This window comes from Choloepus didactylus, chromosome 2, assembly GCF_015220235.1.
Source record: "Choloepus didactylus isolate mChoDid1 chromosome 2, mChoDid1.pri, whole genome shotgun sequence".
Lineage (NCBI taxonomy): Eukaryota > Metazoa > Chordata > Mammalia > Pilosa > Megalonychidae > Choloepus > Choloepus didactylus.
Genome location: NC_051308.1, coordinates 146439890 through 146584068, shown reverse-complemented (window position 1 = coordinate 146584068; position 144179 = coordinate 146439890).

Sequence of the window (144179 nt, the reverse complement as noted above, 5' to 3'; positions counted from 1 at the left end):
TAATTGCCAGTGATGTGGTTGAAACCTAAAAACATAATTAACACTAAGGCCTGCTCTTATGAGGGGACAGCATGTATGGTATTATAAACTTAACACCCAATGCAACTCAGGAAAAGCTTGAGCATTCATTAGCATTCAGTGCTACACGTATATATCAAATAAATATAACAATGTCTCTTCAATATTAAATCATATGCAAAATAATAATAATGTTAAAATTACAGTAAACTAAACGCATTTTCTAAGTGGTTAATGAATTTACCATAAAATAGAAAATGGCCCTTACTACCATAGTTTGTGTACTGCTTGTCACTTGTTTGTCTTAATTGTTGCCTGTATTGTATCTTTAAGTTTGTCCAGAGAATCTTCCAAATTAATATAAAAACTTATTAACCCTTGCTCAGCAAAATGCAGTTACAAGAAAAACCTCCACCCACATCCCCCTTTATAGAAGATGCTCACAAGATACTGTTTCTTAAAAATAAGAAAATGTCTCATAAAAAGGAGAAATTTAATTTAAGTCTAAGTAAGTAAGAAATAGTCGATAAAACTTTCTCTCAAATTTTCATTCTTTTCTATGCAATATTCAATAAAGCTTTCTCTCAATTTTTCTGTCATTCTTCTCCATGCCTCTACAAGCTATTCTACTCCTCCTTATGGGGCTAGTAATTATCCTTATATTAATTTTCCTTTTTGCTCCTTGTCTCTTACAATGTCTAATTAAATTTATTAGTAGGTCAATAGCAGCCGTAACCCATGAACAAAATTCCGAAAGCATACTTCTACTGCAGCAAAAATTTGAAAACCTGCTCCTGCCACAACAGAAGCCTCACTACGAACCAGTTCCATCAGAAGATATTTCAGCATCAATTTAATAATGCTAAAGCTTAGTTCGAGGCAACTATCCCCAACTATGCCCCCAGGCAGCTGGAAGTAGCCAAAGAAAGAACGACGCCCCAGTCCCCTGCAAAGGTTGCCTCAAGCTAAGTTAGAACCTTAACCCTAATACATCCCAAAACCCCTGCCAATTTTATTAAAAGCAAAAAGCAGGAATGTTAGATCCCAGAAAGAAAGGAACTAACATGTAGAAGGAATTTCTAACCCAGAGGCCCCGCAGATTATCTCACAGAAAACAGGTGCCCCATAAACTAAAGAATGAAGGCTGTTTAAGGCTGTCCCTGCCACCGTGGTGCTCCAACCCCAAAAGGCAGGTAAAAGCAAGATCAGGTATTTCTGTAGGACAAACAACTGAAAAGGCCGGCTCTCCCTAGACAGATAATGTAGCTGCTTTTCTGAGAAGAATAATGGGCTAGAATCCTAACAACCTACCAGCCTAGAAGTTGACAGACATTCACCCAATCGAGGCACAGGATGCACTCAGCAGGCACCCTTCTCCCCCAACACCCTTCCCTCCCCACGTGGGTTTTTCCTTTAAAAAAATGCTGCTCGAAGAAAGAGGGCAGGAGCCATTTTTCCTTTCTTTCTTTTCTGATGGCTCCCACCTGCTTTCTTCTGCTTTCTTCCTCTAATAAACCTTAAATTCTCTGCTTAAACCATGACTTGCTGCATTTGTGTGGATTCTTGAACGGCTCTGAACCTAACAGTAATGGTGCCCAGTTGTCTGGGCACTGGCCTAACTGCTAGTGTGAGGACATTTTGTGGACTTGCATCATCAATAAGTTGATTGCATCTATGACTGATCACATCTACAATCAACTAAGGGGAGTCTCTTCTGCAACGAGAGATGTTTCATCCAATCAGGTAAAGGCTTTAGAAGGAAAAATGATGACTTCAGCAGTCAAGAATTTTCATCTCTGCTTTAGTCAGCCAGCTTCTCCTGGGAATTCATCAAAAACCTCCATCAGAGTTGTGAGCTTGCAGCCTGCCCTATGGAATTTGGACTCGTGCATCCCCACGGTTGCATGAGACACTTTCATAAATCTCATATTTACAGATATCTCCTGTTGTTCTGTTTCCCCAGAGAACCCTGACTAATACGCATAGCCACATGACTAGTATGTGAGGAAGCTGGGATTTGAACTCAGATATCAGACACTAGGCTGTACTCTGGACTCCTCCCCAAATGACGCATGAGCTGAGGGGATTTGGGAAGGCATTCTACGCAGAGACAGCAGCTGTACATAAGCAGGAAAATAAGATGCAGTCTGGCAAGTTTGAGGAACCTCCAGCAAGAGGCCTGAGGGAACATGGTAATCAGAGCGAGAAGAGATTGGAGATGAAATGTGACAAGGGCCAAACCTGGGGCAAAGTGGAGTTAGAATTCCTATGATGGCTTTTTCAGTGGAGGTCGCCTCTCCCCCTGCCCCATCACCAAACACCAAACAATATTTAAAATGTTTCATCATATTGTTGAATGAGCCATTTGGGCACACTTGTCAGATAACTGAGCATTCAAATTTCCTCGAACGGAGAGGCAAGAATTACTTGAAAGTATGCGAGCAAACCCTGCTTTCAGATCTGACGGCTCCCTGCAGTGCCTGCTTGCCCGGCGCGTTCTGTTTAATAGGTCCATCTGCTGGTGCGTCGCTGGCTTTCAGACGAGCTGAGGACAGTGTTCCCCAGCCCTCTGAAAGGGTCCAGTCATAAATGGATAAACCCATGCAACGTTCCAATGTGTAGTGCAATAGGTGATGCCAGTTTTTACTAAAATAGGATTAAGTTAAAAACACACACACTGTGAAGCATTTGTCTGGTTAAATAATTTAACAGGTCTTGCATTCCTGCTTCAGTCAGTTTCAACAGAAATGCTTCTCCGGGGGGTTCCTCCTTGTGAACATCATCAGACTAATCATGTGGAAGCCCGCCTGGTGCCAGTTGGAATGGGAGAGAACGGGTGGGTGTTTGGTGGTCCTGGTGATGATGTGAAAGGAGGCAATGCAAAGTATACCTTTGGGGAAAATGCAAACTTTTCTTGCCTGTGGAGTGTGTGTGTTAGTATTCAGAGACTGTTGGCCCATTGTTTGCGACTACAGCTTTCTCAGCAGAATGCGTGGCAGATGGCTTACATTTGCATTAGCCTTCTGGAGAAGGAATTCGCTACCAACAACATAAGCTGCAGCTTTTCTTTTCAGAATTTAAAACAAATTGGCCAGAATGGCAATTAAAAAAAACCAAAAAACAAAAAACATTAGCATCACTATTTCCACATCCCCATTCTGAATAGGGTAAATGATTCCCTCTCCAACTGTGTCATTTGCACTTTTTTCCCCCCAAATGTTTATTAAAATGATTTAGGTATTTCATTATGCAAAATGACTTTTATAAAAAGACCTTTCTTTTTGCCCCACAGTCACACATAATTTCTTTTGTCACTTGTTATAGAGTAGCGTTATGTGAAGCTAGGACATATTATTTGTTCTCGTCTGTATTGGATAATTTATTACATTAAGGAACCGATAATTTTCAAATATAATCAGATTTAAGTTTTTAATAAGATTCATCTTCCCATTCACACTTGCTTAATTTAAGGATATTAAATCTGCTCAGGAACAAGCTGCCTCTCAAAGCCTTGTGTGCCCATTAAAGGGTTTTATTCCTGATGTGTTAATAGGATTTAATTACATTACCGTCTTCATGCAGAGTCACAGTGCAATAGTTAACTGTGATAAGCCAAGCAAACAGCAGCCTAAAAAGGAAGTGGTGTATAGTAGTTGGTTTATTGGCTTAGAAAATCAAGATGATTATTATTTTAAAATTAATGGTTGCATGCATTTGCATCATATTTAGTTCAAATGCTGAAGAGAACAAACTTTCTCTTTTCCTTTAAAAAGAAAATCACTTAAAAGGCCACCCACATAAAAGGTGAACAATAAACACTTAACAGAAACTGCTTAATTGCCATTTATCTTTTGAATTGCAATGAGATTGTTACTATCGACTACAAAGAGGTTTGTTTCAACAATTTACCCTGCTATTCTTTTGTCTTTTTGACGATTGCATCCATGATTTTGGGTTCAGAATAATAGCTGTGTTCATTGTTTAAAAAGTAATGATTTAAAAATTGCTCTTTTATCCTGTCTTAAACTTTTTTTTTAAACTTTTCTTCTGCTCCTGCTCATGCCCCCTCCCCCTCTCTCCAAATCTCCCAATTAGTTTAATGATAGACAGCAGAGCTTGGGCCTCTGGTGGCCTGGACAATAGAGAAGGCAGGATAATGCTCTCAGTAAATCTTGTCAATTTCTCCATCAGGATCATTTGCATCGATTGGAAGTGTTGACTTCTGTACATTTCTGTTTCATGTGAACTTGACAGAAATCAGTACTTTTGCTCCACCACAGATGCCTGTGAAATAGAAGAATGATTTTTAGAGCATTCCAATGAATTAAAAGAAAGAAAGAAAAATAACCCAGCAATACGCTAGCTAGTTGAACTTTTCACTTCCAAAGTGATTGACAACTTCTGACACATTTTCATGAGAGATCACAGACCTGGCAAACAAAATTTGAGATGATATACAGTCTTGCTTTACTTTGTTAAAAGACATTATGGAGGTAGAGAAAAAGAGAGGATGAAAAGGCACTCAAGCTTTTTTTTTTTTTTTTTTTTTTTTTTTAACGGTCACTTTCTCCCTTGGTCTGTAAAGATGTTTTTGATGCCAGTTTATTTTCAAGCCAGGTTGGAGGAAGATGGAGAAGAATGGGAAGAGGTTTATGTCCACCCCATTGTTCTGTTTCCTTCAGAGACACTCTAGTTTAATCTTTTAAAGAGGTTTCACTGTTTTTATTAAAAGGTTTGAAAATTGAAGAACCGTTTATTGTCCATCTCTCAGCCTGCTCTGTATGGTTACCACCAAGATTCTAGTGTGGATTCTTCCAGAAATGGCTCTGAACAGAGTGGGTAGCAGATCGGCAAGGCAGCAGCAGGGGCCCCTTCTCTGGGTAGGCCCTGGGCACTTCTCCACTAAGATCCTTATTCTTTAGCTTGTATAACTAGATTATCACCTAGTGGGGGTCAGAAAACTGTAATATTCCTGACTGAACAAAGTATAGCTTCTGCCACTTTAGCAGATCTTAATCGCCCTTAATAAAATATTAATGCATTTTATTTATTTATATAGTTAATTGTAAAAACAGTTAATGTTCTTTCCTCAGAGCCCATACTTAGAAAATTCAATTTAAATGATCTGTAAGGGGGCAATGAATAGTTGTCCACAACTCATGGTTTTCAGGAGTTATAGGCAAAGACTACCTGTGTGCTTCGGTGATCACTGCAAATGCAACCAGATAGACTACCATCTCTTAATTATGAATGTCAGACATGGATCCCATAGAACAAAAGGTATGAGAGATTGCCAAAAGATAGAAACACAACCCAAGTATCCATCAACCGATGAATGGATAAACAAAATGTGTTATATACATATGAAGGAAAATTACTCAGTTATAAGAAGGAATGAAGTCCTGATGCATGTGAAAACATGGATGAACCTTGAGGATATTATGTTGAGTGAAATAAGCCAGACACAAAAGGACAAATATTGTATGGCTTCACTAATATGAACTAATCATAGTGAACAAATGTATGGAGTTAAAGTCTGGAGTATAGGTTACCAGGAGATAGGATGAGGATAGAGAATTGGGAGCTGATGCATAATTTGTGCAGAATCTTTAATAAGGTTGATTGTAAATGTTTGGAAAAGGATAGAGGTGATGGTAGCACATTATTGTAAGTGTAATTAACAGTGCCGATTATCGGCATGATGGTGGTTAAAAGGGGAAGTTTAGGGTGGTGTATGTCACTAGAAGGAAAGCTAGAGGATAAAACATGGGATTGTATAGCATAGTGAACCTTGTTGTGGATGATGGATGATGACTGCAATTAATTGTACAAATATAAGAATGTTCTCCCGTTAATTAGAATAAATGTTCATCACAATTACAAGGTGTTAATAATAGGGTGGTATATGGGAAATAGCACAGCTAATGCAAACTGTGGGATATAGTTAACAGTAATACTGAAATACTCTTTCATTGATTATAACAAAGGGGCCAGACCAATGCTGTGTCAATTAAAGGGTGGTATAAGGGATATGGGATTTTTCTTTTTGGAGAATGAAAATGTTCTCAAATTGATTGTGGTGATGAATCTACAACTCTATGATTATACCAAGAGGCATTGATTGTACACTTGGGATGGATTGTATGGTGTGTGAATAAAACTTTTTTTAAAGGTATGTGATGTATGAAGCCAAGATACAAATTCACTGCTAAGCAACAACTCTTTTTCTTACCCTAAATCCTCTATGTTGATCATAGCCTATCAGTTATGATTATTCACATACTATAATCTACTTGAGTTGTCCTTTAGTATTTTGCTTTTTTGTTTTTCTCTCTTTTCATTCTTCTGTTTCTTCTGTCTGTCTCCAACTCTATGGAGCTTCATTTTAGTGTTTTAGTCTACTAGATTATTCCACTAAGTTTAGAAGAGCATTTCTTCTAGAGTTTCCGGTTGCCAGAGCACACACTCAAAAGTAGCTTGCATGCAGGTTTAGAGGTGTGAAAGACCATGGCATGTGTAGGCAGTTGATTGGTTGAAGTACAGAATGCATCCAGGACAGTGTAGGAGAAAGGGTGGGAAGTAGGCAGATGTCTTAATTTGCCTGCACTGCTATGACAAATACCACACAATGGGTTGACTTAAACAAGTATTCATTGGGTGACAGTTACAGAGGCCAGAAGTTCAACATTAAGATACAAGAAAGGTTTGTTTTCTCCCCAAAGACTAGAGTGTTGTGGTGCTGATACTGGTGCTCCTTGGGGTTCTTTTGCTTTCCCATCACATGGTGATGTCTTCTTCTTTCTTCTGCTCTCCCAGTTTTTCCACTGACTTCTGGCTTCTGGCTCTTGATAAACCCTCCAGTAATCTGGATTAAAACCCACCCTCATTCACTTGGGCCACACCTTAACTAAAAATAACTTCTTCAAGAGGTCCTATTTATAATGGGCTCTCACCTATGGGAATGCAGATTAAGATTAAGGACATGTCTAATTGGGATACATGATTGAATCTACCACAGCTGGGTCTAGTATTAGCAACTGAGGCTCAAGGGAGCTGGACTGAAGGCAGAGGAGAGTTCTAGATTCACATGGGAACAGGAACAACAGCCACACCCTAATTTTCAGAATAGGCATAGTTATGGAAAGGTTAAGTGAATTTCTAAATCAAATTTCATGAATTCTCATTTCATAAAAAAATATTACAGTCATTTCTTTGGAGAAATCTTTGGTCTTGATGTATTAGAAAATAATATGCAAAGCCTACTAATGTCTGTTTGTCATTTTCTTCTTTCAAGATCCTCTTTGATGTGAATATCTGAATTTCCCCAGGGGTTTCTATTTCCACTGAAATTTTGTACTACCAGTTAGATCCGTCTTTGTTCATTTTTATATTGTTAAGAAAAAATATCCAAAGTCTGTTTATTAGATCAAGAGGATAATTGCATGGCCACTCAAGGGTTATTTACTTTTCTAGGAGAATATACCATTCATTCACTTGGTTATTTACTACTAATTAAGAGTTGGGCCATGTAAAGTTATACATTAAAATGTAGGTTTGTTTCCAGTTGAGATGCAAATTATTTTTGCTCATCAGGCATGGTTACCCTAAAGGTTATAATTTAGTGCCTTGTAAGACACTAACCAGTTTTGTATCTAATTTAACAATCTTATTTTAACATTCCTTTATTAAATTTCCTATAAATACCCAGCTCCTCTTTAAATCAGTTTTACTATCTTACTGTTTTCTTCATTGATTTATGAGCTCAATATGTTCTTTCACACATGTTCATTCTATTTTGTATGACAGTCATGTTTTTGACTTTTTTGAACAGAACACTCTGATAATATAATTGTAAATTCTTTCTAGGCTTTAGAAAACTAAAATACCAAAACTTGTACAGCTAGAGTGTACAAGAGCCATCTACATTTAATCATTCTGATTCATTTTGATTTAAAATAATACTTCATAGCTTATCATCTTCCTTGTTTAGTAGGTATCTCTGAATAGTATTTTTCTTCACCAAATATAAACCTTTCAAAAGGACAGGAATTTATTGCCACTAAAGATATGTAAGAAAACAACAGTGATATAGGATCTGAGGGATATTATAAAATAAGTCTTTCTTAAGTGCTTTGTTTAAAGGCAACATTTTTGGAATACATCTATAGCTTTCTGGGCAACTACTCTGGGTTCAGTTCAATTCAACTAACTTTTATTGAGCACTTACCCTGGGCCTGGCACTGTTATCAAGCCTGGGGATATAAAGATGACTGGGCTATGGCTGCTGGATTCAGGTATCCATAGCAGAATTTGATGAGAACAACACTATACATTTTTGGTTGTTGTTACATTACAGAGGAGAGAATGAGTAACTCCATCTCTAGGTATTAAGGTGCGGGGGAAGAGAATATCCAAGTGCAGTTAAAGAGCTTGACCTGTTTGGGGAATAGGATGTGGTTCAGCATCATGGGGCATAAAGTTCGAGGTGGAGGGATGAGAGGGATGAGAATGTGCTCTAAGGAGAAGTTAACTCTGGGTGTCCTATTATGGATTTTGAATGGTGTATTAGCTTCCTATTGCTGCTGTAACAGATAACCACAACTTAGTGATACAACACAAATATATTAGAATTCTGGAGGTCAAAAGTCTAAAATGCATTGGCAGGGCCACATTTCTTTCTGGAGGCTGCATGTTCTTGCCTTTTCTGGCATCTAGAGACTACCTGTATTTCTTGGCTCATGGCTCTGAACCACCTCACCCTCTGCTTCTGTCATCACACTTACTTCTCTGGCTCTGACCTTTCTGCCTCCCTTGTATAAAGACCCTTGTGATTACATTAGGTCTGCCTGGCTAAGTCAGAAAAATCTCCCATCTCAAGATCCTTAGTTTAATCACCTCTGTGAAGTCCCCTTTGCCATGAAAAGTAACATATTCATAGATTTTGGAGATTAGACTGTGGATACCTTAGGGAAGAGGGGCATTATTCAGCCTACCAAGAATAGTCTTGTAGTTATCAGGAAACAATTTGAAGGTTGTGAACAGATAATATACTGATACAGTGGTTCTCAAGTTTTAGTGTACATGAAAACCAACTGGGGTGCTTATTAAAAATGCCGGTGATTCTGATTCAGTATCTCTGGGGTAGGTCTCAAAGATCCATTCTTAACAAATGTCTAGATGACTCTAATGCAGCCAGCTTGGGAATCATTCCTTTGGAGACACTATTTTGATGCCTGGATGGATAATGGGCTACAGAGGGAAGACATTAGAGGTAATGAGACCTCTGGGTAGACTAATGCAGCACGGTAAACCTGGCAGATTATAGAAGGTGAACTATATTTATTGATGATAAATATATAACCTTTCAAAGCCATAAGGAGATAGGACAGTATATTCATTAAGGGCATACATGATGGAGTCAGGCAGATCTGGTCTTAATACTACCACTTCTAATCTGTAACCTTGGGTGTGTTACTTCATTTCTTAAAGTATCAGTTTCCTTATTTGAAAATGGGGATAATGATATTCATCTTATATGCTTGTAGTAAGGATTAAATGAGATATGTAAGAAAAGCACTCAGCACAGTGCCTGGAAAATAGTAGCTATTATTTTTAGAATCATTGTGTCTAAAGGACAAATGCTATTTTCAAACAATAGGCTCAATTTTATTTTAAAATGAATGCAGAACATCTGTCAGTTATTCGTCTGTGCGATGGTTAGGTTCATGTGTCAACTTGGCCAGGTGATGGTGCCTAGGTGTTTGGTCAAGCAAGCACTGACCTAACTGTTGCTGTGAGGAAGTTTGTGGCTGGTTAATAAACCAGAAGGCTGGTTTATGAAATCATCAGTCAGTTGGCTGCAGCTGTGACTGATTACATCAACGAAGGGCATGTCTTCCACAATGAGAGAATTCAGCCAGCTGGATTTAATCCAATCAGTTGAAGACTTTAAAGCAAGACAGATAGAGGACCTTCACTTCTACTTTGGCTAGCCAGTGAAGCATTTCCTGAGGAGTTCATCAGAGTTGCCAGTTTGCTGTCTGCCCTATGGAGTTTGGACTCACGGTTGAGTGAGACACTTTTATAAAATCTTTATTTAGATATGTCTTGTTGATTCTGTTTCCCTAGAGAACCCTAACTAATAAAGTCTGTTTGTCACCCACTTACCTCAAGTACTACAGAAAACAAACAAACAACAACAACAACAAAAACTCACGAAGGTCTCCTTTGAACACAGAGTCAGCCTGTCTTCTTTCTTAAATTTATAAGGTATTCCTTAGGAACATTTCCTATTTGTTGTTCAGACTCTGTTTCTGAGCATTTTGTGGGCCTGAAGATGATAATCTTGGCTAAAGGCAGAGATGTAGAAACAGTAGAGGCAAGGCATTAAAATGCAAAGAAAAATAGGATTATCCTGAGGAAAGACTAATTGTTAGAACACAAATGAAGAAAAAATGAGAAATCTGGAGCTTGAGTTCAGAAACTTGTCAACTTGTAAACTTTCAGAGAATTTCAGGAACTTTCAGAGAAATGGAAACAAAGTTTGTCTCAGAAGAAAGAGATTCCAGCTCTGCCTGCTAAGTAACATTAGTGGTCGCATGTTGGCATTACAAAAATGGTAAGTAGGGGGGGTGTTTATGTTCATGAACAAATGGATTTAGCAATGCCCCTTTAGCACTAACCATTGATCAGGGAGAGGAGCTTCTCTATTGCGATTCAAATGGATTCTGTTTTATTAATTAGGTACTGGAAAATTCTTGTTAGGGGAATTCCTGAATAATGAGGTAAACATTTGCCCATGGAAGAAGAGAGCTTGAGGTTCAATTTGTGCAGGGGATGGGAGGTGACAGAGAAGCAAGGTGGAGTCACTGTTGGCAGGGGTACCAGTCCCATCCCTTTATTCCAGCAGATCATAAATATTGGGTATCAGAGGGGTAGAACACATCAGGATGGGAAAGTATGTGCTAAAGCCCTATAATGTACACTCTTAGATTGGGTTAATATTGGTAAACCAATAGGTAGAACATTATTTGTTAGAAAAGCAGTTGGTGATCCATACAAAATTCCAAGGGGAATGTTTAACCTAATAAGAAATTGCCTTCAGGAATGAAATATCTATTTACATTCAAAGAATTGCTGTATCCTGCTTATTAACAACCATGCTTCACTCTTCATTAAAGGTAGACCTAAAAAGCCTGTATCTGCCAACTTTTTGTAAATTAAACTCAAGAGACTGCATTTTGTACCACACCAAAACTGTATTTGGGGCTAAGTATTTCACAGTTCAATTTGACATAATGTGGTTGTACTGCATTATCCCATTTTTCAGATGAAGAAACTGAGGAATGGACAAATTAACTAGCTCAAGATCATATCCTAAGTTTGGGACTATTAGCACCCTGCTAGACATGGAAACAGAATCAAATCAAGGAATATGGTTCTTGGTATGTCAGAGTTTTAGCAGTGAGCATCTATCAGTTAACATCATGAAACTCCAGAGAAAAAATGGCTATATATGTCTTTAATTAACTAATGAATACTCTTGATGATGGTTTGAAGCTGTATGTATACCAGAAAAACATGTTTTTAAACCTAATCCATTCCAGAGGGTGTGAACCCATTGAAAGTAGAACTTTTTCATGAAGTTACTTCAGTTAAGATGTGGCCCACCTCAACCAGGGTGGGTCTCAATTAGTGGAGTCGTTTATAAGCAGAATGAAATTCAGACAAAGAGAGAGAAAACCACAGGAAGCAAGAAGCTGAACTTGAAGGGAACCGGAAGAGAAGGGAGAGACCAGGGGATGCCACCTTGTCACGTGACAAGCTAAGGACCAAGTTGGCAGCCCCAGAGTGCTATAGTCTTGGGAAAGAAAGCATCACCTTGATGACACCTTGATTTGGACTTTTTCCCAGCCTCAAATCATGAGTGAATAAATTCCCGTTGTTTAACCCAACCCATTTCATGGTATTTGCTTGGACAGCCTAGGAAGCAAAAACTCTTCATGACTTTTAAGGTACATTCATGGCATAGAGCCTAGTCAAAAAAATCAAGAAAGATAACATTCAGCAAAATGTGTCTTCAGTTAGAGGAAGTCACGTCTTAATTTGACAAATTTGACCAACTGGTTCATCAGCATTACATATCTAATGAATGGATTATCTTAGCCTCTAAAAGCCTTCCCCTCTAGACTGCTGGTGTTGTTTTTTGATATTTCTCTGTTCCTTTACACCTCACCACAGGGTGGAGAAGGAAGATAAGGTGAAAATCAGTATTGGTCATGGACTGAACCTATAATTGCAGCTCTGTTAGGGATGATGAGGGGAGGGAGGTTAAAATGAGGTCTGGGTGTTATTCATTATATTTTTCTCTGCTCATGTCCCCAGTGTGATCCATCAAGTGTTCATTTGTTGTCCTTGAGAGGCCACTGAGTGTATCTGGGCTGTTCTGAAATGTAAGTCACACAAAGAAGTCTCTTCTCTGATTAAAACTGTTGCACTGGAGGACTGAATCAACATTGCAAATAGAAAAAAAATAGCGTCTTAAACAGATGTGGTAGTATTGTTTTATCTTGACCAAAGTTTTTGTGTTATGTGTGTGTTGTGGGCATGCTTGTAACATATTCTCTAAATATATTTTTCTAGTGATTTATGGGAACAGGTAGAGAGATGATCCATGCAGTCTTCTGCCTGGATAAATTGATTCTAGGACTTTAATTTTGACCATCACTGCCCAATGCTCCTTTTCTCTTGATTGACATCAATGTGTGGAGTCAAAAATAGGATGAATGAGATTCTTACTAACAGTATTAGGAGTTACCTGCTGATTTTGACCTCAACAAAGTTTTACCTGTTTGTGTCATTACATGTGTACAGGTGGTGCCAAGCAAAGTCAGTTAACAAAGTTGTCAGGCAGCACTGTTTTAAGAGTTTGATGGGGGGAGAAAGATCTTAATTACTGACTGCCTAATATGCCTGAAAAACAGTTAGCTCTTCTCTTTTTTCTTTCCTCTGTTCCTCCACTCCTGTTTCTCTTGGTCCCTCTCTCCCTCCCTTTCTTCCACAGACATTTAATAAGTCCCTACATTATACCAAACGGTGTACCATGTCCTGGTGATGCAGTAATAAATGAGTTAAATATGATTTCTACACACATGGCACCTGCAGAAATTAATTATATTAAATACATAAGTAATAAGTTAAATAAAATTGTGAAATGTGTTATCAAGACAGTTGGGCGTATTGGGGGGAATATAAGGAGGCATAACGGGGTATCCTATCTAGTCTCAGGGAGTCTGGAGACAGTGGCATCTAAGATGAGTCAAGGAAAGAGAAGGAAGCTAGAGAGAGGGTTGGGATGGGGTGGCCAAACAGTGTGTGTGAGGATGTGGAAGAGATGTCCACGGGTAGAGAATGGCATACACAGTCTCTGGGTTAGGAAAAACCTTGGGGTGTACAAGGCATAGAAAGAAAGTCACCATGACTGGAGGGAAGAGAGCAGGGGAAGAGGAGTGATTGATTAGACAGGATGGGCAGAGGCACCACATGATGCGGGCTTTCTCTGTCAGGTCCTGTACATGGTTGTATAGTGTATTAAGAACACTGGGGATTCACAAAGGTTTTACATGGGAAAGTGACAGAATCAGATTGGTAATTTTCAAAGATGGACTGGGCTACAGTGTCAAGAATGAATTAGAAGAAGGCCAAGGGTAAATTTAAGGGGACCAGGTAGAAGTCCCTGTAATTATCTAGGATGAGAAATAACCTAGGCAAGGAAGATTGTAGTGGAAGTGGACAAAAGTGAATGAATATATATATATATATATTTTCCAGCTGGACTTTGTGATTGATTGGATGAATGGGCAAGGCTGAGGGAAGTAACCAGGATAACTCCCTGCCCTTTTCCTTTGTTGTTTTCTGTCTTTGGACCTGACTGATTGTTTTGAAATATGGTTTTAGTCTTGCCTTCTGTGTCCTTGTCTCACATCTTATCCTCTTTGCTCTTTGTGGAGTATAACGAGTAGGAAGCCTTCATGTTCTGGGGACAATTTCCTGTCCTGGCCGCCGTCCTCACTTTGACAATAGGAGACAGATGCTATCTTCTTCATCTGTGGTTTTGAGCCATCACTGGCCAGTTTCCTTGGCACTGGACCAGTGGTCATACCTGAAAGTCACCTTCCTTCCTCTCTACTGGCCTTTCTACCTCCTGATTCCCCTTCTTTAGTCTAGGAGACGTCTGCACATCTTTCTCAGTTCTGTCCATTTAAACTGTGGAACTTCTGGGTCACAGGTGCTCATTTAAATCTTTCCCTTGGGGCAGGTCTTTAGGTTTTCATTCCTTCCTGTGCCAGTTTGAATGTATTATGTCCCCCAGAAAAAACCATATTCTTTGATGCAATCTTGTGGGGCAGACGTATTAGTGGGGATTAAGTTGGAACGTTTGGATTAGGTTGTTTGCATGGAAATGTGCCCCACCCAACTGTGGGTGATAAATCTGATTGGATAATTTCCATGGAGGTGTGGCCCCGCTCATTCAGGGTGGGCCTTGATTAGTTTACTAGAGCACTATACAAGCTCAGACCGAAGGAGCGAGCTTGCTAAAGCCAAGAGGGACACTTTGAAGAATGCACAGGAACTGCAGTTTACAGACACATTTGGAGATGGCCTTTGAAAGCAGACTTTTGCTCCGGAGAAGCTAAGAGAGGACAAATGCCCCAAGAGCAACTAAGAGTGACATTTTTGAGGAACTGCAGCCTAGAGAGGAACATCCTGGGAGAAAGCCATTTTGAAACCAGAACTCCACAGCAGACATCAGCCATGTGCCTTCCCAGCTAACAGAGGTTTTCCGGATGCCACTGGCCATCCTCCAGTGAAGGTTGGATTGTTGATGCATTACCTTGGACACTTTATGGTCTTAAGACTATAACTGTGTAACCAAATAAAACCCCTTTTATAAAAGCCAATCCATTTCTGGTGTTTTGCATTCCAGCAGCATTAGCAAACTAGAACATCTCCTTTCTCTATGCTTTCGCCACAGGGACACAACTTGTGCTCCAAAAAGTGCACACATTTATCTCACATCTCTAGAAAGTTGTGTGGAAGATACTCTTGTCAATCAAATTATTCTAGTAATGCATTTTTGAGAAATCCTTGTAAGGAATCATTTTGTAAAATGAATAAATTTTACCCAGCACGGGAGGTATCCCTGCAGGCACTGGTCCACCACTTTTTGGTGGCATGGTTGCCTGTTTTGGTACTGGCAGGGGAAGGAGACAGCCACAGAATAGAGAAGAGGAAACCAGCAGACCCCAGTCTCTAGGACAATGTGAGAAACATGCAGGGAACTCCCAGAACTATCTGGGAGGAGTTTGAGGGGTAAGGAAGAGCAGGGTGGAGGTGCAGGGCTGAGTCAGAGAGATACAGTTTGATGACTAATATTGCCCTATTTTGCTGCCAGGCTGATGACTCCAGGAAACGTGGTTTGTGGAAGACAAGCTTCCTACTGGAGGAATAGTAAGAGAAGAGACCTAAACCTTAATTGAGGCTAGATCATGCTCTAAGGTCTTGAAATGCCTTAAAGGCAGTGATTCCTCAAACTGCAATATGTACACTCCTGGGGATTCTGCACTGATAAATGTACATTCTGGTTCAGGAGGGCTTGGTGAGGCCTGAGATTCTGCATTGCTAATAAGCACCCAGACCATGCCTGTGCTGCTGATCCTTGGGCCTCACATTGAATTGCAAGGTTTTCTAAATTAAAGAATCTAAATTAAAGAATATAAATGGTATTTAGGGAGACTTGATGGAATTCTTTTGATCAGAAGCCTGAGGTAATACAAAATTTAAGATCAGGAGAGTATTTCTCAATTTTTAGTTCTTAGGCTATCAAAAAGTGTTTAGCTTTGGAGTCAGTCTTCCAGGCTTGAACCTTGGCTCTGTCACTCAGTGTGAACCCCAGTGAGTTATCTAACCTTGTAGGGCCTCAGTTTCCCCATTTGTAAAATGCAAAAATAGTTGTACCTACCTTATAGGGGTTGTTGGTTATCATTTTTCAGTTTGGAGAACCTGGGTTACATAAGGCTTAGCTGATTTCTTTGCTACAGCACTTCTCAGGACCTGTAATAACTCTGATAATGTGATTCTGCAAGAGGGGGTATGGTAAGTGATGTTTCCCAAATTGATTTGACCATTGAACTTCTGTTTCCCTGGAGTGTTTTGTGGGCCTATTTTTCTTTGGCCCTACTGTTTTAGGAGAACTGATCTGGCTGCAGAGGAGATGAGTTGATTTGGGAAGAGACTTTGGGTGGGAGAGTTCCTCTAGGACCTGAGTCTGGAAGGAAGGACTGTGTCAAAATGTCCAGATGTCAAGGCATTGAGGCAATGGTGTGGGAATAGAGAGAAAAAGAGTGGCCATGAGAAACATTATGAGGTAGAATCAGGCTGGTGACTAGATGTGAGGGTTAGAAAGAGGGAGGAGTCATGTAAAGATTCTTTCCCACTCTGACAGAAACAGAAGGCCAGGGGAGAGTGCCATGTGTTTAATTTTCCATTCTGATTTAAATTCTGCTGCTTCTTGCCCACAAACTAACAGCATGCCTCTTAAGTCTCTAGGGCATTTTACAGTAAAGCCACATATTTTCTGAAGTTGGGTCAAGTTTGAGCATATGAAATCCCTCAAGTGTGAAATTCCACTTAACCCCATTAATGCTTATAACCCTGGGTAGGTATTGTTTATAATTCATGTCTAGTTACCAGCGGATATTTGTATTTGCCAAATCTTTTCAGTTCTATCTCAAACTAAGTTTATTTTAGGGAAGAAAATTTGCCGTCCTGTCAAAAAGCTGAGAAGAACCAGCCTCCCCTCCCACTCTTGCAGTTTGCACATTTGGCTGTAGCAGTGTGTGTGTGTGTGTGTGTGTGTGTGTGTGTGTGTGAAATGATGTTCTGAATTTCATAATACTTATGATAATAAAACCATATACTTATAAGGGCCTCTACAGTTTACCAAAGATTTAGACATAGTGATCTCATTTTTCTGGCAAACTGGGAAATGGGTATTCAACGTATCTATGTTTTACCTCTTACATTTGGAGGAGAAAGTGGGCATGGTATATAGTTTTATATGCAGATCTATAGATATTTTTCTTCTCCCAGGAATTTTCTAAAGCTTTTATACAGAACTTCATACCTGGTTGATGTTGAAAATATGAAAGCAATTATTTGAATTACTAAGATAAGCCCACTTATAAGTTAATGCAGCTACTGAACCGTGCTTACAGTGTGAAAAGCATGGATGAGATGCAGTTTGAGCATCCTCAGTCCTGTCCCTGAATTGAATTATATACTAAAGCCTTATTCAAACACACACACACACACACACACACACACACACACACAACACACAACACACATTAATGTTAACACTGAAGTCACATGATTCATTCACGTTATTTAAAATATTTTTTAATGCCTTTGGCTTTCTCTAAAGTGATTACACTACTTAATATCCTAGAATCATTTGATAGAAGGCCAAGATATAAATCTTTTCAAGTGTCAGTTCGAGTATAGTCTTGGCTGAATCCGATTCTGTACAATTTCTGCAGAGAGGAAACAGTTTCGAGCCACTACCTAGCTTTTAATTATTAGCAAAGTCTCTCATTGAACTTTATAATGCTGACTGGTTTAGAAATCAAGCTTTCAGATTATTTTCTCAGAACTAATGTTATCATAAGAGCCACAACATATGGAATATTCTGATGTCCTGATAACTTTACATGCCCTAGTATGTGTAAGCTCCCAACTCTCCTTTGAGTCCAGGATTTTGCCTTATTTTCAAAAGCAGGAAACTGAGGCTCAGAGAGACTAAGCAGCAGAGTAGGAATCCAGATCTGCCGACTCCAGGGCTTGTGTCTCCCACTCACTAAAACACTGCTTGTGGGGCTAATAAACATCAATCGAGATTTTTATCCAGAGAGTTCAGGCTACCTCAAAATTCTGAAATACTATGAAACATCAAATTTAACTCACTTTTTACAATCCCTCTTCTTTTTGTCTTAAAAAGAAGAAATGAAAATATGTAATGAAAAAAAGTGAGGAATTGATGATCATTTAATCTTTTGGTTTTAATGAAGAAATTGACTGTAGCTTTTGAGCTGTAGATATATTGGATGACTACTGAAATATAACAGCCTGGATGCTGAATTGAAGGAAAAGGTGTCAGTCAGGGCATGTCGTGGATGCTGTGGTGTCCTGCCCAGGTCCCTTCACCTGGCCGGTGAACCCGTCCCCAGCTGATGTGACTGTTGGCTTCTACAGCTCACCGATGGCCCTTCTCAGGAGACACACTCTCAGTCTCACCTTGAAGGTCCCCTCACCACCCCAATGACGGAATGTCACATAGGATGACCAAAACATCCAGATTTGCCTGGAGCTGTCCTGGTTTAGTGCTGAAATCCCACATTCCAAGAAACCCCATAGTCTCAGGCAGCTGGGATGGTTGGTAACCCCTTTTCCCCAAGGTGGGCCCATTTTGTGGAACAGTGAGTCATCCAGAGTACCCTATAGGACCAGGATGAAGCTCATTTGCAGGCGTGACATATCCTTGCTTAGCTTTTCTTCCCTGTCCCTCCTGCTCCCCTCACTCCCTTTCTCCTGAGCGCTTTCCCTCAGCACATCACTTTCACAGGAATGCCTGTCTCCATCTCTCCTTGTAGGGATCTAAAACAGGGTTCAACCAGGGAAATGCCAACCATTCTGAGAACTTAAGCCAGTGGAAATTTAGTGCAGGGATCTAGTTACACAAGTGATGGGAGAGGCTGAGAAATCACCTAGGGGACAGCGAGGCAACCCAGAGACTAGTGACAATAGGAAGACTGGAGAGGAAGGAAAGGAGCCCATGGCTGGGGTTGGCCAGAGGAAACTGAAACCACGTGGGCTGCTGGGATGGGACTGAAATGTGGAAAAGACACAACAGAGTCCAGACAGAAAGGAGGAAGAGACACATCCTGGCATCTCCCTGCCTCCCAAACTGTCCCACCCATCTCCTGTGGCCAAACCCAGGCAGAAACCAACTGTCAGAGCTCAGGAAAGCATCCTGCCCATATCAGCTCCTCTGGGGCAAAGCCAAGCAGGAGCAGGGTGAGGAAAGGACCTGAGGGCCACTGTCCAGGAGCAGCACAGTCACTGTGACTATTTGTTTTTAGCAGTGAGCCCTGAATTCTGACTCTGAATCATCCCGCAATTCTTTTATGGGAGTCTGTTAATTATTTTTGGCTTAAGTTATTATCTGTTTATAGATCACTTCTTTCTTATACTGGTGATTTGAGCTGCTTTTTGTAGCCTTGTGTGGTTAATTGTCTTGCATGGTGTATATTTTATCTGCCCAAATAGACTGCAAGCTCCTTAAGACAAGGGTAGTGTTTTTTCTTTGCATCTTCTTCCATGTAGTGTATATAGTAGGTGTTCAGTAATATGTTCTTGATTTTAGAATAATGAACTTAATTTTAGCAGGCAAATAAAACTCTCTTCCACTTAAACAACAACAAACAAATGAAAGGAAAAAAAAAAAAAGAAACCAAAAACACACCTCTCTGCTCTTAAGAAATCATTAAAAATTTTTTAAAGAGTGCCTCATTTTGCACCATTGCATGCTCTCTTCTACAGGGAGTTCCATTTTTTCCTTTACACATGGTTGTGAAATCTGCAATATTTTTCCACTTCCACTTAGGATATCAAACCAGTAGCATCCTTATTGAATTATTCTTTACTGATGCTCAAAGCATGACATGAAAAATGGATGCATGCCTCCATATATTTGCAAACTTGGCTCAGCTTCATAATCAAGTTAATTAAACCTCATTTAGTGTTGAGGAGTATGTTTGATTTACAGAATGTAACCTAAAATGTCAGTGAAGGTGTGTGTGTGCATATGTGTATATGTGTGTGAATGTGTGTGTGTGTTTGTGCTATCAGCAGGAGGCATTTTTTGCACTCTGTACTCTGAAGAAGGACAGAGTAATTCTTAACTCTGGAGAGCAAAGTGGCTGCATCAGTACGGAGCAGAGTGGTACAGGGTTTATTAACACTGGGGGTAGGAATCAGTCATATACTTGGGCTCAAATCCAGAGGCTGGCTCTTTAAAGCTGTGTGACCTTAGGAAAGTTGCTTAACTTCTTGAAACCTGTTGGCTCATCTGTAAAGTGGGATTAACAGTAGTGTTTAAGTTTCTTGCAGTGATTAAATATGATAACACCCAGGGCCTGGCTGGTGGTAAGTACTCTGTAAACATTTACTATTATGATTATTCTTGGGTTATGGCAATTTGGCTGAATTAGTTTAAAGCCCAGTTTTGAAGTGTTTTATGTAGACAGCTTTAGTGAATATAACACCACTTCCCCCACCTTTTACTAGCACAGAGTTTTTTGCTTCTCAGCGCTTCAAATGAGTTATCTCACCTGATATTTACAGCCACCCTGTGAGGTCATCAGGAAGGCATTTTAAATCCCCTTGGTCAAGACTGCAGAGCTGGATTTGAAGTCCACATCTCCTCCCTCAGGGTGTTACTTTCCAATGTAAAATGGACCCACCTAAAAGAAGGGACATTTCTTTTAATCTGAAGACTGAGTACAGCACTTTCTCAGGTGTTCTCTTCAGAACCTTCTGAACCAAAATTAATTCACACTACACTTCTGAAAGGAACAAAGACATGCTCTCTTGTTCATAAGAATTGCCAGTGCTCTTTTTTTTAATTAAATGAGGATGGATACCTTCACCATCCATTTTCTTTTTAATTTCCTATGTTCAATTTGATTAAGATGTGTTTCTTGAAGATATGTGCTATCTGGTTCTTGCTGTATAAAAACTTTAATATCTTTCCCTCTTTTATTGGACTAGTAAGGCATTTGACATTAAAAATAATAGCTTTGCATTTTCCTGTTGCTGTCTGCATTCAGTAGGGGTAATATTAAGAATAGATGAGAAAACTCATTTAGTTCTTCCTCTGAAGAGTCCTTTCAAAGCATTATACTTAACATGATCTGCTCTATAATCCACAGATGCAGAAAATAAATAAAATAGAATGATAACATAAATCCCTTAGTGTCTAATCCAGGAAATGAATGTCTGTTAAAGAAATATGGCTACTAATCTTTAAGAAAGCCACTGAAAATCTATTTCTTCCCTTTGTGTTTAGCTGAAGAAAGAAATTATTTCCAAGTCAGGGCATTGGAAGGAACCTTGAGAAAATAATATGCTGTTTTACTCTTAAAGCCTGCTGAGCTAGTACCACCTTTGAGTTGTGTCATGTGCCCCATCCCAAGTCTTTGGTTTTAGACAAAGACTTGGATTTGGATAAAACTTCTAACATTTGATACTAGAGGAAAAAAGAACAAGCAAACAAGTTGAGAGTCTGACATTAAGAACACCATGTCCTGGTGAAACTTCCAGTTGGGCTGGAGCCAAATGGAGTGGGAACTCTGAGGCCCAATCCTTTATGGGGTGGACTCTCAAACAAGACAGGTAGTCCATTAGGTCTGCATGTTCTACTCTTTTCCCAGTTTCCCCCATATCGGCTCCATAATACCTTAATGGTTCTAAACGTTGAGTGCACCTATTAGAATCACAATCCCAGGGTTTAAATCTTGATTTCTCCCATACTAACTCCACTTGGGCAAGTTAATACCTTTCTGTGCATTGTTTCTGTGGTAGTCGTCTTCCAAGATGGTCCTCAGTGATCGCCTTATATAATCCCCTACCACAGCCAGAATTGTGGTGTTACTGCTGAGATTAGGGTGTAGAAGACAGGCTTGCTCTGTCTTTTGGACCACTTGTTCTGGGGAAGGAGCAGCCCTATGGAGAGATCCATGTCAAGGACTGTGGTCTTTGGCCAAAAGCCACATGGGTGAGCTTAGAAGTGGATCCTTCAGTCCCAGTTAAGCCTTCACCTGACGGCATCCCTGACTGACCTCTTGACTGCAACCTCATGAGATCTGGAGCCAGAACTGCCTACCAAGGCTGCTCCTGGATTCCTGATCTTCAGAAACTGTGTGAGATAAAACATGCTTGTTGTTTTAAGCTGCTAAGTTTTGGGGTTGTTTTTTTAAACAATAACAAATAACTCATGGAGTTTTCTTTGGTAAAATGGGGAAATAATAATAATAATACCTACCTAGAGTGGCTGAGAGGATTAAATGAGATAATACATGTAAATGGCACTGAGTTAAATATTCAGTAAGTAGTGGCTACTATTGCTACACTCTCAGATGGGCCAGTTGATTGTTTTCTCAGATTTAGACAGCACTTGTATAACTTTTGGTGATGTCATTGTGTGGATATGCCTGGTGTCTGTGTCAACATTTGGCAAACACTCTCCTTTTCCCACTTTCTGCTGGTCCTGCCCCACCTCACCACTGCTTCTGGTAGAGCTAAAGGATTCAGCTGATAGATCAAATACTGTTTGTTGATCTCTCGCCTTGACATGTCCTTAACACTGGATGTAATCAAGTCTGGAAAATCATCCCTGAGAACAAGAAGGATACTTTGGAATTGAATTTTTGTAATTAAATTTTACTTTTTGAGAGAAGACAGAGAGTAGATTGGACATTGGAAGGTGTTAAGAGCCTTTGACGGTGTTGAGGGATGGAATCTAATTTGTTTTTTAGTGGAAAAGGATGAAAGCTCTTTATCTGGCTCTTTTCTACTCTATTTTAATTCACTCATGTGTGAGCTATTAGTATATATTTGAAACACAGTGGTTATGAAGGATTGATTTTATTCTCTTGGAGAAGGAAAATAGAGCGACCCTCAAAAATTTGTCAGAGAGGTACTCCTGCTGTTTGGGGAAAGTTTTCTTGGTTATAACTTCTAGTGTCAGGAATTATAGGAGAAGAAAGGGACACCAACCTAGTTGGCCAGAATCGGCCTTGGCAGTCAGTGAGGGAAAGGATATCACAGACAGATTGTCCTCATAGCCTGGCTTCTTTTAGTTTTCACAGCTGTGCATACCGTGGCGCATGTCAGTGTCCTTTGACAAATGTGTTACTTCCTTCCATAGCTAGAGGCTTTAGTCAACAATGGTCTTTGCTGTAAGGTGAATGGAGGATAACCAAAACAACTTCTTTCAGAGTGGGATAAACTGAAGCAATGAACAATTATGAGATTTACCTCACTGGTAGATAAAACTAAAAGTTAAATAGGTTGATACTGCTTCATTGTTATCAGTGCTGTTATTTTACGATCCATGCAGCAAGCATGTAACAAATACCGTAGATTGTGGAGACAGTAGATTTATTATTGTGAAAACAGGGCCATTTTAAATTTATTTACTACAATTAAGTATATCCAGATTAATCACTTAGGTGTCAGTGAAACTTATAGTTCCCTTCAGTCTCCAAATCTTTGGATATCATAAATGCTCTGGAATGTGCTATAGGTTAAAGAAAGCAGATTTATTAAGGTCAGACCTTAATAGGGAGAGATGCAAGATGGTGAAGCAGGAGGCCACGGTGGTACTGTAAACTTTGCTTGGAGCTGTTGATGGAATTAGGATTTGATTGCTTATTCTTGGAATAGTCTCAATTGTGTTTTAGTACAGTTAAGGTTCCTATTTCCTTTTTCTCTCTTGGAGCCACTGCCCAGTTATTAGCAGGGAGATGTTTGCCTTGGAGCCTTGGGCCAAAAGGGCTGAGTAGCATGAACTTTCCACTTGTATTAAATGGAGCAGAGAAAATTTAATCATTCCTAAATCATACCATGTGTGCCAGTTTGGATATATTATGTCCCCTACAAAAAGCCATGTTCTTTAGTGCAATCTTATGGGGGCAGATTTATTAGTCTTTTGATTAGGCTGGAAACTTTTTGTTGAGTGTTTCCATGGAGATGTGACTCACCCAACTGTGGGTGATACTTTTTACTAATTCATTTCCATGGAGGTGCGGCCCCGCCCATTCGGCGTGGGCCTTGATTAGTTTACTGGAGCCCTTTAAAAAGAGCTGACACAGGCCCAGATGCTTGCTGAGGCTTAGAGATGATTAGAGATGCTTGGAGTTGTGGACAGAAGGACGTTTGGAGATGCTAAGCTAAAAGATGAAACCCAGAGTTTGGGAGCAAAGGTCCAGCAGATGCCAGCCACATACCAGCTGATAGAGGTGTTCTGGATGCCATTGGCAGTTCTTCAGTGAAGGCATCCTCTTGTTGATGCCTTAGTTTGGGCACCATTATGGCCTTAGGACTGTAAATTAGTAACCAAATAAACCCCCTGTATAAAAGCCAATCCATTTCTGGTATTTTGCATAACAGAATTGGTATATACGAGATAGGACTCAAGTGGGTCCTGAAGATACAAGTAAGTTACATGAGGAAGTGGCCCAAATGCCCATGGCCCCCACTCCTGCCACATTACCTTCTCTTTCCCAGCCCAGAGCTATGGCCTCTTGGGGGATTCCTTACAATCAGTTGACTGAGGAAGAGAAAACTTGGGCTTGGTTTACAGATGGTTCTGCATGATATGCAGGCACCACCCGAAAGTGAACAGCTGCAGCTTTGCAGCCCCTTTCTGAGATGTCCCTGAAGGACAGTGGTGAGGGGAAGTCCTCCCAGTGGGCAGAACCTGGAGCAGTGTACCTGGTTTTTCACTTTGCTTGGAAGGAGAACTGGCCAGAGGTACATTTGTATACTGATTCATGGGCTGTTGCTAATGGTTTGGCTGGATGGTCAGGGACTTGGAAGGCTATGATTGGAAAACTGATGATAAAGAAGTCTGGGGAAGAGGTGTGTGGATAGACTTTTCTGAGTGGACAAAAACATGAAAATATTTGTGTCTCATGTGAATACTCATCAGACGGTGACTTCAGCAGAGGAAGATTTTTATAACAAGTAGATAATATGACCTGTTCTATGGATACCAGTCAGACTCTTTCCCCAGCCACTCCTGTCAGTAGGGATGGAGATTATGCAAGGGCTCAGCAATATGGACTTCCACTCAGCAAAGGCCTACCTGGCCACAGCCACTGCTGAGTGCCCAATTTACCAGCAGCAGAGACCCACACTCAGTCTCAGATGTGGCACCATTCCCTGAGGTGATCAGCCTGCTACCTGGTGGCAGGTTGATTACATTGGACCACATGTAGACACATGCTTTTGGCATATGGGTTTGCCTTCCCTGCATGCAATGCTTCTGCCAAAACTACCATCCATGGACTTATTGAATGCCTTATCCACTGTCATGGTATTCCACACAGCATTGCTTCTGATCAAGGAACCTGCTTCACAGCAAATGAAGTGAGGGAATGCTCATGGAATTCTCTGGTCTTGCTATGTTCCCCATCATCTAGAGGCAGCTGGGTTGATAGGATGGTAGAATGGCCTGTTGAAGACTCAATTATAGTGCCAGCTATGTGGCAACACCTTGCAGGGCTGGGCCAGTGTCCTCCAGGAGGCTGTGTATGCTCTGAATCAATGTCCAGTCTATGGTGCTGTTTCTCCCATAGCCAGGATTCACGGGTCCAGGAATCAAGGGGTGGAAATTGGAGTGGCACCACTCACTATCGCTCCTAGTGATCCACTAGGAAAATTTTTGCTTCTTGTTCCTGCAACATTAAGCTCTGCTGGTCTACAAGTCTTAGTTCCAAAAGAAGGACTGCTCCCACCAGGAGACAACAATGATTCCACTGAACTGGAAGTTAAGACTGTCACCTGGCCAATTTGGGCTTCTTATGCCCAAAGGCATGAGAATAGGCAAGGAAGGAGATTACTATACTGGCTGGGGTGATTGATCCTGACTATCAAGGGGAAATAGCACTGCAACTACACAACAGAGGTAAAGAAGAGTTTTTCTGGAATACAGGAGATCCCCTAGGACATCTCTTAGTAGTACCATGCCCTGTGATTAAGGTCAATAGAAAACTGCAACAACCCAATCCAGGCAGGACTACCGATGGTCCCAAAACTTCATGAATGAAGGTCTGTATCACCCCACCAGGCAAAGAACATGGCCAGCTGAAGTGCTTGCTGAGGGTAAAGGGAACATGGAATAGGCAGTGGAAGAAAGTAGTGATAAAAATGAACTATGACCATGTTACCAGTTACAGAAACAAGGACTATAATGGCATGAATATTTCCTCCTTGTTTTGTTATGAGTATGTTTGTATTTGTCCATAAAGCAAATATCTTTGTTTTCTTCTCTATCTTATCCCCTTTTCATATGACATAGTTGTAATGTTAATTTCATAATATTTACGTTATAGGATATCAAGTTTAAGAGTGAATGTCCTCTAAGGACCTGCACTCTATTCTGGAGAGATTTAGTGCATTTCTGGTTGTACACAGGACAGCTGAGTCTTATTAGGCAAAACGTGTCTGTTATTGTGTTCTATTTAGCAATTAAGTATGGTTTAAGGTGATGTGTATAGCTGCCAAGTTGACAAGGGGTGGACTGTGATGGTTAGGTTCATGTGTCAACTTGGCCAGGTGATTGTGCCTGAGTATCTGGTCAAGCAAGCACTGGCCTAACCATTACTGAAAGGGCATTTGTGTCTGGTTAATAAACCAGAAGGCTGGTTTATTATATTGTCAGTTACTTGATTGCATCTGTGGCTGATTACATCAATGATGGGTGTGTCTTCCACAATGGGAGAATTCACCCAGTTGGATTTAATTCAATCAGTTGAAGACTTAAGGGAGAAAAGAGAGAACTCTTACTTCAGCCAGCCAGCCTCTCCTGGGGAGTTTATCGAAATCCTTTATTGGAGTTGCCAGCTCGCTGCCTGCCCTACGGAATTTGGACTCATGCATCCCCACAGTTACATGAGACATTTCTATAAAATCTCATATTTACAGACAACTCCCATTGGTTCTGTTTCCCTAGAGAACTCTAACTAATACACTGTGCTATAGTGTATTCATTTGCTAACTAAAAGTTGAATGTTGCTTTAGAAACAGTGTCATTCTCTTGTTCTATTTCTATCAATAAATTTCCACGTTACTTTAATTAACAAATTCTTACATATAATGCAGTGAGCTACACTTTTCAAAGCATAATTGCATATATTGTATCACTGAATCTCGCAAACATCTCTGTACATGTAGCTGTGTAAATACTTTAGGGTATTCCTGAATGGTCCTCCATAATTGTGATGACCCATTTAAATCTCTTATTCAAGGATTTTTGGAACCAAATGATCTGGGAAATGGTATGTACTCCTGAATAAATTACCATGACTACTACTTCAAATGGTTCCTTGTCACACCAAGCTTCAGAACCATTCTGTTATATAAAATAACTAGCAACTTTTAGAAATAGCTGATGGGGGAAGGCACTAAAAATTGAAAAGACATGCTTCTTCTAATAGGGGAAATACTCTTGAAGTTTGAGGAAAGGAGGAATATTAAATTTAAATATAAGTATTTAGTTGTTCTGTTCTTCTCAACCTTCACCTCCCATAATCTCTGGAAGACGTATGAGGTTTTGGAAAGGAAAGGGCTTTGAAACTAGAGAAACCGAAATTTAAATCTTGGTTTGACACTGTGGCAACACAGGTAAGTAAATGGGTGATATTGGCTGAAGGGACAGTGCTGACCAATGAGAGCACACTGTTGTTCTGTGGGAGAGAACCTGGAACCCTCTCAATGTAAAAATTTCAGCTCAATTATGATTAGTTTTTTTTAAAAGCGTGCAAGTCAAATGAAACATGTCTGTGGGCAAGATCCAGTACCTGTGGCTTTAATTTGACATTTCTACTCTTTACTTTTATATGCTATGAAGCAAGCTATTGAATATTTGAGTCTCATTTTTCTGATATTTCCTTCTGGAACCTGTAATAGGTTCGTTTTAGAGGTACAGTCTTCTCAGCCTCCAGAATGGTATTCCTTTTTCCCTGATCTATGGTATATTTCCATTAAGTAAATCAGTCAAGGTGTGTGGACTTTCTTTAGCTCTGATTGCTCCCTGTTTGGGTAATTGTTAAATCCTTTTCAGTGATTTCATCTTCTTTTTAGATTCTGCTATTTGGCTGTCAGTTGTTTCTTTTACGTTAAAAAAGTTAATTGTGAATTATATCACATACAGAAAAGTGCACAAAGCCTAAATATCTGGCTTGATGATTATCACAAAGCAAACATCTGTGATAAACCCAAATTAAGAAATAGAACACTGCCAGAACCATGGCACCACAAATCTGCTTACTTCCAATCACCACTCTGTCCCTCCTCCCCAAAGACAGCAATATGTTATTCTTACTTCTGACACTGTGGGTTTAGGTTTGTCTGTTTTTGAACTAGGTGGAATCATATGTATATGTTCTCTTGTGTCTGAATTTCTTTTGTTTAATACTGTTTGAGAGATTCATCCATGTTCTTTTATGTAGCTATAATTTGTTCATTTAATTACTATAGGGATGAGCTGTCTGATGGAGTCACTAGTCACATGTGGCTCTTGAGTACGTATTTGAGATGTGCTGATGTATAAAGTGCATACTAGATTTAAAAGAATTTAGTACAAAAAGTGTGAAATAGCTAATAATTTTAATACTGTTTCCATGTTGAAATGATAACTTGGATATATTGGATGAAATAAAATACATTATAATTAATTTCCCTTATTTGTTACTTCTTTTTTTTAATTTATTTTTATTATTTTTATTATTTTGAAATAAATTCAAAGTTATATGAACAGTTGCAAAAACAATACTAGCCCCATACACAAAATTCCATCATACCCTGACCCCCCCTCCCCCAGTAGCTCAATCCACCAACTTTAACTTGCTGTCACATTGCTATTTCTTTCCCTCCCTCCCTCCCTCCTTCCCTATCATCCATCATCTATTGCTCTGTCATCTGAACATATGAGAGTTAGCTGCACACATCCTTGAGCATTCACTATAATTCACGTATACACTTCCCATGAACAAGAACATTCTTTCATGCAATCCCATTAAGCGCAGCTAAGAGGTACAATAGATTCAACAATGATACAAAGCTTACATTCTATATTTCCTTTTCCTTATGTCTCAACTGTGTCCCTTTGAGCCACTTGTCCTGTATCCTCCTGTCCCATCCAAGTTCATCCTTAGCATTCAGTTGTCATCTAGTTAGACTGACTTTTTTTTTTTTTCAGTTGTGGAAACATATATACAGCCTAAATCTTCCCATTCCACTCCCTCCCTAGCCTTTCATTAGTGGGATTAATCACCTTTAGAATGTTGTAATGCTCTTTTCCACCATCCATTACTAGAAATTTCCCTTCACCTCAAACAGCAACCCTACATTCATTTCTTAACTCCCCATTGCCCCTTCCCCCATTTCTCTTAACCCAAACTCTACTTTTCATCTCTATGGTTATATCCTCTGATAATTTCTTTGTGTTTACTGTGGGGCTTAAAATTAACCTCTTAAATCCATATCAATCTTGTTTTTCTTTGATACCACCTTCACTTCAATAGGACATATAAACTATGTTCCTATACTCCTTCATTCCCCCACCTTTATATAGTTGTCTAAAATTACATATTTTACCTTGAGTTCAAAACCACTGATTTGTCCTTAGAGTTTGTGTATTTTATGTCATGTAGGAAGTAACTAGTGGAATTACAGTTCAAAAATTATTGACTTCTATTTGTATTCCATTGTGGTTGGAGAATGTGCTTTGAGTATATTCAATGTTTTTTTTTTTTAAATTTCTTGAGGCTTGTTTTATGTCCCAGCTTATGGTCCCTTCTCGAGAAAGATCTGTGATCACTAGAGAAAAGTGAGTGTCCTGGTGATTTGGGATGTAAGGTACTATATATGTCTGTTAAAATTCTCTATATCTCTTTCTCCTTTCCCTGTATCTCCTCCAGCAGGGCTCCCTCAGAATCGGAAGTAGGGCAGGTCTTTTATCAGCAAAGTCCCTCAGCATTTGTTTGTTTGTGAAAAATTTAAGCTCTCCCTCAAATTTGAAGGAGAGTTTTGTTGGACAAAGTATTCTTGGTTGGAAATTTTTCTCTCTCAGAATTTTAAATATGTCATGCCACTGCCTTCTCACCTCCATGGTGGCCACTGAGTAGTCACTACTTAGTCTTATGTTCTTTCCTTTCTATGTGGTAAATTTCTTTTCTCTTGCTGCTTTCAGAACTTGCTCCTTCTCTTCAGTATTTGACAGTCTGATCAGAATATGTCTTGGAGTGGGTTTATTTGGATTTATTCTATTTGGAGCTCGCTGGGCATTTATGCTTTGTGTATTTATATTGTGTAGAAGGTTGGGGAAGTTTTCCCCAGCAATTTCTTTGAATACTCTTTCTAGACCTTTACCCTTCTCTTCCCCTTCTGGGACACCAATGAGTTTTAAGTTTGGATGTTTTATTTTATCTATCATATCCCTGAGATCCATTTTGATTTTTTTAATTTTTTTCTCCATTCTTTCTTTTGTTCTTTCATTTTCTGTTCTGTGGGCTTCTAGGACACTGAGATGTTGTTCGGCTTCCTCTAGTCTTGTATTGTGAATATCCAGAATCTTTTTAATTTGGCCAACAGTTTCTTTTATTTCCATAAGATCTTCTATTTTTTTATTTACTCTTGCTATGTCTTCTTTATGCTCTTCTAGGGTCTTCTTTATGTAGCTTGTATCCTGGGCCATGGTCTTCTTGATGTCCTTTAAATCCTTTGCCATGTTTCCGTTCCTCGATTGTAGATCTTTGATTAACTTTGCAAGGTATACTGTATCTTCCGATATTTTGGTTTGTGTGTTTGGAGTTGGATTCTCCATATCTTCTGGTTTTATCATATGCATTAAGATTTTCTGTTGTTTTTGGCCTCTTGGCATTTGTTTTGCTTGATAGGGCTCTTTCAAGTTGTAAAGAAAAAGGGATATCGACCTAATTTTTCAGGAACACAGTTTGGTGATGTACACTTTCTCTAACTAACCAGCAGATGGCATCTGTGAGTCACCTATATCCCTCGAGTCAGTTCTCAACCTTTTTTCTGCTTTGTGTGGGGAAATGATTCTTGTGGGTTCAGTTGGAGAACTCAGTTTGGGTGTGTTGCTGGAGCTGTCCGCCGTGAATGTGGGGCATGTGTACGGGTAGCCAGGACGGAAGGGCAGTTCTAATGTTCAAATCCCCCAGGATCCCAGAGATTCAAGGCCGCTGCAATTCATTTCAGTTCAGCCCCAGCCTCTCTCTCTCGCTGATCCATAAAGCACCAGACTTAGTGTAGCGTCCCTGGGTTCTCCGAGCGGATCCCCCCACCCAGCCGTGCTCCTCCAGTAGCTCAGCCAAGGGAAGGCTGTGCTATGTCATCAGTGCGCTCCGTCCCACAAGGGAAGCCCCGGGCTGCCGGGCCGTGCGGTGGCACACTCCCAGCCTGAAGCAAAAATGGTCGAGTGGAGTGTCTCAGCCCCCTCCTCCTCACACCGTTCCTCCTTCCCAGCTCCAGGACAACTGGCGGGGATTTGGGCTGTGGGCACAGCCCCAGGCAGGAGTTTATCCAGCCCTCCGGGGGCTAGCTGCTAGCCGCGGGGTTTCTTTCTGCTTCCGGCTCTCCCCTCCATTCCCCCAAACCCAAAGGTATCTGCTGTGGGCTATCTTCCCGGCCAGACAGCAAGAGGCCAGCCCAGCCCCCTCTTGCTGTGTTTTACTGCATGGTTCCCACAATTGCTACTGGAGCGGCTCCTTTTTTTTTTGTTTTTTTTTAAAACAGCCAGCTGGTCTCCATACGCTGAACCCTGGCTTCCCCAGCCCGCCGCATGGCTGCGGGTCTTCCAGACAGCTTACTCACTCGTTTCAGGATGCCGACTCCCGGTTTCACCGAGTATATGGCCCCTCTGGAGCTAGGAGCCCTCATTCAGTTGGTGCATAGCTGTAACCAGTATTCTAGGTCACTTTCTGCTTTTTAGCTAGTGTTTTTCACGGAGGCGTTTTTTTCGCCCCGTCTCAGCTAGCCGCCATCTTTTCTCTCTCCTCTTACTTCTTTTTAATGTGGCTCCTGGAAAATTTAAGGTTACATATGTGATTCACATCATATTTTTGTTGGACAGTGCTGTTATAGACTAGTCTGTTTTTATTTATCTATGTGCTAATGTATATTTGTTTTGCTTTGTGTTGATGCTGCATAAACATTCTTGTACATGGCTCATGAAGCAAATGTGCAAACGTTTCTGTATGGGGTAGAAATTTCTTGGTCTTAGGGTGTGCAATATTTTTCAAATTCCTAGATAATACTGAAATATTTCCAAAATCGTTGTACCAATATGCACACCTACCAAAAGTATATGATCATCCCTATTGTTTAACATCTTTCCCAACACTTGCTATTTTCATTATTTTAAAATCTAACCATTCTTCTGATGTGTGTTGTTTTCTCATTGTGAATTCAATTTTTATTTTCCTGATTACCGGTAAGGTTATGTATCTTTCCATAATTTTACTAGCCATTTGGTTACTTTTTATGAAGTATTTGTTCAGATTTCTTGCCTATTTTTCTATGGGGTTGTCTTTTTTTTAAAAATTGATTTGTTAGGTCTCTAAATTTTGTGGATGGGAGCCTTTTGTTAGTTATATATATTGCAAAATCTCATTTGTGACTTGTCTATTTGCTTTTGTGATGGTGTCTTTTGATAACAGAAGTTCTTATGTTTAATGTAGTCAAATTTATCAAAATTTTCTTTTATGGTTAATACATTTTATATTCTGTTCAGGAATATTTATCTACCTGAATGCCATGGAAATATTCCTTAATATCTCTTTCTAGGAGATTTATTTTATTTTACTTTTTAATTCCATGCTCCATCTAGAATTATTATTTTCTTTTTCTGTGCATGGTATAAGAGAGGGGTTAAAATTTATTATTTTAATATGGATATCCAGTTGACCCAGTGTCATTTATTGAAAAGAATATCTTTACTCCTCTGTACTGTAGTGCCAAACTTTTATTGTAAATTAGGTGACCCTATATGCGTGGTTATGTTTCTGGGCTCTCTATTCTATTCCATTTGTTTTTCAGTCCTTGCACCAATCCACACTATCTTAATTAGTGTAGCTTTATGAACAAGTCTTGGTATCTGGGAGATCAACTACTACTACATTTTTCTTCTTTAGTGCATTTGCTATTCTTAGTTCATTGCATTTCCATATAAAATCTGGATTTCTCTTGTAAATTTTCACAAAATATATTTTTGGGATTTTGATTTGGGTAACAATTAAATCCATATGTTAATTTGAGGAGAATCATTATCTTTTTCTTTACAATGTTGAGTCTCCCATTCCGTAAATATGGTCAGTGGTACTATTTGTTTAGATTTTCTTTGATTTTTCTAGATAATTTTTCATAGTTTTCTGTGTAGAAGACTTGCAGTCAAAAGAATAAATCTTTTTTCAGATTTATTCATATGTCTCATATTTGATGGTATTATAAACGGTATCTTTTTAATATGCCATTTCAAACTATTTGGGGCTAGTATATGTAAGTACAATTGCTTCTAAATATGATCCAGAAACCTTGATAAATTCATTTATCAATTTTAATAATTTACCTATAGATTCTTTTTTTTAACACAATCATATCAGTTGCAAAACAATGAGAATTCTACTCTTTTCCTTCTGCTCCTAATTTCTTTTGCTTCATTTTCTTGCCTTTTACTAGCAAGGACCTCCAATGCAATACTGAATAGAAACAACAGTAGAGGTTTTCATGTCTTGTTCTTAATATCAGAGGATAAGTTTTCAGCATTTAATGTCTAAGTATCACACTTGCTGTATGGTCAGTGTAGAGAGCCTATAACAGATTAAGACAAGATTCCTAGTTTGTGTAAGAACTTTTTTTTTTTTACAAAAAAATCATGAATGATGTTAAATTTTATCAAATATTTTTGTGCATCGATGATTTTTCTTCTTTTTTATTAATTTGATTAATTAAATTGATTGTTTTACATTTTCTTATAAACAGCATATACTTAAAATAAAAAAATCCAGCCTCCAGCCTGACCACCTTTATGTTTTATATGGAATATTTAGTCCTTTTACGTATAGTATAATTTCTGCTATATTGAAATTAAATTGACAATTGGGTTTTTTAAATTCAGCTGCCTGTTTTATATATATATTTTTTTAATCCTTTCTTGCCTTATTTTGGATTATTTTTATTATCCCATTTCCCCCTGTAAGCACTTAGTAATGATATCAATGCACTCTTTTCATATTCTTTTATTGGTTGCTCTAGAGGTTGCAACATGCATCACTGACTCATTAAAATCTACCATTAGGGTACTTTTGCCCTTTTCCCAGAATATGCAAGTAACTCTGAATCCTTGACACTTGGTTTCAGGAGCTGAGACGATTAGAAGTTGGCTTCAGTCCATGAAGAGCCTATTTATATCTGAAACATGTGGTAAAGAGAAGGGAGAGATGAAGTGGTCAACTAATAAGGTTGAGGCACTTAATTTTTTATTATTGTTTATTTTTATTAAAGGGGTTCTTAGTTTTACAAAGTTAATGGTTTTAAGGCACAGATTATATCTTATAGATTTTTGTGTGTGTCCTCATAGTTTTTTCCTCCCTTTGCTTTTTTCTCCCTCAGTCTTTTTCCTAGAAGATCACAGTGTCAAGCATTAGGGGCCTCTTAGAAATAGTTGCTGATATGAAATGTAAAAAAATGCATCCTTGGTTAATGACTTTAGCCTCTATTCCTAGGGTGCTTGAACTCTTCCTGCTACAATTTGAGCCTTAGGTAGCTCCTCTGGAAGGTGAATTCAGAACAAGGATTAACTTCTTTGTCCCAAAGGAGTCAAATGGGCTCTTTAAGACCCTTATGGTTTAATAATCCATGTCTTCTTAATTATGGGTTCAGGGTTCATCAAGATGTGTGGACTAAGGGTACATTGTGAGAATTATTCCTACCATCAGGCATTTTCTATCTCGTACCCCACCTTTATGTTGTATTCTTCTCTTGTGCTTAAAACTCCAAACTTCAGTGAAATAGAAAAGCAGAATGTTGTCATTGTCAGCATAGTAACAACCTAAACTGGGCAGGTAGCTACTGAAATAGTTCTGCCTTCTCTGAGCATGCTGGGGTGTTCTCAGCCCCCCACCTCCTAAATGTTAAGCAGCAGGGGAGATAATATGGAAGCCAGTGTACTCCATAGGGGATTGGTGAACATGAGTAACTGCCCATTGACACCTGCTGGGCTTCCTTCCCAAGAATGAATGCAGCCATTGCAAAGCAGCACATGCACCCCTGCTGGGGCCTTCTGTCTCAATTATGACACCTGGTCTTCTTTGTTTCTGCTGTCCTGTCCCATCCTTCTCTGTTAAGGTAATATTTCCAATAAAGGCATACTGAATTTTTTCTTTAAAACTTCTGACAGAGATTTCACTCCTCTGACATGTTTGCACAATATTCTATTGGTAAGGCTCTGTGTCTTTGCCTTTCACTTTTGAAAATGGTAATTTTGATTATTTTAAATGTTTCCCAAAGGTATAAAATGCCCTTGGGTATTGAACTCTAAGAAGAGGAGTCACGAATGGTCATCAACATATTTTATTTGGCCCACATAGTGTTTTTAAACACTATTAGAATTTTTATGCCTTTAAGTGGACTATACAGTCTCCATAGACCTTTTTTTAATTCATTTTTATTGAGATATATTCACATACCATGCAATCATACAAAGCATACATTCAGTTGTTCACAGTACCATTATATAGTTGTGCATTCATCATCAAAATTAATTTTTGAACATTTTCATTACCACACACACAAAAAAATAAGAATAAAAATTAAAGTGAAAAAGAACAATTAAAATAAAAAAGAACACTGGGTGTTTTTTGTTTTTTCCATAGGCCTTACGACTTCTGTTGTCTTAAGCCAGGGCATCTTCCACAATGTTGTCCCAATCTGACCCCTGGAATTTGGCAAGGAGCCTTACAAGATATTGATTTGATTTTATAATGAGAGATTGGTTTTTTTCAGCAAGATTAGAAGTAACTCAAAACATTCTGAAAGAGAAAATTTGATTCCTTGTGATATTTTCTTTAGAAGAGCTTGGAGGCATATTATTGCACTGTGTTTCTCTCTTTCTTTTTCCCCTTTGGTGATACTTATCTTTGCTCACAGAGACATAAGAATATCCTGGTGTTCTAGTTTGCTAATGCTGCAGAATGTAAAACACCAGAGATGGATAGGCTTTTATAAAATGGGGGTTTATTTCACTACACAGTTACAGTCTTAAGGCCACAAAGCGTCCAAGGTAACACCTCAGCAATCAGGTACCTTCACTGGAGGATGGCCAATGGCGTCCGGAAAACCTCTGTTAGCTGGGAAGGCCGCTGGTGTCTGCTCCAAAGCTCCGGCCTCAAAATGGCTTTCTCCCAGGACATTCCTTTCTAGCAAGCTCGCTCCTCTTCAGAACATCACTCCCAGCTGCATTCAGTTCCATCTCTTTGAGTCAGCACGTTTATATGGCTCCACTGATCAAGGCCCACCCTGAATGGGTGGGGCCACGCCTCCATGGAAATATCCCATCAGTTATCATCTACAGTTGGGTAGGGCACATCTCCATGCAAACAACCTAATTCAAATGTTCCAACTGAATCCCCACTATTCTGTCTGCCCCACAAGATTGCATCAAAGAATATGGCTTTTTCTGGGGGACATAATACATTCAAACCGGCACATTCCACCCCCTGGACCCCAGAAAAACATATTCTTTCCAAATACAAAATACATTCATCCCACAATACCACAGAAACTTAAATCATTTCAGTAACAATAGTTAAGTACAAGATCCAATCAAAATCAAATATAGGCGTGGTCAGTCCTAAGGCATACTTTTCCTTTAGCTTTGGATCTGTGGACTTAGAACAAGTTATATGCTTCCAATATACAAAGGAGGGGCATTCATAGGATAAACATTCCCATTGCCATAAGGAGAAAGAGTAAGGAAAACAGGGTTAACAGGACCAAAACAGTTCCTAAAACCTGCAGGACAAACTCCATTAGATTTCAAAGTCTGAGAGTCATTTACAGAACAATGTTGCATCCTTGGGGCTTGAGAGAGTGGGAGTCTAACCCTTCCTAAGGGCCTTTTCGGCAGCCCTTTCCTCTCCAAACGCTTAGGTGAGTGCTCTAACATATCCACACATTGGGGAGACCACCTTCTCGGCCCCATCCTCCTCAAACATCGGGGCAGCTCCTGGATTCCCTTCCATCTCCGGGGCACACGCTCAACCCCTTCAGAACAGTGTGGTGGCAGCCAGGCTCTCCCCAATTCCCTGGGAATGTGCTCCACCCTCTTTGGGACCTCAGGTGGCAAAACTCTTCCAGAGCATCGAGGTGGAATGCCCACCCTCGACCTCCGGGGCAAACTCACCCCTCCATGCGTGTGGGCTGCTCCACTCTCCCAGCCCAAGGCCTCTTGATTCCAGACCTAAACCTCCATGGCTCTGTCTTTGAAGAAATTTTTCCTTCAGTTTGTTCCTTGTCTGTCTCCTCCAGTCCAGACTGGCAATGGCTCCGTCTATAAAGATCTCGCAAAAATTCTGTTGGCTTTGCATGAAGCACGCAGGGGTCAAAGCCGTTAGACAATAGGACTTTCCACAAATCCTTTCTGGATAATTCCATCTCCAATCTTGGCTTGTACTGAAATGGTGGCTGGGTTCTGTGTTTGGTTACATCCTCATGTTGGGCTATAGCTTCAGGGATTCCACCCCTGGAACCTCATAATTTTCCAAACGATCAGCTTCTGGTCTCTTTGAACCCAAGAGTTCAGTTCTAAGTTTATCTCTTTCTGCTCGCATTTTACTATAAGCTGAAAGGAGAAACCAGGGTACCTCCTCAACATGTAGTCTGGAGATCTCCTCAGCTAAGTATTCCAGGTTGTCACTTCCAAATTCTTCCTTCCATCTGACACCAGGACTCAATTTTGCCAAATTCTGTGCCACTTTAAAACAAGGATCACCTTTCTTCCAGTTTGCAACAACACATTCATCATTTCTGTTCAAGTCCTCATCAGAAGTATCTTTAGACTCCATATTTCCATAAACAGTCTCTTTAAAGCAGTTTAGGCCTTTTCTATCAAGCTGCTCACAATTTTTCCAGAATCTTCCCCTTATCCATTTGAAAAGCCATTCCAACATGTTTGGTATTTGCTAACTCAGCAGCAAAAGCACCCCACTTCTGGTACCAAAATCTGTTCTAGTTTGCTAATGCTGCAGAATGTAAAACACCAGAGATGGATAGGCTTTTATAAAATGGGGGTTTATTTCACTACACAGTTACAGTCTTAAGGCCACAAAGCGTCCAAGGTAACACCTCAGCAATCAGGTACCTTCACCGGAGGATGGCCAATGGCGTCCGGAAAACCTCTGTTAGCTGGGAAGGCCGCTGGTGTCTGCTCCAAAGCTCCGGCCTCAAAACGGCTTTCTCCCAGGACATTCCTTTCTAGCAAGCTCGCTCCTCTTCAAAACATCACTCCCAGCTGCATTCAGTTCCATCTCTTTGAGTCAGCACGTTTATATGGCTCCACTGATCAAGGCCCACCCTGAATGGGTGGGGCCATGCCTCCATGGAAATATCCCATCAGTTATCATCTACAGTTGGGTGGGGCACATCTCCATGCAAACAACCTAATTCAAATGTTCCAACTGAATCCCCACTATTCTGTCTGCCCCACAAGATTGCATCAAAGAATATGGCTTTTTCTGGGGGACATAATACATTCAAACCGGCACACCTGGTAATGAGGACATGGATAGAGCAATTAATGCCGCCTCCTTAAAAGGGCCTTTTGTAATCACCTTCTGTAAAATAATTTTCCTTAGTATTGTTTCTCACTTCCCAGTTTGTTTCCTTCATGCCCCTTATAACAGTTAGTTGTTCTTTAATTATTTGCTTACTTGCATGTCTGATTCTCCTTAAACTGTCATATTCCTAGCATATAGCATAGTGCTTGGCAAGAGTGGATACTCAATTCATTTTGGTTGAATTCATGGATTAAAGAGGAAAGGGGGTGGGTGTGGAAGTTCACACACTATGTACTTTTTTCTTGGTCATGACCATTCTCTTTCCTTTTAGTTGCTTGCAGTTGGTGACAGCTGGGAGTTCACACTCAGTTCCTTGGCTTTCACATCGGCCTTGTGCCCAGGGTTTGTATCCATTTCTACAATAATTTCTCCATAGGAGGTAATGAGAAAAATGAAATCTCTTAAAAAGGAATCTCACTATCTTTACTATAGAAGACATGATAAATGTATTGGATCATACACCTGGAAGTGGAGAGGTAATGGGGTTTTCAGTGTTATGATCAATGATGTTTTATCAATCAATACAATTGACAAAATTGATATTTTATCAATCAGTGATAAAAATCCAGGTTCTTTCGGATCTCTGCTCTGTTGTCCTGTGTTGGCTCCACCCTAGGGCAGGATCTCCTTGTAGTTGCAGCAGATAGTTTTTGGGGCTGCTTGTTTCCTCTTTCACATCAGATATATGTGAAAGACAGACAGAGAAGGAGAAAGAATGAGAGCGATAAAGCACCAATCACTTAACAAAGGGGTCTTCCTTTTCTTCTAGTCTGATTGGGCCAAATTAGGTCTCATGTCCATCTCTGTACTGATAATTCTCTTGGGCCACCACCATTCAAGTGTTTTCTTCTCAGTAAGGCTTTCCTGGATCACTTGGCTTAAAATCACAGCCCTACCTCCACAGCTTTGTTTCTTTCAAATGCACTTACCATTATATAGCTATGCATTTTACTTAGCTTTTCCTTTGTTTGCTTATTGTCTATAATCTCCATGAGGGCAGGCTTGGGTCTCTTTTGTTTCCTGCTGTATCCCCAGGGTCTAGACAGCATTTGACTTAGAAAGTCACTTAGTAAATATTTGTTGATTAAATACATGAATGAACTTTGGCCAGGGCAGACTTCTTGACTTTGTCTTTTTTTTTTTCTTTAACAGTTGTATTGAAATATAATTTGCATTCCATACAAGTCACACATTTTAAGTGTACAATTCATACTTTTAGTATATTCACAGAGTCATACAACCATAACCACAATCAATTTTAGCACATTTTCAGGATCTCCCACAGAAATGCTGAACCTCTTAACCATCAGTTTCCAAAACACCCAGCCCCCTTCACTCTGGGCAACCTCTAATCTAATTTCTGCCTCTAGATTTGCCTGTTCTGGACATTTCATATAAATGGTATCATACAATTGTGGTTTTTACATTTGGGTTCTTCCCATTAGCATGATGAGTTCAAGGTTCATCCATGTTATAGCAGTTATCAGTGCTTATTTTTATTGCTAAATAATATTCCATTTTATGGCTATGCCACATTTTATTTATGTATTTGTCAGAAGATAAGCCGGCCTTGATTTTTAACCAATCACTGCCAAATAGGATGAGTTTGACACTTTCGAATTATAACAGTCCAGGCCCATCTTTATAGCTTCAGTCAGTTCTTCTGAATCCAAAGTACTGCCTTACACAAAGGCAGGGATGTAACAGATGCCAGATGGTCAACCCAACTAAACTCCACAGCAGTGTGTAAACATCTCAGAAAGTTTCTTTTTCCTTCTGTGATGGTTAGGTTCATGTGTCAGCTTGGCCAGGTGATGGTTCCCAGGTGTCTGGTCAAATAAGCACTGGCCTAACCATTACTGCAAGGACATTTGTGGCTGGTTAATAAACCAGAAAACTGGTTTATTAAATCATCAGTCAATTGGCTGCAGCTGTGACTGATTACATCCACAAAGGGTGTGTCTTCCACAGTGAGAGAATGCAATCAGCTGGATTTAATCCCATCAGTTGAAGACTTTTAAGTGAGACAGATAGAGGACCTTCACTTCTTCTTCAGCTAGCCAGCAAAGCATTTCCTGAAGAGATCATCAAAGTTGCCAGTTTGTTCCTGAGGAGTTCACTGATCACATTCATTGAAGTTGCCAGTTCGCTGCCTGCCCTACAGAATATGGACTCATGCATACCCACCGTTACGTGAGATACTTTTATAAAATCTTACATTATCTGGTTGACTCTGTTTCCCTGGAGAACCCTAACTAATACACCTTCCTTCCACCTTTTTATTACCATATTTTCCTTCTTCCCAGTGATTATGTTTTAATATTGGAGGGTCAGTGGTTTGTAGCATGAAAGCCTTCATAAAACAGAAGGTAGGACAGCAACAAAGTGAATAGTATTAGCTCTTTCTTCAGTTTAATTTCTTCATAAAAAGAAGTCTCTTGTTTTTCAATGGACAGTGAGGAGTTACTCTGGAGGACTGAAAAAAAAAATCACCATTCACCTTGGATGTAAAATACTTTCCCAAGGCAGATCTTCTTAATTTCCTGTTTTCTGTCTGTTGGAAGGCTCACTGGTGCAAAGCCAATATGAGCTCTGCTATATTTCAAACAAACGCTTTTTTCGTTCTGAAGGACTGTGTATTCTTTTCTACTTTCCAAGTAATTAAGCCAGTCAGTGAAAAAAAAAATCAAATATCATATGATCCATTTTTATTTCCCCTTTCCTCTCTGATCAATGTTGGAGGATTTTTCTCATCATCAATATTACCAAAGAGAACATTGTGTAGTGAATGAGAACATTGTCCACACTCTTTAATGTGGTGGCAGAGGCTTTAGGAAAGCAGCATGCTACTTGTAGTCCAAGCAAAAATGTGTAAATGGCTGTATTGAAAATCAATATGCTTTTGTGAAGTGCTGCTCATTTCTGAGTTCTTCATGCTTTGTCGTTGTTTTATGCCAATGAGAGTTGCAGGGAGGTTTACAGCTGTGTGTTTCCTGAGTCTGAGGTTTTATTTTTTCCTGTGTTTTCTACCATAAGCATAGAGTTAAAAGATCATTTAGTGTTTTATTTTATTTACTGTTTGGAAGAAACAGGATGTGTCTTTGTTGTTGTTTAAATGAAAGGAGATGAATTGCCTCTGTGGTGTGCAGCTGTCACTCACCAGGCAGCTCTGTAGTGGGCTCAAATCTGGGCAGAGTTTGGAAGGGTGTCTGAGGCATCTTAAAATCTCCCTGAGAATGCTGTAAAAGAAACTCTCCCTTAATCCCAGAGAGTGAAAGGTTTAGGCACTGGACTGTTCAGTTCTATCAGTGTGGGAGGGCAGATGTCTTCATACCGTATTGAGTGCTGGGGATGCCAAAGTTAGGCCTACTTTTGACCACTCTTGTAAGAACCCAAACAGATTTTAATTGGTAACAGCTTCAGTGAAAAATTAGCTGTGGGATTGGATTTATCAAAATTTATGTGCTAGTTATTGCTAATGTGGCAGCATCTTAGGAAGATCAGGGTCATTTGTAATGACTTCATTTGATTTGTACGGCTTTCGATGAATTACAACATTTTTTCCTGTGCTGAGAAACTAGATGTTTCCTCATAAATTCCCATCAACACTTTAAAAAGTTTAACCTTCATTTAAGCCTAGAGACGGCATAAATCCAAACAGTGAGGTATGGATGACGGTAGCTGTGTCACAGCAAGGTCTTAATGAAATAGAGCCTAAGTGGGGACTGGGAGAGGACTGGGTAGTGCAGTCTTGGACAATTTTTAATGAATCAACACCCAAGGATCACTTCCCCCCCACCTCAAGGCCTTGCAAATATATGGTATGCAATGCAGTTAATACATTGAATTGAATTGAATTTACAGAGGGAATGAGATTTGACCCAAAAGCATTTTACTTTTCAGTGTTTTGTGGAAATAGAATAGCAAGGGCAGGCCCAGGGGTAGTTGGATAGCTCCATGTCTTAATTTCCCAGCTTCTCAGACAAATATCACAAAATGAGGTGGTTCAAACAACAGGAATTTATTGGCTCATGGTTTTGAGGCTAGGAGAAGTCCAAAACTGAGGCGTCATCAGTAATGCTTTCTCCCTGAAGACTGTGGCATTCTGGGAGCTGGTTGCTAGTGATCCTTGGATTGTTGGCTCTTCTGTCTCATGGTAATGCACATGGCGGCGTATTTTCCTTTCTTTTCCAGGTTCTGTTGACTTCCTGCTTCTATTTCTCTCTGGTGGCTTTCTCCTTGTGGACTTCTCTTTAAGTCCTCCAGTAATAGAATTAAGAGCCACTCCGATTCAGTTGGACCACATCTTAATTAAAAATAGCATCTTCAAAAGGTCCTGTTTACAATGGGTTCCCACCCACAGTAATGGATTAAGATTAAGAACATAGTTGTTCTGGGACACATAATTCAACCTACCACACTCTACTTCTTAGTTTCATGATTTTTTCCTATAAAGTTCACACCTTAAGGAAATAGTGTCCATCTCTGGTCTCATTTGCCACATCCTTTACCCAAACTTTTTCTTTTCAGTAACTTTTGACCATGTCCTGAGAGTTTAAACAATCTCAACAAAGCACACTGAGTCCCTAGAGAGAGGATATTACTACAAAGCATTACTAATATTCCATACTGTAACTGAAAAATTGCCTGCTGTACAATTTGATTACTAGTTAATTAAGATTCTGTTTAATTTGATCAGAACCTCTGAAATTAAATCATTTTATATTAAAAAAATTAGAAAATTTGATTGTTCAAAGAAAGATTATTAGAGTGCCAATCAGGTGGTTAGAAAAATTTGTCATCAAATAATAAGACTAATCTGATAAATTAATTGGAAAATAGCCAGCAAAATATGTCAGCCTGAGATTGTTCTCAAAGTGTACCACCAGGGAACTGAGAGCTAGTAAAAATCTTCTTTATGGTTGCTTGGACTGACCTCTTGTTGCTCAGATTATTTTTAATAAAACTGTGCCTACATATACATTATTGGCACGGATTGAAAATTTACTTGTGATATTTAGTAAAATAAGTCCTAAGCACAAATCCCATTGGTTGTGCTTCATTCATACATTCATTTGCTTACTTGGGTGTGTGTCTTTATTTTTGGTGGTAAGCAGAATAAGGTGAGATAAACTGGATCATTCTTAAAAGATGTGAAAAAGTTTTCTGGAATATACTGTTATGCAAAATTGATTCTGCTAGTATTTAGGGAACCAGGCTATCCTTTATTTTCTTCTTTTTTTGTGCTACTGTGTGTCAGATGATAGGTTAGAGTTGATGCCATTTATTTAGACTATCTTGAGAGGAAATGGCGTTGGAGGTGTCCTTTAGTGAGCTTTTAAGATTGTTTCCTAGGAAATTTGCCTCACATCTGGCTGATCTGGTCTAGTTTAACCAGGCAAGAAATGGTGACAGGACTCCTATCACTGGCCAGCCAGGGTTGGTTGCCTCAGTCTCTTGTGAGTAGACAACTTCACAGCAAGAAAACATGATTGTGAATATTCTTTCTGTTTTTATAGAATATGACTAATATGGGACAGTAAATACATATTACTTGTTATTAAATAGTGAGGAATGCCATATGGAGCTTTACAAAATAATGAGAAAACCTCTAACTGCTGAATAATCTATTTGTGCACTTGTGCTCATATGCTATGTTCGGTTTTTGTATGGGATTTCAGAGACTTAGCCAAAGTTTTGCTTATTCTCTACTTTAACTGTGTTTTTGCTTGTTTTGTTGGTTTATTAGTTGTTCTCATGAACAGACTTTTTATCTCAGATAAAGGCCTCCATTGATCTAACCAGTTCAGAAAATTATTTTCTATTTCTTGATTCTCTCTTGGTAAAACCTGAAAGGTTTCCCTCTCCTTAAAAACAATTTGCCTTGTTTTATTCCCTTTGCTATTTTTTTTTAAATAAAATCTTACGATTTTACTGAACAAAAGAAATACTGAGTACATTTATTATTGATGTAAAATGAGATCTTGGAAATTATGTAGATTATTATTCTTAAGAAATTAGTATTGCTATTAGAATGTGTCATATTACAGCTTTTGTGGAGGGTGTATCTGTCCTGCTTGTCTGACTTGGGAGATTACAAAAAGAAACACTTACCTGTTGCCTCAATAATGGAAAATTATTGGAAGAATATATCCATAAATTCAGTGTAAGTGAGTTCTCTCCTGTATCAATTTTCATGGACTCTGTGATCTGCAGTAATATTGTTAAATAATAATAAGACAGCATTAACAATGATAATGTCAATAGCTAAATTTACTGAGTACTTACTATGAGCTGTACACATCACAGGAATTATATAATTTAATCTTCAAGGTGATTCTCAAAAATAGGTAGGGCACCTTCATTTTATAGATGAAATGGTGATTTGGAATTGTGAAATGATTTGTCCAAGATCATGCAGTTTTTACGTGGGATTGGAATCCAGGTAGTTTGAATCAAGACTTGGAGCTATTTTATGTGCTGGGTGTTTATAGACTTTCAAATCATTAATAACACATTTCACTGGCTCAAAATTCTAAATCTAGAAGGTTTTTTTCTATCCTCTTCCCTCATTTGCTCCTCCCAACTCCTCCAAACAATTTAAATGCCGCTATTAGTTTCTTTATCTTTTGGAGTTTTTCTTTTAATGAACAAATATGAATGTGTATGTATATACATGCCCCTTCTTTTAAAACACAAGCAGTAGCATTTTATATACACTAGATACACCCCCTTCTGCATCCCCTACAGCCTGATCGAGAACTGCCTCAGTAACTCTACCCTTCAGGACAGACTTTGAACTGAATGGTGTGTTGCTCTCTCTCTGTTTGCCCAAAGAGAAGCTTTGACTGAGCTTTGATTGAGCACATTCAAAAATGGAAAGCCCCCTCAGAGGCAGCTGTTCCTCTTAATGTCCAGTTCAGTGGATATGATTCTCCTACAATGAATAGACTGTTTCCTGCCAATGCGTTAAGACGCAGATTGGCTCCATCTAGCATGGGTGAGGAACAACTGAGATGGAAATACTCTGCTTGGGAATTATCTGTAAATGAAGTAGACATAGGCTTCCTTGATTATTCCATGTGCCCTTTGCCTAAAGTAAGGTTATATTTTCGTGTTTGTTTTTGTAATATCTTGGCTCCAAAACAGGATTTACATATTGTTGATGGTATATTGAGAGCACCTAGTTTTTTCCAGACACGATTTAGCCCAGGTCTTATAGGAAGCAAGGGGAAGAGTGAGTAGATACTAAATAAAAAGAAGGCATGAGGGTGCAGGCTCTCAGAGACCCAACTCCAGTTTGGAGATCAGACCACATGAATCAAATGGCCGAAGAATTCTTTTTCTAGGTAAGAATGTGATAATGAAGAGAAAGTAATATGCAATAAAAGGCACATTTACTATTTCACTAATATAGATTTTGAGATCATGTGAACATGGTTTGGGCTGAAATTTATCTTCTATAACTACTCCAAGTAAAAGGTGGTGTATAACAGAGTAAAAAAGTTTATAGAGGCCATACTTAGTCTATTTAAGGATGTGAATGGTTTTCTAGTACTTCTCAAGCCACTTTACCATCAATAACTGCATCGGCAACAATGTGCTAATAATTGTTACAAACAGTCCTTAACCGTTTATTGAAAGAGGTACAGTGAGATCTTTACTTGCCAATGTTTGACCTTTATTCAGCATTTCTGTGTCCACAGGAGGCAGCATGATGCCATGTAAATAACCTGGGCTTTCACACCAGAGAAACCTGCATTTTCACTCTGCCTCATCCCTGCACTAGCCTGTGACCTTGATTTCATGTCTTCACCTCTAAAAGCCTCATCACTTTGTAATGTTGGTGTAAGGATGAATGAGATGGCTCGTATCAAATGTCTGTGCAGTGCCTGGCACATGGTGGTTTCATAATAAATATATAACCACTTTCTTTAAAAGATTGGAGAACCTAGACACTCCTTACAGGGCAAGACTGCCAAATTTTAACTAATAATGAGAATAACAAAATTAGTTTTTAAATATATGTCTTATAATTGCAGTTGACCTGCTCTCCAGTTATTCTAAGTGATTGAATGTGGTGGTGTGTTCAATGAAGCTGACAGAAGAGGAATTTACCAGTGAGTCTGACACTATGTTTGCAATTTCAGGGTGTCTGGCCACTTAGAAAGACCTTGAGCATTTGGGTAGGAGGGTCTTAAGTACCTGCCAAATTTTGAAGCCTCAGAAGGCACTTCCGGTAAGCAAATCCTCCATTTAAGCATGCTGAGCTATTTGTCAACATCTATGGTACTGTAGTCCTGCCAAGTAGCAGTGTCAGCTGAGATTAAACTTTTGAGTCACCTGGCTCTTGCTAGGGCATGGATGTCTTTCAGCGGACAGGTGTGGGGTTGATTTCTTGATCATTACTTCCAGTGAAGGTTACTGGTCCAGGAAACAGCTGCTAAATTGCCAGCCAGGCTTATCCACACTCTGGAATATTTTATTCACGTGCTGCTTCCAGTGTAGCCCATCTTCTAAGGAGATGTCTGCCATTAGTTTTGGAGACAAGAATTTATTCTACTTGGTCCAACTATTTTTTGACCGGTGGCCTTAAGAGAGTTATTACTTTGTTGGCTAAAGATCACTAAAATTTTATGACATGCCATATGGAACTGAAGAAAGAAGGAGGTGACCTCTTTGCATGGTACCATTAAGACAGAATATCACTTGTCTTCTGCCTTCAGTCGTTTTCCTGACCCCTAGTTTAGGTCTGCACCACTGGTCTGAATTAACATTGCTTTGGCTCCTAAAAGCTGCAGTTTTCCTAAGGTAGCAGTTGTGATAGGGTACTCTTTCCCTATTTCCAATTTCCTAGATACATCCGCACATGGAATTGAAATGGCCTCTCTCTACCTGCTGGGCGCATGGGACCTCTACACCTGTTCGGTCACGAAACCGCAATGAGGCCTCTTCTGTCCTATTCAGGATTTTGACGGAATGTGAAATCTCATTACTGAGAGTCAGTGAATGACATCTGTTCCCCACCCTCCTCCTGAAGCCGTCATTCCAGCCGCTCAGTGCTGTGAAAAAGATGTGCCACTCAGAGAGAGAATCAGAATCCAGAAAAGAGGGCAGCCCTCCCTTGCCCAGCCAGAGGGCTGTCATCAAGCTTTCCAATATTCTGGCCCCATTTAGACCTTTGTCCTAAAAGAATTATAACAAAAGGAAACCTTGTTATTTCAGGCTTTTTGTTTATTCTGATATCCAAAGAGTGGAGTTTTAATGACAAGGAAAATAAGGAATATCTTAACCTGAAAACATCCAGCTACTAAAAACTCCTTTTAAATTGATTTAAAAGGGATATGAATGTAAATATTATTTCTATAGTTTGGCTTATCTCAAGTCATTATTTTGGGAAGTGAAAGTAGAGGGCTATAAATAAGTACAAATGAATATAATACATAAATATGTAACAAATTTTTTGAGGAGGTAAATTCATGCATTGTAATATATATAATACAAAATTGATATACTGTAGAATTACTGTAAACTGTTTCATTGTTTTCAACCATTCATTATTCATTCATTCATGGAGGTGGTCACTAAATAAGCATTTATTGAGCAACTAATATGTGTCAGGTGCAATTATTGCTGCTGTGAATTACAAAGATGAACAAAAGTTCAATATTTAGAAGAGAATATGTACAAGGTCCATAGTTATGGATAAATCCTACAGCAGATGGGCTGGAAGATGAGATCATCCTCTCTGGGAGGGGCCCTGTGAGGGCCTCAGAGGGGAGGAAAGGAGAGCAGGGAATTTAGTGTGACCGGGAAGACACGGGCAGGAAACCATTCAAAGCAGAAGGAGCAGCATTTATGAGGCAGGCAGGCAGGACATGGTATCTCCTGTTTGGAAACTTGTAGGCACTCTGGCTGGAGAAGAGGCTCTGAGAAAAGAGATAATGTTGGGCAGGTCTTCAGAGTCAGATATTGAGAGGGTCTTTTATGCCGACATAAGGAGTTCCTATGTCATCCTCTGTTTTTGCTTATACCCTTGTTTGCCTGGAGTACCTCCTTAAGAAAATTCCTCCAAAAGGTAAACTTTCTTTTCTTTTTCAAACTCCCTTTAATCATTATTCTCTAATCCCATTGTACTCCCCCCACCCACACTCAGGCAACCCTTTCAGTGTGCTTGGTGTGTATCTTTGTGCATGCATATGTTCTTGCAAAATGTGCATTGCTTTTTTGTTTGCATACATTTTTAAATTTAAGCAAATGGCATTGTGTTACTTGCTGTCTTTTGTCTATTTCCTCTCAGATCCATTTTCTTTGTTCTGTTTTTTATCAAACACTTGGGATTTCTCCTGCACAACGTTTTACTGGCTTTCTTGGATTCTGGTTACATATGGCCAATGGGAGGCGCTAGGGAACGATTAGAAGGAAAAATGAAGGGAGAGGTCAGAGTATTTGCCCCCACCCCTGCCTTTGCCTACAGTGGCTATATGTCCACTGTCCTTCCAGCATCAGCTAGGTGGCCCTGGCTCCTGGACCCTTAACCATCTTGTCCTTTTGTTCCTTTAGCACATGCATTTTCATTCAGCGCATGCAACATCACCCCAAGGGGCTGAAAATGGGGGAATCTTACTTTTTAATATACAAAGCACAGATACATATATATCTTAATCTGAAAACATCCAGCTATACACATACATACATATACACACAGTGTATAAGCAGATATATTGTGTTGGGGGGGGTAATTGGGAAAAAATATCTAAAAAGTCTCCTCAGAGGGACAATAATGGAAAAAAAAAAGATTCAGGGAAAACAGCAGTTGCTTATTTCTCATGGTTGTGAAGATGTGACGTCCAAATCAATAGGTTGGCATGGCCATGCTTTCTTCTGGGGTTGGTGGCATGCTGGGGAGGGCAGTCCTCAGTTACATGGTGATCTCACTCTCCTCTCACTTCTCCTGGCTTCTGGTTTCTACTATCTGCATCCTAATTTCCTCTTTTTGTTAGACCTCCAGTCATATGGATTAAGACCCACTCTGGTTCAATTTGACACACATTAGCTAATAATAACATCTTCAAAAGGTCCTGTTTACCCACGGGAATGCAAATTATCATTGAAATCTTTTTCTCTTCTCTATATTCACTCTCTCAATGACTTTATTCAGTCCCATGGCTTTAAATACCGTGTATACTTTGATGACTCTCAAATTTAATCTCCAAGCTGAAATCCAGGCTCCTATATCCAACTGATAACTCGCTATCTCCAATTGAACATTTCAATTCTAACATGTCCAAAATTGAACTCCTGATCTTCCCTCAATCCTGCTTCACCCTAGTCTTACCCCATCTCACATCTTGGCAACTTTGTTCTTCTTAGCATATCCACTTTGGAATCATCCTTTCACACACCTTTGACGTCCAATCCGTCAGCAAATCCTGTTGCCTGTATCTTTAAAACATATCGAGGATATGACCACTTCTTTTTACCTTCACTGCTAGTACAAGCCACAGTTATCATCCACCTGGATTACTGCAATAGCCTTTTGTTTCTTTGTTTCTATCCTTGCTTCCCTTTGGTCTTTTTCTTCTTCTTTTTTTAAATAATTCAATTTCATTGAGATATATCCACACACCACACAGTCATACAAAGCACACAATCAACTGTTCACAACACCACCATACATCTGTGTGCCCACCATCAAAAACAATTCCCGAACACCTTCATTGCCACACACACAAAAGTAACAAGAATAAAAATTAAAGTGAAAAAGAACAATTAAAGTAAAAAGAACACTGGGTGAGTTTTTTTTTTTTTTTTTTTTTTCCCCTGTTTTTCTGCTCATCCATCCATACACTGAACAAAGGGGAGTGTGGTCCATATGGCTATCCCAATCACACTGTCACCCCTCATAAGCCACATTTTCATACAATCATCCTCCGGATTCAAGGGTTCTGGGTTATAGTTTGATAGTTTTTACTGCTAGCTATTCCAATTCATTAGAACCTAAAAGGGTTATCCATATTGTGCATAAGAGTGCCCACCAGAGTGACTTCTCGGCTCCCCTTGGAATCTCTCAGCCACTGAAATTTATTTCATTTCATTTCACATCCTCCTCTTGATCAAGAAGATCCCTCCATCCCACGATGCTGGTCCCAGATTCCTACCCTGGAGCCATACTCCATGATGCGAGGGGTATCTACAGCCCTGGGTGCCAGATCCCACGTAGTGGGGAGGGCAGCGATTCCATCTGCCAAGTTGGCCCAGCTAGAGAGAGAGGGCCACATCTGAGCAACAAAGAGGCACTCAGGAGGAGACACCTAGGCACAGTTATAAGCAGGCCTAGCCTCTCCTTTGCAGTAACAGTCTTCCCAAGGGTAAGTCCCGTGATTGAGGGCTCAGCCCATCAAACTACAAGTCTCCAATGTCTGCGAGTACATCAGCAACCATCAAGGTGGGGAAGCCCAACACCCCCGCATTCTCCCCCAGCAATGTTCACATTAGTGGTAGCATGTAATATATCTTTTTTTGTACCTGGCTTATTTCATTCAGCATTATGTCTTCAAGGATCATCCAAGTCGTCATGTGCTTCACGACATCATTCTTCTAACTGCCACGTAGTATTCCATCGTGTGTATATACCACATTTTATTTATCCGCTCATCTGTTGAAGGACATTTGGGTTGTTTCCATCTTTTGGCAATTGTGAATAATGCTGCTATGAACATTGGTGTGCAGATATCTGTTTGTGTAACTGCTTTTAGATCTTCTGGGTATATACCGAGAAGTGCAATCACTGGATTGAAGGGTAACTCTATATCTAGTTTTCTAAGGAAGTGCCAGACTGACTTCCAGAGTGGCTGAACCATTATACAGTCCCACCAACAATGAATACGAGTTCCAATTTCTCCACATCCTCTCCAGCATTTGTAGTTTCCTGTTTGTTTAATGGCAGCCATTCTAACTGGGGTGAGATGGTATCTCATTGTGGTCTTAATTTGCATCTCTAATAGCTAGTGAAGCTGAACATTTTTTCATGTGTTTCTTGGCCATTTGTATTTCCCCTTCAGAGAGCTGTCTCTTAATATCTTTTGCTTATTTTATAATTGGGCTGTCTGTACTATTGTCATTCAGTTGTAGGATTTCTTTATATATGCGAGATACCAGTCTTTTGTCAGATACATGGTTTCCAAACTTTTTTTCCCATTGTATTGGCTGCCTCTTTACCTTTTTGACAAATTTGAAAAATTTTTGATGACTTTGAGGTACATAAATTTCTAAGCTTGAGGATTTCCCATTTATCCACTTCTTTTCTTTGTTGCTTAATTCTTAATTCTTTGAGTTAATTTTTGTGTAGGGTGTGAGGTAGGGGTCCTCTTTCATTCTTTTGGATATGGATATCCAACTCTCCCAGCCCCATTTGTTGAAAAGACTATTATGTCCTAGTTCAGTGGCTTTGGGGGCCTTATCAAAGATCAGTTGGCTGTAGATCTGGGGGTCTGTCTCCGAATTCTTAATTTGATTCCATTGATCAATATATCTATCCTTGTGCCAGTACCATGCTGTTTTGACTATTGTGGCTTTATAGTAAGCTTCAAAGTCAGGGAGTGTAAGTCTTCCCACTTCATTTTTCTTTTTTAGGGTGTTTTTAGCAATTTGAGGCATCTTCCCTTTCCAAATAAATTTGATAACTAGCTTTTCCAAGTCTGCAAAGTAGGTTGTTGGAATTTTGATTGGGATTGCATTGAACCTGTAGATGAGTTTGGGTAGAATGGACATCTTAATGATGTTTAGCCTTCTTATCCATGAACATGGAATATTTCTCCATCTTTTAAGGTCCCTTTCTAATTCTTTTAGTAGAGTTATGTAGTTTTCTTTGTATAGGTCTTTCACATCTTTGGTTAAGTTTATTCCTAGGTACTGATTTTTTTAGCTGCTATTGAAAATGTTATCTTTTTCTTGACTTCTCTTCACTTCTTTCATTTCTAGTGTATAGAGACATTTCTGACTTATGTGCATTAATCTTGTATCCTGGTACTTTGCTAAATTTATTAGCTCCAGTTTACAGTCAATTTCTCAGGGTTTTCCAAATATAAGATCATATCATCTGCAAATAATGACAGTTTTACTTCTTCTTCCAATTTCGATGTCTTCTCTTTCTTTGTCTTGCCGGATTGCACTGGCTAGCACTTTTAGCACAATGTTGAATAACAGCAGTGACAGTGGGCATCTTTGTCTCATTCCTGATCTTAGAAGGAAGGCTTTCAGTCTCTCACCATTGAGTACTATGCTGGCTGTGGGTTTTTCATATATGCTCTTTATCATATTGAGGAAGTTGCCTTCAATTTCTACCTTTTGAAGTGTTTTTATCAAAAAGGGATGTTGGATTTTGTCGAATGCTTTTTCAGCATCTATTGAGGTGATCATTTTATTTTTATTTTTTGATTTGTTAATTTGTTGTAATATGTTGATTGATTTTCTTATGTTGAACCATCCTTGCATGCCTGGAATGAACCCCACTTGGTCATGGTGTATGATTTTTTTAACATGTCTTTGGATTCAATTTGCAAGTATTTTGTTGAGAATTTTTGCATCTATATTCATTAAGGAGATTGGCCTGTAGTTTTCCATTTTTGTGGAATCTTTGCCTGGTTTTGGTATTAGATTGATGTTAGCTTCATAAAATGTGTTAGGTAGTGTTCCATTTTCTTCAATGTTTTGAAAGAGTTTAAGTAAGACTGGTGTCAGTTCTTTTTGGAAAGTTTGGTAGAATTCCCCTGTGAAGCCACCTGGCCCTGAGCATTTATTTGTGGGAAATTTTTTGACGACTGATTGGATCTCTTTGCTTGGGATTGGTTGGTTGAGGTCTTCTATTTCTTCTCTGGTCAGCCTAGTTTGTTCATATGTTTCCAGGAAAATGTCCATTTCCTCTACATTATCCAGTTTGTTGGAATACAGTTGTTCATAGTATCCTCTTGTAATTTTTTAAATTTCTTTGTGATCTGCAGTAATGTCACCTTTCTCATTCATTATTTTGTTTATTTGCGTCTTCTCTCTTTTTGATTTTGTCAGTCTAGCTAGGGGCTTGTCAATCTTGTTGATCTTCTCAAAGAACCAACTCTTGGTGTTATTTATTCTCTCTACTGTTATTTTTGTTCTCTATGTCATTTATTTCTGCTTTAATCCTTGTTATTTCTTTTCTTCTACTTGGTTTAGGCTTAGTTTTCTGTTTATTTTCTAGTGTCTTCAGTTGCTCCATTAGCTCTTTCTTCCTTTTTGATGTATGCATTTAGTGCTATAAACTTCCCCCTCAGTACCGCTTTTGCTACATCCCTTAGGTTTTGATATGTCGTGTTCTCATTTTCAATCATTTCCTTATATTTAGCAATTGCTCTTGCTATTTCTTCTTTAACACACTAATTGTTTAGGAGCGTGTTGTTTAACCTCCAGGTATTTGTGAATTTTCTAAGTCTCTGATGGTTATTGACTTCTAATTGAATTCCATTCAGAGAATGTGCTTTGAATAATTTCAATTTTATAAAATTTATTGAGGCTTGTTTTATGTCCCAGCATATGGTCTATTCTGAAGAAAGTTTCATGAGCACTAGAGAAGAATGTGCATCCTGGTGATTTGGGATGTAATGCTCTCTTTATGCCTGCTAAATCAAATTCACTTATCAGATTGTTTAGGTTTTCTATTTCCTTATTGGTCTTCTGTCTGGTTGATCTATCTATAGGAGAGAATGATGTGTTGAAGTCTCCCACAATTATTGCGGAAACATCAGTTGCTTCCTTTAGATTTGTCAGTGTTTATCTCATGTATTTTGTGGCACCATGATTGGGTGCATAAACATTTATGATTGCTATTTCTTCTGTTAGCTCTTTATATGACTCCAGTGATTTAATTCAGACCCACCCTGAATGGGTGGGGTAACACCTCCATGGAAATTATACAATTAAAGATCTCACTCACAGTTGATTGAGTCACATCTCCATGGAAACACTGAACCAGTAGGTTCCAACCTAATCAACACTAATACATCTGCCACCACAAGATTGCATTAAGGAACATGGTGTTTTGGAGGAACATAATACATCCAAACCAGCACATTCCAGCCCCTGGACCCTAAAATGACATGGTCTTTCCATATACAAAATACATTCATCCCATCACAATATCCAAATCATTTCAGTAACAATAGTTAAGTACAAGATCCCATCAAAATCAGTTACATGTGTGGTCTTGTCCTAAAGCAAAATTCCCCTTTGGCTGTGGACCTGTGGAACTTAGAACAAGTTATCTGACTCCAATATACAAAGGAGGGACGGTCGTAGGATAAACATCCCCATTGCTACAAGGAGAAACAGTAAGGAAAGCAGGGTACAAAGGACCAAAACAGTTCCTAACACCTGCAGGCCAAACTCCATTAGATTTCAAAGTTTGAGAGTCATTCACAGAATGATGTTTTATCCTTGGGGCTTGAAAGAGCTGGAGTCCAACCCTTTCCAAAGGCTTATGTGGCAGCAATTTTCTCTCCAAATGCTGGGGTGAGTGCTCCAACATATCCACACATAGGGGAGATCACCTTTTTCTCAGTCCCATCCTCCTCAAACATCGTTTCCCTCTCCGAACAGTGGGGTGGTGGCCAAGCACTCCCCAATTTCCAGGGAATGTGGTCCATCTTCTCTGAGGCCTGGGTGGCAGCACTCTTCCTGAGCACTGAGGTGGAAAGCCAGTGCTCTGCCTCTGGTGCAAACTCACCCTTTCCATGTGTGTGGACCACTCTGCTCTCCCAGCCCGAGACCTCTTGACTCCAGACCTCAACCTCCATGGTTCTGTCTTTCAAGAAAATTTTCCTTCAATTTGTTCCTTCTTTATCTCCTCCAGTCCAGATCGGCCATGGCTCTGGCTATATAGTTCTCTCAAAAATCTCATTGGCTTGGCATGAAGCACACAGGGGTCAAAACTGTCAGACAATAGGACTTTTCACAAATCCTTTCCGGATAACTGCATCTCCAATCTTGGCTTATACTGAAGTGGCAATTGGGTTCCATGTCTGGTTAAATCCTCACATGGGGCTGTAGCCTCCGGGGTCTCACATTTAGGAAGCCCAGGATTTTCCAAACTATCAGTTTCTGATTTCTTTGTACCCAAAAGTTCATTTCTCAGTTTATTTCTGTCCTGTCACATTTTACTATAAGCTGCAAGGTGAAGCCAGGCTGCACTTTTTATATTTAATTTTGAAATCTCCTCAGCTAAGTATCCTGACTCTTTGCTTTCAAATGCTGCCTTCCATCCAACACCAGGACTCAATTTTGCCAAATTCTCTGCCACTTTAAAACAAGGTCATCTTTCTTTCAGTTTGTAACAATGCATTCATCATTTCTGCGCAAAGCCTCATCAGAAGTATCTTTGGAGTCCGTATTTCTACCAACAATCTCTTCAAAGCACTCTAGGCCTTTTCTATCAAGCTCCTCACACTTTTTCCAGAGACTTTCCCTTATCCATTCAAAAAGCCATTCCAACATGTTTGGTATTTACCAACTTAGCAGCACCCCACTTCAGTTACCAAAATCTGTTCTGGTTTGCTAATGCTGCTGGAATGCAAAATACCAGAAATGGATTGGCTTTTATAAAGGGGTTACAAAGTTACAGTCTTAAGGCCATAAAGTGTCCAAGGTAAGTCATCAACAATTGGATACCTTCACTGGAAGATGGCCATTGGCATCTGGAAAATCTCTGTTAGCTCGAAAGTTACATGGCTGGTGTCTGCTTGCTCCTAGTCTGCGTTTCAAAATGGCGTTCTCCAAAATGTTGCTCCTGAGGTGTTTTGTCCTCTCTTAGCTGCAGCTCCTCTTCAAAATGTCCCTCTCAGTTGTTCTGAGGTCTCTCTGTTTGTGAGCTCTTTTTATAGGACCCCAGTGAATGAATCAAGACCCACTCTGAATGGGCGGGGCCACATTTCCATGGAAACATTCAATCAAGAAGTCGCACCCTAATTAAAGGTGTCACTCACAGTTGGATTAACAAATGAATTGAATGCCCATATCACATTTTATCCAATGCTGTACTTCTGTCTGTAATTTTCAGATGTTTCATCTTGATTTCCTAGTAACCATCTTTCAGAGATATGATTCTCCCTTCAGTAATTATGATAAGATTCTTTACCTTCTTCTGCCTTTTTTTTTTAATGCATCACATTTAAAAGGAAACTGCTCTTGTTTTTCAGTGAGGAAAGAGATTTATACCCATACCTGATGTTCGCCAGTACATTTGGAATGTCTTTGGCCTAGTTCACCCTCCTGAGTGTTGATGACAACTTCTCAGATCAACAGGTAGTAGGGAATTTCATGAACCATAACTCCTTGACCCTGGAAATAATGTCTTGCTGCAAAGCTGAGGTATGGACTATTTTTGTACCCGCTCTTCCACATTGTCTTATAATCTGAAATGGTGGAGTATGAACAAACAAAAATCTAAAAATGTACTTCTGCCAGGGTTCTTTTGTCTCCCCATTATCTCAAGAGCTTTGCTAAGTAGAATGCAATGAACCACTACCACCTTTTTCTTTCCTTGATACCTTGGACTGTTTACTTAGTTTTCTTAGCATTGTAATCTTCAAATGAATATGGAGATAGAGAGACATTCCTGCCACTCACGAGGCTTCCGCAACACTTGAAAAAAATCCGGTGAAGTCCTCTCTTGTTGATACAGACCCTTCATTTCTGAGCTTGGATGGGAGACAGTAGGAGAAAAATGTAGTACCCTCCTTATTCTTTCAGCCCCTCTGGTTTTCTCTGCTGGTAGGCCTTAGTAATTATTTTTTCCTAGAAATAATCCTTTACATGGAATTGCTAAAAATTGTCTCTTATGATTCTTTAAATTTTTCTTGAATCTGAGTTATTTCCCCCTCATCATTTCTTGTTTTGTATATTTTTGCTTTTCCTATGTTTCTTTGTTTTTCTACTTTTTTGGCATTTTTAAGCAGTCTTTAGTTTTATTTCTTAGCACTATTTTTCCTCTTTTCTAATTCATTATTTTCTCCTGATATCTTTATTAATTCCATCTTTCTGCTTTTGTGAAGTTTTGCATTGTATTTTTTTTAAGTTGGATGCTTAATTTACACATTTTCATGTTTTCTTTTGTAATCAAATACCTACTTAAGGCTATAATTTCTCCTTTATGTCCTGCTTTCCCAATTTTCCATACGATCTCATACATCACATTTTCATTACAGTTATTTTCTAGACATTCTTGAGTTTCTATTTAGATCTCCTCTTGCATCTTCAAGAATATTTTATTAGGAGGTTGGGAAAGGCTGAGTTTGGAAATGTTTTAAAATACAGTATTCTCTCATTTATTTTACTTGTCTTGCCTTTATCACCATCCTCTCTAGAATCAGAAGTCCCTATACTTTGTTTGCAAAATAATCACTCTATTTGACCTCATCCCAGAAAGAGTATCTCAGGGTTTATCATTACATGTGAGAAATGTCTAATAAAGACTACTCAATTGTGATTGTAAAAAAAAAAGAAATACAGTATTCTCCATAACTGTACCTAAGAAAATTAAATTAAGGTCTGATGATAAAGTCAGTAAGAAAATGTGAGAGAATTAAAGTAATTTCTCCAAATCAATATCAAACTGCCTTTATACCTAGACTTAAAACCATCTAAGGCTGGAAGAATTTGTTGAGAAACTAAAAGCGAAACTATAGGGCAAGACTAAGGAAAACTAAAAGGAAAAACATTGTCGATGTGTCAGCACTTGAAGCACAGTGACAAAGAGCACTCTTCCCATCTCCTCAAGTCTTTCTTCATTTCTTAGTGTCTGAACCACACAACGTTGCTCTTAATTACACTTGTGCTGGCTTATAATTCTCATGTATTAAACTGTAAGTTACTTGAGGGCAGAGTTGTACCCATTACAATAACAGTTCCAGGTGTCCATCTCACTTAATTGTACTGTGAATGATCATGGTTGGCGAAGTCAAAGTTTCATGGACACGAAGCAATCACAATGCCGTTAAATGTATTTTTAAAGCAAATAGAAGTTCTAGAAGGCATCTGCTATCAACAGAAATCAGATCAGTTGGCATAAAAATCTGCTCTGGATCCGTCACCATTTTTAACTGATTAGGAGATACTGCTGCAGTGTAATAAGATGCTGAGGCAGATTTTACCTCCAGTTCTGTAGTGTTCAGAAAGTGACTCTTTAGACTGTTTTTGAAGTGCCCTTTACTTTGAAATTATATGTCTTTTGCACTTGCATTCTCCATTGTTTAATTTTCCCATCTCAGCAAAATTGTGTAACTGTCTGACCTTTTCACAAATTATGGCAGTGCTTAAAGGTACATTTTTCTGGGCCTGGTCTTCTCCCTATATATCGCGCTCCATATCACACAAGGCACTGCTCCCCGTACCTTCCCGCTTGGGCTACAGGAGTGGGGACAGTCATTGCTCTGGGTGTTATAGTGAATCAGGTGGGGACCGGATGCACCACACATATATACAAAGATAATTGAGTGAAATTTCATTTTCACAAATACAGACCATGATTTAAATCCAGTTGGCAAAATCACTGAATTTGGCGATTATTGCATTTTCCCTCAATATATCATAATTATTAAAATAAAGATAGCGCCTATTATTTATCAAGTGCTTACTCTGTTGATACACTGTTCTTAGCACTGTCCATGGACAAATTCACTTCATTTTTACCAGCCCTGTGTGAGGTATTAACCATTACTTTCCCCATTCTGCAAATAAGGGAATTAATGCACCGAGAGGTTAAATTTCCCAGTTCACTGACCTACTAAGTGGCAGATCTGGAATTCAAACCCCAAGCAGTCCTGCTTTAGAGCCCTCACATGTTATCATCATACACTGCTGCTTTTAATACACAAGCGTTGGGTAATAGCCTTTAAGTAATTATCTCTTCAGGGGTTTGAAATTACCAGCAATAATAACCACCATTAGAGAAATCAAAGAATTTCAAAGCTGGAAGAAGCCCTAGGGATCATCTATCTAGTCAAAGCTCTTCAGTTTTCAGATCAGAATTTGGAGGCCTGGAGAGATGGAAGAGCAGAGTCATAGAACTAGAAATGAGCAGTGCCAGGAGTTGAATTCAGGTCTTCTGCCTCCCAGGAGAATGTCTTTTTTTCGGGGTGGGGAGGGGAGGGTATTCAATTTTATTGAGATAAATTCACATACCATACAGTCATCCAAAGTGTACAATCAATTGTTTACAGTACCATCATATAGTTGTGCATTCATCACACCAATCTATTTTTTGAACATTTTCCTTGTACCAGAAAAAGTGAAAATAAAAAAATAAAAGTAAAAAAGAACACCCAAATCATCCCCCCCACCCTATTTTTCATTTAGCTTTTTGTCCCCATTTTTCTACGTATCCAACCAAGATAATGTCTTTTTGACTGCATTATCTTTTTTTTCTTCTTGACTTTCATTATGCACTAGCAGGTAAAGAAAGAGGGTATTTTTATTGTTCTGACTTTTAGTCTATAATTGTGCAAAAAAAGGAAGGACATAATATTTTTTAAGCATCTGTTATGTTCTTCCTCTGTAATAATTCCAGGATGCAGACGACTATCCCTTTTCCACAATTGAGGAAATTGAGGCTCAGAGAAGTTGCAAAACTTGCCCCAAGTCCTAGAGCTAGTAAATGTTGGAACTGGGACTTGAATTCTTATTCATCTGGCTTTGAAGTCCACAGTCTTTGGGCTCATTAGGCTGTCCCTGGTCAAGGCCTTCTAAGAGTACAGAAATGTCATCCACCATTTATTTTTAGCTCTAGTAATTTGTTCCTTTTTCTACTGCATAGATCCTTGTGGATTGTGGAGATGTGTTCTCCAATTTTGCAAATACGCCTGCTGTAGCTATCAATGATGCTGTGAAAGAAGAGGTTTTATAGATCTCTCTGCTTTGGGTGAAAATGCTTCCTGGCTGAGTGCCTCCTGAAAAAAAATCTCCACTTCTAAGAGGCCCTTTTGTTTGTAATTACTTCTTAGGTAAGACTATCAGAGATCCATCCCTAGCTGCAGTAGCTGGGTTGTAGATTGTCTGCACTTTGTCTTGCTGAGATTTTGTGATTTAATTCTTCCAGGCCACTTACATGGGGCTGCATCTATGGACACAAAGAGGAGCTGGGCTAATTGTTTAGCTGTCTTGCACTGGCTTGCACCCTGGATTATCTAGTATCCCAGGAAAAGGGTTTGTATCCAAGATAATCCTTCCTCTGGACTTGTTTTCTTTCTGTGTTTCGATTTCCCCAGCAACACAAGAGCCATCTTGCATCTCAGTAAAAGCAGAGAAGGGGAAGATACATGAATTGCTGGGTAGAATAGCATCTCTCTCAGTGTTTATCCTGCCCTCTGCAAGAAAACCTCTTGTGACAATCTTTGTTTGTTGGTAGATCACAGACTTCAAACTCATGGGATCTAATATTTGATGCTCTGAAAAGAAATCCAATGTATTAAATATTTCAATAAAAATGAGGTAGATGGATTGTGAAATGTTTGCGGTAAATATCTGGTAAGAAATCATGCTGTTTGTTACTGTTGTTTCCCTAGTTGCCACCAAAAGTCTTGGTTGGGGCTAATAGAATGGATCTTTTATCTTTTTATGATACTTTCTCTTTGGCCCTTTATGAAATCTATACCAGAAATCTGATGCAAAGAAGCATGAGGATCTTCCTTTTCTCTCCAGTGGTAGCAGTGACAGTGGTAAGTTTGAGAAGGGCAGGGATAATTGGAGAGGCAAAGGAAAAAGCTCACATCTAACCCACGTGTTCACTTGTTTCCTTTGTTTGCCTGTATCCACATCGATCAGGCAACAAGAAGGGACCAGACTTTTTCTTGCCTTTCTCATAAAGTTAGTCATGGGAGTTGGGTGAGTAGCACAGCCCACTATGCTGTCCATGGGTTCCGTGTCATCTAGCTGGCCTCATCACTGCAACTCCATTTTCAACCAAAGGACACAAGCAGTTCTCTACAAGGTACCATTCCAACAGATCTGCTTCCCTACCTGGATGGCAGCCCAAATTAACATCATCATATCCTAATGGGTCATGCCACTTTCAATTTGCCAAACATGTTTAAAGTACATTTTTCTCAATAGCACTGTCATATCTAGTCAATCACATAATCCATTTGCTCGCTTGCTCCTGGCTAAAGGAAAGGTCATATGTCTGTCTTGTAAAATGAAAGAGAATTGTTACAAGGCTGAGGCCGATTATAGCACTTTTCAAACTGCCATTGGCTACTTGAGTGGCCCAAACTTGACTAATCTCATGGTGAGACTTATGGAGCCAATTCTAATGAATAGCAAAGAGACAGAAATAAAAACTTTCCACTCTTTGGTTAAGGGCATTACCTCACCTTTTGTTTGGAAAGAGATGATTGTTATGCATGTTCAGGAAACCCCTGTGAGTTGTTCAAATGTGACATGGAAGTAATCATGAATGCTACATGAAGGAATATTGGAAAAGTAATTAGATTTTCCTCAGTTCATCGTCTAATTAGAGGGCAGGTTAAAGTCCATGGTAATGAAATTAAACCTAACCACTGTTACAGTGGGACGTTATTTGCTGAGCACCCCTGAGCACTTAGTGCTGTAGGAGACACATGAGTTTGCAGAAGCCCTGGAGGGCAAGGAGTGTAAGCCTTAGGTAGAATTGGACTGCCTTTGATTTAAAACAGGGAAACTGAGAATCAGTTGGCAAGGTGTCAGAACACAAGTATGATCGTCTGTAGAAAAAGGAATAATACTAATAAATGGAAGTCTCTATTTGCTCAGCTTCCAGGTTATTCAAATTTTGTTGATAGGGCTTATAAATGGTTACTTTTGCTTTGTCAATATATTTTTGTGGGAGACAGGGCTGTTCATAGGTAATCTGGACTTGTGGCCACAGCAGTGGGTTATTGATTGGCAAATAATGAACTGTGTATGCATTGGAGACAACCATAGGATCAACAAGATAACCCTCAAAAGTACCTGAACTGAGTCATTTACATTCTTAACAGGAGGAAAATAAACAACAAAAGGAACATACACTCAAATGCATACGCATTTCAGCACAAATAGACCACAGAATGGAAAGCAATAAATAATTGGCCTCATTCCTGCTTGGATCCCAGGAAAAGACATTGCCGAAGAGCAAAGCTGTCCCCGCCCACTTCCGCACGTCTCCCCTGGCTGTGTTCTTCCATCTGGCAGTGGCCAGCCGACACTGGAGACCCAAGCAGTGCTTTCTTTCCCTGGGAAGAGGAGAGCTTGACTGTTTGGCTTCTTACCAGAGAAGAACTATGTGCAAAAGAATAGCCACACCTGCCTCAGAGGGTCTATAACAAGTAAAGTTTTATGTTTCAAATATGGGCATGGGGTTGTGCTACTCAAATGTCCGCTTTTCCTTCTCATGCAGGGTTCCCTTCATCTCAAGATTTAGGAAAGAAGAGTTCTCTCAACTCTTCTTCCAATTGTCCAGCCCATTTTCATGTGCTCCTCCCCATCCCTCCCAGGCCCTCAGGCCCCCGCATCCTGCAGCTGCACCTGCTCAACCTCCTCCCCGTGGTCCCCTCAGTACCTCCATAGGATGCAGCTCCCTCCACGCAGTCATCAGAGGACTGGAAACGTGAGTCACCCGCAGCTTCCTTGCTTATCTTTCTCTTGTTGCAACAATGCCTTCTCACAGGATTCAACAAGTAGATTAAAAACTGAAAGGAATTTTAGGGAAGAGAGGGAGATGTTTAAATTGTGCTCTAAATATGAATTTTTCCATATTGCATAGGGAAAAAAATCTGAGCATGGCGGTTCTTTTATGGATATCCTAGTTATGAATTTTGTATCCCTGTTCTAAGTTAGCTCTTTCCTTAAAGTATATCCTTCTAACCTCTGCCATGAGACTGTCTACCCATCTTTTGGAAAATCTCATCTCTCATTTTCTATCCATAGAAATAAATCTTACCGCTCCTCTCCCAATTTTTAAGTGGAAGTTACCCAGTCTAGACTCATAGCCCATGAGACCCCTCCGCCGGCCCCTAGCTCCACATCCACAGGGGACTTGGAATCCGTGTGGACTAATCCAGGGTGTGCCTGAACTCTAAGTCTGTTCACCTGTGAGGTTGACCCACAAGGGTAAGATGTAAACATGCTTCTTTATTTGTCTGAAAATTCAAACTCTTGGATCTCTCTCTCTCACACTCATACACACACGTGTGTACACACACAGACACTTCCAAAGGACGACTATTAATTCTCAGAGACAGTGCAGTTGAAACCCATAACAAGGAACACTGTCCTGACTGCTCCAGTTGTTTGCGTGGTGGTTTCCACAATGGCGCCCTGACTTTTTATGTAGCCTAATAATGGTTCCTTTCACTCATCTCCCTCTGATCCCTTTTCTCCCATCTTAAGTTGTGTTTGTTCAGAGTAAAAAAGGATAGGAAACAGAGCTATACTGAGCTACATGGCTCTTGGTGAACATTCCCCTGGCCTGATGAGGTACAAGGGCCCTGCTGGAGCCTGGAAGTGCCTCATAAAATTCTTAGGCACAGGCAATCCTCCATCCCAGTCTCTGCCTGGGAGGTGGGAGAGGAGTGTATGCACATTGAGGTTCATTCTTCAGTGATCTGAGTAAATGTTGACATCATTTTATAAAGCTTATGACATAACACATATGTGGTGTTTTGGAGCTATGTACCCCAGAAAAACTTGTTCTTAAACTTAATCCATTCCTGTGGGTGTGAACTCTTGGAAATAGGACCTTTTCAAGAGGTTACTTCAGTTAAGGTGTGGCCCAGTTGAATCAGACTGGGTCTTAATCCTACAACTGAGGGCCTTATAGGGAAGGTCATAGAGAGTGAGAAAGCCACAGGGAGCAGCCAGAAGCTGAAAGTCAATAGAACTTGGAAGAGAAAGGAGAAGCCAGGAGAGGCCGCCATGTCTGTTGCCATGTGACAGAAAAGCCAAGGACCAAAGATCGCCAGCAACCAGCCCTAAAACACCACAGTCTTCTAAGAGAAAGCATAACCTTGATGGCACCTTGATTTTTGATTCTCTTAGCCACCAAACTTTGAGCCAATAAATTCCCATTGTTTAAGCTAACTCATTGCATGGTATTTCTTTTGGCAGGTAGGAAACTAAAACGTTATATCACATTTTAACCTATGTTAGCTCTCTTTCCATTTAAAGCATTTCCATTTTATAAGATCAGAGGTATGTCTGATATTTTACTTGCTTTTTAAAATCCCCCTCCTGGTTGGTTTGCCCCTTTTCACCTTTTAGTTCTGTCTGCTTGAATGTCACCTCCTCAGAGTGACTATGCTACAAGTGGTCCTTGCTTGTGCTTTATACCACAGCATCTTGTTGATTTATTTTATTGTTCTTGTATTTTATTTATTTATTTATTTATTTATTTATTTATTATTTTTCCTTCTAGACAATACATTCCTCTAGAACAGGGTGATATCTAGTTTGTTCTTTGTTGAATACCTCACTCTTAGCATAAGGCATGCAGTGGGCAGCCAATAGATGTTAATTTGAAAGGACAGAATAGTATAGAAGCAAAGAGTGTGTCTCCTGAGCCACACTGCCTGGGTATGAATCCTAGTTTTGCTCCTTATTATCTGTGTTCTGTGCCTCAGGAAGCTCAAGTTCTACTAAAACTTGTAATTCTTGGATCCTGTTTCTAATGCAGCTCTCTGTGCCTCAGTTTCCCCATCCATAAAATGTACATAGTAATAGTACCCCCATCATAGGGCTCTTTTAAGGATTAAATGAAATATATGAAATGTGGCACAGACTAAATACTGCTTAAGAGTTAGCTGCCATTTCAAAATGGCTTTATTTACATTGGTCAAAAGCACAGTGAACGCCTATGTGACAGGCCCTGTGTTAGCCCAACTAAATATGCTGATCAAGCGTGACTTATGAGACAAAATTCAGTATGAATTTCTAAATTTCTGCTACTGTCCCTTTACATTTTTTAGATAAGGATGTCATCCTCCTGCCGCAGGATGAAAATGCTGGCAGACTCCTTGACTCTCCTAATCTCAGTAAAATAACTAGAATGTCCAGTCCTATGTAAAACCTACCTCTTTTAACTTGAATTCAAATTAAGGCTTTTCCTTTCCCCCAGCTTTAGATGGGTCATAACCCATCTAGATAAGAGCAATGATTCCTTTTTCTTTCTCTTTTTTCCCTTTCACTCCCAGCATCCTAGTCACAGCTTCTGTCTCTTCACTCTAAGAGCACAAAATGGAAAGTGAGGACTGAAAGCTCTTACTTGACTGGGAGTGTCATAAGATGGCTTTGTATTTTCTTGGCTTCTGTATTGGCTTTCAAGTATTTTTAGCAAACTTATTGCTGGGCCCCTCTGACCATAATCTCTTCAGAAGGACATTTTCTTTTGATGGCCAATATCCCTTTTAGCTCCTACTTTTCCTGGGGTCTCATATGCACAAAACTTTTTCTCTTGGCATCCTTGGTCCTTCCAGGTAATCCTCTTGGGCGTCACTTAAAATGGCTCCAGGCTGTGCCTCCTACATGGTGAGAAACACTCATGAATTCTTGGCCCTATTGTTGGTGAGAATGCAGTTATTTCCCAAACCTAGCTGTCTACCCCAGCATCATCTCAGATTGATAAACACAGCTTCTCATTTTGAGGTTCTTTGGACATGTGTCAGGACCAGTCTCCTATAACCTGTGCCAGAAATGCAGGGAACACATATCAAGGTTTCCATTTTTAATTGTCTCAGTTAAAGCCCCTTTCACTAGGGTTGAGCTGAGGAGTGAGGCAACCCCACTGTTCCCCTGGGAGGCATGAGTTTAACTGTAGGGTACTCCCTCTCCCCCAATATCTTTTCATAAATCCTCTTTTCATCTCCACTTTCACAATGCCTGTATATCCTCCTTGAGAGGTTTGGAATTCTTTAACTGATTTTTGGTGCCCATTATAAAATTTCTGTTTTGGGATCTGGTACCTCATTTTGGAATTTTCATAGAACCTCAATCAGAACTTCCAGTTTAACAATCTGTTACAGTAGGGACTGGGAATACAAAAGCAAGCATTATCCCATGTCCCTGGAAAGCTCAAGGGCTAGTGAAATTTTTAACTCTTGATTCTAATTTCTGCAGTCTTCCTCTCATCAGCCTTCATGGTCTCCTCAGTCTTCTACCTCGCTATTATTTTTAACTCATATTTCTTCATTTTATATTCTTTTGTCTTCTTCTCCATACTCCTCTTCTCTCGCTTTTCCTTTCACCTTTTTCTCTTCAGTTCTTTTCTTCTCCCTGCCTCTTTCTCTTTTATTTCCTTTTCTTCTTTCACACATGCCCTGTTTATGCCATTACCATTTTCAAAAATTCTCTCAATTTCATTATGTTTTTGTCCTTTTTCCTTTTCTTCTCAATTCCTAAACAAACGGGTCACTTTTGCTCCTGTAATAATTTTTATTTTCTATAATAATTAACTCCTGATTATTCCAGACTGATTTTTATCCTCAACATTCTTTGAAATCTGCAGACTTTCAACTCTTTAAAGATTCATAACTGATTATTTGATGCCACAAATATAAAGATCTTACACTCCTTTTCTACTCTAGCTATTCCATAGTTCTTGGTTTTGGAAGATGCTCCCCCTTTAGGCATGGTCAAACTTTCCTACTTTTGCATCCAAACTGAACATTGCAACCAAGCATCTGATAAATGCTTGGAATGATTAAATGAATGAAGGCAAAGCTCACAATTGCTCTATTTGTGTCACTAATTCTCCCATTAATTTTTTGACAATATTTTATTGGGTTCTTTCTATTTTGGATATTGGGGATCCAAAACAGCCATAGCCCTGTTTTCATGGAATGTATATTCTAATGGGGGGCATAAAAAAGACAAATAAACAAACATATACTAATTTCAGATAGTTACAACTGTTATGAAGGAATGAAAGTATGAAGTTGTTAGAGTAACAAGAGGGGATGGGCTGGGTGGGCAATTTTAGGTAAGTGGTCAGAAGAGTTACTCTGAGGCCATAACATTTTTTTATTTGGTTTTATTGAGATATATTCATATACCATACAATCATCATACAATATACTGTACAATCAGTTGTTCACAGTACCATTATATAGTTGTACATTCATCACCAAAATCAATTTTTGTACATTCTCATTACTCCAAAAAAAAAAAAAAAAAAAAGAATAAAATTTAAAGTAAAAAAGAACACCTAAAACATCCCATCTCTCCCCTCCCTCCCTATTTTTCATTTAATTTTCATCCCTATTTTTCTACTCATCTGTCCATACACTGGATAAAGGGAGTGTGGGCCACAAGATTTTCAGAATCACACAGCCACACCATGTAAGCTCCATAGTTATATAATCATCTTCAAGAATCAAGTTTACTGGATTGCAGATCGACAATTTCAGGTACTTCCTTCTAGCTATTCCAATACACTAAAAACTAAAAAGGGATATCTATATGGTACATAAGAATGCCCTCCAGAATTGAGGCCTTAACATTTAACCTGAGACCTCTTATGACCAGAGGAAACCAGCTGTGGGAAGATTAAGTGGAAGAGCCCTTCAGGTGGAACACATAGTGCAAATATTTGGAGTGCAATAAAGCTCAGTGCGCCTGCATTGTAGTGAGCGAGATCAATGAGCTCATACAGGTAAGCAAGGGCCAAATCATACAGGGCTTTGCAGACCAGAAAAAGGAGTTTCAGTATTACTCTAACAGTGATGGAGAACCACAGAAAAGATTGCCTTGGCAGCTAGTGGATAATGGATTTTAGGAAGGCAAGACTAGACACAATAGAGAGAGCAAGTAGAGGAATAAGTTTAGGTGAAAGATGAATGTGTCTTGGGCCCGGGTGGAGGGAGTGGTGATGGAAATAAATGGATGGATTCAAGATAATCTATGGAGTTGATAATTTGATAGAGGGGGTGATGAGAGAAAGTGGTAAATAATTATTTGTAGGTTTCATATGAGAAAGTTGGTACATCATAACGCCATTACTGAAATGGGGAAGACTGGAGGGGGAACAAGACTGGGGGTAAAAAATTGAGAGTTCTATTAAGTTTGAGATCTCTTTTAGGATTTCATGTGGGAATATCAGTAAGGCAGATGGATGACGGCTAGAGCTTGAGGGAGAGATCTGGACTAGAGATGGAAATTTGGGAGTTAGTGTATGGAGGGTATTTAAAGGGAGTGATCAGATCCCAAGGGAGTGAGCAAAAATAGAAAACAGAAGCCTTGGACCCAGCCTTGGGACATTCTAGGGTTTAGAGGGGAAGCAGAGGATGATAATCTGGCAAATGAGATAAAGAAAAAGACACCTGAATTTAATATAAAAACCAGGATACTGTGGAATCATCAATGATGGAAGAAGAGAGTATTTTGATGAAGCAGTGATTGGGAAGTTGAGTTAAAGTTAGATAAATGACCACCAAATTTGGCAACATAGATTCACTGGTGACCTTGTAAAGAGCAGTTTTGGTGCAATGGTGGGAAAAGGAAACTTGTAAGTTTCTGAGAGAGAGGGAGAAATAGTGGTAGGAGAGAAATTCTTGAAATGGCTCCTGATCCATTTATTTGTCTTCTCTTCCAGATAGTTTTGGATAGTAAATAGTCTCCTATGTTACAAAGATAACTATGACACATACCTCTTCTCTTCTTTCTAGAAGTCCTCAAGACTTTTTCTGCCTTTCATCACAGGCTACAAGACTTTTAAATGAAATGTCTTCCTGCAATATTGGATTTTCTCTTCATAGACAGTTCTGGGGCCATGGAGTTTTGGGTTGAGAGGGGCACTCCATGACCTGTGGGGACTGAGCTTAAGTATGAGGCCAGAAAAGGTTTTGGCAATTGAATATTGCTAGAGTTGTCCATAAAATCCTGTTGGGCTATTAGTTACTGTGTCTTGAAACTATGGAACTCAAAGGGGTTATTCTATGATTAAAAAAAAAAAAGTAGGGATGTACAAAGTATGAAATGGGATGGTGCTATTTTCATGGCATCCATGGCTTGATTAATAGAAGTATCTTAAAAGTCTATTTTTAAAAGAGGAATTTAAAAATTCTATTTTAAAGTAGAATTCAGATTGGTGATTTTTTTTTTATATTTAGAATAAGAGAAATGTACTAATGGGCTGGTGAGTAGTGGCATGGTTTATCCTGAGCAAGTCAAGGTGCACAGGGACTAATCTATTCTCTGCAGAGTTGGTTTTTAGTGCAGCAAATTGGAATTACTCAAGTTTCCTCTATATAGTCTGTGCAACTTGAAAAGTCAGTATTGAAAATCCTTATTGACTTGATGATATGGCTGGATGATGGAAGCAGTAATCATGTTTAGACCATCTATGAAACAAAATGCAATCCTCACACTCGGTCACTGCCCGTGATAGGATTATATTCTGATTGACTGAAAATGTGGTCAGCAGGAGGATCATTTGGCAGCAGAAGAGGCCGATTTTTCTGATGATCCAGAAATCAGATTTTGATTCTGATGATTAGATATTTGGCTTACAGTCTTCTCATTCAGAGAGAATGTTGCCAAGGTCAGTCTGTATTATATACTTCTGAGAATGAATGAATAATGGTTTATTAGAGCAACAAATAAGTCCACTAAATCCTCATGACTCACTGCTGTAATCTTTCACCAAGCAAATTCACCCCTCTTATCTGGTTGGTACGGTGAGATTTACGGGTGATATGGAACTGCTATTTAGTTTTATTATTTGAGGAAATAGTGTCGACATTTATTTTAAGGGGAATTTAACTTTGAGAAAGTGACAAATATTGAAATACTCAAGGAAGAGTCTTTTAAAGTCAATTTCTGATATGATTCTTTAAGTGTAAGCTGAATTTTTTATTATAAAGTTAATATATGTTTGAGTTAAAGAAAATCTAATGGCATAAAGTCCCACACAAGCTCCAAGCTCAGCTCACATTCCAGAGATAATCACCGTGAATAGTTTCTTTTGTATTATTCTAGAATATTCCAATGCACATATAAGCAATATACTCATAACTATATACAACTAATAGCTAACAGAGAGTGGTTATTATGTGTCTGGCACTGTGCCAAGTGCTTTACATGACTATTTCATTAAATCCTCACAATAATTCTATAAAGTACATACTTTATCATCCCCATATCACGTTTGCAGAAATTGAGACACAGAGAGATTAAATATTTCATTTAAGACCAGATAGTTCATTAGTAGAAGAGCTGGTTGCAAACTGGGGCAGTGCATTTTCAGATGTCATACTTTTAATCAAGGAATGTTCTATATATACTGCTCTGTTCATTTAATATTTTTAAATCATCTTTCCAAATAAGCATATAAAAATCCATCTGATTCTTTCTCAAGGTTGCATTATAGCCTTGGATGCTGTATAAAGCATTTACCTAATCCTCTTGAAAATTGTCTTCAGTGTTTGCCATTAAAAATAGACTTCTACAGATATCTTTAAACACACACTCAAGTTTTTTGTAAGATAAATTTCTATAGGTGAAAGAAATGCCAATAGCATTTCTAACTTGAGTTAATATTGCCAAATCGGCCCCCCAAAAAGTTTGTATCAATTTGTAATTTTGCTAACAATGCATAACATTCAATATTAACTATTATGAAATTATTAAAGTGATTGCTAATCTGTGAAAAATGGCATCTGATTTTCATTTTATTAATTATGAGTGGTATTAAACATCCTTTCATATATTTACTGGTCATTTGTATTTCTTTTAATATAAACTGCTGGTTTATGTCCTGTCTTCATTTTTCTGTTAGGATGTTCTTTTCGTATCAATATTAGTCTGCTACATGTATGGCAAGTGTTTCTCCATTTAAAAATTTTTATTTTAACTTTTGTCAAAAAGAAATTTTGAGGTTTTGTGTGTTCAAATTTAGCAATCTTTCTTTATGGCTATTGGCCTTTATTTTATGCTTAGAAAGGCCTTACCCGTTCTCAGGTAAAAATAATAATTTAAAAAAACCTATTCACCAATGTATTATTTTAGTGTCTTTGTGCTTTCTTATTTATATTTTTCAAGTTTTGTTTCATCTGCAATTTATTTTTTGCATAAGCAACATTTATTTAGTTTTGCAAGTGATGAGTCAACTGGCTCAATACTATTAAATATTTTTCTCAATATTTATTTATTCAACAAATACATATATTAAATTCATTATTTATTATGTACCTTTATCATAAGCTCAATTTTTCCAACTATTAGGATCTGATTATATTTGTGTCAGTACCAGACATTTAATTACTACAGCTTCGTATTGTGTTTTCACACCTGGTAAAGCTATAATTACCTCAGTTCACTTCTGACTATTCTCATATGTTTATTTTTACAAATGAACTTAGGTATTATTTTGCCAATTTGAAAAAAAGTTCCGGATTAATTTAGGGAAAATTTGAAAAAAAGTTTCCAGATTAATTTAGGGAAAATGGATATCTTTATAATATTGTTTTCCAGTCGAAGAACAATGTATGCTTTTTATTTATTCAAATCTTCTTCTAAGTCTTTCAGGAGAGTTTTAAAGTTCCTTTAAACAGATCTTGCTTATTTCATATTAGTTGAATTATAATTCTGATAGTCATGATATAAACCTTGTTGCAAAGTATCTGCTTTGTTTCAATTCTGTCCCTCAAATTTTCTCCACTTGCTTGCCCGTCCTCTGAACCACTCTCCCACACTCCTGTTATTTGTCTGTCCCTCCTGCCTCCCTGTTATTTGTCTGTCCCTCCTGTCTCCCTGTTATTTGTCCATCCCACCTGCTCCTCTCTGATGCTTGTGCCAGCTCAGAAGGACAGTATGTTCAATGGCAGGGAGACATACTTAGAAGCTGATGGTTTGCTTTTCTTTGATTACCAGCTTCGTATGACAGGATGAACCATCTCTTTCTATGTTTCCTTCTCTTATTGCCTCGAATATGCTAGAAGAGTAATAAATGGATTTAACAAGTATTAATAGAAATTTCAAGTTTGGGGCTAACTGAACCAATGTTTTGCAAAGTATGATCCAGGAACTACCTGAATAAAAGTGACCAGATGTGCTTGGTAAAAGCGTAGATTCCTGGGCCCATCCTTTTACCCACAGAATCAGAATCTTTAGAGGCAATACCTGGGAATCTGAATTTTCCATAAATAGTCCAAGTCAGTGCTTCTCAAACTGTAACATGCACATGAATTACGTGAGGAGTCTTGTTAAAACACAGTTGCTGATCTAGTGGGTCTGGAGTAGAGGTGAGACTCTGTGTTTTTAACCAGCTCCCAGGTGGTGATGGTGCAGTTGATCACCAGACATTCCAGTTCAGTTCCCTGAATGAGAGAACTACTGAACTGAACTGGAATGGGGGCTCTGAGGACAGAAAGGAGCCTTTGCCCTAAAAAGAATCCCTTACAACCAATGTGTGTTTCCCTGCGAGAGGCATCTTACATGTAGAACCTTGACCCCTGACTCTTTTTTCCTCTGCTTCACAAAATTTAATCTGTTCATCACCTCCAAATGACATTTTAGTCCACCCCAATTCTTGTGCATGCTCTGACAGAGCCAAGGGCTGTCATAACAACCTCTTCTAAACCCTTCCTGAGGAAGTCCAGGTATGACTTTCAGCATTAGAGACTTCAACACATCCTTTGGTTGAGATATAATCTGAAGCTTGCAAAACACACAAGACTACTTGTGATGGTGCAAGTTCTGATGCCCAGACTGTGCTGGGTGATTGGAGGGCTCCTGGCATTAGGATAAGACTGGAATATTGAGTATACCATTGCTTAAGAGCAGAATTGTAGAATAAAGACAAAGACTCCCTTCTCATCTCTACTACTGACCATGGGGATCAGAACCTGAATAACCCATCTAAATTCTCACCGCTATAACTTTTTCCAGTCTATAAATGACACAAGACGTTAGCATTGCTTCCATAAAGAAAGCAGATTGAGTTTGAGTAATGCTTTTGGGGAAACTCTCCAATCTTTCCATCTTTGCTGTCTTCTGGTATGGATATATTGCTTGTGACCACTATCATGAGGCTGCTGGGATATTTCTTCTGTTTGGAGAAGTTAAGCTGCACTTAATCCTCCCACAGGCCTTGACGTTTTGCTGCTAACACCCCACATTTGAGATGGCGCACCCATGCTTCAGAGTCAGTGAGTGTATGGTGATGGAACATAGCTCTTCATTCTTACAGGGCACATTGGTTCCTTTGGGGACCACACCCACCATCCTATCATCTATAAGCAGTGTGCTCATATCACTAAGGGAATAAGGCAGGCAAGTCCTCTTTAGCATCAAAAAGTCCTAAATAGTTATAAGCTGGACTGCTGAAAATATGCATTGTACAATTCCAGGGGATGTGTTTCACACATGTAAATGACACTCTGGATGTTCTGCAATGTGGTGGCCCTGATTATAAGGCACTGTCAAAAATCATGGAATTGGAAAGCTAGTATGGGCATTTGGGGAATGTTGGCTGTAGGAATGATAATGGGAAGAGCAGAAACATACTGTGGCTACCCAAGTTTCTGTGCAAAATAGAAACTTTGTCCTCTGTTAAAAATGGCCAAGAAACCAAGACTATATGATAAGATGATATTAGAACCACCAGATGAAATTGACAGAAATACAAATCAAACCTAGCTTAGGTAATAGGGGAATGCATTGGCCCAGGTAATCCAAGAAAGTTTTGAGCAATCAAATGTCAGAAGACCATAGATGCAGCTGAGCCCAGGAAGTACGGTAATCCAGTATCTAAAAGTATCCAGATACTCTTAGAACCCTTCTTTGTCTCTCTGAGTGTTGGCTTCATTTTCTCCCTGTAGGCTGCTTTCCTCCATGTGTTAGAAAACATGGCTGCTGAGATAGCTACTGAGATTTACATCTTAAATCTCCCATTCCTAGGCACGGACTCTCTTTCTTGGTTCTAGTGTGCAAAATCCTGAGGGAAAACTCAGGTTGGCCTGGCTTGAGCTGGTCAACTGTGTCCAGTGAGCAGGATGATGCAGAAAAATGGCAGCTCCTCCACAGGAATCACATGGTTACAGTGGGGTTAGGTATGGAAAAATTCCTGGAATAAGGATAGCCTGATGGGCATACTGAATAGTAGATGTCCACTATGAAGCTCATTTGGCCTTCTACATGTACTGTAATGTTAGGGGGTTTGCTGTTGACTGCATGAAATCCCATCCGCATTCAGCAAGAATGTAGCTCTCTTCCGGCTGGTGGTTCCACTAAAGGCTTTACCCTAATGCGATTACAAGGGGCAGCTGTATCACAGCAATAGTTGCTTATTTATTCACTGTAGTGACAGTTACATTTCATGGAGCAGCTGCTGAAGCCAAAAATGTTCAGCAAGGGCAAAATGTGATAAAAGCTCAATGCAATTTGCTTGCACATTATTAAGTTTTAATTTTTGTTTCAGGAATAAATTTTGTTTTCTGCAGCTATTTTCAACTTGTTTCTACAGTTGAAAAAGAAATGAATTACTCCCGCCCTGCCAATTAAACTGGTTAGAAAACCCTCTTGGATTTAAGACATGAGTTAACTCTGATTTGAAACACAGGCAAAGTAGAATTTATTTTGGGGAGGAGGTAGGGGCTCATTTGTGCTAGGGCATGAATTTACGATGGAGTTTTGAAGACATTTAAATGTCGACTTCTCTGTGTCACCATTTTTTCACCTGGGGACAATAAAATGAGAGCAAAATTAGTGCCTATCTTATCTGATTGTTTTGTATGTAGATTGAATAAATTGATGAATGTGCAGCACTTGGAATATACTCAATATATTAGTTATTGTTATTGTTCTATTACTAATGAAATGCTTTGTGTTATGTGAGTGATGTCTTTCTTGGTCAACAACTTTGATTGTAAGAACCAAGCACCTTCTTTGTTATGAGGCTACGTTAGACAATATCATGGTCAAAGAAGTCCTAAGATAATACAGTTGGGCCTCAAAGGAACAGGAGTCAGTATGGATATGATCTCTTTCCCCAAGGCTCTGTGGCCTCTTACCCTTTGTTATGGTTTCAAGCCGTGTACTCCAGAAAAACATGCCCTTAAGATTAATCCATTCCTATGGGTTCCAACCCATTGTAAGAAGAACCTTTTGATAAAGCTACTTCATTAAGGTGTGGCCCAGCTCAGTCACATGTGTCTTAATCCTATTACTGGAGTTCTTTATAAGCAGAACAAAATTCACTCAGAGAGAAAGCCATAGAGGGAGGAGCCAGAAGCTGAAAGACTTTGGAAGGGAAGGGAGAGGCCAGGAGAAGCTGCCGTGTGCATTACCACATGACACAGGAGCCCGAGACCAAGGAACACCGGTAGCCAGCACCAGAATGCCAGTTTTTAGGAAGATGGCACCTTGATTTGGACTTCTCCCAGCTTTAAAACCTTTAAAACCATCAGCCAATAAATTCCCATTGTTTAAGCCAACCCATTGCATGCTATTTGCTTCAAGAAAACTAAAACATCCCTGATACTTTCTGCTTGTGTTTCATTCTCTTCTTTTTTTTTACTTTGCAATATGTGGATTTTCCCATATACCCTTCTGTTGTCAACTCTCTGTGCTAGTGTCTTACCTTAGAAGTATATCATGCAAGCCCAGATCTATATTTGTGGTGCTGATATGTGGGAAACATGCCTTTAAACAACCCATTTCAAACCTATTCGCCTTAATACGTTCAATACATTCTCTTCTTTGCAGACCAGCTTCTACTCCTGTTTGTGCTTTCTGCTCCCATGGCCCGTACTACAGTGTACTTATGATCTTGGTTTAGCACCACCCCAACTCTAAATCTACATGGTCTTTGTTTCAGACCCCATCACTGACTGTTGCATTCTTTGTGTCATAGTGAGGTTTTTGTTAGAGAATAGCTGGCCAGTCATTGGCCTTGGATCACATGCTCTACCCTGGGAAACTCAGCTCTGATCAGAAGGCAGGGGGGTCATGCATAACCACTTGGTTCTGACCCTTGAGGGGAGGCTTCAGGCAGGCACAGTTGCCAGAGAGAGGATGGTGGCATCTCAGAACACGTCTACTGCAAATGGCTGTAAGTGAAATAATGAAATGCCAAGATCCTTCTGATACTGAATCCTGTGAATGAGATTGTTTGGTGTTCAAGATTACCATAGTGCTAGGGTGCCAACACAGTGCTCTAGAGGTTGGTGCCAAGCCAGCCTCTAGACACAAGCATTCTAGGGTAATTATATCAAAGGGAGAACTTTACCAAGAACAGCTCTTTGACATGTTTGAACTTCAGTTTCGGCAATAAACACTTGACAATGTTTGCCTTCTAGGGCATTAGAGTTAAGTGAGGAAAGGTATCTTATATCTAGTCCAAGGCACTTGGCACATAGTAGATGCTCAAAAAAATTCTATTGCCTTCACTTTTCTTTTTCTCCTGCTTATGCACTGCCTACTATGGAAACACATCCATTTGAAAGAGGCAATTAAAATGACTTTCCTATTTTGTTGTACTTGAAAATAAATTCAATTATTTGTAGGTAATTGATTTAAGTGATGTCTATCCAAATAACTTACTAGAATTTTCCTGTTTCTGATGGTAAAAGGAAAAATCAGAGCCACTTAATACATTTTATTGATTTCTTGAGATAAATGCTGGTGTAACTTTGCAAATCCTATTTGTGTATTGAATTTGTAATAACAGACTATTTCAGGATACTCTCTGAGAATACAGCTCTCTCTCTTGTAAACTGTTGGTGGCTTCTCACAGATGCAGCACACCTGGAAGGGGAAACATTTCCTGAACTGCTTCCTGACCTCATTCAATATTTAGAAATGAGCACCTAGTTATTGTACCTTTCCAGCCCCAAATGACACATGCTCTCTTCTGGATGAAGCAGTCTCACTTCTTTCTTCCCAAGCTCATGGATATATCCTCTCCATTCCTCTTTCCCCTGGGCTTTCTCCTTTGGCTGTGCCCTTGTTCTCCTGAATCTTTAACCTCTGCCTACAATGATTTCTCTCCCTTATTCCACGAAGAAGCTACCCTTTTCCTCATCTTAGACAAAAGCCCTCTCAAACCTCCTTCTTCTTCAAGCTAACCTTCTATTTCTCCCCTTCCTTGGCATTTTCAAAAAGGGTGGTATGAAATGATTTCCATGCTTCTTCAGTCTTACTCACTCTTGAACCAATCTACCACAACTTTTGGCCACAACTCTGCGGATTCTTTTCTCTAAAGTCTGAAGCTAAATCATATGACCTCTTCATGATTGATATTGTTTACCATCTCTTTCTTATTGAGAATTGTGAGTTCCTTGGCTTCTGTGATACAAGACTCAATTGCCTATTTTTCTACTTCTGAGTAGACCTCCCTTCTTCCTCTTCACTTCATATTCTATCTACTGGTTTCTTCTGTAGAACTTAATGATGTGTTTTATTAACTTGCTTATTTATTGAGTGTTTCCTCCACTAGCCTATAAGCTATGGGAAGGCTGGGCTCATGTGTATCTTTTTCACCACTGTAACTTAGTGATGTTACTATTCTGGTCTCTCTCACCACATGCCTGGAGGTGTCTTTGTTTCCTTCCTCCTTTCTTCCTTACCCTCTTCATCTACTCAGGCACAGAGGCCAATTCCACCTCCTGAATAACTCTTGAACCCATCTCAACATTTCCACTTTCACTGCTCAGTTTGAGGCCCTCATCATGGCTCAGCAGCACTAGGGGCAGGGCTACTAATTGATATCCCCACTTCCAGTGTGTCCCTACCCCAGGAGGCCCCATGTATTGCTGCCAAATTGCCTTCCTGAAACACGTGTAGCTCACCTAACATCCTGATTATGGACCTCCAATTTTTGGCAATAGTGGCTGAATTAAGTCCATATTCATTTTCCTTACTATGTGGACTGTAAATGATACTTCCTATCCTCTCTCCTGCCACTTCTCTCATGCTGATGTATGTGCATGCAGGGAGCTGGGGTGTCACCAGGCTGTCAGGGGGGAGGAAGAGCACTACTTTAGACTCCTCTGGAGTGATGTCCACCTCCCTCTAGAGCTCCAGGGAATAGCTATTAAATTGGGAAGCGAGACAAATTTAAAAACACTATCTATGGGACAAACTAAAGGAAAACAATAACCAAGCAAAAGTAGTATTCTGCCCTTTTTATTCAACTTGGAATGAATGTCCTTTGACTCCAGTGGTGGGATTGAAACTAGATGTCTCAAGATAGAAGACACTGAATAGTGGTTGAGCAGATGAGCTTTGATGCCAAAATGCCTGGGGTTGAGAAACATTTCTACCATTTACTAGTTATATGACCCTGAGCAAGTCACTTCATTTCTCGGCCTTGGTTTCCTCATCTGTTAAATGGTGATGATAGAGTTGTTACAGATATTAAATGCATGAATACATTTAAAATATTTAGAAGACTACCTGGTACATAATAAGCACTGTATAACTGTTAACTATTTCTGGTGTTGAGCCAACAAACATTTATAAAATATATCTATATTTCATATAGATATAGATAGATATTATGATATATAATGGTGGGGCATGACATACCCCTTGGATAAAGCATGAGGAAGGAGATGGTTGGTTTGCTGGTCTGAATGTATTATGTCCCCCAAAACACCGTTATCTTTGATGTAATCTTGTGTGGACACACTTATCAGTGTTAATTAGATTGTAATTCTTTGAGTGTTTCCATGGAGATGTGCCCCACCCAACTGTGGGTGATGACTCTGATTGGATAATTTCCATGGAGGTGTTACCCCACCCATTCAGGGGGGTCTAAATTAAATCACTGGAGCCATATAAATGAGCTGACAAACAGAAGGAACTTAGTGCAGCTGAAAGTGACATTTTGAAGAGGAGTTACAGCCAAGAGGGACACTTTGAAGAATGCACAGAAGATGAGAGAGTAGCTGCAGAAGAGAGATCATTTGAAGATGGCCGTTAAAAGCAGACTTTTGCTCTGGACAAGCTAAGAGAGGACAAATGCCTCAAGTGCAACTAAGAGTGACATTTTTGAGGAACTGCAGCCTAGAGAGGAACATCCTGGGAGAAAGCCATTTGAACCAGAACTTGGAGCAGATGCCAGCCACATGCCTTCCCAGCCAACAGAGGTTTTCCGGATGTCATTGGCCATCCTCCAGGGAAGGTACCCAATTGTTGATGCATTACCTTGGACACTTTATGGCCTTAAGACTGTAACTTTGTAACCAAATAAACCCCCTTTTATAAAAGCCAGTCCATTTCTGGTGTTTTGCATTCCAGCAGCATTAGCAAACTAAAACAGTTGGAAAGGGGAAGTCTAGTATAATTCTCAGTTTTCTGACTTGGGGCTCAGTGAAATAGATACTATCCATGAAGGGAATACAGTAAGAGAAAGAGGGAGTAGAACCTTATGCGTTTATTTTTAGATCTTCTCAATCAGCCAGCCCCTCTCAAATATGGAATCCACAAATATTATTCTTAACTAACTTAAAGGGCCAAGAAGGATGGATCTCTAGGTAGATTAGAGAAAGTTTTCAGAAATGGGAAGAAATATAGTTTTATGGGCTCGTATTCCTATTCTTAACAATCTCTCACTGATACCATTGAGGGAATCAGAAAGTATTGCCAGAAGAAGATAGGATAATGGGGCACTCCCTCTACTTTCTGGCAGGAAGGTAAGGTTGTGAGCACCTGCTTTTCCCCATTTCTTCTACCCATGGTCCCAAATGGGCCAAGTTCTCTATCTGAGCTGTGTTACTTTTCTCCCTAAATCAAAACATCTTATGTTCAAAGAAGATCTGATATAACACTGGTGCCAGATATGAGAAGTTTATATTACTGTTAAGAATACTAACCATCATTTATTTGGTACTTACGTGCAAAACACTGTATTAAGTACTTTATTTATATTATTTAATTTGGTAGGTTTCACCTATCTGTGTAATACTAAAGCAAGATGAAACCTCAGGGATAATATGGTCAGATCCTCTCATTTTACAGATGAGCAAATTGGAGTAAAAGACTGGGTAACTTGCCTAAGATCCCACACAGCAAGTTACTGTTAGTAACAAGCTGGCAATGTGACACAGCTGATGAATATCCAACTGGACGCTGTGAAATCGCCTGGGCTACTCAATCTTTTTTTAGTTATTGACTAAAATGTGATTTCTACACCTTATGTCTTTGCCTCATAATTTAACTGTCTATATCTGACAATCTTTTAAAAAATGTAATTTTCATAAACAAAAATATGTGTTCTTCTGTTTCATGAATCCAACTGACTTAGTGCTTTGGAACATGAATTTTACATTGAGCTGAGTTACTCTTTCTCCCCTTCCCCCACTTTTTTTACTCTCATGTATAATATCTTTTTTAATATCCTATGTTTTTGATGTTTTAGTTAAAAAAATTTTGATGGCGTTGTGTGTATGTGTGTGTATGTGAATTGAAGAAATGAAATTACCTGAAATTTCTAGCTTCTGAAATAAGCTAATACATTTACTCTGCTCTGTGAGCCCACATCTTTTATTCCCACTAAGGTTAAAGGAAGAACAGTCTCACAACTTTGGGGGTGACTTTTCTCTGGCTAACAATGGCCTGGTAAATTCCCCAAACAATCTCCCTACTCTATTCTCTTTGCTTCCTCCCGCATGCTCTGCATTCTGCTTCTTGAAACTCCAGATGCTCTGCGCTCCAGCTCGGTCTCTCTGGCTAACATCTGATTTGAAACACTGCACTGAAACCATCTGCTGCATTTGGGGAATAAAGGGTGGGGCGAGTAATGCTTTTTGCAAATGTGACCAAATAGGGCAATCAGGAGAAGGCTAATAAGACGCGGATGCCTGTTTCTTGCCGAGCCCTCCAGTTGGGCTACTCCATAGCTTTTCAGGGTATTTGTGTATCTGCCACACACTGAGCTCACCTCAGCTTGTGCATCTTACCGTTCCTTCCCAGTAAGATATCTCTTATGCACTCTGACGAAACTGAACATTTTTAATGGCGAAGTGAGGATTCTGAAGTTCAAAAACAGACTGCGATGGATTGAAAAGTTACTATTCTTGAAAGATGCACTTGAGTTCCTCGGCATCCTTTGTGGCATGCCTCTGGAACAGCTATGATTCTGTTTCTTTGCCTCACTATGGACCCATTTCCAACTGTGCTGGACGTGTGCCCTTTCCAGCTCTGTGCAGGGATTTTGGTGGGCTGTTTGCAGGTTTTATTGAACATCTGTAAATCCTCAGCTTGGGTGTGCTTCCAGCTACTACTTTAATCTGTTCCTGGGATACAGTGCTCTAGGTTTTTAGCATAGGGGGCTGGGGAGGCATCTGTTCAGTGCTGCAAGTAGAGGATTGACTAGTGAACTTGGTTTCCCATGTGCTGTGGAATATGACAAGGGGCTCCTGTGAGATCCCAGTTACCTTCTTTAGCACAATGAGCTCTTTTTCCAGAGAAGTGAAAACTCTGAGAATCATCTTTTTTCAAGTTATCATAAATTGAGAAAACCAAGCTACTTCAGGCAGGGAAATGTTACCTAATTTTCCCAAATATTTATCTGTTCTGAGAGATGACTAGGTCCTCTCCTCCTGGAATGTCCCAGTTCCCTCTCCCATTGTCCCCAACCCTTCTCACTGCCTTTATCCATCCCACCCATCTTGTAAAGCACTAAGCCCACCCTGAGTCAGCCTGTCCTCACTGGTTCAACACTTCCTCTCTGAACTCTGCTAGCACACTGTGCACCTCACTTATTTCAGCCCAAATTAAATGCAGTCTTGCATTCACACTCACATTTTTCATGTTGATAAGATGTGTCTCTTAAGTTGATTATAAACCCCAAAATGATAGGGAATGGGTCAAAAAGAAAGGAAATCAGCCTTTGTTGGGAATCTGTCAAGTAGGAAAAGCTTTATGTTAAGATTATTCAGTTCTCACAACCCTGTAAGTTAATATACCCATTTTACAGATGAGGAAATTGAAACATTAAGCCTTAGTTTCAAGAAAGTATTTTAAAAATCGCTAACCCCTCTTAGAGGAACTGAAGCATCTTAAGATCCTGTTGGTCATCTAATCCCCTAAAGTTCCACTTATAACTACTGCTCTCCTTCCCTTAATCTTCATTATCATTCATTCTCTCTCTCTCTCTCCATCAAAGTCTCCTCTTTTCTTTCTTCCTCTTCCCTTCTAACCTCTTCTAGATCTTTTTTTTTTTCCCTTCCTAGTGCCTGGAGTAAGCACTGTGCTAGAGCAGTGGTCTGTAAATGATTTTGATTTGCTATTGCTGAGGAAAGTCCACGATTATTGTCCAGGAAAAAGAATACCTGAATTTTTTGCTCTAAACCTCCATGGACACCCAACCTTACTCCCTTTATAGTTTGCCTGGTTAGTTGAGATCCTTTTGACATGCTTAAAGTGGGAGACTCCAATGTGCCTTTCTTGGGAACTGGGGAAACAAAAAGACTCTTGTAGAAATCATAGGTGAAAATAGTGTTTAAAAAAAAAAGGAAAAAGAAATCATGAGTAAATTTTCTTTGGTGTTGGCCTTAGTACTTTCACCCAGAGGTGTGACCTTGACAGTGGCAGTTTCAGGCTAGCTAGGTTATCCCTACTGGGGAGGGGTGCTGCTTTGGCAGGCCTTTTCAGTAGCTGGGATTGTGCACGATGGAACTGAGCATGTTCACACCTTGCTTGCTCTACTGTTCTCTTGGGCTTGGCTCTCCCTTGAGAATAAGGTAGGAGTAGAGACATGGCAAGTAAAACAGATTTCAAAGTCAATTTAAGGAATTTAGTTCAGCAAAGTAAAAATTTAGTAAATATCTGCTATGAGTAGGGAACAGGAACATTTTATCCTGCCATTTTTTAAGCCGTCATTATGGAGCTTTCAAATATTATTTAATTAGGGAAAATTTGTCTCTGGATTCATCATCTCTCCTATCTCCCATTCCCTCAAGACATCTTTCTGTCTTACCAGTTTACCACAGAGATTGTTCTCTCTCTCCAGCCAGGTGGAAGATGTTACTCCATTTGTCTTCTGGCCTCTCTTGGCACGAGCAATTGGCTAGTATCCACTTAGCCAACAGATTAGCAAAAGAAAGCTTCTTTATTTCTTCCCTCCCTCTCTCTCTTCCTACATTCCTTCCTTTCCCACCTCTGATTTTTACTATTGGAGAGGCTGCTATGAGGTTTTTACCATTGGAGATTGTTGAGACCTAAGGTTATCCTTTCATCTTGGGCAGGGAGCCAGTACAGTATTGTGGTTAAGCAAGTGAGTTTTGGAGTTAGAATGACCTGGACTTGAATCCTGTCTCTGCCATTTATTAGCAGCATAGCCCTGGGCCAGTTACTTATCCTTGCCCTGACTTTCCTCACTTATAAAATGGAGGTGGGGCGAGGGAGGTAATAGCACCTTCCTTTCAGGATTGCTATGAAAGTCAAGATATATCAGGGGTGTTGGTTGCTTAGCACTCTGCCTAACGCATAGTAAGCATTCAACAAATATTTATTTGAGGGTCTTGGTAGTAAGTATCTGCTACAGAACCTCTTTTTCATTAGTGACTCATTGTGGTGCAACTACCTTTAGAATTTCAAGTTGAATCGTGCAAACTCCTTCCCACAGCTGCTTTAATATATAAATACTCCTGCAGAGGTTATACATTTAGCAAATCAAGACCATCAACACTTCATTATGAATTAAGTCTGAGGAAAGGAATGGGACACAAGACAGGTGAATTTTGATGAGGGTGGGGAGGCATGGATAAGGGATATATCTTTGGCTGAGGAGGGACATCCTGGGAGAGATCAGCCTGGGTGGGCAATGCCATGAGCAGGGAGCTCTAAGAGCCAGGTTATAGAAGAAGGAGAGTGCTGTAAGCTGTATGAGGATGGGGAGAGTAGAGGCTCTTTGATTGATCCTCTGTGCCCAGCACAGTGGTACATGGACACTTAATGGACACCTGCTGAATACATGAGCAGTACAAGGGCAAGAAGGCAGCTTGTGCCCACCTGGGGCAGAATGGTGCAGAAGGATTGGAGTAGCCAGGTATAGCAGGAAACCACACCTAACCAACATCTGGGCTGTGGTCTCTAGATCAACTCTTGATATTTAACTGTGTACAAGCTGGATCTGTGTGCAGCCAAGACCTGTTGAATTGCTGGCTTGGGCACATTAATTTTCCAAGACTTTGGCTTATGTCGACTTCAGCCTTTCCACAAGCTTGCTGTGGTTACACCCAAGAGAAAAATGACTCAAAACTTTCTCTCCTACAAGCTTATCTGGTGAAGTGTCTTTGTGCCTGGACTGTAGAGTCTTTTGACTTCCACCAGATGTTTCAGCATGTTTCAGTCAGTCTCTCAGGAATTTTTAGTGAGATTTTTACCCACCCCCTCACTCCACAGAAACGTGAAATACTCCCACGATCTTTCACACAATCTGGGAAGTTCAAATATTCTTCTCTAATCTTTGAAGACACTGCTACTCAATTTAAAATTATAAAATGCAGAAATGTCAAGGCAATAGAGAAAGTCTTTCTTCCACTAAAAAAGAAAACAACAAAACCAAAAACCCAAAAACATTAGTTGAATTCTCTGAATGCATTATTTTTTTTCCCCATATTTTTTTTTCCCCCTAAGGACACAGTGAGAAGAAACCAAAGCTACTCTGTGGTGACCCTGGAGTTTTTGTTGTCATCTGAATATTTTAAAAATGTGCCTGTTAATGGTTTAAATTGTGGACCTGCTCCTCTGCTGCAGTGTCCTGAGGAACTGTCCTCTTTCTGTGCAGAGGGAGAAGTAAATTCTAGGAAGTTGTCTCCTTCAAGGAGCTCTGGGTAGACAGTTCACCTACTAAAGAAAAATAATAACAGTAACAAATGTCACTTATTGACTCCCTACTATGCGCCAGGGCCTTTATGAATGTTGACTTCAGTCTCAGTAGGAAATTGAGGCTCAGAGTTCAGTGAGTTGACTAAGTTCACAGCTGTAATAACTGGAATTGGAGTTTGAACCCAACTCAGTCTGACTTCATTAACATCTCTCTTTAGAGTTAATTGTAGTCTCTGAGAGGACTAAGGCTATTGAGAAAATTGTATTTGAGAGATGTTACTAATTAGGATAGTTGAGGTAGCAATCATAGTATTTGCTCAGTGGCTTAGAATATCAAAGAGCCTCGACATGTAGTATCCCACTTGAATCTCGCAACAAGCCTGGCACAAGTCTTCCTTGACCCTGAAGTCACCCGAACAAAGTCAGTGGTAGGTGTAGGCAAGCTCAGGGCACTGCAGAGTCTTCTATGGCAATTGCCCAAGACCCAGGTAGCAGGACACACATCCTTCATTCCTGACTTGCTTCTGCTTGGTTCCAGTCCCCCAACCCCAATTCCAAACAACATTGTCTTATCACTGTTACCTCTGCTTTTGCCTTTTTGGTTTGTTAACTGATGTTGTCTGTCCTGGTTTGACCCATAATACCAAAGGCTTTGGTAGCCATTTGCTATGGTGATATTTGGCTTATCTGATAGGACAGAATACCCAGAACTAAATTAAAATGGAAGACCAGTTCAGTGGGGCAGTTTCCAGGGAGGAGGCCCTACTCAGATTAAATTGGGAGGTCAATTGAGTCGTTTCCTGGAGTGCCATTAATCAGAGCACTAGACTACCCCTGGGGTCTATACTATCCCTGAAATATGAAAAGATGGAGAAACATGAGATCCTAGAACTGCTCTCAGGGGTAATACTGTATATAGTATAAAGCATGTAGTTAAGCTGATTTGGAGGAGAGGATAAGGCACCCAAATTAAATTCTCAAGTAGTAATAGCAGGCCTCTGAAATGCCTTCTGTAGATGGCAGGCCATATTAACTACAGATCTTTGGTTTTGCAGAGTAGGGTAGGCAAGATCTGCACAAGAGCTGAATTACTAAGGAAAAAGAAGGGAGACAGGACTCGGTGGTCTGTGCCTAAGCTTTTCTTTCCCACCTCAACACAGATGTCTCCCCTAGATAATGTTGAACAGATATTTAAGGAGCATTAGCTCTGAGGACTACCAAACTGTTAACCTATGGGGTCACCAATATGTCAGTCTGGCCCTGACCCAAACAGCCCCAGAGCCTAAACTGTAGAACCAAGTATTTTGGCGAGTACCCCCTTTATAAAAACCAATCCGTTTCTGGTGTTTCGCATTCCAGCAGCATTAGCAAACTAGAACAGAAGGTCATTGGAGGCAATGCAAGCTCACTAGCTTGACTTTTTGAACCAGAGAGCAAGCACATTTGGTTCTGGTAGAACTGGATGGGATGGATCCAGGTCTACCTATTTAGAATTAGGATAATTTAAGCTGCTAGTTAGCTCTGGGGAAGAATCTTAAAAATAACAAAAACAATAACAAAAATAAACAAACAAAAACAAAAATGAGGAAGGGGCCAAGAAGGAGAACCCAGGCCTTCTACTTTTGTTTCAACCAGATCTTCTCTATCATTATCTTTTCTTATGTAGTAGAATTCAAATAAGATTTTGTTTGAAAAATAAGGAGTCTGCTACAAAGATAAAAAAATGAAAACCATTTATCTTGTCCAGTTCTTTCATTACACAGATGTGTAAAATGTGCTATAGCAAAGTTATTAGTAGCTAGGGAATATCAGGAAAACCACTGTTGTCTTTTGCCTCTTTTGAATTAGAACAAATACATTGTGGGTTTAATGAAGGCTGGCTACTACTAGATATATTGAGGTCAGATATGGTAGGCATTTGGACTGTCTTTCCAGAAAACATTATTCCCATCCTTTGGCAGAGGTGCTCATAGCATTTGAGATGGATGAGAAAAATTCCTAGAAATACATCTTCTCCTTTAGAAGTGTTTCACGTACTGCAAAGTTGCTGCCATATGGTTCCTATAAAGGTTCTGCCAAAATTCCTGTGGTTCTTACAAGAGCTCTTACCTCTTCCATCCTTTCAATCTCCTGTTGTGGGTGGCAGACATGAGAGAGACAGTCAAACTGCAAAGGAAAGTCGACAAAATAGAATTAAAGCCCTATAACCATCATCTCATCACTGTAGATGGGGTCTCCACCCTGGGTTTGCTCACAGACGTGTGTATGAAGACTTACAGGACTTTCTGAAAGAGATCCCACCAAAGCCGTTTTATTTTACCCAGAAGCTGGAGGAGAGGCAGTAGGCAAGTGTTATGACTCTTGGAAGGACTGGGGCTGGAGCACCATCCGGGAAGAAGCCATTTGTGACTTTCAGTTTATAGAGGAAAGAGAGAATGGTACCTGGAGGCTAGTCTGAATTTGTAAAATGTACAGAAAGACAGAAGAAAGATCAGCCTTCCTGATCATATGTTCTGCCAGGCAGCCGGGAAATTAGCTTGGTTCCACTGGTTTCTTTTCTCCTTCTTTTTTCTCCGAGTGCTTTAGTTTCCTTCTGTTTCTTGGTAAGATGTATGTAGTCTCCTCCCCAACCCCTCAACCTAAATTGTGTTTTATTCAAGTGAATGACAACTTTCTTCTTTAAAACATTGCAAAAGTCTGTTGAAGGTAAATGGCAGCATTACAGGACAGGCTCCTTGCGTCTGCAGTTACGGAACATCTGCTACTGCCTGCTAATTTTTGACTGCACGTTTTGAAATAGAATCCTTGAGATTAATGAACAATTAGCTCTGGAGAGGTGCTTGCTAAGTTAGATGTGGATTCATTTCGTGAAGCCTGTATGTGCTTTTTTTTTTTTTTAATCTTTACTATCAACTTACATGGATCATTCTGTTTCCGTTTTCCTATCACAGTTCAAAGTAGATAAGGTGAAAAGAGAATTTTAGTAACTTCCAAAAGTTACACTAAACAGAAGAAAGTCATTGGTCAAGCCTTGCTGTGCTTGGCAAACCCAATGGGGCTTATATTTCTGACCTAATATCATTTCTTCCCCAGTTGTCTTGTCGTTTGACTCACCAAGAGAAGATGCACTGGATATGTTGGGAAGTGGTGAGGTAAAATAAAGGTCGCCAAGGAATAGCACACATGCTGGTCCCCATTCTGTTTAGAGGTCCGTTTGTGTAAGTTCTCTGAGTGATCTTTCCCCACCCTGGTAAGTGCTTTCCACTGCACTGAGCTGGGGGCAGAGTTGATGTGCCAGGGCTGCAGCTCTGGTCAGGTCTCCTGGACCACCTTGGAGTGTGTCTTTGATGTTACAGGTGAGGCAAGAGGGCTCTGCTTGATTTGCCTAAGATGGTGCATCTCATTGCCCCTGTCTCCCTCTTCCCTAGTTGAACTCTCTCTGCTTGCTTGAAGATGAGGTAATTAAACACATCCTTGAAGGATATGGAAAACAATAAAACCCTCCTCCTTTCCTTATTCTGGGGGAGTGCAATCCCTTAAACTACCAGGTTGTCTTGTCAAATGAGTTATTGTTTTTCAAAATATAGCCTGAACAGGCTCCTTTATAATGAAGGCTTCTGGCTTTCAGTTTAAAGTGATATTTGCCAGTAAAAGCCTGCCAAAAAATAAATAAATAAAAGAAGGCTTACCGTTAAATATTGATTTAAGCTTGGAAACTGGCTCCAAATTTTGTTATACCAGTCTTGATCTCCACGGCCTCTGGGCATCTGTTTCAATCTGGTCAAATTGAAATCGGGAGGGACAGTGCCAGGCCAACAGCAAGGTGATCCAATATAGTAGGATGAGTTGTATTTGATGAAAAAGAGCCAGGCAAAGTCATCTATAGTTTCTGGGGATAGGGAAGCCAGGCGCAGAATAAATAAGAGCTGATGGGCATCTTAACCTATCCCACGGGCTCATCTGAGCTGGGGGTTATTTTTTTGAAATGTAAAAAAATGTTGAGTTGTCTTTTGAGGGCAATATGCTTTGTCTCTTTGCCTTTCTGCTTGTGCAGCTGTATTATAAGCTTTCTTTCCACCTGACCTGGATGGACGCTTTTCCCCATGACCCTTTCATGTCACTAGCTGCAGTATTAATAAGAAGCCCCAACATGAAACTTTTCCTATGAACCAAATTCCTTACCCCTTGCCCCGAGGGGAAAACGACAGGGTGCTCTGAAGAATTCTTTCCTCCTGAATGTATATGCTTGAGAATTGTTATTATCCATCTCTGTCTCTGACAAGAGAAGGCAAACAGGAAGGGGGAGGGTTAAAAGTTCCTGAAAAAAGGGCCCTTGATGAAACTGAACTCGGAGGGTGCGAAGTGCCTGAGATCTATTAGTTTTGACAACCTTAGTTACTCCAGCGCCTCTCGTTGTCTGTAAAGTTAACAAGGGCTGATAAGAGATGATGAGGCAGGGTACTGGGTTGTATTTCCGGACTCATAAATATTTCACAATGCCATTTTCTTACAATCAGATGCATTAGTTTGCCAAGTGTGGAAGCTGCTGAATGTTCACTCAGTGATGGTTTTTAACAAAGGCCCTGCTTTGAAATCGGCAGATGGGAAGTCACAAGGTGTGCCTGGCTCACTACTGTACCTTTGCTCTCAAATGCACGTTCTAATTTGGGTGAAAGACTAGGTATTTGACCTCTAGAAGCTGCTGCTGTCTACCCTGAGAAATATATTGTTTTGCATTCTGGGCAAAAAAAAAAAAAGAAAAAAACCCACATCAATCTTAGCCACACTCTCATATTCGTTATTTTTCTCTCCCCTAGCTCTGCCGATGCCCTTGTGTTTCTTTTTACTTCATACCATGGACAGTTGAATCAGGCACCAAAGGGTGAATTTAATTTGGAACAAATCTCTGTCTTGACAGAACTATCTTTACTCAGGCTCAAAAACAGCATCTTGCAATTTCCTGAGGCTGTGCCTCACCCAATGCTATCACAGGCTCTAAAAATTAAGTCCAGGCTCAGCACCTCTCATAGCTAACTCTGCTAAACAAAACAAAACAAAACAAAAAAAAGAGGAATGGACACACAAGTTAGCCAAGCAGCAACGTTTTTCTCCCTGATGTAATCAAATGGAGTGCAGGGATATCACTTGATTAACAGCTGCAGTATTAATTTCCCTTTTTGGTTGCTTGACTCACAGCAAGAATCGTGTCAAGGCAGCAGAGAAGCAATTAAATTGATTTTAATCTTTGTCAGAGAAGATAACATGCCTCTTTCTCTTCTCATTTAAATAATTAAAGTTTCAGTAGTTATTATTTCTGGCTTTAAAGAAATTGGTATCTTAATGTAATAGAATCCTTGTAATTATGTACTTAATGGTTCTTAATAAGTTAATCATGGTTTTTCATTTAAAATGTATTTTTTACTTATTAAACTTTTATTTGTTATAGTATCTTGGCTTTGAAGAAGGGGGAAAACAAAAAGAATGATAGACATAAAATAGTTCTGTCATTTCTCATTATGAATCGTCTCAACAGCTGTCTCCACCTCCTTTCATGGTGTCAACTTGGACTTAAGTTTGAAGTAATTTTTTTTTGCATTTCAGAGCATTTAAAAGAAGCCACTTCTTTTAATGGCAACTTTGTTAGTTTTAATGACGATGGAGTTTTGTGCTTCTATGAAAATTTGCTTTATAGAACATCCTATATGCTCAAATTGAGTGGAGTGCCTTTGATCTCAAAATTTCATTGAGGTCTTAGAGAAATACTGAAAAAAATATTACTTACAAGAGGCTTCATTGATCTTTGGTATTCAGTCAGATTTATATAGCTATTTTACTCTTCACCCCAATATTGTGAATTGCATTAAGTACGTTTCAAAGAAAAGGAAACAGAGGTAGAAAATGTAGCTCAAGTGGCCTTTCACACTAGATGCTGAATTTTAGTATAATGCTGGAGCCAGTCCCTTTAACCATGGTTGTGGGTGGGGGTGCAATGTTCTGTGGAAGTTAATAAATAAAGGTTGAGTTCTTCAATCAGTACTTTGAGATCCACTGCTGGCTCATATACTGGGAATTCCAAACATTACTGCCTCTGGGTAGATGAATTACAGAGAGGTGCCTCTTCCTCCTGGCATGACTAACACAGAGTGGGCTGCATTTTAGCCCTTACTCTCCCACCCTGTGTTTCTGGGCAGTGCACAACCTGCACAACTGTACATGGTTTGAGAACATGCATAAACAAAGTCCAACAACTTCTGAAGCATCCTCTGAAGCTAGAAGTGAACATATTAACTCAGGTAGCTGCAGAGGTGAGTGGATAAGCAGGCAGACGCTTCCCAGAGGCTCAAAAAAGAAAGCTCTAGATGAACTCATGGTAGTCACTTTTTTCTTGGCCACACTGATTAGGATTTATCACCAGTCCTGTAGGGAGGAGGGCTTGGAAACACACTGCATGTCCTTTTCAGTTTTGTAATAGAGTTTATCTTCAGTCATTCTCTTTTAATCTTTTTGTCTCATCCTTAAAGTCCCTCTTGGGGGCATTTTCGAAAACCTGCAGATGTTGGTTCCTGAATGACTGTTACATTGAGAGATTCTGGAACCCAGAGTATTTAAAACCAGAATTCCTTAGAGAGAAGCTATGTTAATGTAAACATTGAGGCATGGGAGGGATTTAGAAAAAGGAAGGGAAGGACATTCCAGGCAGGCAGGGGGAATAGTTTAGGCAGGGATATTGAGGTACCCAAGAGCAAGGCTTCTTTTAGGAATTGTTTTGGGTGCCAATTATATGTGAGTGTCCCAGAAGATACCAAATTTATTATGGCAGAGTTTATGCCTAGGAGGAGTTGGAAGTATTTTCACATACCCTGTTTGATCCTCATAGAAATTCCATGAGATGGTGGACAAGAGCTTATCAACTGAAGTCACTAGAGGGGAAATTGGAGCCTAAAAATTTGCACCCTAGACTTAAGGTTACTCAACTAACTCTAGGTAAACTGGGATGAGAACTCAGCCTTCTGGGGCCAATCTGGAGCTTTCCAGTAGGGCAGAAAAGGGCAATAGCTTTTCCCTCCCTCCTCAGGCCAAAGTAGCATACTTTTAAGAATATTATTATTATTGTTATTATTATTATTATTATTATCGGAAAAGAAGTAGAGGAAAACAGTACAGTCAGGTTCCTTCACTTCTCGCTACTAATAGTGAAAGTGTGAAAAATTCTTAGAAGGTGAATTAGCAGGAAGGAAACGTACTGGAAGATGTGTATGAGCAGAACAAAGTTAATTAAAGTTGTTCTGCATGTTTACAGAGGAAGTTTGTTTTGGTCTCTCTTAATGGTACCAATAACACTGTTTATGTAAAAATAAACAATTAAAAAATTAACTCATCCTCCCAAATTTATTTTTGCTAACAACCACATACCTCCCCCAAAGAGCACTGAGCACAGGAATGTTTCTAAAGGGAATCCAGCCCTGTTCAGAGGTCTATTTTATTTACTGTTTCATCCCTAGTCCTTAACACAATGTCTGGGATGGAGGATTCATTCTTTCATTCATTCACAGATATTTATTGAGCACCTACTATGTGCCAGGCACTATTCAAGGTACTGAAGATACAGCAGTGAACAAAATAGATAAGGATCCTTCTCTAGTAGGGCTTATACTTGGCTGGAATAATTAAGTGTTCATATAGGTAGATAAACAACTAAGACGTGTTTTATGAAGAAAACTAAACAGGAGATGTGATAATGACCAGGCAGTATGATTTGGCTGGGTGGAAAGGGAGGCTTCCTTGAGGAAGTGACATTTGAGCTGAGATCTGAATGGAAAGATTCAATTGTAGGAAAAAGCTTGACATGTCTGAGAAGTGGCGAGAAGATCAGAGTGGCTGAGGCTGACTAGGTAAGGGTGGCGATGTGGAGGTAAATGGGATTGGTTCACAGGTGGTATGTAGGGACATGGGTGAGGGACTTAGGACATGTCACAGGCTGACCCAGGCTGCTGTAGTGTTGAAATCCACTTTGCACGCTACAAAGGTTCTCCAAACCTAAGGGTACAAGTCACACTCCCTGAGAGCTTCAGTTTCCTCAGATAAAATTTACTATGTCCAGATCAGAAACATCTCTGGGCCCAAGGGAGAATCATCAATGAAGCTCTTCTTAGAACACAAAGATTTTCTTCCTAAAATCCTGGAAAGGAGCAATACCTTGAACACCATAGGAAACCCATAAATATCTAATTTGCACCACTGCATGGTAAAAGCAGCTTGCTTCTTCCACTCATTAGCAACACTCAAAAATACATTCTAGCTGTTTGCCTGCTAATTGGGATATTTACATTTGTTCTTTGCACCAAGTAAGTAAGCTGTTTATCCCCACCGTTTCCCTGCAGTTCTGGTCCACCTGAACCGTTTTTTGGAGTGTTCTGGGACAAACACAGTAGTGCAAGATGTAAGTGTTGTATGAGAATTCATTTAAATTAATGCCTTTTGACTCTGGCTGTCTAAGTGAGTCTAAAATTCAGAATCCATTTCAGTTTCCTGGGTGATAGGAAGTTAGTCATTGCTTTCTACTACCAGTAACAAGCTCTTCATCCTGCTAATGAAATTAGTCATTCTCTTATTTATTATTATTAAGTAAAAAAAAAATCTTATTTATCTTTGTAGTCTATGCTCTTCACAAGTAGTGTTTTTGTGCATAATGTGCTCAATAAATTTTCAGTTGAATTTTAATTAATGGGTTCCCAGAGTTTGAGAACAAAGTCAAAACAATCTTTCAGTGATTGAAACTAATAAATTGAACACATAATGAATTATATTAGCCACCTGTAGGTCTGACCCACACTGGAGCTGGCTTATACATGCGATGCTACTGGAACCAGAGGGTCCTCCAGGCGCTGATCAAGAAGCCATGGAAATGATGGTGCAATGGTGAGTTGATGTCAAGAATGGAAAGTAAGAATTTTCCAGTGTTTTTAGCCCAGTCCAAAGCAGCAAGACACTGTGTCTGGTGGACACATTGTGCTCACTAGACTGAGGCTTTGTGTTTGTGGCTTTGCCATGGTTTTCATGAGATACCTAACTCTCTCATTATGAGTAAGCTCCCAGGTGTCCTGGGCATGCGGCATTATGTGTTTGCCAGGCACAGGGTTCAAACTTGCCACTTTCCTTTCTCTTGCTCCACAACAATCAATCACAAGGTACTGTCTGTGTGTAGGAGCCTCAGTGTTGGCCTCCACTCTGGAAAAATCTTTAAGTGCAACTGTGAGTTCTGTCAGTTTCTCCCCAGCCTTTCTTCTTTCTTGCCACCTAACGAAGTAGGTTTCCAGGCTTCCGTCTGTACATCCCAAGTTATACAGATGAATCTGAAATGTCCAAATCACCTAAAGATTTTTGTGATTATGCGAAATGTGCTACCAGACCCAAAGTGTAGGATTCTGATTCCATCTTTACCACACATATGGCTCTTAGCACTTTACAGCTCAATTTTCTGCTTAAAAGGGTGCCGCTTATAAACCAGTAAATACAGCAAGCGACTAATTAACCAAATTAATGAGGGCTTGTTTACTTGAAGTCCCCAGTGCCCTTGGAACTTGGGATGTTTCCTTATTATAATCTGCAAGTGGTTTCCTCCAATTAATTTTTCACATACGGCTCTTGCCTCTTCTCAGTAATATCTAATATCCTAATACTTCAAAGAGGTTTGCAAGCATTAACTCATTAATCCTCATAAGGAACCAGTGGAAGATTGAAACCAAAAAGAACCATCATGCTGCTTTGTTGACACTGCTTTTGGCATACTTCACAAATTCTAGTCTGTAGTCCTCAAGGATACTCAGTAAAGTTCAAGTATTAAGGACTATTCGAAGAAAGGGGTAGAAAGTAACAAACACTTGGAGAAGTGAAAGGAGGTACTCCTTGCCACAGAATGAATGAAAAAATAAGCTAAGAAAAGTCATTTCACTTATTTCCATCCCCATATAGGAACACCTGACTGGGGACAATTCAAATCCCACTATGTATGGAGCATGGGCAGAAGTGAGGTGTGTCTCTAGCATCTAGAACACATGAGGTATGCATCTAGAACATCCAGAAGTGAGATGTGCCTCTAGAGCATATAGAACACATTCGGTTGTGAGATGTGCACCTAGAACTCGTGAAGAAGTAAGGTGTGCATCTCCAGCTCATTCAAAAGTGAGAAATTGGTGTTGATGACTGAATTATTATTTCTTCAAAATTGTCAGTTCCCCTTTGCTTAAAAATTTAAAAATTTAATAATTCTATGATTGTGTTTTGAAAAAATTCAATTTCATGTATTTTAGGTTATGCAACATAGGTATTGTGTTTGTAACTTTTTTAAAAAAGAAAAAAGAAAAGGCTCTTTTTGCTATCAACTACCAAACTCAAGAATGAAATTTCTAAAACATGGCATTGACCTAGTTAGGATCATTACCTTTAAGATTCAATGCAGGAAGTTCGAAAAAAGGAAGATTTGGCCTCGATGTTAATGGAAACATTAAAAGCAAATGTAAGAGGCAGAGTGTGCATGTGCCAATTGTTGGCTTTAAATGTAGAGTGAGTAGGTTTTCAGGTAGACTTTGACCAAAGGGAGACTGCTTGGCTGATTTGTGAGGAGAGAGGTGTATTCCAAGTGTGGGGAGGAGGTAAAATACTTTGGAGATCAGGGGAAACCATGAAGGTTACATTGTCCGGCCATACTTTGTAGCAAGTGATAACTCAGGTACTTGGGAAAAGAAGCAATAAATCCACCCATAAATAGAGTGTTAGCTAACACTGAGGAAGGCAAATAATGGACAATTTGTGGTTTAATAACTCTCTCTGTATTGTATCCACTTGATGCATTATCTTCTTAAGACATTCCCTTGTCAAAATTCTTCGATGACTCTCCATTTTTAAGAGTATAAAATTCAAGCTCCTTAGTTTGGATTCAAAATCTTCCAGGATCTGACTCTTATTTGACTTTTCATACTTATTCCGCTCCCCCTCCTCTTTTTTAAGTGTTTCTACTTCTTAGGGGAGTGGGGATTGGTTAGAAATCACAACCTATACATATTTCTGATGGATCCACTGCTTTAGGAGAATAGGCATTGGAATGTTATGAATAGTTGAAAACAGAAATAACACATGATTGTTCTTAGACTTCCCATCACCTAATCTGTTAAAAGGGTTTCAACTTTTTCTGCACAGTACTTTGCCTTTCTTGGATCTGGAGGAGTGTTCTGCTCTTGCCAGACCAGATCTCTTGGATTTGTGATGCAGACAAATAGGTGAAAAGAGTTAGAATGACTAGAGTGCTCAGACTAGGTGTGAAGGAGAGCTCTTAGGGAGGCTTGGATAAGTGGCACTGAGAGAGTTTCAAGGTATGAGAAAAATAGATGGAAGAAGAAATGAAAGCTTAAAAAAAAATATGTTACTGTGGACTACAAATTCTCTTCATGGTGTTCAAATGTAACCCAAAGGGACTGAATGATTATGAGCTTAATTTTTGGTTTTCTTGCCCATGGCACTGCTGTTACGGGATCAATAGGCTTGAATGTGTGATAGTGAAGGTTTAGAAACTAAGAGAACATTACATAGAATTTAGATTTAAAGGCACTGACATTAGTCCTTTCAGTCCCGTTTATGAGACTCAAATCTTTGTTCAAAGTTATCTTTCAAGACTCAGCTCTATATTACTTTCTTTGTGAAAACTTGTCCTGATATCCCCCTTTTCCCCAATGAAATTGACCCTGCCTTGTACAGATTTCTCCCATTGCACCAACAGTGCTTTTTATAGACTGAATTGTGTCCCCCACCCCAAAGATATATTCAAGTCCTAACCCTAGGTCCTATGAATGTGATCCAATTTTAAATGGGATCTTTGAAGATGTTATTAATTAAGATGAGGCCAAACTGGATTAGGGTGAGCCCTATCCGTATTACTGATGTCTTTATAAGTAGAGGAAATTGGACACATCCAGACAGAGAGAGAGAGAAGATGACCTTGTGGCAGAGGCAGAGGTTGAGTTATGCCATGATAAGCATAAACCACCACCAGAACCCTACCAACTTCAGAGGAAGCATGGCCCTGCCAACACCTTGATTTCAGACCTTCTAGACTTCCAGAACTGTAGGACAAGAAAATCCAGTTGTTTTAAGTCACCCAGTCTGTGGTACTTTGTTACAGCAGCCCTAGCAAACTGAGACAACATTTTACTGAATTTATCTCTCTATCTCTCCAACTAACTGAAATGTCTGAAGGCAGGATTGTCTGAATTTATCCCTCTATCTCTCCAACTAACTGTGAATTGTTTGAAGGAGGATCCATCTCTGTTTCCTCTGAGCCCAGCCTGCACCTGGTACATAGTAGGCATTCAATGCACATTAGTTGAATGAACAGCTTCTTAGCCAGGATTCCTGCTTATTGTCTCCCAATTTCATTCCATGCTTACATACCACTAAGCAGTTAATCTTCCTGGAGAACAAAAATTACACAGTGGCTCCATACTGTCTATTAAAACAAGCCTAAATTCATTAGCGTAGCATTCAGTGTTCGTAGTAAGCTGTCTTTAAATTACTTTTCAAGCCTTGCCCTCCACCCCTCAGCCTCTACATTCTATCCAAATTGGATAACTTGAGTGTTTTCTTTTTTCTTTTGAAAAGAAGAACCTTATGAAATATCCCAGTAGATCCTTTGCCATTCCTTGAATTGGCAATTATGGATTGACTAGTAAGAGAGAGCTGGTTTTATGTGCTGCTCTCAGCTGCTGGTGAATGGACATGGAAATGAGAGATGACTTTCAGGTAATGTAAAAAGAAAAAAAAAAACATAAACAGCCATATAACTGGTAAATATAATACCATTTCCCAGTCAAAAAGAAGAAGAAGAGGAGGGCAATGGAACTATCTTCTCTTCTTCCAGCCTTCCTCTCCTTTCCATCTGGGACTGCACGTTTCTCTTGTGATTTCTCTTTCAAGGCTGATGACCACTTAAAAGCAAACAAGCAAAGCCGCACTTAATTGCATCCATACACAAAAGTTTCAGGGAGAGAAGGTAAAGGTGGGGGTGGGGTCACTGCCCATAACACACATATCTAGGCTGAGAATCGCCCGGTGATGGAACCCCAGCTGCTACTTCCTTTGGTTCTGTTTGGGTTCTTCCAGTGTCGTGCTTCTGACCTGTTAGTCCAGATCCAGTGAGACCTAGAGGCAGGCACAGAGCCTTCTCTTTCTTTGCCAATTCCCTGTTAGGCCAACATTTGCAGGTCTTAATGCTTTTCACACCTTATTTCCTTTAATTCTCACTTTAACTCCGTGGAACACAGGCCTCTCACAGCCAGGTGAGAATGTAGAACACTTAAGAGCGTTGCTACCTCTGATCTCTGGGTTTTATTCCTTCCAGACAAAGTAACTGAGGCAGAGTTATCAGCCTCTAGGATTTTTAAAGAATTAGTGTGTGTATGTGTATATATATGTTTTCTGACCTGGGGTCATCTTGATTGAATGAAAGTGCTCAACTACGCTCTGTGCCGAGTACATAAGCAGACCTTTCCCAGTGATCAGTGAGTCCTTGAGAGCCTTCCTAAGGTCATCTTCTCTGAATATTTTTCTAAATGGCATAGGAGGGGTTAACTGTCCTATTGCCTAAATGTAAGCAAGCGAGAAGCCTAGAACTGTGTTATTTCTTAAGGTATCCACTAACCATGTGTGGCTATTGAGCACTTGAAATTTGGCTAGTCTGATGCAGAGTGCTGTACATATAAAATACATGCCAGATTTAGAAACTCAATTGGAAAAAGCATGTAAAGTATATCATTAATACATTTTTATATGACATGTTGAAATGATATTATTTTGGATATACTGGGTGAAAATATATTATTAAATTAAGCTCACATGTTTCTTTTGGCTTTTATAAAAAATGGCTACCAGAAAATTTAAAATTACATGTGTGCTTACTTATACTTCTATTTGACAGCACTTGTCTAGAGGATATCTAGAAATATGTGCTTCTAATTAAGTACACCTTACATTTTTACAAAACCTTTTATTTATTTTTGTCTGGGACTGCTTATATCTACCATTTAACCTACCTTGGAATTAAACTGCCACCTTAGCTTTAAAAACATCTGGCATGAAACACCCAGGCATAATTATTTTTCTGCTACAACCATGTTGCTATAGGAGCAAAGTTATGGTGTAATAAAGAACAACTTGAGCTAATAACTTGTATATGAAAATAGTTACATCTTCATTGTCGGGAACCACGAGGCACCCATACTGTTTCATTACACACACAAATCCCTTTTATAATGATGCTTTTTCATTCATTTGGCATGCTTTTATTATTATTAATACAACAGTGAAAACTCCATATATATCAGAGTAAAAGCATCTATTTGGAATAATCAAACGTATAAATCTCATGACTGCTTGCATATAACCAATTAACTCCCCTTCCTCAGATCTGCAGTATGCCCTGTGGTGCAAAAAAGGTGGACGCATGCTTCTTCTAGCAGTGCTTTCAGCTGAGTGACACAGTGACAAGGTCATGGAAACTAATGGGGGAAGTGCAACTGTTTGAATCACCTAAAATGTTCATTTTAAACTCTAATAAGAAATGTTTCTATTTCTTAAGATGTTGACTTCCTTATTAGCCATGTCAAACGTGCTCATTGGTACATTAGCAAGTCCTTCTTTGTACATTAGCAGAATCCTTCATTCTACTTTTCCATTGTTTGCTAACAGTGTTGTTTTGAATTAAAAAATCAGGGGTAATACTTTTAAAGAACTATGGTCACATTTTACATCTATTCTGTTGATACCACCCTGTTGCTTAGCCTATAGCATGAAGCTGCTGTTGTTGTGTGTATTGTGTGTGGGTGTATGAGTGCCTGTATGAGAGAGAAATTGAAAAAGAAGAGAGAGAGAGAGAGAGAAAGAAGCACTGTGTAGATAAAATGCACTGCAGTAGTCAATAGGCAGTGTAGGACTACATGAGTGGTGATCTTTTGTTTTCATTCACTGTTTTATCTTTATATGAAAACTCCTGGTTACAATGTTTAAATGCTTTGATTGAAGCCCACCTAAACACTTACTGAATTAAAGCTACCCTATGAACTTTCAAAGACCAGGAAGTCACACTTCAGAATCACCTGAATTCTAGCTGGACTGTGTATGTGCGTGTGTGTGTGTGTGTGTGTGTGTGTGTGTGTGTGTATACATATCTATCATCTGGGGACAATCTCTTGGACATCTAGGATTGGGAATTTGGTTTATTAAATTAAACTTTGCACCATGATTCCAATGCTGTTTTGCTTTAAGCTGTGATTTCAGATATCATTTGCCTCTGAATTCTTTGAAGTTTATAATGACAGAATTGTGAAGTGCTTAGATAAGGTTTAAGAACCTGAATAAAAAATACTGAAGAAACTTTCATATTTGTAACACTTCTCATTCAATATTGTTTCTTGCCTCAAAATCTCCTCCATAAAACATTTCAAATTTCAATTTCTGTTTGAGTCATTCATCATTCTTATAAATGATAGCTGACCTTTTCATAAATTTGTTTTTGGATAAAAATGATGACCTAAAGTTATTTTGCTAAATAAAACCCTGCCAAAACCTGATAAGTGGGGTCCAAAAAATCCAATCCTGTAAAATTCAAGTTCATGATAATGCAAGTGTTCCCATTTGCTAAAGCTGCCGAAATGCAAAATACCAGAAATGGAATGGCTTTTAAAAAGGAGGCTTATTAGGTTACAAATTTACAGTTCGAAGGCCATAAAAGTATCCAAACTAAGGCATCAACAAAAGGATACCTTCACTGAATAAACAGCTGATGGCATCTGGGGTTCCTCTGTCACATGATGTCTGCTGGTCCTTCTCTCTTGGGCTCTGGTTTCAAAATGGCTGTCTCCAAAATGTCTCTGGGCATTTTCTATCTAAGCTCTCTCTGCTTCTTTCTATCTGTGAGCTCTCTTAAAGGACTCCAGTAAACTAATTAAGACCCACTTTGAATGGTCAGAGTCACATCTCCATGGAAACACCTAATCAAAAGGTCCCACCCACACTAGGTCTGCCCCTACAAGATGGGATTAACAGATCATGGCTTTCTTGAGGTTCATAACAGATTCAAGCCAGCACAGCAAGGTTAATGAAATAAGGGAAGTGAGCTGGTTCACATAGCTGGTATAAAGGTCTTGGAGTTTGTCTGAGGGATCCCAATCTGTCACCATTCCAGGGGCAGTTTGTTGTCATCTAGTGATGGTTGTCCTTTCTGGCTTAAGTATCATTGGCATTGATCCAGGGGGTTTGGATGTTTGGAAATTCTAGAACACTAGCAGCAATTCCAGAAATCTCCCAGTTGTTTTGTGCCCATTTCTTTGGCCGTAACTGGTGAAGATTGAGTCAGGAGAACCCCAGGGACTCAGGGGCCCACTCTTGTCCTCTCTGCCACTGAGAACCGGTTGCCTGTCATTTCCACCAAGCTTCACCTTCCCCTCTACAGTCCTGTTCCACGTCTTTCCTCTCCATATAAGAACTTTACCCCACCAGATCTGAGAATAGGGTTGGGTAGGAGAAAGGAGTTAAGCTCATTGAATCCCAAATTTTGTTATTGTGGGACCTGATAGTGTGGGGGTTAGCTGCAATTTGGTTACATTTAATGGAATATCTTTAGGATGAACTCAGAAAATCTATGCTCTCCACCTCTATAAGTAGCTTCAGACTTTAGTTCCCATATATTTTCAGTTCATGACTATAGATGTTTATTAAACATGTAGACTTTATTTATTTTCAAATTTTGGTTTGAGGGATGTTAATTTCATTAGGACATACAGATGATAGTTTACTAAATATGGAGAAGTAAATTCTACTTATATTTATGGTTTTTGTCCCTGAAATTAATTGTTGGGGTTAAAAAACCAACTAGTTTTTGATCACTAAGAAAGAGAATTTGAGACAATTCATTTGCAGATCACAGCTGAAATAATATCTAACTTTCAAGCATTAGGCAAATCTCGTGAAAGAGCTCTCCTCCTTTTCCAAATACGAATAATAATTGATTTAAAACAATTGCACTGCATTTAAGTCTTATATCCCCTACTAGAATATAAAAAATTATCATTAATGACAGATCTAATTCATCTTTGTCTACCCTACAGTGCACACAGTAGGCCTTAAATAAATGTTGAAAGAAAGGACACACACACACACATATATATATATACACACACACACACACACACACACACACACACACGTGCTATTAAAGTGTTTTGTAAAGTGAAGCCACTAGCCTTAATCATAGCTTCTTGGATCTCCAGGCTGAGTGTATAAGTAACCGTGAATGTGGGTTGCTAAAATATTATGTAATCATGCATAGCACACATGCTTCACAGAGAACCAAAATGTTTTTCAACCTCCTTTTGTCACTCAACTTATTTAAATATTCTATCTAGGCACTGGAAATTGGAATCAGCTGGTTTCTTGGGGCTATAAAAGAAATGGTGCTGTGGCCACAGCCTTAATAAGCTTTTATTCTACCTGAATGAGCTTTCCCAGGGAGACAGCTTGTTTTTTGAAGGGGAGTTCACACAATTCTCAGTAATTAAAACCTCCCAGACTCCAACCAGAGCTTTGGAAAATTCCCAAGGAGATTCGAACACTTCGAGGTTTTGTGGGCTGGGCACCTTATGTACAGGACATTTTAGGTACATGAGTTCTTGAAACAAGAAAGCAGTAGGAGGTGACGTTGCTTAGTATCTTCTACCAAACGATTTTGGCTTCGGTCACCACAGTGCTCAACAAGGCAGAATCTTTTCCTAGAGCTAATGAAATCATCTTTCCAAGGCCCAGTTGTATAATAGTCATGGATTTAATTCTGTGCCTGGATCCATGGCTTGAGAATGGAATAAATATGCTGGAATAGGGGAAAGAGTCCTTTTAGGAGGACAGTAAATGGATGCCTGGGTCCAAAGATGGACTTTAGAAGACCTCTGAATCTCCCTATATCTTATGCAGAATTATTTGTAGATGTGCCTATATGCATTTGGTTCTGGGGGTGTGGGGGAGGTTGCACAGCTTTTATCAAATTCTCAAAGGAGCTCAAGGTTACCAAAAGAAGAAGAAGAATTCAAGGGACTCAGCATAACAGGTAGATTCTAATGGTTGTTTGAAAAACTCATGGGGTAATGCCCCTGGGATTAATAAAAAAATTCCAGGTGGGTATTTGTGACTAATCTGAAAAAAAGGTAATGCCTGGGCCTTTATGTACAGTTGTATTCCCCAGACTTGAAGAGAGGAAATTTATGAGGAAGGTTAACAAAATGGAATCCAGTTGGAGGATGGGAACTAGGATGGTAGAGGGTCTAGAAATTATAGGACAGGATAAATATGGCAGAGCTGAGAACACTGAGAGAAAAGAAGGCTTTGTGTTGGGTTGCTACCTTTATCACATGGAAGACAGACAACTTACTTTTTTTTATTTATCACATCTCAGTAGGGCAGAACCAGGGCAAAAGTAGGATTTATAGATTTAGAATCAGCTTAAGAAAGAGCTTTCCTTCAGTTAGAACTTTCTAGCCATGGACTGAGACTCCTCATGAGGAGTGAGTGTCCCACTTTTGGAAACAAACAAGATGAGGGTGGGCAGTCATCCACAGGGAATGTGGTAGAAGGGAGTTGTGCATTGACAACAGTCTCATACCAGATGAGTTCTGGGTTCATTAGTTCACTGCTGAGTTGTCATTTCTACCTGTATGTCTTGAAGTCATCTCAAATTCAGCACATCTACATCAATGTCATGAATTTCTTCTTCAAACCTGGCCTTCTCTAGTTCTCTGTCTCAATGAATGGCACCACCATCCAACCAGCATGTAAACCAGGAACCTTTCTATCTCCTCTCCTTCAATCCCAGATCTGAACTCTGGTCAACACCACCATTCTGCTGTTTTACCTCTTTGCTGTATCTCAAATCTGTTCCCTTTTCTCTATCTCCATTGCTACTCCCTTAGATCAAGCTGCTAGCATCTTTTTTTTCCCCTGACCACTGCAGTAACCTTCCCCTTGATTTGCTTGCATCCCCTCTTGTTTCCTTTCATTATTTCTCATACTTCAGCCAGAGTGGTCTTGCAAACACAAACCTGATTATGTTTCTCCCTCTGACACGTTCCCCCTCCCCCACCTACTTAACACTTCAGTGACTTCCCACTGCTCTCCTCAGCCACAGGAGCACAGACCTTTTCCACATGCAGAGGGTCCTCTGCCTGGAATGCTCTTTTCTGCTCCCATATCCCATCCTGCCCCTACCCTTTCACTGTTTTAATGTCTGCTTTTCTTTCAGAATTCAATTTAACTATCACTTGCTCAGGCCATTTTCTGACCTTACTGATGAAGGAACTCCCTCATTTTATGACAACATGTTCTTCACAGCATCTTCCTTGCAACCTTTTTTGATGTGAGCCTGTGATTAATGTTGTCTTCTCCATTAGTTTTGAAGGCTTGTGAAGTCAGACATTGTGTCTTTTTGTTGACATCAAGTGTTTTAGGAGCCCAGTAAGTGTCGTTGACTGAATAAAAAACATCCTTTAGGACTCTGAAATTTGATGATGCTAAACCAGGAGCTTGGGGGTAGGGGTGAGGTGGAGGGGTGCTGAGTGGGCTGGGACAAAATGCCCCATTTCCTAGATTTGCAGAGGGTTCTCAATAAAGGGAGCTTCAGAAGCGTGTTGTTTCTGGTAATCACCAATACACTGTTTGGTCTCTGATCTTATGAGGGATTTAGTGATACCAGAGGTGAGACCTTTCTTCTTTCTAAGACAGAGATGAAGCTGGGGAGAGGTCACTTCCCCTTTTGCCCTGATTAGCATGTTGTGCAACCCATCTTAGCTTCTTTCAAGTCTGCACCAGGCCCCAGGCAGGAAGAGACCTTTGGCTGAGTTAACTTCCCTAGCTCAATTGTGTACCTCATACCCTTTTCTCCTCATTTTGGTTGCTCATCTCAGGTCTTCCTCTTCTGCCACATATCCCCTTGGACTCTTATCTTGAAGAGGATAAAAGGACTCTTATATACTCTCTTAACAGTAGAACATGGAGGAGCCTACTCTGCCCTGGCTGGCTGCAGCTTTCCCCTCTGGTCTAATGGAATAATTGGCTTTGTTCTGGGAGAAGTAGCAATTCACTTAATAAAGGGGCTGCTTATGCTTCTCTGGGAGAGCAGAGATCATTATGGTCAGGAGCAGATCTCATTTGGATTGGTCATAGCTGTAATGCCAAGGCTGTAAAATTGAGTTCCCCCCAAAGCAAACCCAGAGACCGCGGGTTTGGGTTAAGCAGTTTATTTGGGAGGTGATGGCAGGACACACTGTGAGGAAGAGAAGACAGCCAACAGAGGGCCCCTGCAGTGGGATTCCAGGGTTCAATCCCACTGGACTCCCCCTGGGAGGCTGTGTAGCGCATACTGCAGAGCTGAACCCCAAGGGCTGAGGAAGCTGGAGCGTTTATCCTCTGACTCCTGCCCTCACTGGTTGAAGTTCACTCCTGAGCACCGGGCTGGCACTCCATACTCCCTACTGCCTCCTGTGTCAATACCGGGCAGGAGAGCTGGCGCTGTGCAGCTAACAGGGGTGGGGCTGCATTGCTGGAGCATGGCAAACTGGGCCTTCTCCCGGGACCTCGGGTTCTGTGGCAGGTGTGCAGAGACTGGGGGAACCTGGGGTGGGGGGAGAGGTAGCCGTGACCATCACTAGAGGTGATGTTGAAATAAAGACAACAAATGGAAATGGTGATTTGTCTTTGCAGCACATACCCATGCCACTCACAGGTACCAGGGCAGAGCTGGCTGCCCACGACCACTCCCTGGCAGTGGAGCTCTCGTCCTGGTTTATGTGTCGCCCTCAGGTGGTGCTTCTGTGACATTGCCGTCCTTCCTTTCACTTGACAGTGCAGCCACGATGTTCCCTTTAAACAGATCCCCTAGCAGAGAATGGGCCATAGCGCTGTTCAGTGATTTAGCACAGGCTGATGCCTGCCCCGTTGGACATGATCCTGCCTGTGTCGTGTTCTCTGAATTGAACAGAATTTAATTTTATCCAGGTAGTTCCAGGCTAGAAAAAGGGCTATGCTCAGCTGGATTCTGGCTTATTCATGCAGCAGGTCAGCTCACAGAGTTTATTCGAGCTCTTTAATAAATTTATATTAACCGGCCAAGCCCCCTTAAATGTGGAATCAAGCAGAACTAACATGGGCATTAACAGCAATCTGCATTTTTCTTATTGATTCCGGTTAAATGTGCAAGGTGTTGGAACTGGCTGTACCAGTTTTAGTCATGATGTTGCACTGTAACTGTCATTTACATTTGTCCCCTTTCCCCCACATTCCCAACCTCTCTTCATGTTCTTCCCTCCATTCTATCCCCTAAAATTTAGTCATCACTTCAAATAACATATTTAGAAAAAGTGCTGACACCTGAAACTGAAATTCTGAGTCTGCTTCTCTCCCAACCAAAGCTTAGACCACTCAATTCTTTTTTTTTAATATAACTTGCAAAAATTCAGCTCTTGGACCCAATAATGTAAAAATATTTCTCAACTGATTTTGATTCAGTTGCACAGAGCATAGTGGAATGCGCTTGGAAACCAGACAAAAATTAGAGGATTGAAAGCACACAATGCCTTTGCATATGTACTGTGCCTTATAAATTTCAGTCCTTCTGACTGGCTTCATTTTAACTAGCTGAGAAAAATATAATCTGCCAAAGATGGTTACCAGTGTTTAAAGCCAAGTGAGACAGAGCCGGTGTTCAGTAATTACAGCCTTGCAGTTTCTAGGAGATTCCATCCTCCCCAGACCTGCCGTCTCATGTCCCCATTTGTAACATTGTTCATTATATTCAACCTGCTGCCATCACTCTGGAGCTTTCAAAGGTATTCTGGGGGCTATCTTGCTGCAGGACATGGATAATGAAATAGTTAGATGTGACTTGTATTATAATCGCCTCACCTAAACCCCATTTAGTTTGAAAAGTAGACTTAATAAAAGCAGGAGTGAAAGACACTTCATGTTTTTAATAAGGAGTCTTATACAGTATTACCTGCTGTTTTTCATTGTGTGTCTCGTCTCATGGTTTTCCTTTGAGATACATGACAGAAGAAAGCCAAGCACATCTCTTAATCTTAAAGCACTTTAAGAATCTATCGCAGTAATCTACCAAAATCGATCAATAACTTCAAGCTAATAGGGCCGATTTCCAGAGTACATATGTGTACTTATAGAGACAGGCAGAGCTGTTCACTAGCAAGCAAAGGCCGTCTTCTGTCCAAGAAACCAGAGGATTCCACTGTATAATAATTTAATGTTCTGTTTGCAAAAGGTAATTATAAAACTCTCATTCCGTCTCCTGCTCTGATGGGCTCAGGATGAATTTAAAATGGATTAAGAAGAAATGGATAAGACGTTCTGTATTGCTGAACTCTGCCCGGTGTCATGATACGCAAACAGCGAGCAGAGTGCTGAAACTACTAAATACACAACGAAGAGATGACAGGGCTCAAATGCGAGAATGCCTGGATCTGCCAGAGAAAAGGGCTCCTAAAAATAGTGCTAACAATTTACAGAAGAGAGAGTCTGACTGTGGTGTAAAAATCTTTGAAGGCAGAGCTGCTTGGAGCTGAATGCTATAAACATATTCATGATGTTGTGTTCGAAGAGATGTCTGTTTTCTGTGCATTAATCTCAAATGAGAAATGGTAACAGCATCTATGGGCCTGCAAGAGGTGATGGAAAAAGATTGGGAGTCGAAAGGCCTCATTTCTAGGGTAGGCTTTAACGCTAATTAGCTCTGTGACCTTCATCAGGACATAGTATCTCCTTAGGCCCTATCAATAAAATGGGCCTGTTAAACTGAGGGAGGCACCCATGAACTAAAAAAGATGGAGACTGGTTGATTATTTGGGAGTTTTCTAATTCTCGTCTAATTATGATGCAAAATTGATTGTTAAAAACTAAGGCCCACATTTCTTTTAAAATCTTTGGCATCCCCTCTTTTTTCTTCTCTGTCACTTTAAAATAAAAAGCAATATATGCTTATTGTAACAGTCAAATTATATATGGAGTTGTACAAAGAATAGAGTCACACTTAAAAATCTCTCCTCAGCCTTTGTATTAAACCATACCCCTCCCAACCCACCTGAGGTAATCAGTGGTAACAGCTTGGTACACATTATTCTGTTTTCACCATGCTTTCAGTATAGGCTTATATATAGATTGGTGAGTTTCTTTGATAAAAATTAGATCAAATTCATTTAATGATATATCATGGCCATTCTTCTAGGTAAAAGATGGGCAAACTGTGGTCCACACACCAAATCTGGCCATGCCTATTTGTTTTTCATTTATTTGTGTCTTTTGCACTACAATGGCAGGATTGAGTAGTTGCCCACAAAACCAAAAATATTTACTATCACACCCCTTAGAGCTTTCTCTCCTTGTTCTGAAAAGTTTCATAATATCTCATAGGATGGATATTCATCATTGATTCAACTCTATTGGCTCAAGTAACTGAAAAGTCCAGGGCAAGAACGGGCTTCAAGGTATTGTTTGATCTCAGGAATGGATACGCTGTCCTTAGGAATCTGTCTCTCTGTTTTCTGGTTCAGGTTTCTTCTCTGTGGGATTTAATTCCCAGGAAATCTGTCCCCTTTTACTGACAAGTGGCGATTGTTTGTTCCAGTTTTAAATCTTACCCCACGGTGTTAAGAGAGCTTTTCCTTCTCAGTGATTTTATCAAAGGTCCTGGGTAGAACTTTCATAGGCCAGTTGCCCATCCCTGAACCAGCCACTGTGGCCGAGGATACCAGTGATCTGTTGGGCAAACCCAGGTCACGTGCTCTCTTCTGAGCCCTGGGAGGTGAAGCCCGTCTCACCAAAATGTATTGAGTGGGATTGAAGAAAATGTGGTTCCCCTGAGGATTGTTGGTGTGTGGTTATTAAAAAGGATAATGAATACTAGTAACATAAAATAAGAAATGCCCATCAGAAGCATTCCCCAAAGTGTATTGCTGGGTTGGGTATATGTACTTTTAAAATTTCAGTAGATGATGCTAGAGTACTTCCCAAAATGTTTGTTGTAGTTGATCATAGACTATCTTGTTGGCAGTTCTTCAGAGTGCTGAGCTTTTTGTATTGTTATCAGCACTGGTTATTATAAGAAAAAACATTTTTAAAATTTATCTGTTTGAAAATGGCATCCCATTATTTAAATTTTCATTCCGATAACTAATAGTGAGATTTCTCTCTGAAATTCTTATTACATTCTTATATGAAATATCACTTTATATTACATGCCCATTTTTCTATTGAGTTACTTTTCTACTTACTATATTTGTAAAAGTTTTGAGTTTAATAGGGTTGCTAATCTTTTTTCCATCACATATATATTGCAAATGTTTTTCCATCAATTGTTTGTATTTTTACCTTATTTATGGTATCGTTTACCATACTGCTTTAGTTTCCTAGCTGCTAGGAAATACCAAACAATGGGTTGGCTTCAACAGTGGGACATTTTTGGCTCACAGTTTTGAGGCTAGGAGAAATCCAAAACTGAGACATCAGCAAGGTCATTTTTATTCCCTGAAGACATAATATTCTGTGGCTGGGTGTTGGCCATCCTTGGTCCTTGGCTTTTCTGTCACATGTCAGTGTCCGTGGTGGCATCTTCTCTTTTCTCTTCCAGACTCTGTTGACTTCAAGCTCCTTGCTGCTCCCCGTGGCTTCTCTTTCTGTATTCATTTTCCTTTTCATAAAAGGACTTCAGCAATATTGGACTAAGGCCCACCCTCATTCAGTTTGGGCACACCATAACTAATAACATCTTTAAAGATCCAGTTTACAAATGGTTCACACCACATGACCAGGGATTGGTCCCAAACATGCCTTTTGTGGGGTACATGATTCAATGCCCAACAAATATTATAAAGAAAAAAAATACATGTTAAGCTCTGTGAAGGAGTCTTTTTCTAAATGTAGTAATAAATTCCAGTCTTGCTGATCTGATAAAGTTGGGCCTTACAAAAAGTCATGTCCTTCTCTACAAGTATATTTGAAATTCTTGTCTCTGGAAGTTACATGTTTTGGGGTATGTAATAGGGCATCACTCAGGCTGCTCTATTGTTATGTGATGTTCAGGGAGAGATCTGGGCTTAGATACACATGAACCTAGTTTCTTTTCACCAAAAAAGGGGTTATCTGTCACTGGCATGGATCATCTATACTGCTGTGGCCAACTAATAGAAACCAAGTAATGTTTTTGTCTAAAATTAAAGACCCTGGATCTATTAGCTCTCATTCAGAGCTTCAGTCTACTGAAACTACTTCTCTTTGTGTGGCATCTTCGCTGAATCATATTATAGGACATTTTTCTTAAACCTGTTTTTTTTTCTAGAATTGTAGAAAGAAATAATTATAATGGGGAAGTGTGTTTTGTGTGTGTGTATGCACATGTGTGCATGCTTATGAATGGAATGGCTTTAAATTGTTACCCAAAAGAGATAAACCATTTCTTTGTACAGAGTAGATGTGCAATAAAACATGACTTATGTACTTTAAATCTGGAGTGAAAAACTGACAGAATGTTACAGCAAACTGACAGAACAAAGGAATTTGACTCACATTGTGTTTTTTTTTCCCTTAATGACCTAAATATCAAGTTTTAACTTACATACACCTTTAGTTGAAGTAGTTTTAATTAACCAATATAGCCCTACAATTCAATTTTAGATTATAATCTTTTAGAGACAAGGAAGTAAATTGTTGGAGTTTTTTTTAAAGCAATGCTTACAGCTTTTTAATAAATACATTAAAACATGTAGCTTTCCAAAAGTGATAAAACCCTCTTTTGTATGGCATTGCTTCCCTTAAAAGGTTTCTGCAGTTCATTAAGCAATCTGACCGAATTTGAGAGTGGGCACTTTCTCTATTGAAAGGGAAAACTGTTTGGCATAAATCATAAACCAGCAAAAGGCAGCACTGTGATTTTACAGGGTAGTTAGCCAAAGGTCTCTGGATCCATAGTCAGCCTTTGGTTAATTAAGTGATATGGCATATCCTTTATTATGCATTGTGACAAGGAATTGATATGTTCTAGTTAATTTAATGTCTTACAACTAAGGAATTATTGTATAAGATGAACATAGGTCACCAAGTCTGAAAGCATTAGACAATGAAATTCTAAATTCTAAATATTTGATAAATGTGAATACATTTTATATGATTCATACTTGAGGGTCTCACGGTATCTTCGTTGGAGTCATTATCACTATAAGCACCCACAATTATTTCACTGGCTACAAATATTGGTTAATGGATAATTCTGGATATTACTATGTTGAAGCTAGATAAATTATTCTACACCCAAAATACATTTCTCCAACTCATATCCCTTTCGATTGAAGAATAATAACAACAAATAAAACACATGCAAACATAATTTAACTCATCAATTCACTCAACAATTCCATTAGGTAGAGACCACTATTTCCCCCTTTGTTCAGATGAGGAAATGGAAGAACAGATAGGCTAAGGACCTTGTCAAAGGACACAAATCTAGTAAATGGGAGACTCAGGATTCAAACCCAGGCAGCTACTCTCCAGGGCTCTTCTAATTTTTACGCAGTAAACTTGCCATACAAGTTATTGACTGTCATGGTCTGGTAATGAGAACTTATGTTTGGTACATTCAGGACCCTCAACACACGCTCTGTTTCCGCTTCTGGTAGCAATGACCACTTTTACCTCTACCATTGCCCTACTTTACAGAGTGTGTGGATTGAAATATCACAACTGGTTGCTATATACACTGCTGCTCCCCACTTGCTAAGCTATTGGCAGTCTTAACCCTCATATTTAGTTCCACCTGTTTTCTTTTATTCTCTTCACAGTGGGAATGAAAAACAGCTGAGTTTCTATTTTTGTCAATAAATCAGTACCATTACTTAGAAGCAATTATTAAATAGAACTCCTTCCTTTACCAAGTTTAACAATATGCTCATTTATTTCTTAGTCCAACCCTTTAATTATCTTCAGGTCTCACTTGTGAACTCTCTCCATTATCTCCTTGGAGTTGTAGAGCCCAGGTTGGAACAAAATTTCCAATGAGGTTCTTCTAACTATTATAGAGTGAGAAAGGACTTCTAGTTCTGATGTACTGAGTAATTCTTTGCAGTGCCCAGGTTTCCAGTTTACATTCTTCCTCTACTTCTGTGCACTGTATTGATGGCATTTTATTCAACAACAGCCCTTTAATAATGAAATTATGCAAGGTTCATTGCATGGGCAGAGAAGTTGCTCTGTTTATCAGTGTACTACAAATACCAAATGCAAACAGTGCCACATTATATTTTGAATCTTGTTAAAGAGATTATCAGCACAACACATTTCAAAACAATTATTGGAATCACAACTTTCCCGAAGTCACAACTGAGCTGTTAGTGAATTAAGATTTTAGCGGTTGAGATTTTTAAGAATTGAAATAGTTACTGCAGGAAAAAAAGACCAACTACTAGTGATTTAATTTTGCTTAAATTATTTAGTATGATAACCGATAGTTGTTTAAAAAGATTAAGATTTAAACTCTTATTTTGTGGTGATGAGATTTTGCTATTAAATTAGTTAAGTTTTTGAATTTTTTTCCCCTGTTTTTGGTGGAATAGGGTTGATGGTTTTGTGAAATTGATAAAATGCTAAAATCCATCTTTGTATACCTAGGAAAAAAATAGTTAGCCTTAGTTTCTGTCTGAGAAATGCTCAATGGAAATAAAAATTGTCTCATCTTGATTAAGAAGGTCTATACTACCAGAGAAAGTGTCTAAGAGTGGAGATTCTTGAAAATTAGGAAACAATATGTAAAGTTCCATGCCACAAGCTTGGTCTACACCAGTGGATGGCAGAGACTCTTAATAGAGAGATTAAGCAGAAGGCATTGAAGTAACATAATTTAATATGATTTCCATTAGTTAATTTTTATTTGTCCTATATTTTTTTGTAAAATGGGAATTATATATTTTACTTCTCCTCACATCCCTCTTGATTGTAGGATCTAGAATTTACAGCATCAGGCATTTAGAGATTAATGAACAGGGCAAGATATATGAATCCTTTAAAATATCAAAGAAAACCTCATGATAATTACATTGGTTATTTGCCAGGTATCTTATAGATGACAAGAGAGACTATGAATTAAGCAGTATTTTAAATAGTGAAACAGTAAGATAATTCAATTTAAGTATAAGTCTAATGTTTCATATTTCAAGTCTTTGGAACATTATTTATTTTGAAAATTTTCCCATGAATTATGAAGATTCAATTAAATTAATCAGTTATGTTATTTGTTTAATTTTAAAAAGTAACACATTGAAACAAAATTAAAATAATACACAGGTAAAAAAATGAAGGTCCTCCTCTTATTCTTTTCATTTTAATTGTCAAAAAGAAAAAATACCCACAAAAAACTGATTGATAATATCCACTGTAGGAGGAGATATGGAGAAAAGGGCTGTGCACTGTTGATGAGAGTATAAATTGATAAAATCGTTTTTGGAGAAAAATTTTGCAAAAGCCTCCAAAACTTTAAATGTGCATCTTATTTGACGCAGAAAATCTACTAAGTCTATATCTTACAGAAAATTTCAAGGTGTTTATTGCAGTACTTTTTATACTAGAATTGCTTATATGGCCTAAATGCCTATAATTAAGGAGGTGTTGAACAAATGATAATGCATTCTTATTAAGGACATGGCTTTAAAAAAAATGGTAGGCCCAAATACAGAGACAAGATAAATTATTAAGAGAAAAAAATGCAGAACAGTACATATTCATTACAATTATTGTTTCTTTGTTACACAACTTTTTGTTTTTCCCTTGTCAATAACTGTCTTTCTTTTTTGTTTTCTTGTTTTTCTGTTTACTTAACACTTATTCGGCTCCAACATCTCCATCAGTTGTCTCAATCTCCTCTCATACATTGAAAAATATCAGCTATTCTATCAATTTCAAGTTCTTGGGGAGATCTTTCCGGGGGCTTTCAGACCCCCTTAAATCTTGGCTGGTTGCTCTCTAGTTGTCATCTTGGGTTCTTTGCTTACCATTACTCTGGGGAATCCCCACACCTTTCTCCTGAACTGGTGACTATTTGCACTAAAATCCTTGCCTGAGGGGTTGTTTCTAGGGAATCCCAGATTAGAGACATTTTGCATGTCAGAAAAAGTCTTTAGTTGACCCTTTTAGTTAATTGTTAATTTAGCTAGATACAGAATTCTAGGTTGGAAGTAGTACTCTAAAATTTGAAGTCATTACTCCATTATATTCTACTTCTTGATGCTTTTGAGAAATCGAGCATCATTCTTATTCCTGATATCTGGTATGTGACTTGACTTTTTCCCTCTGGAAGCTTCTAGACCTTTCTCTTTGTCTCCAGTGTTTCAGAATTTCCAGGTGATATTCCCTGGTGTAAATCCATTTTATTTTATTGTGCTGGACACTGAATGGGCTCTTTCGATTCTGGAAAGTCCTGCCCTTCAGGTTTGGGATGTTATCCTGATTTTTTTCTTTCTTTCTTTCTTTTTTTTTTCTTTTTTATAATATCTCCTCTCTGTTTGCTGTTTTCTCTTTCTGGAACTCATTATTTGATGTTGGACCTCCTGAACTACCCTCCAATTATCTTAATCTTCCTTATCTCTTTCCCATCTTATCTTTCTGCTTTACCTTTTTGGGGAATTTTCTATGTCTTCTAACAGTCCTATTGAGGTTTTTTTTTTTTTTATTTCTGCTACCATAGATTTAATTTAAAAATTTTTGAACTCTACTTTTTTTTTTTTAAATTGTGAAATTAAACTGTTCATATTTTATGTATGCCACTGTCATTCTTCATCTCACTAAGGATATAAAGAACAGCTTTTTTTTGAAGTTTTCTTCCTTCCTAGTCTTTTTCCTCCAAGTAACTTTTCTCCTTCTGTTTGTTTTGGGCTCTGACTTTTATGTTAGAAACTTTCCTGAATCATCTGGCAGTCCTTGGTTTTCTGTGTTTAAAAGGGGATCACACAAAAGTTGATAGGAAGCTTTGTGGGCATGGATGGAAAGTGGTCACCTGTGGGCTTTGCTGTAGAATCACATGGTCAGGACACTATATAATCTTTATCTTTACCATTTTTGTTAATGGCAAAATCTTTCATGGTATAAATGTAACATAGGTAATGTTGCCCTTATCGATTGATATTGAGTATGCATTTAAATATGTGCTATGAGAAGTTATTCTTGGCTGGACATCTTTTGTTTATTTTTTTAAATTTATTTTTATTTTTTATTTTTTTATTGAGATTGTTCACAAACCAGACAATTATCCAAAGATCCAATGTGTACAATCAGTTGCCCACAATACCATCATACAGCTGTACATCCATCACCACAATTAATTTTTTTTCAATTTTTAGAACATTTTCATTACTCCAGTAAAGAAATAAAGACAAGAGAAGGAAACTCAAATCTTCCCATACCCCTAACCACCACCCCTCCATTATCGATTCATAGTTTTGGTATAGTACATTTGTTACTGTTGATGAAAGAATGTTAAAATACTACTAACTGTAGTATATAGTTTGCAATAGGTAGATATTTTCCTATATGCCCCTCTATTATTAACTTCTAGTTATAGGGTCATACATTTGCTCTAGTTCATAAGAGAGATTTTTAATATTTGTACAGTTAATCATGGACATTGTCCACCACAAGATTCACTATTTTATACATTCCCATCTTTTAACCTCTAACTTTCCTTCCGATGACATACGGGACTCAGAGCTTACCCTTTCCACCACATTCACAGACCATTCAGCACTGTTAGTCATTCTCAAAACATGCTACCATCTCCTCTGTCTACTTCCAAACATCTAAGTTCACCCTAGTTGAACATTCTGCTCATAATAAGCAACCGCTCCCCATTCTTTAGCCCTGTTCTATATTCTGGTAACTTATATTTCATGTCTATGAGTTTACATATTATAATTAGTTCATATCAGTGAGACCCTGCAATATTTGTCTTTATATGTCTGTTTTATTTCACTCAATATAGTGCCCTCAAGTTTTCTTCATCAATCCATTTTTTTTAAGACGGTTGTGTTCACACACCATACATTCCATCCTGAGTAAATAATTGATCGTTCTCTGTATAGTGACGTATTTATGTATTCACCACCATCACCACTATCTATATAAGGACATCTCCATTTCTTCCACAAAGAAGGAAGAAGAGTCAAAGAAGGTAGAGAGACAAAAGAAAAAAATAGAGGGAAAAAAAAACACAACATGACAGGAAGCGATAAAAGGAAAGATAGCATTAAACCAAAGTAGAATAAAGAGTCAGACAACATCCCCAATGCCATGAGTCCCATCCCCATCCCCTATATTCCAACCTCCCCCCACCATACGCATTTAGCTTTGGTATATTGCCTTTGTTACATTAAAGGGAGCACAGTACAATGTTTCTGTTAATTATAGTCTCTAGTTTGCATTGATTATATTTTCCCCCAATCCCACCCTATGTTTAACACCTTGCAATGTTGACATTCATTTGTTCTCCTTCATGTAAAAACATATTTGTACATTTTATCACACTCATTGAGCACCCTAGGTTTCACTGAGTTATACAGTCCCAGTCTTTATCTTTTCTCTTTCCTTCTGGTGTCCCACATGCTCCTAACCTTCCTCTTTCAACCATACTCATAGTCATCTTTGTTCAGTGTACTTACATTGCTGTGCTACTATCTCCCGAAATTGTTTTCCAAACCTCTCACTCCTGTCTTTTCCTTTCTGTCTGTAGTGCTCCCTTTAGTGTTTCCTGTAGAGCAGTATCTTGTTCACAAACTCTGTCATTGTCTATTTGTTAGAGAATATTGTAAACTCTCCCTCATATTTGAAGGACAGTTTTGCCAGATATAGGATTCTTGTTTGGTGTTTTTTTCTCTTTCAGTATCTTAAATATATCACACCACTTCCTTCTTTCCTCCATGGTTTCTATTGAGAAATCCACACATAGTCTTACCATGCTTCCTTTGAAAGTGATGGAGCGTTTTTCTCTGTTGCTTTCAGGATTCTCTCTTTATCTTTGATGTTTGATAATCTGATCATTAAGTGTCTTGGCATAGGCCTATTCAGATCTATTCTGTTTGGGGTATGCTGCACTTCTTGGATCTGTAATTTTATGTCTTCATAAGAGATGGGAAATTTTCATTGATTATTTCCTCTATTATTGCTTCTGTCCCTCTTCCCTTCTCTTCTCCTTCACCTATGACACATACTTTCCTGCATTTCATGTTGTCTTTCAATTCCCAGAGACATTGCTCATATTTTTCCATTCTTTTCTCTATCTGTTATTTTGTGCGTAGGCTTTCAGATGTCTTTCTCTCCAGTTCTTCTGCCTCTTGAGATCTGCTATTGTATGCCTCCATTGTGTCTTTCATCTCTTGTGTTGTGCCTTTCATTTCCATAGATTCTGCCATTTGTGGTTTTGAACTTTTGATTTCTACCCTGTTTATGTAGCCCAGTGTTTTCATTATACACTTCATCTCTTTTGCCATATCTTCCCTAAGCTTTTTGAATTGATTTAGCATTAGTTGTTTAAATTCCTGTATCTCAGTTGAAGTGTAAGTTTGTTCCTTTGACTGGGCCATAACTTCATTTTTCTTAGTGTAGGTTGTAGTTTTCTGTTGTCTAGGCATCTGATTTCCTTGGTTATCCCAATCAGGTTTCCCAGACCAAAACAGGCTCAAGTCTCAGAAGGAGGCAATAATATCACGTCTCCCTGAGGAGATTGATACACACTTTGAGGCCTCAAGCCACTGTGCTTTTCTGCCCGCTGGTGGTGCCTGTCAGCCTACCATTCCAGACTGGTGTAAGGAGATGTGGCCCTTGGCTGTTTCCCCCAGGCTCTGAGGTCTGATTCTGAATGGAAGGCAGATAGTAGAGCTTGGCACCACCTTTTTCCTCTTAGGGAAGATACACCCCCTGAGGAGATACCATTTGCATTCAAATAGTCTCTCTGACTTTGCTATCTCCACCCTTGTCTGGGTCAGAGAACTAGGAACTGAAAATGGCTGAGGCTTTCTCCACTGAGCTGAAAAAGGGACAGAAACCCCCCTTCAGGGCCAGTCCACAGCCACCCTCAGTTTCCCCTGACAGCCAGAGACAGCACCTGGTCCTCTGGGCTCCCCCTCCCTCCCAGAGAGGTCCTCTGGCTCTCCAAGTTCAGTTGTCGCCAAAAGCCTCTATCTGCTTGTTGAGGATTCATAGCTTGTATTGAGCAGTCAACATTTGTTAATTAAAACCTCAGTTGGAGCTGGGCTGAGGTATATTCGCTTGTTCAGAAAGTGCTACTCTCTAGTATAGTGAGGCTTTGTAGTTTGGGCTGCTGTGGGGGAGGGACTCTCAGCTTGGATCCACAGTTTTTACTTAACAGATTTTATGCTGTGATCTCAGGCATTCCTCCCAATTCAGGTTGGTGTATGATGAGTGGACAGTCACATTTGTCTCCTGCAGTTATTCCAGATTATTTACTAGTTGTTCCTGGTTGTTTATTAGTTGTTTCAGGGGGACTAACTAGCTTCCACTCCTCGCCACCCTCCTCTGGACATCTTTTTACATGTATTGGATTATTTCTTTGGAAGAGAGTTCATTTTCTGACTTTGTCAGGATGATGCAGTGAAACAGGTAATGGTCTACTCAGACCTCTGTGATGGCAATATCTTGGTAAGGTTATTGTCTCTCCACAAAATAAATTTGCCTGTGAGTACCAGCCAGTGGGTGTGAGTTTAAGTCTCGACAGACTTTTTCAAATGCAAAGCTCAAATTCATCTAAGTTGATGCATCGTGGTATAATTCTGTTGTTTAGTTTTAGAGATATTTTGTGAGAGGTGATAATTTCTTAATTATCTATTCAGTATCTAATAATTTCTAAGCATGTCAGTGGGAGAAATTTAAATGTAGAATTCTAGTATTCTCATACTGTTGTAATTTTCTTTAAAGTGTATTGTAATGACTAAAAATGATATAACATGAATAAGCAAGGAGGGGATATTGTCCTTAGTCAGCTTTTCTGAGATTAATAATGGAGTGATTCTACAAAGAAGTTATCTCTTGAGATTTTTGTATCAAAAGTATTGGACTGGTGTCACCACTTCATTCAGCCACTGAACTCTGTGGCAACGTCACCCTGATTTGTCTCTGTTGTATCTTGTTATACTGGGACAGTCCATTTACTCTCTCAAGAGGATTATTTTAACCATTTTATCTATTTCATCTGGTAATCTATGTCATGGTACAATAGCCTCCAAGCACTTTTTATCTGAAGAAAATCTTAGTTTCAGGAGAGTGCTAAGTCAATTTATGCTAAATAGATAATAGTTTTCTAATTTCCTAATATTAAGCATTAAGATATATGAAAATATAACTGTCACTTTCTTCTCTCATTATTTCTGAATTCTGGAGAAATAATCTCATTAGAATTTTGTTTTCAAATATGTTATCAAGCCAATTAAAATATAAGCTTCGGGGTCTTGCCTGGATTGTAGTGATGAAGCTAATTGTGAACTTAACACTCCTGCTTTCTAAGAGTTTGCTCTGCTCTTCAGATGAAGCTGGCAGGTTGGTTATTGTAAAAAACCACTGGTCATCACCAGTGTGAGATGAAATCATTGATGAATGTTTGACAGTCTGTGAGGCATAGCAATGTTACTCTGATGTTTTGTTTTCTCCTTGGTTGGCATGGGCAGGATGGTAATTACAGCATATTTCAAATCATTGCTTGCAGGGAAATGACTCATCCCATTATACAATACTTAGTTGGGGGTCTTAGCCATGGATATAGACAAATGTCTCTCTGTTTATGGCTTTTCCTGAGATACAAGCAAACGAGATGGAGGTCTATTTCTTTAGAAGTTTTAGACTATATTTTTCATTTTAATGAGATGCCTGTTTAAATTCAAAACTAATATTTTACACTGACACTTGGAATGCACTGGCATGTCATCATGTCACACACATGCTAGCTAGGACTTATAAAACTGAAAAACCAGAGCTGTCCCGAGTGTCTCAAATAGCCACGGAATGAGTATTATGCATGAATAGGTGGCATCTCTTTGCTTGTGCACTTGCCATTTTTTACTGACCTTGTTTGGAGCTGAACACTGCTGCAGGCACCCTTAAATTGATGCCTTATGACAGGTTCTCAGCTGAGTAGTCAAAGAGCTAAATTTACTATAAGTTCTTTTTCTATTCTTTCTGGCCCATTTGCCCAGCTAATAATAGTAACTGTTATTCCTTGACTCTACTAGTGACTGAGCAGTCACTTTTTATCGTATGTGGGTTTTTTCCCCAGTAAAAATAGTCCTATTTATGAGACAAAAGACTGTGTGAAGAAAGGGACTGAAAAATGATGTCTTTTTATTATTCATTATGATCAAAGACCTATCCTCACTCCCACATTATTAAGTAATGTTTATGATTACAGCTGAAATCTACCCTGTCTTGGGCATGGTCTGCTGTTATAGATTTTAAGTTGGTCTCCCTTTCACCTTTTACTTTTCAATTTTTTCACTTTTCAATTTTTTTAACCCATAGATCCATGTGAAGCATTCTGAAATCTCTTTGTCTTTAAGTGGGTTTCCAGCTTTAGATGCTATGGTGGTTCCCATCTCACTCCTTTCTACCTCCACCCAACATCTTAAATGTCAGAATCACCCCCAAGGTTTCCTCTTTCTTACGGTATCCTTCTATATGTTCTATCTGGACAATGATCACCCCTTTCCCCTAGCTTTAATATATGTTGATGATTTCCATGTCCATATCTCCCAACCTTCCTCTTAAACTCCACACACATATTATAACAAACATTATTGAGTATCTTCTGTGTCCCAAAGGTATCTTATAGCTAACATCTCCCAAACAAATTTGTTGTGCTTCCCATGAAACTCCTGCTGTTCCCACAGAGCATCCCTCCATTAGTAGAATTATCACAACTTCTCCCAAACTAGACTATCTGGCTGGTCTTCAGAATCTGTCCTTCCTTCACCCCATCACCTGTAATTTTCATCAAAATCTCTTGATTCTCTTCTTTAAATCCCTGTTCTGTTCCTTCCTCTTGAACCTCCCCACGGCTAACCTAGTTATTATTCCCATGCTTGGGGAATTGAAATAATCTCCAATAATTATATATAATTATAATATATAATTATATATAATATATATATATTATATATATAATATATATAATATAATAATATATATATAATATATATATAATAATCTCCAATTTTATCGTTAGCCACTTCCTCTTGCAGTCCTCATTCACATTGCCTCCAGAGTTATCTTTCTAAATGAAATCAGCATACTTCAATCTCCTGCTTGAAATCTGGCAGATTCTGTCTTTCCATTTCCTGCCTTAGCATTGACACAGAAAGACATTTGCAATCTCAACTTCAAGCAAATTTCCGTTTCACCTTCTTCCAGGTAGAACTTCATTTCTTACTATATAGAGCTTCTCTGTGTCCCTACATGTATGGTCCCGTTTCATTCAGAGTGATTTTGCAAATCATCTGTCTCCCTCCCACTGAATGACACTACTATAGATCCACTTGCCAAAAGCAGAAACCAAAATCATTCACAGTGATCTTTGATTCCTCCCATTCATTCACAGCCCCAAACTAGATGACAGTATTACTCCAAATATTTCTCAATCTGCCCAAGACTTTCTATCTCTACTGTGGCTAACTTAGTAAACTACCATCATCTTACTCCTGGGCTCCTACAAAAGCCTCTTATCTGGTCTTCCCGCCTCTTGTCCAGCTTCTTTTACATTCTCCTGTTTGCCACTTGAGCTATCTTTTAGAGTGCACAGTTCATCCTGCCCTTTTCTTTGAAATTCTACAAAGGCTCTCCATGGATTTCAGGATAAAATCTAAACTTCTGAAGTTGGCTCCTGCCCTTTTCCCTTCTACGTCTCCCTCCACTCTGCCTCTGCCCCCCCCTTCTCTGTGCTTCAGTCATATTGAACTTCTTCCAATAGCTTTACATTATGCATTCTCTCTTATGTCTAAATTCTCATACATCTTGGTCCTTATCCCTGGAACCATCTTCACTTTCCTGTTGACTTGGCTAACTCCTGTTTACCCTTTAGATTTCAGCATAAAGGGAACTTCCTCTGGACAGTCTTCCTTTCCACCCTTCAACTATATTAGGCATGGCAATCTGTTTTCCCCTGTCAGAACACTGATTGCAATGTACTGTAATTACTTCTTCAATTAGTCTCCCCTGTTTCTCTAGCTACACTATAAGGTAAAGCAGAGACTATTTTGCCTATTGTTATATCCAGAGTTTAGCATAGTGCCTGTTTGGTGGCATGTGTTTGATAAATATATATTTATTGGCTTGTAGTGAGATAAAAACTCAGAATACTTAAAAAAAAAAAAAAAAAACTACACAGAACAGAATTTGAGCCAATGAATAATGACTCAATATTCTTCTCCCTGACTGAAATGTCTTTCCTTCCCTCTCAATGAATAACACTACTATAGATCCATTCTTTCTTAAATATTCTTTCTTAGAAAATCTGCCCAAATGTAGTGGTTGCTTTTAAAGCTTTGCTGACTCCCTTCATCTCATCATTGATACCCCTGCCTCTCTGCAAATTAACTTCTTGTCTTTGCGTTTTTCCTGTCTTTGTTTCTTCCTATCTTTCTGTTATAAAACATCATCATGCATTGGGGTTATATGTGCATGTACAAGGATAAAATTTAAGGTTAGTGATCACATCTTATTTATCTTTCATTTCCAAGCATCTGGCCTGCAGAATTCCCAGCTCATCTTACCTGTCAAACCATGAATGAATGAATGAACAAACTCCTTTGTCTGGTGTTTGTAGCTTCCTTCCAACTGCCTTTTCTTCCCCCTCTCAAGTATTTCAATTCTTAGTTCTTTGCTCCAGGAAACGAATCAAATGTGGCTTTGCTCGTGTGACTCATTTATTTCTTCTTCTGCACCTTTACACATGCCATGTCACCTATCCCTCCTGTATCCCAGGACTCCTGCATAACTTAGATGGAAATTCCTTAGATGGAAATTCCTTCCCACATTTAATCTTTGACTATCATTGTTATTATTTTTTTAGTGATTCTTGCTCATTTGTCCTTTGTTTATACAATTCTAAGTTTTCATTTATATTTTGCACCTTACTTGTTTTCTCCTTTGTGTATTTTTAAATCTCTTAAGAAATTGTATCTTTGCCAAGGGCAAGAAAAAGTTGTATCCATTAAAATATAACTGCCATATTTCAGTGGCTTAAAGCAAAAACTTTTTTTTTTTAATCACTCGCATCATAGTATATTGAGGGTAAGTTAGGGCTCTTTTCTACCTATTGTTACTGTGGGGTGCAAGCAGATAGAGCAGCTACTATCTCGATCAGCAGACTAGAGGGAGAGACAGTATAGAAAATCTTACACTATCTCTTAAAGCTTTTCTAAGGAGTGTTGCTGCTCATCTGTGTTCACATTTGAGCTGAAGCAAGTCATCTTGCCACACTCCCAGGGGTAGAGAAATGTGATGTTACTATATGACTGGAAAGAATAGAAGTCTGGTGAACGGCACTAATGATCACATACATCTTCTATTCCTTTTGAAGATTCGAATAGGTTCTAGCATAGAGCTCTGAACATGGGAGAATCAGTAAATGCTAACTCTTTGCTTGACCTAAAGTATATTCATTCCACAATTCTGCCTTGACTTGATTTTAAGTCGTGGTTCTCTTAGAGATGAAACCCAAGCTCTGTAAAAGCAAGAAAATGAACTGTACCAAAAATACAAAGTGGGAAAAAAAACATTTTAAATGCTTTAGCACTTTCTGAACTTGGCAGTGATAAAGACTTCACCAATAGAGTAGATGAACTTGATATTATGGCCCTATTTGAAAAGCACTAAATCCTCCCAGCTGGAGATAATTGATGAAATGGCTATCTCTCAAAGTTTTCTCTGGCCTCCGCTAACAGTGTTAAATTAGGTAACTAGCAGCAACGTTTTGAGGAGATGGAATCCATCTGATAGCAGAGTCAAGAAAAGAGAAACAGATAAAAGCATCAGAATTCTAAAAGCGATTGTGTGAGTTTTCTGAAGTTCAAGCTACACTATCTTAAGAAGTTGAGTTGCAAAGATGGTGAACATGAAAGTATTTCATAGACTATATGTATTAGTCTTTAAATTTGTGCTTCACTGGGGAGGATAAACATAGTGTGAATAGAAACCCCCAAAGGTATCTATCATGTCTTGTTTCCTGCTGTGTCTACAGGTACTCAATAAATCTCAATGAGAAAAAACGGGGAGGTATGGGGCAATATAGAGTACTCTAGGGTTAAAACCTTCAAGGCTGTCATTTTAAAAATGGGGAAAGTATCTTGGAAAAAGTACTTACCTCATAGGATTGCTGTGATGATTAAATAACATAAGTATTCAAAGAATTTAGCTCTATGATTAGCACACATTAAATATTAGCTGTTGTGATTACTGTGCAGTTTTTTTCTCCTTCTGGGTATTGGTGTTTGATTTTTTAAAAAAAGATAGTGGTATTTGTTCTATCTCAAAAAATGAAGAAATGAGCATTCTAACCTTTGATAGGAAAAAAGAAACTCAATGTGTTGATTCTATATTGCTACTCAAAAATCAGTGTTTGCCTAATTTATTTGTGACCCATTAGTGGCTCATGAAATCAGTTTAATAGCTTATAACCAGCATTTAAAATAGGAAGTAAAATGAGACATACGAGTGCATTTTATATTTGAAGAATGAATATATTTTTCATGAAAGCTTTATTTTATGTGTTTGGTATATCTCTTTGTTATTGTATATATACACTGGGTTAAATGTAAAATGCATTTCTCTGGGTTGTAATCATAAAGTCTGAAAGTCAAAATTTTAAATAGATGTACACAGATCTCAGTTTGTGAAAGATTCCCATACCCCAAGATATGCCTGAATTTCTCTTGAGGATAATTTTCTAAAAATTTACTTACAATCCACGTTTGACTTCCAGAGGTGTGAATGGTAAAAATGATCACAAATTGTCTTACAGGGTTGCTGTGGTCAAAAAAAAAAAAAAAAAAAAAAAAGTAATGGGTTTGGGAATTTTTTCTGTCTCCTTTCACTTCCCCAAACCAGTTGAGATTACTTTTCACAAATTTCGAATATAAAAATATGAGCACCATTCTGAAATCCTAATGACACCTGATTGATTTAAACCCTTGGCCTAGCATTCCAGCATGGGTGCTGATCTACTCAGCTTTCCTCAAATGAAGTCCTAATCACTAATGGAGCCCAGGGTTTCCATTTTAAAAAGTTAAGCACTTCCCAAATGTAAAACAAAACCTAATGAAGTAAGAAAAAAGAAGCAATGTTTCACAATTTACCCCTGAAATTCAATGACCTTTCTCTGGGCTTACAAGGCTCGATGTTCAGGCTTCAAATTTTACATGGTCCCTCTTCGTCAGAAAATGAAAGCACATGATAAAAGGAGCCCCAGTTTTGTTTTTGGCACTTTTGTATATGCTGCTTAGTCATGGAAAGTATCATGAGGCAGATTTTTTTTTTAATTAGAGAAGTTGTACATTTACAGAAAAATCATGCATAAAATAAAGAGTTCCCTTATACCAACCTATTATTACCACCATTATTGTGGTACATTTATTACAATTCTTGAAAAAATATTTCTATAATTTTTTGTATTATTAATTGTAACCCATCTTTTACATGAGGGTTCACTATTATGGTTTTTTTATTTTTTTCCCTTGGGCAACCCTGACATTTATTATACAAAGTTGATCTTTTGAGGGTCATCATGCCTATAAAAATGAGTCTCTCAAAACATTTGATGACAGGGAACTATTGAAAAGTTTGTTTACTTAAGATTTATTTATTTATTTATTTATTTTTATTGAGATTGTTCACATACCATACAATTATCCAAAGATCCAAAGTGTACAATCAATTGCCCATGGTACCATCATACAGCTGTGCATCTATCACAATTATTTTTTTTTCAATTTTTAGAACATTTTCATTACTCCAGAAAAGAAAGAAAGACAAAAAGAAGGAAATTCAAATCCTCCCATAACCCTAACCACCCCCCCTCCATTGTTGATTCATAGTATTGGTATAGTACATTTGTTACTGTTGATGAAAGACTATTAAAATACTACTAACTGTAGTATATAGTTTGCAATAGGTATTTTTTTTTCCTGTATGCCCCTCTATCATTAACTTCTAGCGATAGTGTCATACGTTTGTTCTAGTTCATGAGAGAGTTTTCTAACATTTGTACATTAATCATGGACATTGTCCCCCACAAGAGTGACTGTGTTATACATTCTCATCTTTTAACCTCCAACTTTCCTTCTGGTGACATATGTGACTTTGAGCTTACCCCTTCCACCACATTCTCACACAATTCAACACTGTTAGTTATTCTCACTACTTGCTACCATCACCTCTGTCCATTTCCAAACATTTAAGTTCACCCTAGTTGAACATTCTGCTCATAAAGAGCAACAGCTCCACATTCTTCAGCCTTGTTCTATAACTCAGTAACTTATATTTCATGTCTATGAGTTGAAATATTATAATTAGTTCATATCAGTGAGACCTGGCAATATTTGTCCTTATGTATCTGACTTATTTCACTCAATATAGCGCCCTCAAGTTTTCTTCATTGACCCATTTTTTTTTCTTTTAGGATGGTTTTGTTCACACACCATACATTCTCCCCTAAGTAGACAATAAATGGTTCCCTGTATAGTCATGTATTTATGTATTCACCACCATCACCTCTCTGTATGTAAGGACATCTCCATTTCTTCCACAAAGAAGGAAGAGTCAAAGAAGGTAGAGAGACAAAAGAAAAAGAAAAAAGCAAGAGAGAAAAGCAAAACAAACAAAAAAAAACCATGACAACTAGGAAGAAACAATGGAAAGATAGCATTAAACTGAAGTAGAGTAAAGAGGCAACATCACCAATGCCAAGAGTCCCATACCCTTTCCATACATCTTCCCCCATATGCATTTAGCTTTGGTATATTGCCTTTCTGATATTAAAGGAAGCATAATACAATGTTTCTGTTAATTATAGTCTTTAGTTTGCATTGATTGTATTTTCTCCCCAATCCCACCCTATTTTAACACCTTGCAATGTCGACATTCATTTATTCTGCCTCATGTAAAAATATATTTGTACCTTTTATCGCAATCGTTGAGCACCCTAGGTTTCACTGAGTTATACAGTCCCAATCTTTAGCTTTCCTTTTTCCTTCTGGTGTCCCACATGCTCCTAACCTTCTCTTTCAACCATTCTCACAGTCAGTTTTGTTCAGTGTACTTACATTGCTGTGCTACTATCTCCCAAAATTGTGTTCCAGTCCTCTCACTCCTGTCTTTTCCTTTCTGTCTGTAGTGCTCCCTTTAGCATTTCCTGTAGAGCAGGTATCTTATTCACAAACTCTGTCATTGTCTATTTGTCAGAGAATATTTTGAGCTCTCCCTCATATTTGAAGGACAGTTTTGCCAGATATAGAATTCTTGGTTGATGGTTTTTCTCTTTCAGTATCTTAAATATATCACACCACTTCCTTCTTGCCTCCATGGTTTCTATTGAGAAATCTGCACATAGTCTTATCAGGCTTCCTTTGTATGTGATGGATTGCTTTTCTCTTGCTGCTTTCAGGATTCTCTCCTTATCTTTGATGTTTGATAATCCGATTATTAAGTGTCTTGGCATAGGCCTATTCAGATCTATTCTGTCTGGGGTATGTTGAGTTTCCTGGATCTGTAATTTTATGTCCTTCTTAGGAGATGGGAAATTTTCATTGATTATTTCCTCTATTATTGCTTCTGCCCCTTTTCTCTTCTCTTCTCCTTCTGGGACACCAATGACATGTACATTTCTGTATTTCATGTTGTCATTTAATTCCTGAAGATGTCGCTCATATTTTTCCATTCTTTTCTCTATCTATTCTTTTGTGTGTAGGCTTTCAGGTTTCTTGTTCTCCAGTTCCTGAGTACTTTATTCTGCCTCTTGAGATCTGCTGTTATATGCCTCCATTGTGTCTTTCATCTCTTGTGTTGTGCCTTTCATTTCCATAGATTCTGCCATTTGTTTTTTCGAACTTTTGATTTCTACCTGGTGTACCCCCAGTGTTTTCATTACACACTTCATCTCTTCTGCATATATTCCTTAAACTTTTTGAATTGATTTAGTATTAGTTGCTTAAATTCCTGTATCTCAGTTGAAGTCTAAGTTTGTTCCTCTGACTGGGCCATTACTTCGTTTTTCTTACTGTAGGTTGTACTTTCTGTTTTCTAGGCATCCGGTTTCCTTGGTTACCCCAATCAGGTTTTCCCAGACCAGAACAGGCTCAGGTCTCAGAAGGAAGCGATAATATCACATCTCCCTGATGGTGTGTTTTAGAAGATTGATGCACCCTGTGAGGCCTCAAGTCACTGTGATTTTCTGCCCAGCTGGTGGCGCTTGTCAGCCTGTAGCTCCAGACTGGTGTAAGGAGATGTGGCCCATGGCTATTTTCCCCCAAGCTCTGGGTTCTGTTTCTGAATGGAAGGTGGGTAGTAGAGCTGGGCTCCATGTCTTTCCTCTTAGGGAAGATACCCCCCCTAGGAAGAGGTGATTAGCATTTGAATAGTCTCTCTGCCTGTGCTATCTCCAGCCTTGTCTGGGTCAGAGCTCTGAGAACTGAAAATGGCTGAGGCTTTCTCCACTGAGCTGAAAAAAGGACAGAAATCCTCCCTCCAGGGCCAGTTCATGGCCACCCTTGGTTTCACCCATCGACCAGAGACAGCACCTGGTCCTCTGAGCTCCCCCACCCTCCCAGAGAAGTTGTCTAGTTCTCAAGGTCAGTCGTTACCAAAAGCCTCTGCTGCTTGTTGAGGATTCATAGTTTGTATTGGGCAGTCCACATTTGCCAATTAAAACCCCAGTTGGAGCTCAGCTGAGCTATATTCATTTGCTTGGAGAGTGCTGCTCTGTAGCACTGTGAGGCTTTGCAGTTCCAGCCATTGGGGCAGGGGCCTCGTGGCTTGGATCCGCAGGCTTTACTTACAGATTTTACTCTGAGATCTTGGGCATTCCTCCCAATTCAGGTTGGCATATGATGAGTGGACGGTCACATTTGTCCCTCCGCAATTATTCCAGATTATTTACTAGTTGTTCCTGGTTGTTTATTAGTTGTTCCAGGGGACTAACTAACTTCCACTCCTCTCTATGCTACCATCTTATCTCTGCCACTATTGTGTTTTACAGTCCTATTTGTTTTTAAACATTTTTTTATCCTAGTAACAGAGTAACCCTAGAATTTCCCCCTTTTAACCACATTCAAATATATAATTCAGTGCTGTTAATTATGCTCACAATGTTCACTACCATCACCACCATCCATTACCAAAACTTTTCAGTATCCTCAAATAGAAACTCTGTATAATTTAAATATAAATTTCCAATTCTCTTCCCCCACTCCAGCCCCGGGTACTCTATATTCCAGTTTCTGACTCTATGAATTTGCTTATTCTAATTATTTCATATCAGAGAGATCATACATTATTTGTCCTGTTGTGTCTAACTTGTTTCAATCAACATGATGTCTTCAAGGTTCATCCATGTTGTCGGATGTATTAGAACTTCGTTCCTTTTTATGGTTTAAAAAGCCACATTTTTTAACCATAAAAATGTATATATACACCACATTTTATTTATCTATTAGCTGATGGGCACTTGGGTTGCTTCTGTTTTATGGCAATTGCAAATAATACCACTGTGACTATCAGTATGAGAATATCTATTGGAGTCCCTGCTTTCAATTCTTTGGGGTATATACCTTGAAGTATATGGTATTTCTATACTTAACTTTCTGAGGAACTGCCAAACTGTTTTCCACAGTGGCTGCATCATTTTACATCCCCGCCAACAATGAATGAATTTCCCTATTTCTTTGCCTCCTCTCCAACACTTATAATTTTCTGTTCTTTTTTTTTTTTTTTTTTAAATAGTAGCTATTCTGGTGAGTGTGAAATGGTGTCTCACTTGGTTTTGATTTGCATATCGCTAATAGCTAATAATGTTGAGAATCTTTTCATGTGTTTTTTTTTGCCCATTTGTATATCTTCTTTGAATTAACATCTATTCAAGTATTTTGCCCATTTTTAAATTAGGTTGTTTGTCTTTTTGTTGTTGAGTTGAATAATTTCCATATATATTTGGATATTAAAACCTTGTCAGATACATGGTTTCCAAGTATTTTTCTCCCATTGTGTAGGCTGTCATTCTGTTTTCATGATAAAGATCTTCGAGACACAAAAGGTTTAAATTTTTATGAAGTCCATTTATCAATTTTTCTTTTGTTGCTTGTGTTCCAGGTATAAATCTAAGAAATCATTGCCTAACAAAAGATCCTGAAGATGCTTGATTATATTTTCTTCTAGGAGTTTTATAATTCTGATTCTTGTATTTAGGTCTTTGATTCATTTTAAGTTAATTTTTTTATGTGATATGTGCTGGTTTGGATATATTATGTCCCCTAAAAGCCATGGTCTTTAATGCAATCTTGTGAGGGTGGACATTAGTCTTTTGATTGAGTGTTTCCATGGAGATGTGGCTCAGTTAACTGTGGGTGAGATCTTTGATTAGATTATTTCCATGGAGAAATGGACCCCACCCATTCAGGGTGGGTCTTAATTAAATCACAGGAGTCCTATAAGAAGAGTTCACAGATAGAAGAGCTCAGAGTAACTGAGAGAGACATTTTGGAGAAAGCCATTTTGAAACACAACCTGGGAGCAAAGGACCAGCAGATACCAGCTACATGCCTTTCCAGTTGACAAGGTGTTCTGGGCACCAGAAGCTGTTCTTCAGTGAAGGTATCCTCTTGTTGATGCCTTAGTTTGGGCACCTTTATGGCCTTAGAAATGTAAATGTAAATTTGTAACTTAATAAATCCTCTCTATAAAAGCCAGTCTGGTAATTTGCACAACAATGGCATTAGCAAACTGGAAAAGATTTTGGTACCAGAGAAGTGGGGTGCTGCTGAGTTTGCAAATACCAAACATGTTTGAATGGCATTTAAAATGGATAAGGGGAAGATTCTGGAAGATTGTGAGAAGAGTGATAGAAAAGGCATAGACTACTTTGAAAAGGCTGTTGGTAGAAAAATGAACATTAAAGATACTGCTGATGAGGTCTTGAAGAGAAATGTTGAATGTGTAATTGCCAATTGGAAGAAGGTGATCCTTGTTTGTTTTTTTAATGCATTTTTTATTGTGAACTTTAACATACATACAGAACAGTGATAACTTTCAAAGTATGATTTAACAAGTATTTAGAGAGCAAATTTCAAAGAATATCATAGGTCACAGTTCTATAAATTAAGCTATTTCCATTATTGTAAAATATAACATGCATACAGAAAGGTGTTAACTTTTGATGTACAGCTCAACAAGCAGTTATAATAGGAAATTTCAAATATTGTTATGGGTTACAGCTCCACAGTTTCAGTTCTTTCCTTATTATGCAGTATAGGGTATGTACAAAAAGACGAAGAATTTCAAAGCACAAATTCAGCGAATAGCTATAGAGTAAATTTCAAAGGTTATTATAGGTTACAATTTCACTATGACATTTACCTCCTTGCAGCTATTCCAACACCCCAGCATCTAATACACACACACACACACACACACACACACACACACACACACACACACATATATATGAAGTTTCAGTATTCATAGACCTTTGTTAAATCTTATCTTGTTTGTTGCTACCCCTTCCTCTCAATTATTCTTTTTCTCCATCTTCAAGGGTGTCTAGACAATGAGCACCCTAACTTATTTGTATTGAAAGGGTGTGTCAACATATGGGGAAGGGAGCTACAACTGATTGTTGTTCTTAAAGAAGCTGTTGCCTCTGGGTTTTAGGACTTATCTGGCATAAGAACATTCTGGTGGATTTAAGTTTCTGAGAGATAAAACTTAGTGACTGAATCTTTTATAGAATCTCAGATAGGGGCATAGGTATTTGGGGACTACTTTTGGTAAGGGTCTGGCATACTGTGGCCATTTGAGATATCTAGCTGGAGCTGGCATAAGAGAAACCTCCAAGATAGCCTCTTGACTCTATTTGGGATCTCTCAGCCACTGTGACCTCAGCTTGTTAACTTTCTTTTTTTTCCTCCCCTTTTGGTCAAGTAGGCATTTTCAATCTCTTGCTGCCAGGGCCAGGCTCATTCCTAGGTGTTATGTCCCAGGTTGCCAGGGAGATTCATTCCCCTGGGAGTTGTGTCTCTCATGGTGGTGGGGGGGAGTTTAATGAATTTATTTGCCAAGTTGGGCTTAGAGAGAGAAAGACCACATCTGAGCAACAAAAGAGGTTTCCTGGATGTGCCTCTTAGGCATAATTATAGGAGGATTCAGCCTCCCATTTACCACCCTAAGTTTCACAAGAGCAAACCTCAAGTTGAGGGCTTGATTTCTTAAGTAGTGGGTTCCTAGTTTCACTTAATATATATCATATCCCAAGCAAAATGGTCAGTTTCTGAGGAAATAAAGATACAAAGAACTACAGCAAAGTAATGGAGGGGAAGAGGGAGAGCGTTAGGAGGAACGGGGGTCATAGAAGTGCGCATACAAAAGGACGAAGAGAGCGTGGGGGAAGGGAGGAGCGGCTTCGGAGCAGTGAACCTCCCACGGCTCCGGAAGCGGCGAAGGAGAGGCGGCCCTTACCTTGCAGGCGAGGAAACGGGAAGCTGGAGAGGCGTCCGGGCGAGCGGGCGACCTGCCGAACTGTTGTGTGGAGACGTTCCTCACACGGGGCACCAGTTGCGGTTGCGGTTACTGCTTCTAGGGGGAGGGGCGGCCGGTAGCTGAGCCCTCAGCTCTCGGGGCTGCTTAAAGGGTACCGGCGGCAGGGGCTCTTTCCCGGAGGCGAGGGCGAGGCGGAGGACTTGGCCGGGTCCTCGGCGGGAGGCGTGCAAGGTGTGGAGGGCGGCGATAAGGACAAGACACTCTTCATCCAGTAGGAGTATGCGCCAAAGAGATTTATTCAGGGGTGATTACAGGTTATATAGGCTGGTAAGAAGGGCAGGGCTGGAAAGAAGGTGAAGCAGCCTTAAATGGCAATACTGAAGGGAGAGGGGTTAGGATTGGTTCTGAGAGGACGCAGGAGCCGTTGCAGCGGGCGGGGGTTGTTCTGGCCACGGTGCATGCGCGCTGGCGGTGGCAGGGGTGGCCTTGGCACAAGGGAGTGTGTGGGTAAGATAAGGAAGTGGGGAAAGGGCAGTTGGGAGAAAGGCGGTTTCCTCCGGCAAGCCTCCCCTGCCAGTGGCATTTTGGGTGAGGAAAAGGGAGCTGCCTTGACCTCGCTCCCCAGGCTCGGGGGGGCTGCAGAGGGCACTTACGCCCGTACCTACTACCCTCCCCAGGGGGTGATCAGGTCCCCTGGCCCAGGCCTGGCAAGCCGAGGTGCAAGATCAGTCACCCGCAAGTTTCTAACATTATCTTCACTTAGTTGTACAATCCTTATCACCCTCAACTTTAAATAATTATCATAGTATAATACATCCCAGAGCTTTGATAAGCTGCTAGTTATTCATCTCTAGTATTACTGTAGTATTGGTAAGATATTTGTATTAAACATAGTCTTTAATATGATAGTTTTTCAATATACCAGTCTGTTGTTAAGCCTTGGCACCAGTGTCATACTTTATATCATGCTAACACTTATTTAGGCTTGTGGTAACCCTGTGGGTTACATGCCTTTAAACAACCATTTATGACATGGTCACCTTCAATGAGTCACTGATACTTATAATCCCATTAACAAATCATAGTAACACCTGACCATTCCCATACCATTAAGTTCACCATTATTATCATGTCTGTACATGTTAGATTATCATTCCCCCTTTACTAGCTTCTGTCTATCACTAGGTCCCCTATCTTCTACATTATAAGACACTTATTTTGCAATTTTCATTGAGTTCACATTAGTGGTAACATACAATATCTCTCCTTTTGTGTCTGGCTTATTTCACTCAGCATTATGTCTTCAAGTTTCATCCATGTTGTCATATGTTTCATGAGCTTGTTCCTTCTTACTGCTGTGTAGTATTCCATGGTAGGTATACAACACATTTTGTTTATCCACTCATCTGTTGAAAAACATTTGGATTGTTTCCATCTCTTGGCAATTGTGAACAATGCCACTATGAACATCAGTGTGCAAATATCTGTTCATGTCATTGCTTTCAGATCATCTGGATATATACTGAGAAGTGTAATTGCTGGATCATAGGGTAACTCAATAACTAGTTTTTTGAGGAACCATCAAACTGTCTTCCAGAGTGGCTATACCATTCTACAGAACCACCAGAAATGAATAAGAGTTCCAATTTTGCCACATCCTCTCCAGCATTTGTAGTATTTCTTTAATGGCAGCCAATCTTATTGGTGTGAGATGATACCTCATGGTGGTCTTGATTTGCATTTCCCTAATAGTTAGTGAAGATGAACATCTTTCATGTGTTTTTTTTTAGCCATTGTGTATTTCCTCTTTGGAGAAATGTCTTTTCATATCTTTTGCCCATTTTATAATTGGGCTGTTTGTCCTACTGTCATCAAGTTTTAGGATTTCTTTATATATGCAAGATATCAGTCTCTTAGATACATTGTTTCCAAATATTTTCTCCCATTACATTGGCATCCTCTTCACCTTTTTGACAATTCCTTTGAGGTGCAGAAGCTTTTGATTTTGAGAAATTCCCATTTATCTATTTTTTCTTTCGTGGTTTGTGCTTTGGGTGTAAGGCCTAAGAAGACATCTCCTAATACTAGGTCTTGAAGATGTTTCCCTAGATTATCTCCTAGGAGTTTTATGGTACTGTCTCTTGTATTGAGGTCTTTGACCCACTTTGATTTAATCTTTGTGTAGGGTGTGAGGTCATCATCCTCTTTCTTTCTTTTGGATATGGACATCTGTTCTCCCAGCCCCATTTGTTGAAGAGACTGTTCTGTGTCAGTTCAGTGGATTTGGGGGCCTTATCAAAAATCAGTCAACCATAGATCTGGGAGTCTATTTCCAAATACTTAATTCAATTCTGTTGATCAATATGTCTATCTTTGTGCCAGCACTATGCTGTTTTGACTACTGTGTCTTTACAGTAGGCCTCAAAGTCAGGAAATGTTAGTCCTCCCACTTCATTTTTCTGTTTTAGAATGTTTTTAGCAATTCGAGGCACATTTCCCTTCCAAATAAATTTGATAACTAGCTTTTCTAAGTCTGCAAAGTACACTGTTGGAATTTTGATTTGAATTGCATTGAATCTGTAGATCAATTTGGGTAGGATTGTTATCTTAATGTTTAGCCTTCCTATCCATGAACATGGAATATCTTTCCATATCTTTAGGTCCACTTTTATTTCTTTAAGTAAAGTTATGTAATTTTCTGTGTAGAGGTCTTTTACATACTAGGTTAAATTTATTTCTAGATTCTTGATTTTAGTTGCTCCTGTGAATGGAATCTTTTTCTTGAGTGTCTCTTCCATTAGGTCATTTCTAGTGTATAAGAACATTACTGACTTATGTGGATTAATCTTGTATCCCACCTTTTGCTGAATTTGTTTATTAGCTGAAGCAGCTGTGTCATCAGTTTCTCAGTGTTTTCTAAATGTAAGATCATATCATCTGCAAATAATGGCAGTTTTACTTCTTCTTTTCCAATTTGGGTGTCTTTTATTCTTTGTCTTGCCAGATTGCTCTGGCTAGAACTTCCAGCACAATGTTGAACAACAGTGGTGACAGCGGGCATCCCTGTCTCAATCTGATCTTAGAGGGAAGGCTTTCAGCCTCTCACCATTGAGTAATATGCTGGCTGTGGGTTTTCCATATATGTCTTTTATCATATTGAGGAAGGTTCCTTCAATTCCTACCTTTTGAAGTGTTTTTATCAAAAAATGATGCTGAATTTTGTCAAATGCTTTTTCAGCATCTATTAAGATAATCATTTGATTTTTCCCTTTTGCTTTATGTTTGTATTACATTGATTTATTTTCTTATGCTGAACAACCCTTGCATGCCTGGGATGAACCCCACTTGGTCATGGTGTATGAGTTTTTTAATGTATCTTTGGATTTGATTTGCAAGTATTTTGTTGAGAATTTTTGCATCTATATTCATTAGAGAGATTGCCCTGTACTTTTCTTTTCTTGTAGAATCTTTATCTGGTTTGATATTAGAGTAATGTTGACTTCATAAAATAAGTTAGATAGTGTGCCAGTTTGAATGTATTATGTCCCCCCAAACGCCATTATCTTTGATGTAATCTTGTGTGAGCAGATCTATCAGTGTTAATTTGAAGAAAGCACAGGAGACGCAGATGAGAGATAGTTTGAAGATGGCTGTTGAAAGCAGACTCTTTCTTCCAGTTCACAACAACACAGTCATCATTTCTGTTCAAGGCCTCATCAGAAGTATCTTTAGAGCCCATATTTCCACAGTCTCTTCAAAGCAGTTTAGGCCTTTTCTATCAAGCTCCTCACAATTCTTCCAGAACCTTCCCCTTATCCATTTAAAAAGCTGTTCCAACATGTTTGGTATTTGCAAACTCAGCAGCACCAGCACCCCACTCTTGGTACCAAAATCTGTTCTGGTTTGCTAATGCTGCTGGGATGCAAAACAACAGAGAAGGATTGGCTTTTATAAAAGGGGGTTTATTTGGTTACACAGTTACAGTCTTAAGGCCATAAAGTGTCCAAGGTAACACATCAGCAATCGGATACCTTCACTGGAGGATGGCCAATGGTGTCTGGAAAACCTCTGTTAGCTGGGAAGGCACATGGCTGGTGTTGCTCCAAAGTTCTGGTTTCAAAATGGCTTCCTCCCAGGATGTTCCTCTCTAGGCTGCAGTTCCTCAAAAATATCACTCTTAGTTGCACTTGGGGTATTTGTCCTCTCTTAGCTTCTCTGGAGCAAGAGTCTGCTTTCAACAGCCGTCTTCAAACTGTCTCATCTGCAGCTCCTGTGCTTTCTTCAAAGTGTCCCTCTTGGCTATAGCAAGCTTGCTCCTTCTGTCTGATCTTATATAGTGCACCAGTAATTTAATTCAGACCCACCCAATTGGTGGGCCAACACCTCCTTGGAAATTATCCAGAGTTATCATTCACAGTTGGGTGGGGCACATCTCCATGGAAACACTCAAAGAATCTGAATCCAATTAACACTGATAGGTCTGCTCACACAAGAGTACATCAAAGATAATGGCATTTGGGGGGACATAATACATTCAAAGTGGCACATTCCACCCCCTGGACCCCAAAATGACATTATCTTTCCATATACAAAATACATTCATCCCACAACAATATCACAGAAACTTAAATCATTTCAGTAACAACAGGTAAGTACAAGATCCCATCAAAAACAGTTACAAGCATGGTCTTTCCTGGAGCAAAATTCCCCTCAGGCTTTGTACCTGTGAAACTTAGAATAAGTCATGTGCTTCCTATATACAAAGGAGGGACACTCATATGCTAAACATTCCCATTGCCATAAAGAGAAAGAGTAAGGAAAACAGGGTTAACAGGACCAAAACAGTTCCTAAAACCCACAGGACAAACCATTAAATTTCAAAGTCTAAGAGTCATTAACAGAATGACATTGCATCCTTGGGCTTGAGAGAGTGGGAGTCTAACCCTTCCTAAGGGCCTTTTCGGCAGCCCTTTCCTCTCCAGACGCTGGGCTGAGTTCTCCAACATATCCACACACAGGGAAGACCACCTTCTCAGCCCCACCCTCCTCAAACATCGGGGCAGCACCTGGATTCCCTTCCATCTGTGGGGCACATGCTCAACCCCTTCAGAACAGTGGCATGGCAGCCAGGCTCTCCGCAATTCCCCGGGAATGTGCTTCACCATCTTTGGGACCTGGGGTGGCAAAACTCTTCCAGAGCATTGAGGCAGAGTGCCCACCCTCGACCTCTGGGGCAAACTCACCCTTTCCATGCATGTGGGCCACTCCATTCTCCCAGCCCAAGGCCTCTTGACTCCAAATCTCAACCTCCATGGCTCTGTCTTTGAAGAAATTTTTCCTTCAATTTGTTCCTTGTCTGTCTCCTCCAGTCCAGACCGGCAATGGCTCTGTCTATAAAGATTTTACAAAAATTCTGTTGGCTTCTCAAGAAGCACACAGGGGTCAAAGCCATCAGACAATAGGACTTTCCACAAATCCTTTCTGCTTAACTCCTTTTCCAATCTTGGCTTGTACTGAAATGGTGAGTGGTTTCCACGTTTGGTTACATCCTCATGTTGGGCTGTCACTTCTAGGATTCCACCCCTTGGAAGCCCATAATTTTCCAAGCCACCCACTTCTGGTTTCTTTGAACCCAAGAGTTCAGTTCTAAGTTTATCTCTCTCCACTCACATTTTACTATAAGCTGCAAGGAGAAGCCAGGGTACATCCTCCATACATAGTCTGGAGATCTCCTCAGCTAAGTATTCCAGGTTGTCACTTTCAAATTCTTCCTTCCATCTGACACCAGGACTCAATTTTGCCAAATTCTCTGCCACTTTAAAACAAGTGTACAGTTGTTCATATTATCCTCTTATGATTTTTAAAATTTCTTTGGGATCTGCAGTAATGTCCCCCCTCTCATTTATTTTCTTTATTTGGGTTTTCTCTTTTTTTGACTTTGTCAGTCTAGCTAAGGTTTTGTCAATCTTGTTGCTCTTCTCAAAGAACCAACTTTTGGTTTTATTTATTCCCCCCCCTCTCTTTTTTTTTTTTGTTCTCCATATCATTTATTTCTGCTTTAATCCTTGTTATTTATTTTCTTCTACCTGCTTTAGAAGTAGTTTGCTGTTCATTTTCTAGCTTCTTCAGTTGTTCCACTAGTTCTTTCATTTTAGCTCTTTCTTCCTTTTTAGTGTATGCATTTATAACTATAAATTTCCCCCTCAATACTGCCTTCACTGCATCCATAAGTTTTGATATGTTGTGTTTCCATTTTCATTCATCTCCAGATATTTAGCAAATTTCATTGCAATTCCTTTTTTGGCTTACTGATTGTTTAGGAGTGTACTGTTTAACTGCCACATATTCGTGAATATTCTGGTTCTTTGATGGTTATTGACATCTAGTTGCATTCCATTATGTTAAAGAATGTGGTTTGGATAATTTCAATCTTTTTAAATTTATTGAGACTTGTTTTATGCCCCAGCGTATGATCTATCATGAAGAAAGTCCCATGAGCCCTAGAGAAGAATGTATATCCTGGTAATTTGGGATGTAATGCTCTATATATGTCTGTTAAGTCTAATTTATTTATCACATTGTTTAGGTTCTCAGTTTCCTTATTTGTCCTTGTCTGGTTGATCTATCTGTTGGAGAGACTGGTGTATTGAAGTCTCCCATGATTATTGTGGAAACATCTATTGCTTCCCTCAGTTTTGCCAATGTTTGTCTCATGTACTTTGGAGCACCTTTGGAGCTTAAACATTTATGAGTTATTTCTTCTGGGTGAATTGTCCCTTCTTTGTCTCAGATGACATCCTTGCATTTAATCTATTTCATCTGATATTAGTATTGTTATCCCTGCTTTCTTTTAGCTGTAGTTTGCATGAAATATTATTTTCCATCCTTTCACTTTCAATCTCTTTGTGTCTCTGGGTCTAAGATGAGTCTCTTGTAAACAGCATATTGATGATTCATATTTTTAATCCATTCTGCCAACCTATGTCTTTTAATTGGGGGAGTTTAATCCATTCACATTCAATGTTATTACTGTGAAGGCAGTTCTTGAATCAGCCATCTTATCTTTTGGTTTTTATTTGTCAGGTCTATTTTTTTCCCTGCTCACTCTTTATTTCCTTTAAGTTACCCTTACTAATACTCTTCAGATCTGTGCCCTTCTCTAGGCCTCTCTCTCTTGTCTTTTTTTTTCTCAGCTGGTAGAGTTCCCTTTAGTATTTCTTGTAGGGCAGGTCTCTTGTTCACAAATTTTCTCAGCATTTGTTTGTGAAAATTTTAAGGTGTCCCTTTTAAAGGAAAACTTTGCCAGCAAAAGAATTAAGAATAAAGAATTCTTGGCTGCCAATTTTTCTTTCAGAATTTTAAATATATCACACCACTGCCTTCTTTCCTCCATTGTGCCCACTGTATAGTTAATACTTGGTCATGTTTTTTTCCTTTGTATGTGGTAAACCACTTCTCCCTGCTGCTTTCAGAACTTTCTCTTCTCTTCAGCATTTGAAAATCTGATCAGGATATGTCTCTGAGTGGATTTATTTGGATTTATTCTATTTGGTGATCGTTGGGCATCTATGATTTGCATATTTATGTCATTTAGAAGGGTTGGGAAGTTTTCCACTACAATGTCATTGAATACTCTTCCCAGGCCTTTACTATTCTCTTCACATTTTGGAATACCAATGATTCTTATATTTGTGTGCTTCATGTTATCCATAATTTCCCTAAGGTCTGTTTTAAATTTTTTTTGATATTTTCACCATTTGTTTTTTTATGCATTCACATTCCATTGTCCTTGTGCCAGTACCATGCTGTTTTGTTTACTGTGGCTTTGTAATGAATTGTAAGATTGGGAAATATGAGTCCTCCAACTTCATTCTTCTTTTTCAACATGACTTTAACTATTCTGGGGACCTGACCCTTTCATGTAAATTCGATGACTGTGCCAGATTGGCTGCGCCAGATTGGCTGCATTATGTCCCCTCAAATGCCATTATCTTTGATACAATCCTGTGTGAACAGATGTATTAGAGTTGATTAGAATTCTTTGATCCAGTGTTTCCATGGAGATGTGACTCAATCAACTGTGAGTGTAACATTTGATTGGATAATTTCCATGGAGGTGTTGCCTGCCCATTCAGGGTGGGTGTTAATGGGATCACATGAATCATATAAAGGAGTTCACAGGCAGAAGAACCTCAGAGCAACTGAGAGTGACATTTTGAAGAGGAGCTGCAGCTAAGAGAGGACAAAATGCCCCAAGAGCAACATTCTGGAGAATGCCATTTTGAAATGCAATCTGGGAGCAAGCAGACACCAGCCACATGCCTTCCAAGCAAACAGAGGTTTTCTGGATGCCAATGGCCATCCTCCATTGAAGGTACCCAATTGATGATGCCTTATCTTGGACACTTTATGGCCTTAAGACTGTAACTGTGTAACCAAATAAACCTCTGTATGAAAGCCAATCCATCTCTGGTATTTTGCACCCCAGCAGCATTAGCAAACTGTAACACTGGCTTTTGCATTTCTGCAAATAAAGTTATTGGAATTTTGATTGAGATTACATTGAATCTATAAATTGCATTGGGTAGAACTGACACCTTCAAAAAAATTTTAGTCTCCCAATCTGCAACACAGAAAATCCCTCCATTTACTTAGGACTTCTTTGCTTTCTTTTAGCAATGTTTTATAGTTTTCTATGTTCAAATCCTTTGCCTCCTTGGGTTAGATTTGTTCCTAGATATTTGATTCTTTCAGTTGCTATTGTAACTGGAATTTTTTCTTGACTTCTTCTCCAGAATGTTCATTACCAGTGTATAGATCACAACTGATTTTTGAGTGCTGATATTGTACCCTGCCACTTTGTTGAATGCATTTATTAGTTCCAGGATTTGTTGTGGATTTTGCAGGACTTTTTTGTATATAGGATCATATCATCTGCAAATAGGGAAAGTTTCACTTCTTCCTTTCTAGTTTGGTTATCTTTTATTTCTTTCCCTTGCCTAATTCCTCTTGCTAGAATTTCTAGAATAATATTAGGTAACAGTGGTGACAGTTGTCATCCTTGTCTTGTTCCTGTTCTTAGAGAGAGTGCTGTCAGACTTTCACCATTGAATAGTCTGTTAACTATGGAATTTTTATATATGCCATTTATCATGTTGAGGAAGTTCCCTGCTATTACTAGTTTACTAGGTGTTCTTATCAAGAAGGGGTGCTAGATTTTGTCAAATACCTTTCTGTATCAATTGAGATGATCATGTGGTTTTGTTTCCCTTTTTCCGTTAATGTTGTACATTAAATTTATTGATTTTCTTACGTTGAACCACTCTTGCATAGCGGTGATGAATCCACCTTTTTCATGGTATATAATTCTTTTAGGTGCTATTCGATTTTGTTGGCTAGTATTTTGTTGAGGGCTTTTGAATTTATATTCATAAACAATATTAGTCTATAGTGTTTTTTTTTTTTTGTTCTTGTTCTTGTGATGTCTTTATCTGGCTTTGGTATGAGAGTGACATTGGCCTCTTAGAATGAGTTAGGAAGTGTTCACTCTCCATTGTTTTTATTATTTTGTATTCCATTTATCCCTGCTCTAATCTTTGTTATTTCTTTCTTTCTGCTTGTTTTGTGTTTAGTTTTTTCTTCTATTTCTAGATCTTCCAGTTTTGAGGATAGCCTCTGATTTGAGATATTTCTTCTTTTTTAATGTTAGCATTTAGAGCTATAAATTTTCCTCTCAGCACTGCCTCTGCTGCACCCCATAAGTTTTGGTATATTGTGTTTTCATTTTCATTCACCTCAAGATATTTTCTAATTTCTGTTGTGATTTTTTTCTTTGATCCATTGGTTGTTTAATTGCATTGATTAATTTCCACATATTTATAAATTTTCCATTTCTTTCTCTATTATTGATTTCTAGCTTCATTCTATTGTGGTTACATACTTTATATTATTTCAATATTTTTAAATTTACTGAACTTATTTTTGACCTAATGTATAGTCTATCTTGAAGAATGGTCCAAGTGCAGGAGAGAAGAATTTTATTCTCCTGCTGTTGGTTGAAGTGTTCTATATATGTCTGTTAGGTCTAGCTGGTTTATGGTATTATTCAAATCTTCTATTTCCTTATTGGTCATCTGTTAGGTGTTCTATCCATTATTGAAATTAGTTTATTGAAATCTCCTACTGTTAATGTAAAACCATCTATTTCTCCTTTCAAATCAATTCATATTTGCTTCACATGTATTGGGCCTCTGTTGTTAGGTGCATACATATTTATAATTGTTATGTCTTCTTATTGAATTGACCCCTTTATCACTGTATAATGACATTCTTTGTCCTTTATAAAGTTTTTGACTTAAAGTATATTTTATCTATTTTGACTTAAAGTCTATTAGTGTAGCTACCCCATATTTCTTTTGTTTAATACTTTCAAGGTATATATTTTTGATTCTTTCATTTTCAATCTACTTAGGTCTTTGAATTTAAGGTGAGTCTCTTGTAAACAGTATAGAATTGGATCAGGCTTTTTAATCCATTCTGCCAATTTCTGCCTTTTGATTGGATAGTTCAATCCATTTACATTTAAAGTGACTACTAATAATACTTTACTTTCTTCAGCCATTTTTCTACTTGGTCTTTGTAAGTCTTATAGCTTTTGTAACCTTCAGTTCTTCCACTAATGCCTGCTTCCATATATATTTGTGTTTTGTTTGTATTGTACTATTTTTAGTT